The sequence below is a fragment of the Argentina anserina genome, chromosome 6 (assembly GCF_933775445.1).
Source record: "Argentina anserina chromosome 6, drPotAnse1.1, whole genome shotgun sequence".
In the NCBI taxonomy this organism is placed as follows: domain Eukaryota; kingdom Viridiplantae; phylum Streptophyta; class Magnoliopsida; order Rosales; family Rosaceae; genus Argentina; species Argentina anserina.
This window is the reverse complement of record NC_065877.1, coordinates 10,837,690-10,981,378: the sequence shown is the minus strand read 5'-3', so window position 1 is coordinate 10,981,378 and position 143,689 is coordinate 10,837,690. Positions and strand designations below refer to the sequence as shown.

The following is a 143,689-nucleotide window of genomic DNA, read 5'->3' as shown; positions in this document are numbered from 1 at the left end:
CACTACTAAAACTTGGTACCATGGGAATCATATCCATGTATAGCACCCGATGATAGAGCGTTAATTAAAACGTCTGTAAGAAACCCTCATCGTTAGTATAGAATAAGCAGGGATCGTTCTTTCCGGAGAATTGAAAGGAACTCTAAACTTTTAGTGTTAACAAATAATAGGGGGTTTGAGATTGATTATTAACTACTAAAATAAAACCTAAATTACTATTTACATGATCGACTTTCTTTAACAAACTTAAACCAAATTTACTATTACACCACATAATTACAAGTTCGAACCTATCATGCATTCTAATTTGACCAATTATATACTTTTTAGACACCAATACAATTAGAGACTTAGGGGATCATTTAATCATGCAATATTTCAATTAACATTTAGATTGACTTAGGGCCTAATCGAAATTTGTATGTAATCGAATTCAATAACACTTAGAGTATAAATCAAACAAGATTACATTTAAGCACCAAATCTTTGTTGGAGACATGTTTCATGTGTGGCGTCACCCACCATGGTTTTACATGCAAATTTCCAGAATTTTTACTACTTTTAATCAACATAAACCGAACCTACTTAGGGCATGATTCGATTTGTGTCAATATGGTTGATTAATTTAGCACTCAAACACAATCTTAGGGACTGCATCCAAACACTAAATTCATATAAACATATCTGAAAATTATCTAAAAGTATGAGAAAGATGATTAGAACACAACAATAGAAATACAAACTCAATAATTATAGGAAACCATCAATTCGGCAAAGAACCAAAAATCCAATAGATTAATCTGAAAATTTCGATTCTTAATACAAAACAATAATCCCACACAAACATCATACTACAATCTTTATAGACAAAGTATTGTAAAAAATCAAAAACGAACAAACCCGTGGAGATGAGTTGCGAGAATCACACGTTGTAGGAACCTTGGAGGTGTGTCTTCAATGGTGATTTCGGTGGAGATGAAATTTGTATATGAGGGAGAATGACTTGCTATTTTGGTGAAGGATGTTTGAGGTAATATTTTGACAAAGGTTTGGCTCTTGAATGCAAAAAAGAAGTGATTATTTTTCTTTGTGAATGATATGCTATTTATAGAAGAGTTTTGGCTCTTTGAATATTATAGCTTGGACTTTTTCTCCTCAATTTCTTTTACTTATTTTTGTCATTGGTGGGTGCAATTTCCTTTGATAAATTCATTATTTTTCTTCTTTTTTAGTGTCTCATTCTTTCTCTTTTGCATTATCTATTTTTATTCTCTTCCTTTTTCTTTCTCCTTAATTCTTTCACTTATTTTTGTCATTGTTGGGTGCAATCTCCTTCGATAAATTCTTTTTTTTCTCCTTTGTAGGTGTCCCCTTCTTTCTCTTTTACATTATCTTTTTTTATTCTCTTTCTTTTTCTTTCTCTCTTTTTCTTTCACTTATTTTTGTCATTGGTGGGTGCAATCTCCTTTGATAAATTCCTTCTTTTTCTCCTTTGTAGGTGTCTCATTCTTTATTTATTTTCCTCCTTTATTTGACTTTTCCTCTATTTTTTTCTTCATTGTACAATCTGAAATAATAAAAGACAAGATAATTCATATAAAAATATCAAGTAAGTTATTAGAATATGAGAGTAAGATTAGGAAAGTTACGGAATAAAGTTTTAAGTTCAAGTAAGATTTTCCCAAATGGTACATTTTCTAGTCTAAAAAAAGATTCATAATGCAAGAAGGACTCTCAAGATATTGCCAATGCGACCAAAACGTAGAAAGATGAAGACTCTTAATCCAACTAAGTTTCTTAGTCCTACAAGGATTTCTACTCAAACTAGGACTTTAGACTAATTCTGCGTTTTTAACTCATGTAAACGCAAAAATGCATCAAATACCGCCCAATACTTTTACTACGACTCAATGACTCAATAGTACAATAATAAGGGTTAAGAAAAGTACAAATTGAGGTAAAAACATGTTAAGAACGTCGCACAAAGTGCTCCTATCACCCGAGAAGTGAAAGAATCGGGTTGAAAAGAAAATGGAGATTGAAAGTCCCCGATAAAAGACAAAATTCAGAGGAATTGAAATTGCATGAAAGCAACAATGTTAATTAAAACATACTTGTTTGTTTTCCAAATAAATAGCATATATATTGCTCTTGCTTAATTTCCACGGTCATGCATGAATCCACGAATATACATCGCGAAGTGACTCTCATCATTCAATTTTGTATTGTCATGTGATAAATTTCACCAAAATAAAAACATATAGTTAATTTAAAATTCATCACATTAGAAAATCAGTAAAATTGAAATGAAAATTACTATGACGGGTAAATTTTTTACCTTGGGTATAATTACGATGCCTTTTTTACCATTTACCAAGAGGTGAAAAAATCTCTTTGTCATGGACCAGTCAGAGAAGACCGACCGGGTCGAAGCCATGAATCCGAGTCAAGCTCGTAAGGCTGCAGCACCAGGGTTGCTCGAGGAGAGTCGTCGGTCTCTGGGCTGGATGATGCCAAGCTCGGTTTGCGGCCTTGAAGATCGGCGCTAAGGTGTGATCGGTGGCGCCAGAAAACATCAACGTTGTCGCTGGTTAGCCACCGTTATGGGTTGTGCAAGCTTGTGTGTGGCGGTGTCGAGAGGCTTTGGTTCGATTGGGTTGAGGCAGTGGCGCACAGAGGCTCGACTAGCTTCTTGTTCGAGTGCGCTGAGATGTGCTGCCGGCGGTGGGTCATCCTCTACAAATCGGAGGAGATGAGTGCCCAAATTGGAAATCTGGTTGCCCACTAGTCAAAACTATTTTCTGTTTTTTTTTTGTATATTCTGCAAATTGTTTTCAGCAGAACAATCTTTTTCAGTCATCTTTTGCCGAATTTTTCATGGCATAAGGATTTTTTCCGTCTTCTTCTGCCGAATTATTTTCATGGCATAAGGAATTTTTTTTTTCCAGAAATTAGGGTTATAGACCTAGGAACTCAGGGTTAGAACTACGTGCTGATAACGTGTTACAGAAGAATGTAATACGCATCTGAATATGGAGAAGCATCATATTTATTTATTGATAAGGAGACCTTATATATAGGCATTACATTGAGTATCCCGTTGAATAAGAGATTATATATCATTCCTTATCTAGACTAACATATTCTAATTAGTACAAGATACATCGAAAGATTACGGAGATAATTCTCCTACAACAACTCGATGTTTCTGACATTTCTTAACCATTGTTCATTGAGCATTTTCTTTCAGGTTTTCATCCTTCTCACTCTTCTGCAATGACCATAGAAATGATGGAACTAACCAAGTCAGCTCAAAGAGTCAAAGGCTAATCCTTCCTCTCTTTTTGATCTTTTATTTCCTTTCATGTCATATTCTCTACAGAGCTAAGGCTAATCCTTCCTCTCTTTCTGATCTTTTATATCCTTTCAGGTCATAAACTATCCGAGTAATTCATTGCTCAAGTCTAATTCAAACATCATTACTTGTATAGAAATGATTCAAATGAATCAGCAAATTAAGCATGAATTATCTAGTTATTATGATTATCAAGATATATAATATATCAACGTGTTTTCTAGGCTTCTAGCTGTTAAACAATACGATTGTTGAGTGGTGACCTAGAACAAATATATATGGCTCAACACTTTTTCATTAGTGAACTCTTTATGTACGTCTTTTCAGGCCAACCCATTACAGAGTTGTAATCATTCAGCACATCAGTAGTAAATGAGGTAGTTATTAGTTTAAAACGTATACATGACTTGGGAGTGAAGCAAATACTCGTGACAGCCCTGGAACCTATGGGTTGTCGTCCTACAAGTACGGCAGTATTCTCATACAAAAAGTGAAATCAAACCCGAAACTCACTTTCCAGGTCTCACAACCTCCTCCTGAAGCAAGCTGTGGCCAAGTTGAACAACCAGGCCAAGAGTTCATCGGCCTTCATCATCCTCGATCTTTATACCTCCTTCATGTCTGCAATGTTGCAACACAGAGGTAAACACGCACTACGCGCACGCTAATATGAACACGAGGTTCTTCTTATTACAACGTTAAAACTAAGATCATATATTGTGTACGTAGTCATGCATGAAGTATATGATTTTATTACTGGACAGGAAACATGAAATTTAAGGACGGACTAAAGCCCTGTTGTGCTGGTGTAACACTTGGATATCCGTATGGGTGTGGCACTCTGACTGATACTCCGGGAGAAGATACGTATACCATTTGCGAGAGTGAAGCTGCCGCATTCTTTTGGGATTATGCTCACCCTACACAACAGGGATGGTTCGCTGTGTACTCAAACCTCAAAGCTACACTTAAGAAACTGTACTAATTAAAATTACTGATTACCACGTACCCAGCTCCCCGGTAAACGCATGCATATGGGTTTAGCTACCGTGAAATGTAGTATTTAAATACTTTCATGTATTCTTAAATTAGAGAATGCATGTAGCCCTTAACATGCATGTTTTGTTTGTTGTAATTAGTCAACCAATCGATGTGATTAGTATTTTCCCTATATTATATACATTGATCCGTCCTCTTAGTTAGCATTTGCCCAGTAAAACTTGACAATGTAAAGCATATGAAGCTATATATAAATATCAATGGTTGAGATTACAAGTATTGGGACTATTTGCACGCACATAATTTAAAAATACTAGAAGGAACAATATGGTTAGAAATAAACACAATTTCAATCCAATTGTCAAGCAATCACACAAATACAATAGAACACAAGATTTGTTAACTACAATGGAAACCTTCTTCAAGGTAAAAACCACTGTGACTTTTCACGTAGTCTACACGAGATCAAATCCACTATGATTGTAAATAAAGTTACAAATTCTACAAGTAATGATATTCAACATAATCACTTTACTAACATTACAAGCCAACTTGTATCGAATATGACTAACTTATACTACACACTTAACTCAATCTTCTCACTAAATGAAGGATCTAAACACGCCTTCTTGTTTTAAAGTCTCACTGATCGCAACACTTATGCAAATGCAAGATGCAATAAACAATCAATCAATGAATAGAGTTTTGTTCAAACAATTATGCAGCTATGTATCACTAATCAAATTCTCATGCAAAAACTCTATTGAAGCTTTTTGTTTTTGTTTTATCGTCCAAAAGCCTAACTAAAGATCTTTTGTTATCAAACATATATAGGAGTAAAGATTCCTCTTACTTTAAGAATCCAAACCTTAATTGACATCCAATAAGGAAATATCTTTAATAAAAAGATTGTCAATAAGGAAAAGATAATTCATGACACAATGTCATTGAAAGCATAAGCAAATGAGATAAAATTTCTTTTTCAAAACAATCAAGATAAATTTGCATTAATCAAGATCCACCGTGATTAATACAAATCTTTCCTAAACAGATAACTCTCCTATTTTAGCTCAATCACGATAAAAGCAAATCAATCACCATAAAAAACAAATCTTTTCAAAAGAATGAGTTTCAAAATCAGATAAGTTATGGATGCAAATGATATGCAATTACTTGATATCTCTAGGATCACGTAAAAGAAACTTGCATTCCAAACTCATCACTAGCACTCAAGAACAACTACCATTGTATAGGAATGACAAAAAAATACGTACAAGAAACTTGTACTTACATAATTTAACTAATATGACTTATTTACGTGTAAGAAAACCAAGTCAGTTGTTGCTGATGGATCGGGTGAAGCCCCATCAAACTGAAAAAGATGTAAATATCCATTATCATGTTGTTCATGGGGATTGTATGCAGATGGAGAGTGTGGAACAACATGTGAGTTCATCAACTGTGGACAAGCCGGCAGGCTCTTCTCCTGCCTACTAACTCTTCCCCTGCCTAATAACTGATAGTTAGATCGATTTGTTTGTTGTTGTTGTTATCCTATATTTCAGTTTATACATCTTTTTGGTTCTGTATTTTAGTGCTATATACAACTCTTAAAAAGTACGTGTTTTTTTGGCTTGATTGCTAGTGTAACTGACCTTAGTTGGCTAGTAGTTTCTTGCTTTGAGTCATAAAATGTACCTTTTTATTGTCGGCTTTAATGGGTGTGTTATCTCGATTCCACTTACTAAATATTTTTGATTGAGCATTTTGATTCAAATTTTTATTTTTGTGAATTATTTACAAAATCTTTTATAAAGGAGAAACTAATTAAAAACTACATTTGTCTACTATCTTCATTGTTGAATGAGTTGAATCCCTTTCTTGCTCACGCTTCATTCCCAGCAGAGAATTAGCCCTCACTCACATTAGTCATATACATAAACTTGTGCATTTTGATCTCCAAAATAGTAATTCACGCACATTGTTTCAATTTAAGTCTAGTATACTATAGTAGTAGGATCGGCATCTTAGCATTTATGAACGTGATGCTTAAATATTCGAACAAAGATACATTATTACATTCTTATAATTACGGAACTTCCAATCCCACATTGCTATCTAGATCACAGGCCAATTTAAATAAACGACAATATATGTAAGATGAGTCGTGAAGAAATGATATGCTTGCTGAATGATCAGTATGATTTGATTCATATAATGTATGGTGATCGAGTACTAGAAGCAATAATACTTGCTTGACAGGTCGCAAATTGCAGTTAAGATGTCAACGTTTATGGTGATATTAATCAAGCTGTCAATTAGGCTTAAATCCAAATCAGAAATTTTAGCTAAAAAGCCAAACAAGATAGGTATATCTTCAATTAAAATTAGCTCGTAAAATGTTCATATTGGACTAAATCGGATACCAAACTAAAATCATTCTTATGTTGCGTAGTGTAACTGCTTGTGTAAGATACAATTCACTCGAGATTTCCAACTTAACTTTGTTTTCGTTTGGTGTAGTTACCTTGTAAACTACAGTAACTTGTAGGTTGTAAATAACCTATGGGGTAAAAAAAATATCATGTTCAAGCTGTAATAATCTCATGCTAAATGATGTCGATCGACCATTGCCATAGACGGTTCGACATAACAGCGCACCATTCTTCCTATTTGTTTCGCATACATGTGTAGTGTTCGAAACCACCTATTCATACTCGATCATTTTCTAGCTAGTACTAATCTATCAAGAATTGGTGGCAAAGATAAGTCCTAGTTTATTATTTGACGAATAAACATCTTAACACAAGAAAATACATGAGTTCGATAATATCTTCTCGACTCAAACCCTATCCACCACCTTCTGTTAACAAGTATATAAAGGGTTAACTGGGGAAGGAAGCTTTAAGAAGTTTTTCTTTAAACAAAAACGAATTTGAAACAGGTGTCACAACTCCATCCTTTTCAAAAAACAGTTTAACTAACTATTTCCCTCTTGTTTAGTTGTTTAGGTTACTTATTCCAAGTCTTCTCTGCTGACATATACCTACCACAATGGGATGGTTGAGATCGATCATCGATAGAAGTCATATAACCCTCTCAACTCAATCCGACCAAGAATAACACCCACTCCAACCACCCAGAAAACATAACTTCTCTTAAATACCACATAAGTATCCCTTAGGAAAATAAAACCTACAGCCGCAGAATCGAAAGAGCCTCAAGTAACCAAAAAGATCGACCAAATGGTGTCTGCTTCCACAACCGCTATGGCTGAGAAGATTTCCTGGTATTGTGCTTTGTTCTTGGCCCTGATGCTGGTGTTGAGCTGCTGTCAGTCAAGCGAAAGCGAATTCAATTCGAGAATGCTACAAGTCCAAAGGAGTCGTTTGCACAAGCCGTGTGATGAAATTTACGTGGTTCGTGAAGGCGAGACACTACAAACGATTAGTGAAAAATGTGGAGATCCTTATATTGTTGAAGAGAATCCACATATTCATGACCCTGATGATGTTTTCCCTGGCTTGGTCATCAAAATCACTCCATACAAACAAAGGTAGGTAACATGAAGAGCTTCTAGTTTCTTTTCTCTAAAATCAAGCAAGCGCGCTCATACATTTGATTTTTGACAAGACGTTGAAGTCCGTTGATGCGCGTAAACTTAGGGCAAGTTCAACCATAAGTTCTATTTGGGAGTGCTATTTTCAATTCAGCACCCCTTATTACACTATTTATATATGACTCATTTATCAATCTCCAACAATTAGGTGTTATATGGGGGTGTTATTTAGACTATTATTGATTAAAATATGATTTTGAGTGCTATATGGGAGTGTTATGACATATTTCAATTGATGAAAGTACAGTACACTGTTGAGGTCTTGGTCTTAGAAAATCACTAGATATAAGACTCAGTTTAGGTTCAAGTCCTATAAAACCAAGACTAAAACCCCCTAAAACAAGTTGTTGGAGATGAAAAGTTCTATTTTAGGACTTACACTAAAATTTAGCACCATTGTTGGAGTTGTATTTGTCGTGTACAGTTAAAAGCTTTAGCTAGAGAAACCATCATCAACTTGTACATTGCTTAAATGGCCATTTAAAGTAGCATATATATTATAAATGGCCTGAAACCTTTGAGATTGATGAGCAGTACGTACGTACACCTGTATGTGATTACGAATCTACGATGTATTTTGAAGATCATACAGTATTCTCATTATAAATCATTATCCTTCAACTTCCTTTTTTTTTTTTGAAAGGATCCTTCAACTTCCTATGGTAGTTCTCTCGTTTGTGGAGATATAACGGGTTAAAAACCTATTATTTGTATCGCGAAAGTTATGCATGTACAGATTAAATCAAACGTCAATGTTTAATTCGGTTTACTTTCCTAATTGCCTTGATTTCATATTTACACACAAGAAGATTAATCAATCAAGGCAATTTTTTTTTGAGGATTCAATCAAGGAAATAATCAAGCTATATATGGAAGTAACGGAATTGAACCAGACGTAATCTGAGTTTCTAACCATCATGAAGTTGTTACCATCAAGGGCATCAAGTTAGCTAGCGTATGAATCAATAAGGAGAAAATCATGATAATCAAATCGTTTTCCTTCCTGCTCTTTGGCCTAAATAAAGTTCTACGATCTTTTGATTCGATCTTTTCCATCTATATTTCAATCCTCAATCAACGCCTAAACATTAATTAATGAAATGATCTTTCATTCCATTTTTCCCGTATCTTTCCATTCCTCAGCAAATTAACACGGTAAAAGAGTGTCTATATATTCTTCGAAAGACGCACCGAAGGATGTAAAACATACCATTTGCCTCCACACATCTCAAGTTCTACAATGGCTTCTTCCGTATCATCACTCTCATTTTTCGTTTTTTTCATGCTTTTCTCCTCCCTGCACATTGAAGCTAGCGGCAGATTATTCTTCAACAAGGACACCCCTTCCAACAACAATTACAATGCCAACGATCCCAAGCTCCCTCTAAGTTACGACCAAGACACAAAACTCTCACCCGAAGTCGCAGAAGTCGCAGCGCAAAGAGCTCATGCCCAAAATCTTGTTGTTGATCCACCAAAGGAGCCAAAATTCTCTCCCAACCAGTATGGTGGCTATGGATTATACAGTTCTACTAAGGACACATCGGCAACCATTGATACCAGCTCAACCAACGAGAATGCCAAGGAAAACAACAACGACGGGAATAACTTCATTTACAATATGGAAAATGCTTCAAATGGCAATGGTGAAGACAACATCTGGGTTGAGATCAAACAACAAGACCGGTCTTCGAAAAATGGTCGGTATAATATTGATAAAGAAGATGAAACTAAAATGGGGTTAAATGGTTACGGTACTACTGCACGGAGAGGAAGCGCTGGAAATGAAGGTTCTGACGGTGTGAGCGGGAAGCAGAATGATATCGACTCCTTGGAGGAGTATGAGAAGTACCTACAGAGGAGAGGATATCTTCCTTGATTATTTAACTAATGAAGTTTCTTGATTTCTTCTTTATTTGGGTGAACCTGTTTATGCTTTTGGGATTTCTTTTTGTTATTTGCCTCTTCCGTTAATAATTGGATTTTATTGCTATCAATATGGTATTCTATCTCTGCTTGGTGCAATGTATTATCGAACTCGATTGCTAAAATGTCCAATTCTCTCTCTCTCTCTCTCTCTCTCTCTCTCTCTCTCTCTCTCTCTCTCTCTCTCTCTCTCTCTCTCTCTCTCTCTCTCTCGTAGTGTTTCGTACGTATCTTGAGCAAAGCTCAACCTCGTGATTAAACCCTTAACTCGTGCTAATTTAACGGCCTGCCATCCTTCACATTAGGATGGAAACAGGGGATAGATGACATACTGTCACGGGTGAAATTTAGGAGCTTATTTTTGAAACCGAAACTAGATGTGAAGCCCATTTCTGTAGGCGTTGTATGTACTACAGGTACTGTATTATAAGCAACCAACTGAACCAAGTCATCTCTATGGATCTGGGCCTCTTGTTATTCTTACTCTAGCCTTCCTCCACGCTGAAAAACACCTATGCTATTGTGTGGCTTTAGTCTTTGTAGTAGTAAATAGGATTTAGGCTCACTATTATGTGATCGGATAATTGTTATTTGTAGGGCTGGCACGCAATTAGATTAGAACGGGACGAGAGTTTTTCAGAATGCATTACACTCGAGATTAATCTTAGTTAGGATCGGGACGGGATAGGCCTAACCTCACCGTCTCATGATTTTAAACTACATAATTTCTCAATTCTCACATACAATTATCATTTAAGATTTCAAGTATTCAAATATGAATTAACAACATTGAGTCATTGACAAAGAGTCCTCCAAACAGTCCATCACAAACTTAAATAGTCACAAAGCAAACATGAAACATGAAACAGAGGTACAAACTTAAACATCGATTACATTTTCAGCCGGGTACAAACTTCACATTTCCTCTTGGAGTTGGAGGTGGACAATTGTTCTTGCTTGAAGCAGTGTCCTCATGATCTGCAAAAAAAGACAAAGAGTCCAAGAGTAAGTCTAATACCAAATGAACTTAAAGGAGTAGAGAGAACGAAGATTGTGGCTAGGGGAGAGACAGAGAGGAGGTCAGAGACGGCGGAGATGAGGTCGGAGGAGGTGCGGTAAAGGAGGTGGAAGTGGATCATGTCAAATTGGAGGGAGGAGGCTAGCAAGATAGGAGAGAAGGAGGCCAAGGCATGAGTTCTTTGCCTCTATGAGAATGGAGTCAGTGTTGAAAGTAATGAGTCTCTGTTGCAGCTTAATGGCTTAAGACATAACCCAAAGAATTTTAAATCATCGGTGATGATGAGATATTCAATGGTCAAGATTAGAACTTACTTAATTGCGAGGCGGTGATCTGCTCATATTATTCTATATTTATATGCATCATATCCTTAGTTTATTTGTTTAGTTTTCTAATTTATGATGGATTTATGTTGTTTTAGTGTATTTATAGGTTTGTGTCAAATATAGAAGAAAATAAGCTAAAATGAGCTAATAATTAAATGGCGATTATGTTCTTCATTGTTAGAATATGCATGTGCATAATGTCCAACTTTTCTATTCTACTGTGAGAGTTCCAGATCGAATCAAACCATGAGCCTTATACCATTAGAGAGATATGATGTCTAGTTTCTGTAGGATTTTACGGATCTTAATTTTGATACTCTGAGAGGAAGTTATGATCATTTGAGTGACGAGAGGACAGAGCTGAAACCTACCCGGATTCACTAACATTCATGGAGAACTAAAGTTTCATGGCACAAATGCATCAATTTAAATACATCAAGGTCAATGATTCAGATGAAGATACAAAGAGTACATGGATTCCTACTTTTACAAAATATATTTCAAAGTTTTCTCATTCCATATCAAGTTAGGAGTCTTAAACCAACTCTTACAAGGAAGCTGAAGTAAAATATGAGCAAAAATATTCCTTATATAAGGAGCACGAATTTCATACGTGAGGGGGTCTCCATAGCACAATGTAGATGTCAAAGGAGCATAGACCATCCATCCATCTTCACAAATCCATTCTTTTATGTATTTGTTATGTTTTCCTTAGTCGTAGTTTGTTAAATCTTTTTCTAAGATTAGGATGATACCCTATCATGATTGTTTATGTAGTTTGATGTTTTATTGATAGATTTGTAGTTTCTTTATGATGAATTGTTAGTCACTATTTGAATTGATGTTTTATGTTTAAGTTCTTTGATTGATCACCTTAGGGCTTTTCATATAGTAATTCAAAGATAAATTTGAAGCAAAGATGCAATATAATTTATGAAGCTTCTTGTGATTAAGTGTGGTGAATTACATTGTTACTCGAGAAAGAATGATGGTTTGCTTGATTTTTTGTTTTCTAGTTCTTAGTTTAGATCAATTAAGTTAGGTTTAAATCGATTCTCAATCCCTAGTTGTACGACCTCGTACTTGCACACTATATTAACGACGATTCGTGCGCTTTCGAGTTTTAATTAAAATTTCACAACAAGTTTTTTGGCGTCGTTGCTGGGGATCGACGATTGGTTTTAATTATAATTTGATTGATTTTCTTTTTCTTTTTCTAACTTAATTTTTTTTTCATCTCATTTTTTCGTTTCAGGTTCTGTACCTGTCTTTTGCAGCCATTTTTGGACATCTTTCTTGAAGTTTTTATAGCCATATTACATATCGCCGGAAAGCTCTGTAACTCTACTTTCCAACGCAATTGACAGATCATCATTTTGAGCTCTGATCTAAGAGATATTCATGAAATACAAACCAGTGCTCAATCTGCACGGAAATCAGACAACTTTTATTTTGCTTCCAACTCGACTTCAATTTGACTCCGTGCTACTCTTCATTCATTCTCAGGGAGCCCTAAACTTTTCTCTTTACATTTTTATTTTTGTTTTTGTTTCTTATCTCCATGTTTTTATTTGGATTACTTGCTTTAATTCTTTCAACATTGGAGACAGTGTTAGATTTAAATGTGGGGGAAGAGATTTTGATTTTTGATTTCTAAGTTGTTAGTTTTGTGTGTTTCTATATTTTGTTTCTCTTGCGTCTTAGCTAGGATGCCTTTCAATTATGTCTAAGATGTTTTTATATTTCTAAGTTCATTTTTAAAAGTTGTTTATGCTATTGAGACTTGTTCGATATTATTCTTTGGTTAAATATGATATACATGTAGCATATGATGTGTAGTGGATATGATCTTGTTAACATGGTACAAAATATGAACATGTTAGGATGAGTTGTGTTTTAAAAATTACCTTTGTGAGGATTTGAGCCTTATATGTGCTTTCCTTTTAAGTATTACATGAAAAATATTCTTATTTTCTTTCCTTGATTTTGATCTCATTATTCTTTCATTTCGATTGATTATTTGCCATAGATTAAGTTTAATGGACTATAGAAATTACTAGAACTCACTCTTGTGCTGTTCGAAGATTTTAGTCAATACATGTTCTGATTTCGGAATGGATTAAAAGGACTTACAATTTCCACTATTGTCAAATTGCCATGTATCCAATCTTTGTGCATACGTGCACAACCCCTTAGATAACCCCTTTGAGCTTACATGTTTAGCCTTTTGGTTCACCACCCATATTATCATTTACCTTTAAAGCCTTAGTATAGTTACATCCTCACCTTTATTCTAAAGATCTAGTAGAGCTATACTTTGGTGATTTGTGCTTATTCAATAGAAAGAGGTGATAATGAAGGCAAGTGTGGGTGGGGATTGACTTATCCTTGAAAAAAAAATATTGTTGCCATCAAAGAAAAAAGAAGAAGAAGAAGTTGAAGATAGTTTTAAAAGAGAAAAAAATACATATATGATGGCATTGAAGAAGAAGAAAAGTAGTGAAGTTTGGATTAAGTCCTCCATATGTGATTGAGGAGTTTGTTTACAATTGAATGCCTAATGTTGTAATTTTTTGTCTTTGTCCTCTTTAGTGTTATTCTAAGGTGATCTTATGGCTCTACTAGGTTTTTATGATAGTTTGTATTTCCCTTATCCTTTTATTCTTTAAACCCTAATATTGGCCTAGTTACAACCTCGATAATCCTTTTATGATTCTTAAGATGGGCAGCCTTTGATCTGTGGAGATGTGTTACAAGAGTGAGCATATGGTTTGGGTCTATTTGTGTAAGTAATTGATATCATTGATGAGATCTTTATTTTTCACAGAGTGCTTCTCTTTCTTAATATGTGACTTATTTGTTTGTCTTTATATTTTCTCTCACATATGCATTTGAGTGAATAAGCTTTTATTCCCTTTTAAGCATGAGCCTTGATTCTGAGAGAAGAAAGAGTGTATCCATTGTAAGGTTAATTCATTATTTTTATGAACACAAGCTAAGTCCTACATGTAATGTGTTATATATATGCTTTATTTAACACTTGAATTATACATGATTAAATCTCGTGGGTTGTTATTCTTTTGTACATGAAAATATGAGATATGTGAGGCTAATGTTGAAAGGTTTAGTGTGTTCTCTTGTGTTCTTTGTGGTTTTGATTTTTAGTTTTGCTCGAGGACTAGCAAAGTCTAAGTGTGGGAATATTTGATATGCTCATATTATTCTATATTTATATGCATCATATCCTTAGTTTATTTGTTTAGTTCTCTAATTTATGTTGTTTTAGTGTATTTATAGGTTTATGTCAAAGATAGAAGAACAGAAGCTAAAATGAGCTAATAAAGATTAAATGACGATTATGTTCTTCATTGTCAGAATCTGCATGTGCAGAACATCAAACTTTACCGAGCTACTGTGAGAGTTTCAGATCGAATCAGACCATGAGCCTTATACCATTGGAGAGATACGAATATCTATTTTTTAATACTCTGAAAGGAAGTTATGATCGTTTGAGTAACGAGAGGTCAGAGCTGAAACCTACCCGGGTTCACTAGCATTCATGGAGAACTAAAGTTTCATGGCACAAATGCATCAATTTTAATACATCAAGGTCAATAATTCAGATGAAGATGTAAAAAGTACATGAATTCGTACTTTTACAAAATATATTTTAAGGTTTTCTCATTCCATATCAAGTTAGGAGTCTTAAACCAAGTATTACAAGGAAACTGAAGTAAAAGATGAGCAAAAATCTAATGATGAAGAACACGAAAGAAAGTCAATATGAATTCAACCAAAATACCGAACGATTGATGATTGAAGAACTAGTCGAGATGTGTGTGATACCACACTGTTCTTAAGACGTTTACACCTCCTCTACCAGTGCAAGGATGCTTGGCGCTTGTCTCCCAGAATAAAATGACTAAACAATTTTGGGAAGTTGCACTACTAACTACAACTCCCAACGAACTCGAAAAGTACCTCTTTCTATCACCAGTGAAAACCTAAGAACACTTTGAGAGAAGGAGAGCTGATTGTGTTTGGAATGATTTTACAATGAAAGGATGGTGGTTATTTATACAGTGAGGATTTAGAATTTGCAATGAATAAAATGGTTGTTATAGGAAATAAAAAGATCATAACATACATGTGTTACATATGTTACAAGCCATGTTTTCAATCTGTTACAAACTTCTCCATAACACACAATAATGTTTCAATTACAGTTGTTACAAAAAGAAGAATTTGAACAACCAAAAGAATTTTCGGAAATGCAAAAAGAATCTCTGTTCCGTCCCTCAATTTGATGTTACATTCGTGTCCGCATGTCGTATGGGCATACACGAGTTTCCCTCGTGACTTGAGATTTGCACCCCCCCCCCTGCGCGTGCGCGAGAGGGTATAAGGGAGCTTACACAATTTACAATCCATAAATAATGGATTCCATATAAAGCATTTCTAACACTTCTCTTTTCCAATGTGGGACAAACATTTTTGCACATTTTAAGTAGCCATCTTCTAGTGAAAATTTCTTATTCACTCACTAACCAAATTACACAAAAAAACATATGATCTTGTAGCCCTCATTATGGAGAACTCAAATCTATGTTCAAATTTGATTAATTATAGGTTTAACTTAATTTAATTAATCAATTTAACCATTTTTCCAACAATTCGCCACATGAATGAAATTGGCCTCCAAAGACTCGATAGAATTTGGTGATAGATTTCTACGGTTGAAACCTGCATAGGATAGGTAGGTTTGACCCTTTGAACCTTCCCTTATGAAAGTATACTTACTTTACTAACTAAATAGTAGAAGCGATGTCTTTAAACTATTCGTCATTTGTGTAAATGATGACATACTTCGCACATGAGTCTCCCTGGTACATTTCGGTTCTCATTTTTATGTCCATTTCGGCCATGGAACACACGCCTGATTCTGCAAGTAGTTTGATAAGAGTTATGTCTTCATTAACTCACCTAGAAGCGGTCTCACTTCTCTCTTTCATATGTGATTTCTTAATTAAGAGTAACTTGCATTACTCTGCTCGGTTTCCCGACGCATAAGAATCATTAAAATTTTTAACTTGACCTAATCCTTACGGGTATCATTATTTTTTAACATAGGAATGGACGGAGGGAACTCCCTACAGTGATCCGAACTAATATCCACAATTTGGTTTTCTCTTTTGAACCTAGATCTTGGGATCTCCAGTCAGCTAGGTTGGGTATCCACTATAGTGATTTTTAATTTCCAATGGGCTTTAGTCTCATTCCCTTCGATGATTTTTTAATTAATTCTCTATTTAACCATTTGGTGAAAGGATTAGCAATATTATCTTTAGACTTTACCTAGTCTATAAAGATAACTCCAGTTGAGAGTAGTTGTCTAATGGTATTATGTATTCGACGAATGTGTCTAGATTTACCATTATACATCTTGTTTGGTGCCCTGCTAATTGCAGATTGACTATCACAATACATATCAATCGCTGACACAGGTTTTGTCCATCTAGGAATGTCCTCTATAAACTGGCGTAACCATTCTGCTTCCTCCCCATATTTGTCTAGTGCTACAAACTCATACTCTATTGTGGATCTAGTTATAACCGTTTGTTTTGAAGACTTCCAGGACATTGTTGCACCCCCTAGCGTAAATACATATCCGCTAGTAGACTTTGAGTCTATCATGTCAGATATCCAGTTCGCATCAGTTAACCCTTTTATAACAGTTGAGTATTACGTGTAGTGCAGCCCATAGGTACGAGTATACCTTAAGTATTTGAGTACTCTTCCAATCGCTTATCAATGCATAGCTTTAGGATTTATCGTGTACCTACTTAGCTTATGAACCGCATAAGCTAGATCTGGTCTTATACAACTTGTTAAGTACATTAGACTCCCAATTATTCTCGAGTACTCTAATTAAAAAACACTTTCACCTTTATTCTTGGACAAATGTAGATTCATATCTACAGGAGTTCTGACAATTTCAAAACCTTGTCAAATTTCTCAAAAATATTGTCCACATAGTGTGTTTGATTCAACACAAGCAATTTTGATGTTCTCATAATTTTAATCCCTAAAATGACATCAGCAAGTTCCAAGTCTTACATATCAAACTTGGAATTCAACATGTCTTTAGTGGACTTGATCATCTTATTGTTGCTCCCAACAATAAGCATATCATCCACATACAGACATAGTATGACATATCTATTTTCAGTGTCTTTGACATATACACATTTATCACCTTAATTTATTATGAACCCACTGGTGATCATGGCGTTATCAAATTTCTCATGTCATTGTTTTGGTGCTTGTTTTCAGCCATAAAATGACTTAACCAGTTTGCACACCTTCTTACTCTGAGAAGGAGTAGAGAAACCTTTTGGCTATTTCATATAGATTTCTTCTTCTACATCTGCATTTAGGAATGCCGTCTTTACATCCATTTGATCTACTTCAAGTTTGTGCAACGCTGCAATTGCAAGTATCATCGTATGGAGGTTATTCTCGTCACAAGAGAATAAGTGTCAAAATAATTCAAACCCTCCTTTTGCCTATAGCATTTAATAACAAGTTTAGCCTTGTATTTGGCTATTGACCCATCAACTTTTAATTTTTTTTTTTTGAAAATCCACTTGGAAGTCAAAGGCTTATAACCAGGTGGCAAATCCATTAATTCCCAAGTGTGATTTTGCATGATGGAGTCAATCTCATTTTTGATTGATTCTTTCCACAGAGGACCATCAGTAGAGCTTACTGCCTTTTTGAAGGTACGGGGATCACCTTCAACCATATATGACAGGAAGTCAGGTCCATAATATTTTGCGGTTCTTGCCTTTTTACTTCATCTAGGTTCAACCTCAGCCTCAGACTCAAATTCGGACTCCAACTCAGATTTTTGATCCTAAGCATCATCAGTTTCAGCTTGGTTGTCTTCACGTGCCCGTTTAGAAGAATTAGATTCCTCTCTAGACTTTCGTGGAAATACATTTTCAAAGAAATACGCATTTCTCTATTCCATTATTATATCCTTATGGATTTCAGGAATATTCGAATCATGGACTAGGAATCGATAAGCCGAACTGTTATGTGCATAACAAATAAAGATGCAATCAACCATTTTAGGCCCATTCTTCACCTTTTTAGGTTTGAGAATTTTCACTTTTGCCAAACATCCCCATACTCTTAAGTATTTGTATGATGGCTTTCTCCCTTTCCATAACTCATATGGAGTTTTCTCTTCTTTCTTTTTGGGCACCTTATTTAAAAGGTAATTTGCCGTGAGAATCGCGTCTCCCCACATATTGGGTAGCATCCCAGAACTGAGTAGCATAGCATTCATCATATCCTTTAAAGTACAATTTTTTTCGTTCTGCTACACCATTGGATTTTGGTGAGTATGGAGTAGTCATCTGATGTATAATTCCATTCTGAGTGCAAATCTCAGTAAATGGCGATTCATACTCACCCCCTCGGTCACTTCTTAGTGCCTTAATTTTCTTGTTGAGTTGTTTCTCAACCTCATTTTTATAGAGAATGAATTTCTCTATAGCCTCACTTTTGTTTTTAGCAAATACACATAGCAATATTTTCTCTAGATAACGTTGATTTTAAATCACACACATCTGTATGAATCAGATCAAGAGGTTCACCGTTTTTTTCAACACTTTGGAAAGATGATCTAGTCAGTTTTGCCTCTACACAAATTTCACACTTATGTTTTGAATCAATTTGTAATTTTGGTAAGTGTTCCATGTTAATTAACTTTCGCAAAGTATCATAATTAACATGTCCTAGTCTACCATGCCATAAATTGGAAGACTCAATCATGTAGGTGGAAGTAGAAGCTTCATTCTTTTTCTTAATCATAGTCATTACATTCATTTTGATCATCCCACCCACAAACATTTCATTCTTGGATAAAAAAAGCTTATCAGACTGTATCACTATGCAGAACCCATGAGTTTTCAGTAGTGCACCAGAAATCAGATTCTTGCGGATCTTCGGAACATACATGGCATTATTTAGAGTCAGGTCCTTTCCAGAGGTCATCTTCAGAATCACCTTTCCTTTCCCCTTGATGGCAGAGGTAGCAGAGTTCCCCATGTACAAAATCTCCCCTTCCTTTGATGGTTCAAAGGTGGAGAATATCTTCTTGTCAACACAGACATGCTTGGTGGCTCCAGTGTCCATCCACCATTCCTTGGGGTTTGAATCCACCATGTTCATCTCAGATATCATGCAACAGAGGTTCATGTCCGCAACTTCCTGAGTGACAGCTTCAATCAGGTTTGCCCCCTTCTTCTTGTTTCTTTTTGGTTTGTTGCAATCAACATATTTGTGACCAGTCTTATCACAGTTGTAGCACTTGCCTTCAAACCTTTGCTTTTTGGAGTTGCCTCTTTTCGGCCCTAGCTTGGACCCTTGATACTTGCCTTTCTTGTTCTTGGAACCTTGACCATGTTCCATCATGTTTGCCTTGTCAGAGACGCCACTGGTTCATGCCTTCTTCTCCGATCATCGGTTGTCTTCCTCAATGAGAAGCCTAACCTCCAGATCCTCCATGGTCATTTCCTTTCGCTTGTGCTTCAGATAGTTCTTGAAGTCTTTCCAAGCTGGTGGTAACTTCTCAATAGCACATGCCACTTGAAAGCTTTCACCTAGCTGCATTCCTTCAGCGTGAATCTCATGCAGGATTAGCTTAATCTCTGATAATTGACTCATCACAGTCTTGGAATCCACCATCTTATAATCAAGGAAGCGGCCCACGATAAACTTCTTGACGCTGGCATCCTCGGTCTTATATTTTTTCTCCAAGGATTCTCATAGCTCCTTTGTCGTTCCCATGCAAATGTACACATTGTACAATGAGTCAGCCAGACCATTCATGATATAATTCATACATAAGTAGTCAGAATTATTCCATGCATTCACAGTAATAATCTTAGCTTGATCGCCTTAGTCATCTTCCATGAACTCAGGAACATTCTCCGTCAGAAACCTTGCCAGATTCAGAGTGGTCAAATAAAACATCATCTTTTATTGTCACCTCTTGAAATGCAAGTCGTTGAACTTCTCAGGTTTTTCCCCATGGGATAATGAGACAGGTACATCGGGGGCAGCATGCACAGTCGACACCAAAAGTCCCTTGCCATTTCCATAATTTTCTCCGTTAGTCATTTTCAGAAACTGAAACACACACACACAAGGTGTAAATTCACTTCAAATTTTGTAGATAAAATATCGAACACAAATTATATAAGCAATATCAAAATAAACGTCTTAAGATTATTAGAAAAATAATGATATATTGCATATATAATTTAATAAACTGAATTATAAAGAATTATAACACAATATTAAAATCTAATGACGAAGAACACGAAATAAAGTCAATATGAATTCAACCAAAATACCGAACAATTGATAATTGAAAAACTAGTCGAGACGTGTGTGATACCACACTGTCCTTAAGACGTTTACGCCTCCTCTACTGGTGCAAGGATGTTTGGCGCTTGTCTCCCAGGATAAAACAACTAAACACCAAATTTAAGGAAGTTGCACTACTAACTAGAACTCTCAACGAACTCGAAAAGTACATATTTCTATCACTAGTGAAAACCTAAGAACACTTTGAGAGAATGATAGCTGATTGTGTTTGGAATGATTTTACAATGAAATGATGGTGGCTATTTATACAGTGAGGATTTGCAATCTGCAATGAATAAAATGATTATTATAGGAAATCAAAAGATCATAACATACATGTGTTACATATGTTACAAGCCATGTTTTCAATCTGTTACAAACTTCTCCATAACACACAATAATGTTTCAATTACAGTTGTTACAAAAAGAAGAATTTGAACAATCAAGAGAAGTTGAAACGTCCAAAAAGAATTTTCGGAAACGTAAAAAGAATCTGCGTTCCGACCCTCAATTCAGTATTACATTCGTGTCTGCAGGTCGCACATGCATACACGAGTTTCCTTTGTGACCTGAGATTTACACCCCCCCTGCGCATGTGTGAGCAGGTATAAGAGGGCTTACACACTTTATAATCCATAAATAATGGATTCCATATATAGCATTTCCAACACTTCTATTTTCTAGTATGGGACAAACACTTCCCACATTTTAAATAGCTATCTTTGAGTGACAATTTCTTATTCACCCACTAACCGAATTACACAAACAAACATATCATTATGGAGGACTCAAATATATGTTCAACTTTGATTAATTATAAGTTTAACTTAATTTAATTAATCAATTAAAATTTGGTTTTAAATGGTTTATTTAACCATTTTCCAACAGCCCTATCATGATTGTTTTTGTAGTTTGATGTTTTATTGATGGTTTTTTAGTTTCTTTATGATGAATTCTTAGTCACTATTTGAATTGATGTTTTATATTTAAGTTCTTTGATTGATCACATTAGGGCTTTGCATATAGTAATTCGAAGATAAATTTGAAGTAGAGATGCAATATAATTTATGAAGCTTTTTGTGATTAAGTATGGTGAATTACATTGTTACTCGAGAGAAAATGATGGTGTGCTTGATTTCCTTATTTTCTAGAACGTAATGAATCATGCATGTTAAATTTATACCTGAGAAGGATAGACGGCATAGCTAGGATATACGACATTTACCCGAGAGGGAGAGCATCATGCACTTAAGAAAAATTATGGTCTAGAGTACCTGAGAAGGATATAGATACGAGAATTGTCATCTAGAGATACAAAATAATCCATTAGTTATATTGATACATAAATAGAATTGTTAGTGGTTGATTTTGATACCCTAGGTTCTATCTTATTTGTTTATTTTAAAATTTGTTATTTGAAACCTTAAATCTATGTTCTTAGTTTAGACCAATTAAGTTAGGATTAAATTGATTTTCAATCCCTAGTTGGAATGACCTCGTACTTGCACACTTTGCGAGTTTTAATTAAAATTTCACAATAGACGAGAGTAAGCAGAACACAATTTATTCGTTCTACGTCACATCCCACCGAAATGAAATGAGACGAGAATGATATTTTTAGACTTCGGTCTCATCTTGTCCCTATGAATTTCTGAACGGATCAGGATTTCAGTTTTTTATGCCTAACCCTAGTTATTTGAGATTATATTTGAATAGGTTAGTTAGATGTTCATGATTGCCCTCTGTCCGCAAGCTAGCGGAACAACTAGCTTTGTACTCTCTTCATTTGAAATATGGAACCTATCTAACAAAAAAAAAGAGGTTGAAAGTCATACAAGGTGCTAACGAAAGATAGTACAGTAATCATATTATAATGTAATATTTGAAAATTCAATATAGTCAACTCAAATTAGCCAACTCCAAGCATCACGTTTACGATTTGACTTTGCTTGTTTCACACTTTCACACAAGAAATGAGACGTTAACTATTGACTAGGATTTGTTGATTGACCTTAGTTAGAGTACTTGCGTGTTGACGACTTGACGTCAAGAGCATGTACTTCCCATCTTGGAATCAACCTTCAAGTATTAGTTAATTTCCTTATTTAACGAGATGAAAGTTTGACCCTATCCAAATCCTTGCAAAATTATAAAGAAAACTATTAATTAAAGTTATAATTATGGGGAAGAAAGTTGAGCTTTCTTCTAGGTTTTAACTATGTAAAAACATTACGGGGAAGCTTAGCCATCTTCATTGAGCCAATTTCATCTAGGTTAGGGGGTAAACATATATATTAATATATATATATATATATATATATAAATGGTGTACGAGAATTACTCTCCGTAATCTTCCGGTGTATCTTGTCCTAATTAGTATAAGTTAGTCTAAATAAAGAAATATATATAATCCCTGAATCTATGGGATACTCAATGTAATGCCTATATAAATACCTCATTTATCAATGAATAAAGATGATGTTTCTCCATGTTCTGATGCGTATTGCATTCTCTGTAACACGTTATCAGCACATAGTTCTAACCATGAGTTCTTAGGTCTAGAACCCTAGTTTTCTGAAAAAATTCCTTCTGTCATGAAAAAATTCGACAGAAGAAGCTGAAAAATCCTTTCATTGAAAAAAATTGTAGAAAAAGAAAAGAAAATCGGAGCTTCAACTGGGCACCCAGATTTTTAATCTAGGCACCCCCTCCTCCGATCTAACTTGATCAAACTTCCTCCTTCTGGTGGACAATGATTGTTCGCTTCACGCCGACCAAGCGCCTCCAAGCAGCTAGACCTTTGTCATCGATCCTAGCAACGCCGCCCCAAAGTCGAGTCTCCGCGTGTTGTTGCCTCAAACCGAAGATTATCTTCGGCACCATCGCACAACCCAGAATGGTGGCATACCAGTGACGACCTTGATGTCTTCCAACTCCCTCGAGCACGCCCCAACGCCGATCTTCAAGGCTGCAAACCCAGCTCGACAGTGTCCAGCCCAGATTCGGCATCCTCTTGTGTTGTCGCATTCGAACCAACTCGGATTCACGGGTCCAACCAACGTCGGTGTTCAAATAGAAGATTTATCCCTCTCGGGTAAATAGTAAAAAATCAGGGCATGGTAACTTTGCCACATGGTAAAAAGTGTTTTACTGTTATAGTAACCTTTTTATTAATTTTTACATTTTTTAAATATGGTTTATGATTCTAACCATATGTTTTAATTTTTATGAAATTCATCAAACGACGATACAAAATCAAACGACAAGAGTAACTTCGCGCCACATTCATATATTCAAGCATGATCGTGGAATTAAGCAAGAGCAACTATAATACGCTGTTTATTTGGTAAACAAACAAGTATGTTTTAATTAACATTGCTGCTTTCATGCAAATTTAAATTCTTCTAAATTTTTTCTTTCATCGGGAACTTTCAACCTCCCTTTTCTTTTTAACCTGATTCCTTCACTTCTCGGGTGGTATACAAAGATATGATTTCCCTGGTATCGAGTTTTAAGAGTGGTTGGGATGCCGCTGTTATCATCCGTAGTCATTGTATATAGCTACATGTTTGAAAAAAAAGGACAAACATTGGTTTTATATATATATTCTCTCACTCAATAGTAAGACTTCAAAGAGTAGAAGATTACTTGAAGTATTTGGGAAAAGTCTATCAGTACCAAAGACTAAAATTTCGGCAAGAATGGAAATATCGATGGTCCAAAAATTAGAAATTTTGGGAAAACATCGATTTAAAAAAATAATTGAGTAACTTAATGGAAATTTATATAAAAACATAGAAATTTTTGAATGAAATTTTGAGAGATGTTTATTTGATAAATTATCTACTATATTTTATAAGAAATTATTATATAACTATTAGTTTTTAATGAGTTGTAGTAATTTGAAGTGAAACAATCGTCGAGAATTATTAAAAATATACCTTAAATATATATTTTTTATGACTGAGAACTAAAGGAAGGTTAGGTCATCACGCCTTATATACATATGATATATTAAACATGAAATTCCATAAGTGATTTAGAACCATATAGATGATCTATGAGGTACAAAATTTTCACCATTTTCATTATCTCTTTTGAGTAGAGCCTTGAGTATATTGTGAAGAATAATCAACATCTCATTGGCGATATTCTGAAAATATCGGGAGATTTCGAAAGTTTCCGGATATATCGCGAAATTTCGAAAATTTTCACTGAAAAATGTTTAGTATGTAAGAAATATATTCATATGCCGAAAAATGTAAACTTTCACGGAAATATTGAAGAAAGTATCGATATTTCAGTCTTTGATCAGTACTTATGACCTATACACCAAAACGACGCATTTATGAGAATTTCAATATTCCATAGCCAACATAGCTAAAAGATTTTTGAGCTGTTACATGTACAGCGTATATGATGAGCATTGATAGTCTTTCTATATATTTTTCGTGCGTTTACTTTTTTCTTCCATTAATAATAGTATAGTGACAATTAGTTGTTATTAATGTGTAATGGTTATTATATATCATCAGTCCATGTGCCACCTCACGCGATTGAGCCGATTAACCAGGCCGGCTAGGTCACACATTGATCATATTGTGACATAGAACCATACTATGTAAGCTTTTCTTTGCTTAATTTCTCATATTCTTTGGCCCTATATAAGAGCCTTCAGAATCTCAATTATTCTTGCTCGCATATCTTTCACTAAATAAGTATACACATCTCCATCCATCCCTCCATCTCTGTCCCAGCGAAACTAACTTCTTTTTCTCTCCGAGCATGGAGCTGCCTCAGACCCTCTTCCTCCCTCTCGTTCTGTGTCTTCTCTCTCTATCAACACAGCAAAGTGCGATACTTGTGTCAGCTGATCATCACCACCATGGCCACCATCACCACCACCACCATTCAACACACCGATACTTGTTCGATTGGCGTCCAACCAAACTGTTTGTTTTCGGAGACTCGTACTCCGACACAGGCAACAACCCTAAAGCCGTGACCAAATCTTGGAAATATCCTTATGGAATCACCTTCCCGGGAAAACCCTCCGGCCGTTTCTCCGATGGCCGCGTCCTCACGGATTTCCTTGGTAACCACTACTCTTTCTCTCTCTCCAATGATCTCCTTGTTTGTTTTTTTCTTTTGCTTTCTTTTTTTGTACATAGTATGGAAGCAATGTGTTTTTCTTTTTTGTTGTTCTGCTTTAGTGTTCTTTTGCGTATGGCTGTATATTATTTGTTGTGGGATGTGAGTGGGTAGTGGTGGTGCTGGTGGGTTCGGATGATAGCACTTTGGGTGGTTCCATCTCTTTTATCTGTAAAAATTGTATTATTGTGCAAACCTTTCAGGCTTTCACACTTTAATCAAACTATCCTGTCAGACTAATTCATCATGTATTCCATTCTTTTCTTGCTTTCTTACACTAGCTAGCTGGAGCTGAACTTTAGATATTTTCTGCTTCGCCTTTATCAAATGTTAATCATTTCTGTGGAGTTACTCAACTCCTTTTTTATTTTCTTGTCCCATGTCTTTCATACATATACATGTCTAGTGAATGAGTTAAGCGTAACTAATGAGTAATGGCGATGCTTAAAAAATATAGGCGTTTTCCCATCATCAGATGGTCTTTTTCAGCTGTTGCATAGAGCATTTTTCACGACTTATGCAATATAAAAGTAATTAACGCGTGCTATATGTGTTTTATTTTTCTTATGATTTGGTGTGAAACTATGTTAATCTCTGTGTTTAGTTGTAATACTACTATACTAGGGTATATTCCGAATATATTTGAGCTTCCTTTTACTCAAATCTACCTGCGTGCTTTACTTTCTGGCTTTCTGCTACGTACCTCTCGTAATAAGTTTTGTTTCTTTCTCACTCAATGTGATGATATCCAACCCTTGTGAGCTTAATGACTCGTGCATGCAACTTTAGCATCAATATTAAGGAACATTGAAGTTAATTTGTATTTAATTGATAATTATTTTGTGCACATTGTAATTTATTTTTTAACGGCATATATGCAGCTAAGTTTATAGGGGTCAAGTCGCCAATACCCTACAAATTCAGAAATGTCGGAGTCAAACATTTGAAAAACGGAATGAATTTCGCATATGGAGGCACCGGTGTGTTCGATACTTTGGTTGCTGCACCAAACATGACCACCCAGATCGATTTCTTCCAGCAATTCATCAAAGACTCTGTGTTCACTGCCCAAGACTTAAACTCCTCCGTGGCATTGATCACAGTTGCAGGCAATGACTACGGATATTACGTGGCCGTGAATAATTCTGCTGCGGTTAGTTCGTAGAAAACTTGTGCAACTACTCAAAAACTTTGTTCATTTTCACTCTGGTAGATCTAACATTAGCAGTTTGAATATAAAAAAAACTAAAGATTGCGTCAATTACATAAAATTAAGGTGAATGTGGGTATCACTTTCTATTTGCAAGAACAATACGTATGTCTAACTGTTTTTACTATTTCTGCAATGATCAACTGCCATAAGCAACTCTCCAATTGAGTCATTGAGATGCTTCTATATATACTTGCATATAGGCATATATATAGCATAAACATCATATCTATTTTGTTATTTCTACAACGATCAATATTTTTAATTGGAAGTTAGCACGTAAGGACCACATATCTAGTTTGTATATACCTAAAATACCATATATCATTTTTTTTGTTACAAAAAAATACCATATATCATTGAGATACACACTAGCTAAGCAGATCCATTTGGTCCAGAAAATCCTGCTGCACACCAATATTGTCTTCTCCTACATTTGTTTCTAAGCTTCAGTCCGAGAAATAGATGATCGAATATATACGTATTAACAAATGAAATATATATGTATATGCACGCGTGAACACTATATATTTATACACAAATACATATACACATGTATGCGAGAACACTATATTTATACACAAATACATATACGTACATAATTTATGATTACTGTTTCTTATATACTAGCTTGATATACTAATTTCTGCTTGCATTGCTTCTGTATAATAGGGTTTTAAACCTTTCATCACATCAGTTGTAAATCAACTAAGTGTGAACTTGAGACGTGTCTATGACTTGGGGGTGAAGAAAATAGTTGTGACAGCTCTACAACCTTTGGGTTGTCTTCCTGGTAGCACAGCTGAATTTTCATTCCAGAAGTGCAATGGTACACAAAACTTGCTATCCAGTTTCCACAACCTGTTATTGCAGCAAGCTGTTTCCAAGTTGAACAACGAAACAAAGACTTCTTTTATCGTTCTTGATCTATATTCCTCATTCATGTCAGCACTGAACAATAAGGGAGACCATCTAGGTAATTAACTACAAGCTCTTACCAACGAATGTTAAGTTTGTTTCTCTTATTGCACTTGCTTTTTGCTCAAATTCAGGTTCAGGCACTTTGTTAATGTGATATTTGGAGTCTTAATTTAGCCATTACTGTATCATGTCTTCTCATTTGCATTTCTAAACTTTCGGAACGTATAAAGTTAAACTATGATCTCATGGATGAGAAACATGCATCTTGTTGTCTTGAGCAGGAAGCATAAAGTTTGAGAACCCATTGAAGCCCTGTTGTGTTGCTACGAGCAGTGAATACGATTGTGGAAGTGTCGATGACAGTGGCGCAAAGAAGTACACCATATGCGATGACCCTGAATCTGCATTCTTTTGGGACGGTGCTCACCCTACTCAACAGGGCTGGCTTGCTGTGTATTCAGCTCTACAAGCCACACTTCAAGAATTGTACTAGCTAGAACTTCCAATAAATTTAAGCTAGTCAATATATTAGAGCTACCAATAAATAGATAATTAATTATCTATCTTATATGTATCTTTGTTTTGGGGTTTTACGTACCACTCTGCATGCTGTCATAAGATGTCATATATATCAAGTTGCACAAGAAATAATTTCCACTACTGCAAAGCATTATTGGAACAAGATTTTCGCCCATTGATTCAGTTCCGGATCGTGAATGATTACTTAAGGGATGCTTGAAGTTCTAAACCGAAGAAGAAAAAAAAATAGTGAGATTCTCAACGATGCAGGAAAATTTTATTAATTGAAACCAAAATAGATACACCTAGTCATGGGAAATGTAATAAGCTAACCCCTCAAATTTATACAATAAAAAATGTTAAATTAATAAAATTTAATTCTACGATTCGATAGTTCTTCAAAAACACGTGCATTTCCAACCGATAGTTTAATTTAAAATAAACTAACTAAAAACTTGTTTCTTCTTTGTTTATTCCCTTGACCCTTCCAGTCTTCCCTCAACTATAAAAATCAACTGAAAAACATAACTCTAACGGATTAAAATCCTCAATTGCAACAAACAAAAAAATAATTAAGGAAAGAAGCAAACAAAAATCAAGTAATCAACTTAACCGAAACTCAAAATCAAAAGAACCAAAACAAGTAAACGAAGTAAAAGTAAATCCAAATCACAATTTCATCACCTCATTCACCTGAGATTGACGAATAGAAATAGATTCCCTAAATCCCCAATTGATCTAAGGAGCAAGCTGAGATAGTCGATGATGGTTTTGTGGTGGAGCATGGAGGTTAGTCCCAATGCCCGGTATGAAATCAGTTAATCTAATTTAGAGATTTAGAGCTTTAGTCTTTAGAGTTGGGCAGTTGGGAAGACGAAGATAAATAATCGAATTTAGTTAATTGCTATATATTCTACACGTGCATGTGAAATGGTTAGGTGTGGATGAGAGGATTAGGTATGGATGGGTGTGGGGATATTTCAACTTCAATATATATATATATATATATATATATATATATATATATATATATATATATATATATATACTATAAGAGGGTGTTTGATCGAGGTTGTACCGTAGTGATATTAGCATGGCTAAGTCTAAAATTGATCACCATTTGTCTAAGTAAGCGAAGACTATGCCCAACAAACTTCGATGGACTGAGAATCCAAAAAAGCTTGTTGTTGTGTCCGTCCCGACAACTCCTTCATTCCTTATTCACGGAAATGGCCTGGCATGACTTATATTGCAGTCAGTGAAGGACTTATATTGTTGTCAATAAAGAGCTTGGCCAGAAGTGTGTGGCGTGAGAACTGAAAAAGCATGAGTTTCAGAAGAAGAGATCACAACAATGGTGCTAAGGATGTTTTGGCTTGCGAAAGAAGGCCTTTGGGATTGAGGTGATTTGGGATGGATGGGATTCTAAAGGTCTAATGAGATTCTAGAGAGCTTGCTAGCTCACCCTATTATGCTCTCCCCCATTCCATCCCCCTTGGTTAATAGCATAGGGTATTTATAATAGTTAAAAGAATCTTGGTTGAATGCTTGTACTGTTAGGTAAAAGGATGACTTGGTTAAAAGCATGTTTGGATTTTGTATTGCCTCTTGATTACATGTTTTGTCCAAGGGTTTGTGAGATACCTTAGCAAATTTCAGGGCTTGAAATTTGCTAATGGTATAGGTTTCCAAGAAATGTGTTGTGCTATTGGGACAAGTGTTTGAAGGATTTTTGATTGGTTATAAATGATTTGGGCATAGGCTTTTGGGCTTTTGGGCTTTTTATCATCTTCTTTACTCGTATTAAGAGTAAGGTTGTTGGACATGAATTTTGGTCACTAGCTCAAAATTGCTGACGAGTCTAAATCTAATAACGGACCTCATGTGATTTGTTACCTTCCACACCATACATGTTCTTGTAAGCCCCCAAGTGCATGAATGTGTTTTGAGTCCACTTGCATGACATGATGATTACGAGTGTATTTACTAGAGAAATACAAATCAGACTCGGAAAATGCATTAGATTTGATATCTAAATTTTTAGGTATCAACATATATATAACATATATATATATATATTACCAGTTTTTTTTGTGATTGGTTAGGAGATGCTTGAGCATCCCTTGTTATATAGAGGATCCACCCCTGCATTGATTCTGAAAATTAGTAAGTTTTTTTTTTTGCAATGAATTCTAAATATAAATAATGTTATGGGGATTTAGATATACACCTAAAAAAACATACATGTTTTATAAAACACCTATCACTTCAAGTTACACTCAAACCTATTTATTAGGTTGATTTTTAATTTTGAAAAATATATTTTAAAAACAAAAGCATTTTATGTGTTATCTCTTCCTAGCTAATCATAATTTATATGAGCAAATAACTCAAAAGTACCAGACAAAAATTTAATTTATAAATAATTCACTACTTAATTGATAGAGCAAATAAGGACCAAAATTTACAAATAAAGACCAAATGATGACAATTTGCCACATGTAATAAAATATTTTACTTTTTTTTACCCCTCTTTGACCATAGTGTTTGTTACCATCAATGAAGAGGTTATCTGCTACTGTCGATTATAAAAACTAACTTCTATTGTCGACTATAAAAATTAATTGCGACTGTTGAATTAAAAACTAGCTGCTACTGTCGACTTTGAATACACCTGCTATTGTCGACTTGGAAGGTATATGCTACTGTCAACTATAAATCTAACTGCTACTGTCAACTTGGAAAGTATATGCTACTGTTAACTATAAATCTAACTGCTAATGTCGACTGAGAAACTAACTGCTACTGTGGTTTTTGGTGAGTAAAATTCAAAATTTCAAAATTTCTCAAAACATATGCAATATGGTACTTAATGAAAGCCCATGACATAAGGAACAACTTTATATATTGGCTCACCTCCAAATTGTCGATGGTTTAGCCGGAAAATTTAAATTTTTCGGAAAAAAAAATTAAAAAATAAGGAAAGAGAAATTTGTTAGATCTAGGAGTGACATTTGTTAATTTTCACGAAAATGAGAGTATTTTAGATATTTTTGTATTAATTAATTAATCAGTTTTGTTCTACTTATTTTTTAGGATTGAGCTTATGTCCTAATTTGTATAAAAAATATAAAAAATGAGTTTTAATTAATTTAAATATGGTCTAGTACTAATAAATAATTTCTCTTAATTTTTATAGATTAATTCTAATTACAAGTTTAATAATTTTTTAAGGATGGGAACGTACTACTGTATTTTGCATGCTTCTAGAGTTGTAGATTCTTTGCCAACTAGGCTTGCACCAGTTGCGCAAGAAAAGGCAAATATTTTGCTCTTCGATCGGTTTGCTCTGGGCTCAACGTTCGGCCTGAAACATATTCAGGTAAGAGGGGATTCTCGATCAACTCCCATTCTATATGTTGAAAGATCCCTGTCAAGTCTCATGGTAGGTTTCTACTATATTTCCAGAGTCAAGACATCGATCAAGTATCTCGCTTCAAATTACACGCACATCTCTGTCACTCTTGTTTTTTTTTTTTTGAAACGTGTCTCTCATGTTTTTCAAAGAAGCAAATTATGATGACGGAAAAGCTAGTCTATTTTGAACAGTAGTTACTTCATCATCATATAATGAATCGATCCCCACATCTACTTGGGATCTTTCGTCCTTGTAATTTATTTCTTCGTCAGAAAAAAGAATAACCCCTCAAAAAAGAAAATAAAAGAATAATTGAATATCATCACTTCTGAAAGTTTATCATCACTTCCAACAAGAGCCGTGTTAGTCTTGATCTTATTATCTCAAAGTCTCATAATGATGATTATTCTTTACAGTGAGTGAAAGCAGACAGGATGGGATTGAGGTTCTGGATAATATGTATTTACGACCATCTAGTTGGTGCTATCTCTTTGATTCTAGTTATCTTAACCTATATATATATATATATATATATATAATAGTATAAGTATTAGAATTGATGATCGAAGCTTCTTGATTAATTGATGATTTGGCGAAATATATACAATACAATCCTAAATAGAGAAGCACACAGCCGTACGTGTTTGATTTTGTTTAGTATTAATATACAAGCTGCAGTTGATGTTACTTTAGTTCAATCACAATTATTCTTTGGACTCCTTCCTAATTTGGTGCAGCACTACTGCTGCGTCCCTTTCGTTCCGGCCATCATCAGTATAATGAATTGAAGTCCGTTGTATAATTAATATTAAGGCCAGTAGCTTACAGCTTAAAGCTTCTTTCATCTGCATCATCTTAGATATATACTGATTAGAACGATCATATCCCTATGGTTGCTGAGTTGCTTCACTAGCTTGCTGCCATGTGCTTGTACTTTAAAAGAATAACTTTGTAGTACATGTTTACAAGCGAGTTCTCAATCAGGAGTACAGAAACGCAGAAATAGACAATCGATGAGTTAATGATTATCATTTCAATATAAAGAAAAACCACTAAACAAAACTATGGATGGACTGCATGTATCAAACTTTATCCGAAGTCTGGAATTACTATGTATGGAAAGGTCAAAAGTATTCGTATGATCATATCTATGGAAACCCATCAGGCAATCATCCATATGGCTTGACAAGTTTAAATTGAAAGAGAAATCCAACTCAATCGACTACCAATTCAACAAATTTCACTATATTGGCTTTTAGATTAGAGTAGAAGATAGCCGGCCTGATCAAGTGATCGATCCTCAGTGGAACCAGCTTTAAACTAAGTGTCATGTCCCTTATACCAAGTGGCTAGTGACTCTATATACCTTCAGTGGCTTAAGGTCGACTTTTGCTCTGCTAGGGTTTTGCCCTAGCTTTCAATTGATCGAGACTGATTTGATGACGGCGCCGACAGTGACTTCTTTTGGTGTGTTGGAAGAGGCTTTTATTCGGCTTGTGGATGGTGAAGAGGCAATTGATGATTCGTGCTTCTATCTCTGTGGTCGCCTCCTTTCCATAAAGTCGATAGCGCTCCCTTCACTCTCGGTGAAAGTCTCCAATATTTGGGGATTGAAGGAACGAGCGTTGATCTGGTAAGGGGAGAAAGACGTGTTGGTTTTTCAATTCAAAGAGGCGAAGGGGAAGAATCGGGCTCTCACCGAGGGTCCATGGTTCTATAATAACTCCACGTTGTTGTTGGCTGATTATGATGGCGTATCCGCCATTAATGATGTGCCAATAAATCATCTAGAGGTTTGGGTGGCTATCAAGGGATTGAGTATGGCTTTGCGGAATGAGAAGGCTTTGCCCCGAATTGGACGAGCTTTGGGAGAATTTGTTCAGTTTGATCCGGTGGCTGAGAAACGCAAGGATTTGATCCAACTCGTTCGTGTGCGACACAACGTCCGCCGGAGGGTGTTGCCAAAGAGTAATTTTGTGTTTTCCTTAACTGTGTCAGCGTTGGTGGAGCTTGACTATGAGAAATGTCATGGTCTATGTACCGCATGTTGTTTTTTGGCCATGCCGGTGGTGTGTGTGATCGGGCGGTGGAGGCTACAATGGCGATGATGTCGGCTGCAATACTTCTGTCATCAGTGGCGGTGGAGACTAGATAGGATGTGGGCAGTGGTGGACGGGTGGAATCTGGAGATGATGGGCTTTGAGCCGAATCGTCAGAGCCGGCGAAGGATGTGTTGCCGGATATGGTGGCCCTGGATCTGGGGACGGCGGAAAAAAGTAGTGCTCCTGGCCCGTTTTTCTCGACGGGAAACCCTAGTTTGACCGAAAGGGGGAAAGGGCTAGAGTTGATTGGGCACCCAAGAGCAGTTGTCCTTAGTGATTGTGACCTAGGCTTGGAGTTTGGGTATGCATCTAAAGAGGTTAATTTCTCTAGGCACCCTTTTGATTTTGGGGTGAGGTTGGAGGAAGGGTACCAGGGTTTGGGAGCTAATGGGTCTGATTTGGATACACCTATTATCTCTTTAAAAACCAAGCAATGCCCGACCTCACTTAAACTCTCAGCCAAAGCGTTAGGTTTTGTAGAGGTGAAGGGTGTCTTGTTTGCTCCTGCGGAGTCAGTTGATGGTGCTAAGGGATCAACGGTGGCGAAAAAGGGTCACCCTCGTGGCTCTCTGAATAAAACTCCTTTGAAGAAGGCAAATAAAATTGAGAATTTAAGTCCAAGTTTGTTGTTTAATGGTGCTCCTGCTCGCTCTAATGCTAAGGGCAAATGCAAGTTTTGATGCTTTTTAGTTTTGAATAATGTCCTACAATTATGCATGTTGTGGTTGTAGGAAAATAAGTAGTACTTCAAATAAAATGAGTAGTCTTATGCTATATATGATTGTGAGTATGCTCCTAAACCTCTAGACTATCTGAAAATAGTAGGGGAGGGGTATGTAATGGCTATTCTGACATTTTTCTTCATTTTTATAAACCAAGTGGTTTCCTTAAAATAAAAAAAAGAATTAATTGCAGTTTACTCCTATAAACTTTAAACCCAAAATCAATTTACCCCTTAAACTTGTATTTTAATTAGTTCACCTCCTATCCTTCAAATGACATCAAAGAATGACAAAATTCAGATTTTTATATGGATTATATCGATAATTATACTACGAGACCTAATTTTAAAACTTTTGTGTTGTTGTAAAATTATTAGGAATTTTGTTTGGGTCTTACATATATGATTTGAAGCATTCTTTTTATAGTTTTTGATCGAATTTTAACCAAGAAAATCAGAATTTTATCCTTCTTGATGTTATTTGAAAGTATATGGGATGAACTTATCAAAATAAAAGTTTAAGGAATGAACTGATTTTAGGTGTAAAATTTAGGGAGTAAAGTGAAATTAATTTTAAAAAATTAAAAAAAAAAGTTGGTTGCACTTAAGTACTACCTTTTCTAATACGAATGCTAGGCTAGGGTTGGACTTTATTTGACAAGCTATGCAACAATGGAGATAGATGCAAGCGGCCTCATATATCAACGACAATCGTCTTATGATTCAACATGAGAATTGATGACTTGGAGCGCAACCTTAATTGGATTTTAGATCATCACATGTCATGGAATTCAAAAATTTCTGCAAGTTTTTGCGGGTCTTAAAGGAAGGACTGCCTTTGATGGATATGTGAAAAACAAATCTGGAGCTTCTGGTTTTGTCATTCGGAATCATGATGGCAGACCCGTGTTTGTTGTTGCTTGCCACGTTGGATGTACTTCGGTGCCAGTTGCAGAGGCCACGAATCTCAAAAATGGCTTGGCTATTGTGAAGTCAAAGAATTTCTTAAAGATTGAAATAGAAGGTGACTCAAAGATGGTGGTGGATGCTATCAATGGGATCATTCTTCCCCCCTTAGAGGATTCAGAAGCTCATAGAGGATATAAAAATTCTTGCAAAAGATTTCAGGGAAATTGGCTTCAAAAATGTTCTTAGAGACGCTAATTTTGTCACCGATGCTATTGTGAATCTCGATCACACATTGCATGCGAGATGATGGGTTGATCAAGTGCCCTTTGAGGTTTCTAGTGCCCTTGTATTTGATCTTGTTAATTCTGGATGTCTCCCCAGAGGATTTAGTTTGTAATTTCTTTTCTTGTATCAAAAATAAAATAAAGGAAGGATCGCCAACTTCAAAATAAAAACAAATTACCTCAACAAGTATAGTTCAAAAGAGATGTCATGGGATCACGGGTTTCTTTGTACATGAACACTATTGGAACTAGGGACGGATACAAGTGGTGGGCTCTATGGGTTGCAACCCATAATAAAATTGAGGATATATTTAACCATGTGTAGCTTTTTATTGAAAACAACCCTAGTACACTTGGTTCACTCTCCAACTCTCCTACAACCCTCCAAGGGCAGAGGTTCCAACGCTCTTAGCCCTTGTTTTTGGGGGGTTTTCATCTTTTTCTCCATTTAATTTTTCCTCTTGCTTTGGCTAAATTACATCTAATTTTCTTTTTTACACCCATTTTTTGCACTCTCTTTCTTTTAATTAATTTTTTTCCTAAACAATGAATTTTCCACTTATTTGTTACAATTTTAGCATGCGTAGATTCATATTTATATTTCTAAAATTTAGTAGTATCTTTTAATTAAATATTCTTCTGTTGAGATTGTGTTTCGGTTCTAAATCTCTACAAAGAGAAAAAAAAAACTTCTAATTAGCCTAGACAAGTTTCTAATCCTGGATCCGCCACTAACTAGAACACACAACAAAGCCATGATTTGAACAGTGGGGTTTTGTGTTGTCATTTTTGTTTGTAAGCACTTATTCCTTAGAGTTTTGTCCGTTTACTAAAATTTGTCCGGTTTAAGAGATCTGGATTATCTAGGTAGTACACATTTCTGACTCTCTTTTATTAATCTTTAACAATTATGTAGGGTAAATTTCTTCGTTGCCACTGAAAATATGTAAGTACGGCTCAATACTATTTGGTCTAGTGGCATAAGTTTTTTTATTTAAGTGAGAGATCATCAGTTCAACTTACAACAAACTTGTTCTGCAGCATATTAATTATAGTATTTGTTAAAAAAAAGTACATAGCTATATGTCTATTTCTGTACTGCTCATAAATAAATGAAATTTAAATGCTAAAAGATATAATGATTCAGTACTTAAACTGTCATTTCAGCTAATCGGACAAAAAAATGTATACAACTCTAATAAATATTAGGGAAATTACTTATTGGTACTAGATCACATTTGAATTAACTAAAAACTCACTTTTCATACTTTTTATACAAATTAAGACATAAACTCAAGCCCAAAGAATAAGTAAAATAAAAATGATTAATTAATTAATACAAAAATATCTAAAATACTCTTATTTTCGTGAAAATTATCAAATGTCACTCATAGATCTAACAAATTTCTCTCTCCCCATTTTTTAGTTTTTTTTTTCCGGCAAATTTAAGTTTTTCGGCCAAACCACCGGCAATTTGGAGGTGAGGCAATATATAAAATTGTTCCTTATATCATGAGCTTTCATTTAAGTACCATATTGCATATGTTTTGAGAAATTTTGAAATTTCAAATTTTACTCACCAAAAACCAGAGTAGCAGTTAGTTTCTCAGTCGACAGTAGCAGCTAGATTTATAGTCGATAGTAGCAGCTAGATTTATAGTCGACAGTAGCATATACCTTCTAAGTCGACAGTAGCAGGTGTATTCCAAGTCGAAAGTAGTAGGTGTCTTCCAAGTCGATAGTAGCAACTGGTTTTTAACTCGATAATAGCAGTTAGTTTTTATAGTCGACAGTAGCAGTTAGTTTTTATAATCGACAGTAGCATATAACCTCTTCATTGATGGTAGCAAACACTATATGTCAAAGAGGGGTAAAAAAGTAAAATATTTTATGATATGTGACAACTTGCTATAATTTAATCTTTATTTGTAAGTTTTAATTTTTATTTGGTCTATCAAATTAAGTAATTAGTTATTTATAAATTAAATTGTTATTTAATAATAAATAATTTGTTAATAAATATTCACACCGTACCTCTAACGTCTTACGGTAAAAAGGTATGATGACCAAACGTCACTTCATTTTAGCAATGATTTTATGATATTTTCGACTTGTGTGTTGTCCTGTTGCTGAACACATGTTACACATATCTAAGGTTCATCTGACAAAGAAATACAACCACAACATGAAATTGGGAAAAGTCGAAAAGATCCGACTCTGTCCTTATCAGCGAGACAGCGACCATGTTCATCAAATGAAAAGGAACACACTGGCCTTTCAGGTTAACCAGAGTCGCAGAGATATATACTCTATTATAACATATAAGTATTTCTTCTTTTCAAGCCTTATATACCTCCCTTATATATGCATATGCCTGGGTGTTATGTAACTCTTATATAGGGTACTTCTACAGTTATACTAGTTTTTTTTTATGCCATACTAGTTTTTCTAGTTATACAGTTCTACTGGTTTGCTGTCTCTAAATGTAACATATCAACTACGATTTGAGCAGGCCCTATCATAAATTATGTACTACTGCGCAACCTAATTGGAGTTTAGATCATCACATGTCATGAAATTCGGAAGTCTGCAAGTTTTTTGCTGGGTCTTAACTTCTCATAAAGGAGGGCCGCCAACTTCAAAATAAAAACAAATTACCTCAGCAACTATAGTTCAAAAACGATGTCACGGGGTCACGGGTTTCTTTGTACATGAAAACTACTGGAACACACAACAAGGCCATGATTTGAACAGGGGTTTTGTGTTGTCATTTTTGTTTGTAAGCACTTATTCTATAGAGTTTTGTCCGTTTACTAAAAAAATTCCGGTTTAAGAGATTGGATTATTTGAGTAGCGCACATTTCTGACTCTCTTTATTAATATTTAACAATTATGCAGGATAAATTTCTTCTCTACCACTAAAAATATGTAAATAAGACCTAACATTATATGGTTTAGTGACATAAGTTTTTTTACGTAAGTGAGAGATTGTGAGTTCGACTCAAAACGAACTATATGTGTATTTAATTTAAAAATGTAAGTACATAGCTATAGGTGTATTTATGTATTGTTCATAAATAAATGAAATAAAAGATATAATGATTCAGTATTTAAACTGTCATTTTTCAATTAAAAAAACAGTCATTTCGGCTAAAGGAGCTTCTATTCATACCTCTAAAATTGACACTTACACCTCTCCATTTAATGGACCTCCAAGTTATTTTTATACATGACAAAATTTCTATTTAGACCTCTCTTATTTTTCCACAATACCTTTGGTAAAAAAAAATTAATGATTAGGTATGAGTTAGGTTTCTCTACTAGTTTCACATTATGTCGATGTGTATGAATCACAAGCACTCTCATGAATCATCAATTACGATTGATCTTGTGACTCTAATACATCAATTTGCAGTAATCCCCCAATGAGCAATGTCTGGCTAGATTAAAACATACTTATATTTGATATAAAAATGATCGAAATAGTGATTGGGTGAAGTGGCCTGACCAATTTGATGAGAATTTTATCGAAATCTTCTTTTCATAATGGCTGTGGAGGAAAATTGAAGTCTCAATGAGTATTAAATAAATCTTAGATCCTAAATCAATCGAACTCTTCTTATTTCTGTCAACAGTGGCATACCCATGCAGCCATTGATAAAACATGTACATCCTTTAAAGCAAGTTAAAAAATAAATCCAGTAAAATTTTAATACCATGCCATCTGCACAGGTGCATACCCACAAATATACATTCGTCTCATGTGTGATGAACAAAGCTACAGTACATTCCGATCGGCATGACCACATTGACTAAACAATGATGGGAAACAAGCCTAAACACATACCTTTGTCAATTTTTTTGGGTAGAGTTTTAGGGTTTACTTTGTACTGATTCATTAAAAACGATTTGGTTTCCTTTAGTTTTTGTACTTATTGGTAATTAGACGTGGGTCAACAAAACCAAATCTAAATTGAAAATAAAAAAAGGTGTAAATATCAATTTTAAAAATATGAATAGAAGCTATTTTCGGCTAATCGGACAAAAAAATGTATACAACTAATAAATATTCACACTATACCTCTAACGTCTTACGGTAATAAGGTATGCCGATCAAACGTCACTTCATTTTTGCAATGATTTTATGATATTTTCGACTTCTGTGTTGTCCTGTTGCTGAACACATGTTACACATATATAAGGTTCATAAAGAAATACAACCACAACATCCTAAAATTGAGAAAAGTCGAAAAGATCCGACCAAGTCCTTATCAGCGACCATGTTCATCAAATGAATAGGAACACACTGGCCTTTCAGGTTAACCAGAGTCGCAGAGATATATGCTCTATTATAACAGAAGTATTTCTTCTTTTCAAGCCTTATATACCTCCCTTATATATGCATATGCATGGGTGTTATGTAACTCTTATATAGGGTACTTCTACAGTTATACTAGTTTTTTTATGCCATACTAGTTTTTCTAGTTATACAGTTCTACTGGTTTGCTGTCTCTAAATGTAACATATCAACTACGATATGAGCAGGCCCTATTATAAATTATGTACCACTGTGCAACCAAAGACATGATTTACTAAATAACAAATAGAGAATGTAATTACTTTTTTTTTCAATCAAATTTGAATTTTCATTCAACATGCATGAGATAGTTACGGTCGGAAAGATACAAAGATCAGACCAAATCAGATTCCAGACTGAATCCATGCAAACAATATGTAATTGCTATCTTAATGTTTCATCAGAGGACTTACTATACTATGAAACATACATATATAAGGATCATTATTTAACATTGTAGTCAAAAATATGATTATATATACATTTTACATAGTACCTTTGTATTAATATTCAGTTTGGCAGTTTCAAAATTTGCTCATGTTACTCTGATGTATCTATTTTTGCACTCTCCATTATTGTGGTTACCCGCCCGGCCACCTGAACATATTAGTCATTGTCTACACACAAGTTACAAGATCTCTAAATTATTCCTCCTTTAACCACTGCCTGCGTTTTATGACTTTTATCCATCCAATATAATTGTCATTTAGCTTCTCAGAAACAAAAGAAAACACCAGTTTGTACTAAATAAGCATATAAGCACGTGGATGAAAATCAGCATTTTTTATTGCGTCCTTTTTCGATTATTAAAGTTGCTGAACTGTAGAAACGCCCAGATATATGCCTCACCAGTCGCACGGTTTCTTCATGCTCCTATTGTATATTACTCTCCTGATATTAATTTGTACAATTCTCTTTGCGGTTAATCTAAGTATACATCCTACATTCAACGGTTTATAAGAAATATTATTTTTATAATTTCACTCACAAAATAATATCGACCGTCGGATGTGAGATGTATAACATACATTGATATATACTAGAAAGTGAAAATGGAGAACCAAATGAATTCTAAATGACTGTACAACCCAATACATAAAAAATTTACATCAAACCCCATATATACTAGCATGCACCTTCAACATGCCTTCGTGGTCTCGATCTCTCTCAACATTCTCTTAATTCTGAGACAATAGCGTCTCTCTACTAGGCTTCCTGTTTTTGCTTTGATCGACCATTATCAATGGAGCTTGAAGTTTCTGTGTTCTTTCAGTTCCTTTTTACCTCCTTTTCCTTCATTATGCTCTCTTTTATCAGCTTGTACCTATTGAGATCAAAGCTCTGGTGCAACTGTGAAATCTGCAATACCTATCTCACCTCTTCTTGGTCTCTAGAATTCCATAACCTTTGTGATTGGTATGCACATCTGTTGAGAGAGTCACCTACCAAAACCATCCACATACATGTTCTCGGAAACACCATCACAGCAAACCCAGAAAACGTTCAGTACATGCTCAAAACAAATTTCGAAAACTTCCCGAAGGGGAAACCTTTCTCTACAATCTTGGGTGACTTTCTGGGTCAAGGTATTTTCAACGTGGATGGTCATCCATGGAGGTTCCAGAAGAAGATGGCGAGTCTGGAGCTGAATAAGCAGTCGGTGAAATCGTATGCCTTTGAGATTGTCAATTATGAGATTAAACACCGGCTCATCCCTCTTTTATCGTCCTCGTCGGAGACAAAAGATGTCTTGGATATGCAGGACGTATTCAAGAGATTCTCTTTTGATAGCATATGTAAGTTCTCTTTTGGGTTGGACCCTATGTGTTTGGATTTGTCCGTGCCCTTATCGGAGTTTGCTGTCTCCTTCGATCTGGCGTCGAAGTTGTCGGCGGAGAGAGCCATGACGGCGTCTCCTCTCATCTGGAAGATCAAGAGGATGCTGAACATAGGGAGCGAGAAGCAATTAAGAGACTCCATTAACATAATCGATGTGTTGGCGAGAGAGGTTATCGTGACAAAGAGGCAAATGGGATTTTCTACTCAGAAGGATCTCTTGTCTCGCTTCATGAGGAGTGTAGATGATGAGACGTACTTGAGAGACATTGTCATAAGCTTTCTCTTGGCTGGTCGCGACACAGTCGCGTCAGCTCTGACGAGCTTCTTCTGGCTTATGACTACTCACAAGCTCGTCGAGTCAACAATCCGGGCCGAGGCAGACAAAGTGCTCGGCCCCAGTGAAGGCCTGAAGAGCTTTGAACAACTGCAAGAGCTTCATTATTTACAAGCGGCTATTTACGAGAGCATGAGACTTTACCCTCCTGTCCAGTTTGATTCAAAGTTTTGTGACAAAGACGATGTTTTACCGGATGGGACGTTTGTGAAGAAAGGGGCTAGGGTTACTTACCACTGCTACGCGATGGGTCGGGTCCAAGAGAATTGGGGACCAGACTGCATGGAGTTCAAGCCGGAAAGGTGGTTGAAGGAAGGTGCTTTCTTCACGGAAAACCATTTTAAATATCCGGTTTTCCAACCAGGACTTAGGGTTTGCTTGGGAAAGGAAATGGCCCTGATGGAGCTCAAAGTTGTGGCCCTTTCGTTGATTAGAAACTTCGACATCCAAACAACGACACAATTTAATGTGCCGCGATTCTCACCGGGATTGACAGCCACTTTCAGTGGTGGCCTTCCTGTGAGGGTGAGAGAAAAGGGGAAGCTACCATCCTCATAAGTCACATCTGCTTAGCCATACACAGGCCACACAAGCTAGATGACTAGATCAATTATGCATGTTACTATGTTAATTAGTGTTTCCAACCAATCAAAAGAAAAAGTAGGGATTTGTGCAGAGTGACAAAGATGAAAGTGATACGCCTACCTCGTCTGAATTGAACGTGCACCATATATATAACCAGAATACATGTCTGCAGTTTGTGTCGGGTACTAAGCAAAATTATATATCTGGGTGTGTGTAGCTTGTGATTTTTGACCCACTGTGCAGGTGGATATATCAGAATGGAAACTATTTTATATGTTGCTCTCCGTGTTTATTTAAGTACGATGAAGGCTGAGATCCACAAATGAATTACTCTGGTGTGGATGACTGCTAGTCTACGAATATCTAAGGGATAATTTTGGTGCCTAAATGGTCGATCATTTTGACGTTACCCTTCCAAGTCCATCGTTTGCAATGTTCACATACATTTTGTTAATATATTGACCGGGAGACCTACATGATAAATTTTCTCAGTTTTTTGTTCAGGCAAGCATCTTATATTTTTAGAGTGCCGGTATTCAAACTTGTTTTTGTAATATAATGATCATTAGTTGTGTATCAAGACTGAGCATATAAGAATTTTGTGCTGTTTTTTGTTTGATCTAACATGCAATTATAAAAAAAATGCACCGTGGAGAAAGCGAAGGTTTCTTGGACTCAAAAACTTGATTCTAATAGAGTGATAGACATCGAGTTAATACGCAACTCTAAGCTGCATATGCATTAACATCTTTAGTACTTAATTATATATGATTGTATAAATTGCGCCACAAGTGTTTTTTTTTTTTCAGGTCTTCATAATGGATCACAGTCCCGACTACCCTTCTACGTACAGTTTCGAACACTGTGGTTTAATTCCACCACGTGCGTACTGCAGAAGCCGATCTACGATATACGAAAGGAATAGTGGGAAGTTGTTTCATCCCAAGAGCAAGTGGTAACTGTGGTGTTTACGTGTTTGCATCATCGCCATGGCCATGGCTACCACGGCGGCTTATGTCTTAGTTTCTGGTCGTAACAAGAAGAGGGCCACCGGCTAGCTTTCTGTGTTCGACTCATCATCTCAAGGCACATCGGATCCCACATACAATCAAACAACTCGTAGCGCATGTCGACTGTGCGCAGTGTACTGTATACTACCTCCTCCAGATGAGTCCGATCCAGTCGTCTCGTCTCGATCTTCATTCTTACGAGTAGAACAAGATAAGTGTTTTCCTTAATCACTTAATGAATCTATACAAGATCAAATGGCCTATATAATCTAATTAAAGTACATTATCGATCAAATATTTTCCTTGATTTCCTCTGTGAATCATGCCCGTGATTCACGGAGTTAATGACGCTAACACTCCCCCTTAAATTGGCGCATATACATCAACCATGCCCAACTTGTTAAGTGAGTCATAAAAGACATTCTTAGACACTTCTTTTGTGAGCATATCGACAAGTTGCTCTTCTGTAGGAACAAAAGGAAAACTAATGATCTTTGCGTCTAGTTTCTCATTTATAAAGTGACGATCAACCTCCACGTGTTTTGTACGATCATGTTGCACATGATTCTGAGAAATATCAATAGTTGTCTTGTTGTCACAGTACAGCTGCATAGCACACTCAGGCTTAATACTTATTGTAGCAAATTTCTAAGCCATAATAATTCGCACACTCCTTGAGCCATACCTATGTATTCTGCTTCAGCACTAGATCGAGCTACCACTTTTTGTTTCTTACTCTTCCATGTAACAAGATTACCCCTAATAAAGGTAAAGTACCATGATGTGGATCTCCGATCTGTAATATTTTCAGCCCAATCTGCATCTGTGAAGCCACAAACCTCAAGAAAATTATTGTGTTTAGCGAACATTACTCATCTCCCTGGAGCTGACTACAAGTACCTCAAAATCCTTACAACAGCATCCATGTGGTCCACACTCGGATTATGCATTAACTGACTCACTACACTTATTGCATACGCAACATCTGGTATGGTATGTGATAAATAAATCAGACGTCCAACTAGCCTCTGATAACGAGGTTTGTTAGTAGGTACTTGATCTGGATATTCTGCTAACCGATGGTTCTGCTCAATATGAGTATCAATGGGAGTGCAATCCAGCATACAGTTCTCCGTTAGTAGATCAAAGATGTACTTCCTCTGACACAGATAGATACCATCACTTCCCCTGGCTACCTCAATGCCCAAGAAGTACTTGAGTGTACCTAGGTCTTTCATCTCAAATTCTGTGGCTAGTTGTTTCTGTAATTTATCCACCTCAACAGTATCATTCCTAGTAACTACCATATCATCAACATATATAATTAGGGCTGTTACTTTTCCTTGTTGATGTTTGAGAAATAATGAGTGGTCTGAATTACTTTGTCAGTAGCCAATTTTCCTCATAAATTGTGAGAATCTTCCAACCCAAGCATGAGGTGAATGTTTAAGATCATACAAAGACTTTCTTAATCTGCATACAAAGTTACTTGGAGAGGCGGACGCATATCCAGTCGGAAGATCCATGTACACTTCTTCTGTAAGTTTTCCATGGAGGAATGCATTTTTAACATCAAATTGTCTAAGTGGCCAGTTTAAGTTAGCAGCACAAGAGAGCAATACCCGAATAATGTTTATCTTTGCAACAAGTGCAAATGTCTCATCATAGTCTATGCCATATGTCTGGGTGAACCCCTTTGCTACTAGGCGTGCTTTATACCGGCTCACTGACCCATCTGGATTATGCTTCACTGTAAACACCCAACGACATCCCACAATCTTCTTGCCATGTGGTGGAGATACAAGCTCCCAAGTATTGTTCGTTTGTAATGCTTCCATTTCTTCCTCCATTGCTTTCCTCCATTTTGGATCTCCCAATGCATCATGCACTTTGTTAGGCACTGATACAGTAGATATTTGATTCACAAATGATTCATATGACTTAGACAATATTTTGGTAGACATAAAATTTGCCACAGGATACTTAGCTTTTAGCCTAAAGGGTAGGTTCATATTTTTTTGTTGGCTGACCCCGAGTAGACCTATTTGGAAAGACATATTCTCTACTATTAGCCTCACTATTATTAGCCCTAATAGAATGACTAACCTCATATGAGTGATCTTCCGTACGAAGAGAGCATTGGTCAGGTGTATAAACAGTTGTAGGGGAGACATGAGGGGCAGTTGTGTTGTCATCTTCTGGTACCTGAATCTCTGGAGCGATGACACCAGAATCATCCGATGGTGCCTGTGTAGCTGACATATTGGTAATCTCAATCGAACCTGTTACCATATCTACTGGCGTATTTATCTCCCCTTTTCCATGATACAACTATTCAAAATACGAATTCTCCCCCTGAAGAGCAGTATTGGAAGAGAAAAAATAGCTCATGTCCTCAAAGAAAGTAACATCCATAGAGACATAGTACTTCCTGGTAGGTGGATGATAGCACCGGTACCCTTTCTGATGTCCCCCATACCCAACAAATACACATTTAATGGCCAAGGCATCCAACTTAGACCTCTGGTGTTTTGGAAGATGGACAAAAGCAACACAACCGAAAACAAGGGCAGGAAGACTATGAAAAGATGGTAAGGAGACATGAGATGCAAGTACCTCATACGGAACCTTTCCCTGAATGACACGAGAGGGAAGACGATTAATGAGATGGGCAGAAGTGATGACAGCATCACCCCAAAGGTACGGAGGCATATGGGCACTAAAAAGAATACACCGAGCCATATCAAGTAACTGACTATTTTTTCTTTCAGAAACTCCATTATGCTCAGGTGTGTAAGGGCATGTTGTTTGATGAACAATTCCGTGTGTGGTAAAGAACTCCTGAAAGACATGATTCACATATTCCCCCCCCCCCCATTATCAAAACGAAGAACTTTAACTGTGGCATTATATTGTGTTTTGACAGTGTTATAGAAAGCTTGAAAAGCTAGAAAAACCTTATCTTTAGTTTTGAGGAGAATAATCCATGAAAGACGGGTGCAATCATCAATGAATGAGACATAATACCGCATCCCTGACACAGTAGACTCTTTGGAAGGTCTCCAAACATCAGAATGAATTAATTCAAAAGGAATAGTATTTTTATTAGAAGCACTAGGGGAATAAGTAGACAGATGACTCTTACCCAAAACACATGTCTCGCAACGTAAAGAAGACTCATCCACACTAAAAAACAAAGTAGGCATGGATTTTTTCATAATACTAAAAGATGGATGTCCTGAGCGACGATGCTATAACCAAACTTCACTTAGCTTGTCAGAAGTGGAGATTAAAGCGGTCTGAGACTGTGCCCCTGGTTTCTCCCCCGCATATGTCTGATCCAGATGAAACAACCTGCCCCTCCGATACCTCCGACCAATGAACGCCATGGTGAGAAGATCCTGAAATATTACATACATAGGAAAAAATGTCACAGAACACTTAGCGTCAGCGTTCAATTGTGGGACAGATATCAAATGATGAGATAAAGCAGGTACATATAGCACATTGTGAAGCTCTATTGTGGGAGTAATACGAACTGACCATTTCCCTAATACGAGGAATGCCTCACCATTAGCATTAGTAACATAGGGTACTGGTGGAGGAGACAAAACGGTAGAATAAGATTTGTCATAAGTCATATGATCAGACGCACCAGAATCAATAATCTATGTATGAAAACCAACAAAGGTAGAAATATTTAAAGCCATACCAATTTTTTCACGACCAGCGATGGATGCGGTAGGTACGGCCCATCCTGCTGTATGATGATCATGTCCAACCACACCAGAGATATCGGGATCCTAGACGAATTGAATAGCTGCTTTTGCCTGGGGACGATAATTCGGCTTCTTAGGCCGAATGTGTGGATACAGCTTCCAACAGGTCGCACGAGCATGGTTGGTATTATGACAATAAGAGCAAGGAGGGCGGGACTGATTCCCGAAGCCTGGTGGTGGTCCTTGCTGATGAAGTGGAGCTGAAGGAGCCTGCTGAATGGATGATGCAGGAAATCTAGCACGAACAGTAAGGCTGGAAACTTCAACTTGTGTCTGATGAAGACTTTCCTGATGAGATTCATCATTCCAGATATATGTGAAAGCTATAATGAAGCTAGGGGGTTCGGTCTTTCGGAGTAATTCCCCTTTCGCACTGTTATGCTTGTCATCAAGTCCTTTCAGGAAATGGTGAACTCGCTCAAGCTCCTTCTCACGTTGGTACCAAACAATATCCTCCTGATTCTTGATCATGCAAGGGCGTTTCATATCAATCTCAGCCCAAATATTTTTTAGTTTAGTGAAATATTACGCAACCGGTTGTCCATCTTGTTGTATCGCCAAAACGGTGCACATTAACTCATGAACCTGTATGAAATCAGAGTCATTAGTGTATAAGCCTTCAAGTGTTTGCCATATTGCCTGCGTAGTGTCACATGCCTCCACCAGATCAACTATCTCTTCATTCACAGATTTCCACAAGACGGACATCACAAGGCCATCATCGTCGTCCCACTTAGTGTAGGCAACAATATCATCTGCACTAGGTGCCTTAGTTACTCCGGTTACATGCCCCATTTTGTGCATGTCTCGAAGATGAGCCGCCATAATTCGCTTCCATTTTCAGAAATTGGTCCCATTGAGTTTAGTTCCCCCAAAGGACCCACTGTCAGAACTCTTGACAGATACTTCAAATTTCAGAACATCAGCTTCGTCTCCAAAACCCATTGAAAAGTAAAAATCTGATAAAAATTGGTCTTGGGTGCACGTGCACTGTCGGTGAACCTACACTGACAATCAAGACCACCAATTTTGGACCGAGTCGGGTCGAATCTGGGTGGGTCGAATATGGGCTGGGCCGGGTCAAATATTGGCCGGACCGGGTCGAATGTGAGCTGGTCGGATCCGGAGCACGGTGATATTTGAAAATTTTGGCAGCGGCAAATACGGCGGCGCTAGTGGAGAGGAGGAGAGTTCGCTTGATGCTGTGGCGAGCTCGATGCGGCGGTGGAGAGCTTTGTAGCGGCGGACAAAAACAGTGGCCAGCGTTTGTCGAGGAGTGATGCAGGAGTGTCGTCGGCAAGTGAGCTCGGCGATACCGAGTGAGCTGAGTCGGGTATCCGACTGAATGCAACGGTACTTCGAGGTGAGAGCGTACGGTGGGACGAAGGCGGTGATGTAGGAGCGTCGCCGTAGAGGAGCTTGGTGGGGCGAGGGCGTCACAACCGGCTATCCCGCATGCTTGGTTCTGCTGGCCCTATGATGTCGTCGAAGGGGTGACAGCGAGAGGGTGACAACCAGAAGATGAAAACGAGAGTAGATATCAAGCTTGCTCAAACACGCAAGATCGAGCTTGCACAAACACGCAAGAAATGAAAAAACAAAAAAAAACCCAGAGAGAAACAGAGCATGGCTCTGATACCAAGTAGAACAAGATAAGTGTTTTCCTTAATCACTTAATGAATCTATACAAGACCAAATGGCCTATCACGGAGTTAATCACGCTAACAGTACATCGTTTTCACCTCATTATCATGTGGTTCTTCGCATTTAGATCATGCCAAGATTTATGGCCCAAATTTCGGTTCAATATATAAAAATCGGTGTCGGCAGCATTCCAATACAGCCAACCAGTAGTACTCGTCCTTGATGATCTTGAAGAGAAAGGAGGAGGAAAGAAAATGCATCCCAAGTACTGCACGTTAAGTTCATGCAATCATTCATGATTATATTATGTGAATTCTTTACCATGTGGCTATTTCTCAAAATGCTCAATAATGTCCATCGACTCCATAGTCCATATATACCATAAGTGCGTATACGATATATCTAACGGAAAATTCTGTTATGCGTTGTTCCATGATATTCAACAGTATTTTCCTCCACAAATAAATCCCCACACCCACACGAGCATTTTATGATACCATTCAATCACCACACACAATTGTGTGTATACCATATCTTGATGCACAACAGACAAGCCCATATCTAACCCACGATAATTGTGTGTTCATTTCATGGATGATTGAGACTTAACATGATTCAATGGCACTAGCTAGTATATCATGGTGTCCATTCACCGCCATTAGTGCTTACACATGCATGCATGGTACGGTGAACCATTTCATTTTCTTTGTTGCCTGTTCGGCCGGCACTAGGGAGTTGGGTTTGTCATGTTAAACATATGAACGGTTCTCAAAATCAATGGATTTTGATAGTGCTCAGGGTCCAGATGGTTTCCATGGCCATTTTTCGATCCTTTTATGGTAATTGGAGTCCAATATTTCTTTGTTAACGGTCGGTCAATTGTCGACATCGGATCTTTTATATGTCAGCTTGTTCTTTGATATCAGAAGTAGTGGAACATGCTGATTCAATCGAGCAATATCTTCATATTGCTACCGCTACCACGAATTTTGTTTTTAAGATTATTATTTTAAAATATAGAATTACTATTGATAACAAACGATTAATGTACATCAGAAAATACAATACGTGATAGCCAAGATGAACTATCATTAACCCAAAAATTAAAACCGGGAAGTCGGGAACCATAAGCGCATTCCTTCAAGAAAGTGCACAGCCATCAACAATCACGTGGGACAAAATACAGTGACTAAAATTTGTTGCAACTGCTATGATTACTTTTTGGAAAAATCGCTTTGCAACCGCTACCCAATGTTGCAACTGCTCCGGCGGAACTTGCAACGCAGCGATCACAATGAGCCGTATGCCGACAATTGGATCCTAGCCTCAATTTTTGCCATGAAATAAAAAACTGAAAACAAAAACTGGATGAACCTGTGAACTAGTGATAAACCATTGCATAATTGAAGAAACGCATAACTTGAACACAAAAACTGCTACAATACAAAACGATGAAACATCAACGGCCTTACCGGCAAAATATTGTCTAGTTAACTAGAAACTACTTCCCTGATCTATTGATCAAAGGAAAGAACTTGGGGGAGGGAGGAAACAACACCATGAAATCATGAAAGGGAGAAGAAAAAGAGATAGAAGGAGCGTCCTTGCACCAGTCTCATAATCCGATTGTCGGACTCCACTTACCAGAATACGGTTGCTGCATTTTTTTACCTCATTAGAAATTTGGAAACTCGGTCCTTGCTTGAGAGTGTAGTAGCAGATCTCTGGAATCTGCCACTTGTCATTTGTAAGTTTATTACTGTCATTTGTCTTATGTTGCATGAAATGCCATCCCTTCTTAAGAAAATAACCACTTTTTAAAATCGGAATAACCACTGTTTAAAAAAAATGAAGAAAAAGAAAATAACCACGGTAAACTAGGGTGTAAATGAGCCGGGTTGGGCCGAATACTAAGTTGTTCATGTTTGACTCGTTTTCATTCGATCGAGCTCGAACCGGCCCAAAATTTGATTTTTATGTTTTATGTTCAAGCTCGGCTCGGCTTGAAAAAGCTCGAGCTGGGCTCGAGTCGGCTCATTTTATTAGATGAAATCAAACTCAAATTAAGCCGGCTTGAATCGTACAAAATTAAAATTTTAAAATTTCGAAAGTAAAACAAATTAAAAATCTAATGTTATTGCATCACACAAGATCTCTTTTATTTGTAATAAATTAAAAATAACAAATCAAATTTGTTATAGAACTTAAAGTCTTTAACTAATTATTCTAGAAATAAACCTTTAAGCTTTTTCAAACTAATATTATATTTTTAACATTATTTCTCATATAAAAATTATACTTTATATATATTATAAAAGTTAATAAATCAACCTTAATTAATAAACGAGCCGAGCTTTTAACAAGATCGAGTTAGCTCGCGAGTTAAACGAGTCGAACGAGCCGAATACTTGTTGTTCAAGCTTAGCTCATTTTCAAGGTCGGACTAAATATTGAGCTCAAACTCGGCTCATTTAACTTTACGAGCTTGAGCCGAACGGGCTAAAAGCGAATCGAACACGAGCGACTTGAGCCTACTTACAACCCTACTGTAAACAACACCATTGTTCCTTATAGTGGGTATTTATGACCGGAACCACTGGAAGCAAATTTGTCGTCCACCCCTATCGTGCCCATCCCCACTTCACTCCTATCCACTTCACAAAAAAATGTCATGTACCATTTTTCTAAACAAATTTATAACTATGATTATTATAAAATATATTTGTAATTTATTTGTGAGGTGAACATAACATAAACACGATAAGAGTGAGCGACAAATTTATTTTCAAACCACATGCGAGACTAAAACTGGTGCAAGAGATCGATTCGGAGAAATAGTTCGCACGTGGAAGCCAAAAATAATTTTCACGACCTGCTCTTTGATTAGAAATTTAGAAACGAAAACCATAACAGGTCTAGGGTTCGAACCCGCAATCCCTAAACTACTTCTCCATGCTTGGAAGAACAAGAGAAGCAGAAACATGAGTGGAGATGATACTTCCGAGCCTCCACTTGGGGTTCTATTCAGTCGAAAGCGCGGGAAAACCAAGTCGACCAAGAATCCAACCCAACCAATCCCAATCCATGCCGACCCGGTTCGAGCTCACCCGGAGCCGGTTCCAATTGACCCGGAGAGCCCGAGGCACAACCCTCCTAGGGTCAGTGTCTCCATGTTCGATGACTCTGTGGAGAATCACTTCCGAGTCATGCACAAAGTCTCCGAGCTTTGCGGCGAGAAGGGATACGATGAGCCAATCCCGGAGACCGAGCTTCATCGCTTGCAATCATCCACCACTTTCCTCAGGTACACAAACAACAACTCCTGTTTTTTTTTCTTATTCTCTTGAAATTCTATGATGTCATTGTGAAGAACTGTACTTTGGTTGTTGGGGTTGTTGAAGGGAATGGGCGGACTTTAAGTATGAACCTAGAGATGTTCGGTTTGCTTGCGAAGCCGAAAGCCATGATGGGGAGGATGTTATAAACTTGTCTCAGTTTTCTTCTGCAATTGTTCCACAGGTTAGTTCTCTCATGACTTTAGTATCTTGGGGTGTTCACATTGTTAGAATGAAGCGATGGAATGAGTGATTTGATCTTAACTAGCTTGGTTTACTTGTTTGATGCAGAACGAGGCGGATGAGACATCTTCTCCAGAGTTGAGGTACTTAATTGGGACATTCAGGCTTATTCTACATAAGTAACATAACTAATTTATTTTACTCTGAAGTCAATGAAGTTCAATTCTTTTGTTTTTCTTTTCAGTTCTTTTATGTGGGTTATTGTGACGCATGAAATTGATAAGGATGTCTCAAACTGATGTCACTTGAGAATTTTTGAAAACTTGAGATATGTTGATATGATGTGCCTTCAAATGTTGATACTTTGCTTTTTCCTGCAGCCAAGACTTTGTGATGTATGTTGGAGGATCTGTTTGGGCATTGGATTGGTGTCCTCGAGTTCATGAAACTCATGATCATCATGCCAAATGCGAGGTATATCATGTTTTATTCCCTTATATGCACTATAGTTGTGGCTCTTATATAGTCCTTTTTTTTTACCAAAGGAAGTAGTATTTGATAGGGTTAGGGTTAGCTTGTTTACCAGGTTATGTATGCCAGTAAAACACGTGATCTGAGTCTTATTCCAGTTAATAGTGGGAGAATTTTCCAAACACGATTTTTTTATCTTTGATTCATGACAAATAAATCTGCCTTCCACTTTTCAGTATATTGCCATATCTGCTCATCCCCCTGGATCTTCTTATCACAAGTTAGGTAAGCCACTTACTGGCAGAGGTGCCATTCAGATATGGTGTCTTCTAAATGCTAGTGTAAATAAGAAAGATGTTCATATAGGAGAGAAACCAAGAGGTAAAAGTACAATGACTGCTGCTATAGTAAATTGCACTGAACAAAAAAGGCCTAGGGGAAGACCTAGAAAGAAGCCAATAGAAGAATCTATTGACAAAGAGGCCAAAGAAGAAAAATCAACTGAATCAAAGAGGCCTAGAGGAAGACCCAGAAAGAAATCAACAGATGAATCTGTTGACAACTTGGATGGGAGAACCAATAGTGTTGAGATTCTGGCCATTGATTTTACAAAGGAATCGTCCGAGTTGCATTCTATGGATTGCGTTCCTGCAAGTACTCAAGGAAATGATGTTCAAGAAGAAAATGAGAAAAAGCAATCAAGCTACAGGCAGACTCAACCGAAGACAAGAGGAAGACCCAGAAAGAAGCCAATAAAAGAGCCTATTGACAATCTAGATGGGGGTAGCAACAATTCTGGGGTTCTTGCTATTGAATACCAAAAGGAATTACTGGAGTTACATTCCATGGATTCTTTTCTTGCAAACACTCAAGGGGATGAGGTACAAGATGATAGTGGTAAGAAAAGAAAAAGGTATAAGAAAAAGGTTTCCAAAGGGGAATCTGGGGAGAAGCCAATAGATAATTCTGTTGATAACTTGGATGGGAGCAGCCGTTTGCCGGAGGTTCTTGCTGTCCAATATCCCAAGGAAACATCAGAGTTGCATGCTATGGATCGTGTTCCTTCATTGACTCAGGGACATGATGCACAAGAAGCTCAAAATGGAATAAGAGAAAGGTCTAGACCTGGTGCTGAAATTGGCTCAACTAGTTGTTCGGTTCTGAAGGATGTGGCATTGCCAAGAATCATATTCTGCCTAGCTCACCATGGAAAGGTTGCTTGGGATGTGAAATGGCGTCCCCTTGACGAACATGATTCGCGATGCAAGCATCAAATGGGCTATCTTGCTGTTTTGTTAGGGAACGGTTCTCTGGAAGTGTAAGACATATGCTTACTTCTTCAGACATGATTTCCTTTATTTCCCGACCTTAGCTTCCTTTATCAACCCTTTGGCTTATGTCTATCAGATGATTTCGTGGTTAGTGATTTGGTTGGTAACATGGGTCTTGAAAATGCATGATGTACATGAATTTTTTGCATCTTCAAATGATTTGTGGTTAGTGAGTTTTTTAGTAATTGACATGGAAGGGATTAGATAAAACATTTGTGTACTGAACTAAGATTATAGTTCCTTTAACAGTTGATGCTTCAAAGTGAGAGCCAAAACTTAGGGTTGTCTTGAAACAATACATATGGTCAATGTCTGGAACATACTTTGGTCCTTGCTCCTTTTATTTTAAAAACGAAATTGCTGAAATAGATGGATACCGAGTTGTGGTACTATAATTAGACCTTTAGATAGTGGACTTTAATATGGAGTGGGCAAATTGGGGGGATAAGGTTATATTACTTAGGACGAAGATATAGTAAACCTGGAATACTTTTACAAATATACTGCAAGATGTAGTTTGGTATACATATATAGACATATAGTTTAAAACTTGGTTGACATTCATAATCTGTGGAGTTCATACCTGCTATACTGCAATTGTTTTCCTGTTCTGTGATCTGATAATACTTATCTTGAACTGATCAAATGCAGGTGGGAAGTTCCTGCTCCTCATGCAATTGAGGTTATTTATTCTTCTTCATCTGAAGAGGGTACTGATCCTCGCTTTGTGAAATTGGCACCAGTATTTAGATGCTCTCTGTTGAAGTCTGGTGATGATATAAGGTAAACGGGATCATTGGATATGTTCTAATTTTTGTCACTAATATAGAAACATAATGATATGAGAAATAAGGGTGATCTGTAATTGAAAAGCATCATTTACAAGTTCCTGATTTTACACAATAGCTCTCGAACATCATCAAATGGGGTTCCCAGAGGCATAAAACTGGAGATCTTTTTAGGTTGGAACTGATGTAGCTGCATAATGTTGAATTGTCATTGCACTGGTCTCTCTTCTTACCACATAGTGTACATTAAATCTTCCATTGTCAATTTTAATGTCCATTGTTTTGTTGTACAGCATTCCTCTTACTGTGGAATGGTCAACTTCACCACCTCATGACTACTTGATTGCTGGATGCCATGATGGAACGGTAACTCTTCCTGGTCCTTGTCATTGTAATTAAATGTTTTTCTCGAATATTTATCATGCTTTTGTATTCTATGTTTGAATTCATGAAGGATTTCAGTAAAAAAAGATACAGACTCAATGTTCAACAATTTATGTATACAACGCAGCCTTTTAAACCACTATAGGTCTATCTAGTTACTATCCAATAAAAACACCAAGTTAGGAATTACTCTTTTTTTCCCCCTATCATTTTTATTTTATCTTTGGTATCATAAAGAAGTCGACCATGAATACAGGTTGCTATGTGGAAGTTTTCAGCTAGTAATGCATCTCAAGGTAATAATAACGTGGAATGTCTTTTTTTTTTTTCTGGAATATGAAGATAAATAATATATAGATGACTTGGATTTATGTCATTAAAGTGATAAACAAGAAAATAAAGCTGGCAGTTTTTTTTTTTTTGTAGATACAAGGCCTTTACTTTGTTTCAGAGCAGATACAAATCCTATTAGGGCGCTTTCTTGGGCTCCAGGTCAAAGGTTAGCTGTGAGGAGACTCAAATTTGTTTTTTTTCCCTTTGGTCGTCCCGTTATAGATTAAGGGACATATCATCGTGCAGTCAAATATATGACTTTGAGACATCATATGTGTTCTATTAGTTTTCTCATTCATTAAAGAAACTTTGTAACTTTCAGCAATTCAGACAGTGCAAATGTTATAGCTACTGCTGGACATGGAGGCCTAAAATTTTGGGACCTACGGTAAGTTCTATAACTGTTTTTACATTCATCAATTCCTACATGTTGCTCCTTTACATTTAGCTTACAATATTAGGGTTTGGGTAAACACAAATCAAGTGGACGACGTTTTACATTACATTACCTCAAGATTTTGACCCTTTTATATATATATTTCTTTTTTTCAAAATTTGTTTTTGCCGACCATGCTTGATGGGATTCAAATAACAATTAAGGGTAGAAAAGTTGAGGCAATTTTTGTGTGTTTTGTTTGTATGTATATATTTTTAATGTAGAAGCACCAAAATATAAACTTTGTCATATGCTTCACTGAGAAATAAGGCATTCCTCTTTTGAAATTACATTTCAATTTAAAAATTATGATTTTTGGTGTTGCAGTGATCCATACCGTCCATTGTGGGACATCGATCATATACCAAGGTTCATATATAGTCTGGATTGGCTTCCAGAGCCAAGGTACTCCGTGAGTTAGTGTTGGCATAAATCTCATTAATGTGTGTGTCTGTGTCAACTTGAGCCGACTTTTTATTTTTATTTTTTATTAATCTTTTCAGGTGTGTTCTTCTCTCCTTTGATGATGGAACATTGAGACTTCTCAGCTTGACAAAGATTGCCTCTGATGCCCCGGCTACAGGAAAACCCTTTGCTGGAACAAAACAACAGGGCCTGCATAATCTTGCTTGTTTGCCTTTTGCTATCTGGAGTGTTCAAATATCAAGATTAACAGGTCTGTCTTGTGCAAAGTTATTTGATGTGATATTTTAGCTAACTAAACATGTTGCATGTATATTGGCCTGTTCACATTAAATGTAAATACCACTGGTACCTTACGGCAATTGTCTTTACCATCTACCATTTGGTGCTGAAGTCAGTTGAAGACTCTACTATATTTAAATAATAATAATAATGATAATAAATAAATAAATAAATAAATAAAAAGAGAGGAAAGAATAGTGTCTGGATAGGTTATAGTATTTAAGGGCTTGAGTCTCTTGACTGCAGCTTCACAGAACATAACTGTATTTCTGTAGTATAGTTTTTTTTTTCAATTTAAACCGCATGAAACGCCACCTGCTGACCCCCTCATAAGTCTTATTAGGTACTGTATGGTCCTCTGTTCTGCAACTCCTTGCTTGGACTAATTCATGTCGTGCATCTCGTGCTTTGTACTATATGAATGCCAATTTTAATTTCAAAGTCCCCTTTCAATTGATGAGCCAGCCTCCTGAAAGTCAAACTTATAATTATGACTTTAAATTTTTGTACCTGAGTGGTATATCTGTTTAACATCTCACGTTATAATAAATGAAAAGCTTCACCATCAAATTTTTAGGTATGGTTGCATATTCTGGTGCAGATGGTACTGTTCTGCGCTTCCAGGTGAGCTTTTAATCGTGTAACTGGCATTACTGTATCAGACTTCTGTTTTTCATATTGCTTGTTGATAAGATTTTACCGATAATTTTACTTTTTAGTGCTCGATAAAAAGATTTGGTCTGTAGATTTACAGTAGCACCAAATAGGCACTATCATTGGAGGATGGGGCAGCATCAATCAATTTTTTCTAGGTTTTTCAATCAAAATGTTTCTAGTAAAATATGGAGAGGGGGATATATATTTCTAGGTTTTTTTTTTAAACCAAAATGTTAAAATTATGGAGAGGGATTATATGAATTGAGCTTGTCCATGTTGTGGTCATGAGGTTTCCTTCTATCTAAACAAGAAGTAACATTCTTAATAATGAAGCCTCCTTTATAAATGATTGACTCACAAGAACAGCATGCTGTTTATGTCTTTAATGTTGATGTGTTGATACTCAGCTTACGTCCAAAGCAGTGGAGAAAGATGCTATACGGAACCGGGCACCACATTTTCTGTGTGTGTCACTAACTGAAGAGGACTCTGTTGTAACCATCAGTAACCCAATACCTAACAATCCTTTCCCATTGAAAACATCTCGTAAAGCTGAGCCAAACAAAGTGAAGAGAGAACATGATAAGATTGCAACTGCTTCAGAAGATCAAGTTTTAGGTAAGCTTTGTTTATGACGTGAGCCTGAGACATTTCCTTTAATCTCCATATGTTATGTCCATCGTTCTGTAACACCTGTGTATTAAACTGTATCTTTTTGCAGCTCTTTGTTATGGTGATGATCCGAGTATTGAATTAGAATCTGGGAAAGAAGCGGCATCTGTTAGAAGCAAAACTCGCAAATCTGGGGATGACCGAGCATTAGTGTGCATGGATCAAGAGCCATTTAATAGTCAGGATGAAGAAATTGGAGAAAAGGGTACATCGCTTAAAAGTATTGTAAATCATAAATGCAAGTCCAGTGAGAAAATTACAGAAGATGAACAAGAACTGGTATGCAGACGTGAAGAGCTGACTGATAGGCAGGAAGAGAAAATTGGGACGGCGTATGAAGTGTTTCCTTCCAAGCTAGTAGCAATGCATAGAGTGAGATGGAACATGAACAAGGGTAGTGAGAGATGGTTGTGCTATGGAGGGGCAGCTGGAATCGTACGTTGTCAAGAGATTGTGTTGTCCGAAATTGATACGAAATGGGCAAGGAAGAAATGAGTAGCCATATTTTCTGTATTTTATTTTTCTTGATTCTTCCGACTTCTGAGCCTGTTTATCAAGTGCTTTTGGCAGAGCTAGTTGTGGGTGTATATAAATTAGTATTGTCTGTTGACTTACTAGTTTTCTGCCCATCTGAATGAATGTATATTGAAATTCTGTTTACAGTCAAAGGCCTACCTCCTACCTTAAAAAACGAACCAAGTAATAGAAGGTAGTAATTTAACGCAATGATCAGTAAAAGTTGTGGTACACGCAATGGTCTAAATATCGTTTTCGGCATCATATCGGTCGAGAGGTAAAACGATATATCGGTTTTATCGGGGATATATCGGTTTTATCGGATTTGCTTATTTTCAATAAAATTTATAAAATTATACTTCAATATGTACCAAATAAACTAAAAAAACGGTACTAAGTATACTAAAGAAAATAAATACTTGATTTAATGACAATTAAAGTACACGAACGACATCTAATAATAAAAATAGGTATTTAAGAATGATTATTTAGACTTGAAATTCATCATATATATTTAAAAATTATTTAAATTAAAAATATATATGAAAAAATGAAAAAAATATATAAGTTTTTCAAAAAAAGAGAGGAAATAAATATTAAAAAATTAAATAAAAAATAAAAAAATAATAAAAAAATCAAAGTTTGACCGATATTTGACCGTTGACCATCATTTTTGCGTTGACCGATAAATTTTGACCGATATGCTTTTATCGTATCGGATTCGAAATATCAGCGATATATCGGGGATATATCGGCGATATCGCTGATATTTCGAACAGAGGGTACACGACTTGGCTAAGGGCAAAGGCAAGCTTTGTTTTTTTTTAAGTTTTGAATGATGTCATGTAATTATGATTGTTGTAGTTGTAGGAGAATAAGTTGAGTTTCATGTCGAATGAGTAGATCTATGTTATGTACTGTCGTGAGTGTTACTTACAACTTCTTGTCTATCTGTAGATGGTAACGGATGAGTATGTAATGACTATTCTGACATTGATTTCATTTTTTATAAAACCTAGTGGTTTCCTTAAAAAAATGTAATGTAAAAATGTAATACTAACATTGTATTAAAGAATTATTCAACTAGGATATTAAAATGACTTGGATTTATGATATGATTGTATGTTGAAAACATGGGAGGACCGGGTCCCGAGTAACAGTATATCTGAATCCGAACTCTTAGCCTTATCTTGGACTAAAGACTGAAATCAGTCTGAGATACTACATAACTGTTACCTAGATATGAAGTTAGCTCTTTCCTTTGGTTATATCAATGCACAAGCCCTTTCACTTCTGTTTCTTGCATACTTCAACACAATGGGAATCTTACAATATATATTGCTAGTGTTGGCATCCAGTACTTGTGTTGTAGCTAAACTAGCTCAAGGAACATATGATGTTTCCGGTGTAAGGAAGGTAAATCTGATACATGATACCATAAATTTCAATGTTCATTTTGCAGCTTGCGTGGTCTTTAGTACAAATAAGATAATGTTCTATTGTGAAGACTATTGATTGAGATCAAATGACAAACATATAGTTCTCATTAGCAGTCTAACAATATAACATGTTACATTAATTTGCAATAGATGGTTCTTGTCCGTCTTACATTTCATGTTGATTGTTACTGATAAAAGAGTGATCCGGCATTGTACAACAACAGCCTTACATTGTGTACATGGGAGAACTGCCGGAACCTGGAACCCCCACCATGGCCATGACCACGGCTGGCCATGATAACCTGCTCACAACAGCAATTGGAGAGTAATGATCAATTTCTTCCTTCTAGTATTTACCAATATTTCAACAAATGCAGTTACCAGTGCATATATTCCAAACTTCCTGTAATACAAATTTTAATGAAATTGACAAAACCTTTTGTTCTTTCAAATTACAGTGCCGAGATAGCCAGACAATCCAAAATTTATAGTTATGGAAGGAGCTTCAACGGCTTCGTAGCCAGATTGTTGCCGGATGAAGCAAAGAAATTAGCAGGTGTAATATTACATATTCACTGAATGTCCATGTATAATACTCTATACATTTCAAGGCTGAGATTACTAAACTCTTTCTGTCATGTGTAGATGATGATAGTGTTGTTTCAGTGTTTCCCAACACCAAGCTCAAGTTACATACAACAAGGTCATGGGATTTCCTAGGATTGCCTGGAAACACAAAGAAACGAAACTTGCCAATAGAGAGCAATTTCATTGTGGGTGTGATAGATACAGGTTGGTTCACAGAGTTCGAATATATTTTCAGATCATGAAGTATGTGACAGTTTTCTGTTTTCATGTATGATCTTCATTTCATTTATTTATTCCGACTTAGGAATTTGGCCGGCTTGTCCCAGTATGAACGATTCAGGCTTCGGATCACACCCCAAATTTTTTTTAAGGCAAATGCATGAAGGGCTCGATCACACTGGATCATTTCAATACAGGTTTTGGTTTTGTACCTGTTAGACAAGCAAAGAAACCTAGAAGCTTAAACCAAGTCTTTTTCGTCTAAGCTAGCTGGACTTTATAAACTCAAGTAGCAAACAAGTGAAATTTTCTATGGTTACATAGTAAAGTAGAAAATAAAAACTGATATGCATTTCACAGAGTTCAAAATGTAAAATAGATAACTATGTATGCTTCCGCATTTTAGTAGAGCTAGCTCGTTGGACTGTCATTGTGCCAGTAACGTTGAAAGAACCAATGAAAATAGCATCTTCTGATACGTCTATATATAATTGAAAAGTTTTGATGAACAATTTATGTTTTACCATTTCCAACTTGATCAGCAAGGTAATCGGTGCCAAATACTTTATGCTGGACAAGATGCCAGGCCCTGATTATGGAAGTCCAGTTGACACTGATGGCCATGGTACAGACACAGCCTCCACTGTTGCTGGTGTACCCGTCCCAAGTGCCAGCCTGTACGGCATAGCGAAAGGGACTGCTCGAGGTGGAGTGCCTTCTTCACGTATAGCCACGTACAAAGTATGTTGGGGTGGTGACTGCGGTGACATGAACATCTTGGCTGCGTTTGATGAAGCCATTGCTGATGGTGTGGACTTGATATCAATCTCCATTGGTGGTCCTTCGAAGAATTTCCTCCAGGACCCGATTGCTCTGAGATCGTTTCATGCCATGAAGAGAGGGATTTTGGTTTCAACATCAGCCGGGAATAATGGACCTCATGGCTAATGACTGTGGCTGCTACTGGCCTTGACAGGCGGTTAATGACTCTAGTTAAGTTGGGTAATGGCAAAAAAATTTATGTAAGTCTCTATGATCTCTCTGACAAACAAGTAAAGTGCCTGGGGTTTAAAGCTGATTAGTCTGCTCAATTATTGGCAGGGAAATTCAATCAATACCTTCAACCCCAAGAAACAGATGTATCCTCTTACAAGTGGGGCTCATGCTTCCAACGTTACTTCAGACCGCAACGGAAATGCGAGGTCTGCAATTCTTCCTCCAGAATTATAATCAACCAGAAATGAACAACTTTTTTCTCACAACATGCATGTAACGCTCACCGCTATGCACACTGGTAAATGCATATGTCGTGAGAAAGAAGTCATACAAATCCAATTTGATCAGAATTATACAAATTCTTTTATTTTAGCAAGGCCATTTCTACAATGATCCTACTGATGAGCTTATACTTATGCGAAATGTTGGCAGTGCTTGCCATACTTCGACACTAAACCCTCAGAAAGTGAAGGGAAATATTGTACTGTGCAAAGGAAGAAGTCATCAGGATCTAACCATCAAAGAGCTTAATGGGGTAGGGACCTTGATGACAGAACACGAAATGCTTGATTACGGTGAAACCCCTATAATCCCAGCAACCTATGTGCTTGTTAAGGATGGACTTGAGATTGAGCGCTATATAAACACTACAGAGTAAGACTTTCATGCATGCTCCACATATATCATTCTCATATCTTTGCAGCTCAATTGTAATTTATGATGTCTGCCAAAGTTTCTTATATATATGAACTAATTCAGGAACCCTACGGCTGTCATACAGCGGACAACAACTGTTCATATGGATGCCCCCTTCATTGCATCTTTCTCTTCCAGAGGACCTCAACTCATAACCCCCAACATCCTCAAGGTATGAAAGGATCGAAACAAAAACTCTTCTGCTGTTTCTCAAGCATTAACTCTTCAAGTACTAAATTTTCATGTACTTATGTACATACAGCACGATCTTGCTGCACCAGGGATAGACATACTAGCTGCATATTCAGAGCTGCCATCTCTAACGGAAAGTCCAGACGACTTGCGCCACTATTCGTTCAACATGGTCTTAGGTACATCCATGTCCTGCCCTCATGCAACTGCAGCAGCCTCCTACGTCAAGTCTTTCCACCCAGACTGGTCCCCGGCTGCTATCAAGTCTGCTCTCATGACAACCGGTTAGATATGATATCCCAAACCACATTATGAGACAACTGAGTGAAGTGTACTATATCTATTTTTTTAACCAGTATTTTTACTTCTTGCTTCAGCAATACCATTAAAAATCAAACCCCTGTAACCGGAGTTTGCTGCCGGAGCAGGAAAAATACGGCCAATGAAGGCAGTGCATCCTGGCCTTGTCTATGACATTTCCATGAACGACTACATCAGCTTCTTGTGCAAGGAAGGCTACAACGGCACCAGCCTTGGAAAGCTTATTGGGGGTAAAAAGAAGTACAAATGCTCAGACTTCAAACCAACACCTGGCAGCGGTGGCCTCAACTATCCTTCAATGTTCTACCTGGTGTGGGATCCAAACTCTGGCATTTCAGCCGTGTTCCATAGATCAGTAAAGCATGTTGCTTACGGTAGCTCGGTGTTCAAGGCAAAGGTGACTTCGCCTGAGGACCTCTCCATAAGAGTCACCCCTGGTACCTTGACATTCGATAAGAAACATCAGAAGCGATCTTTCACGGTTGTGGTGAAGGGTGGCCCGATGAAAGGGAAAAAACGAAGTCTCTCTGCTCTACTAGAATGGTATGACAATAGTCACAGGGTTAGGAGCCCCATCGTAGTCTACAAGCCTACCGCATTATAACCTCTGCTTCTAGTTCAGACTTGCATTTTACATCGTCATTAGACAAATGTAGGCCAGTATTTTTCCATTTTGATCCTGAAATGAGCATTTGATCCTTTAAAATAGGAAAAATGCAAGCATTAAACTACATATATAATAGATGGGTTACCAAAATTTCCAGTGTTCTTATGAAATAATACAATGAAGCAAAACCAAAAGCCTCAAAGATGTACCCCAGTTCCAGGCTACCATCTTTTTATCCATACCCTCAGAAAGCTTTCTATAATAGGTTGTGATCTGCTCTCCATCTGCAAGGAGCCCTAAGAAATAAACGACTCCCATGAAAATCACAAGATTTTACTTGCCCAATGTTTGATCCCAACGCTTAACATTGCATTCGACATTGACGTCCGTGGAGGTTCTTTAGCTTCGTGAGTTTCTTCCTCCTCTTTCGCGCCTCAGCTGCTGCAATGGCGTCCGCCATTTTCCTACTGGGGTAGATGATCGGTTCACTATTCTTCTCCGTCAAGGCAGAAAATGGATGGCCTGCTGTTGAAGACTTTTCAAAATTGGCACCAACATCTAACTGCAGTTCACTTTCATGCTTTATATTGGATGAGACTCCTCCACGGTTAAGCAGAGGAAGAAACATCTCTCGAGATTCTTCTTCCTTGTGGTGAATGCCTGTATGTTGGTCACCTCTATCGTCAGGAAACTGAGCTGGGTTTTCAGTTAGATCAGTACTTGGTTTGGTTTCTACTGTGCCAGAAGCTTCTGTGTCTAATCTAACAGGGAAACTTGACTGGTTGTTTTCCAACTGTACAGCATTTCTTGAAGATGAACTAGCAATTCCCTGACTATTAAAAAAAGCTCCTTCTTGTTTAATTTCTAGGCATGACGACTGAGGTTCGAGTACATTCCCGTTTTCATAATGAGGGAAGAACCAAGGACATGGAAATACATACATAGGGGTTCTTGATCCGTTAATGTTTATGGGGTTTCCAGGTTCATGTGAAGAATCAGCTGTCACATTACAGGATAAAGAGATGTTTGATGGAATCCCCATTGGATTTTGTGGTACCTGCTGCAACTGAATGGAATTTGAAGATTGAATGATAGAAGGCCAGAAAACGGGTGTAAATGGTGGACGGTTAAACAAGAACAAAGGGGAATTGGTAGGTGAAGACGACGGTATTTTCATATAGGCTGACATATTTTCATCAGCAGTCTCCTCAATCTCTGCTTTTTTCGCCTTAGCCATCTGCCAAATCAGAGGGCATGTCAGCATGTGAAGTACATTAATATTATAAAATCTTTTCCATGTCAGACATATTTACCTGAAATTTTAAGAGCCTATTTGTTTCTTCCAAGGACTGATATTGTTTTAAGGCCAATACCTTTTTCTTCTCAGTAAAACAAGTCACCAAATGTATATAGTTAGTAACATGATGTTAAATAAGCCCCAGAAATTATATTTGGAAAATGAAGATAGTAACTGTTGGATATATATAATAGTTATGGTATAACTACTGTGTGGACTATGACATACCCTCTTTAGACTTTCATTCTCCAATGTTAAATCTGCAGCTTTTTTAGTCAGATCATCACATAGAGCCTGAACATAAGCAAAGATGCATCTTTGTTAAAGTTATCAATACATCATGGCCAAGAAAGCAATCTGTTATCAACATAGTGGAATTTGATTAACAAAGGAAAAGAAAAACAGGTGATAATCACATGTCTATTTGCTGACTCATTTAAATAGCTAAGTGGCACAATATCCAAACTCTATCCTATACAGTCGCATATAAATGCATTCATATCATGCCCAGGGATGCATTCATAGACTGGGCTAAATTTTCATGTCATAATCTTATATAAAAGATTAAATTTGCACACTCCGCATTTGAATCTTTACAATGAATAGATCACGTTTAAGCTTTCATAGTAGAACTGATATCTAAATAATTTTCCTATGAAGTTGGTAAGTCTGAGAGCCCCAATTTGGAATTATTATAGTTTGACCAAAGAAATAGAATTATAATGGGTGCTCTATCGCTGCTGATTTGATCAAGTAGTCAAATGTTAGACTTCGTAGACTATATGTGTATGACGTGAGGAGATGGCATGGGCTGAGATAAACAAGCATGTGAGGAACAGAACGATTAGACCTATATCAATAGAGAAGATGTTATAAACGTACTGGTGAAGCCCAGGTGAGGTAACACTAAGATCCGTCCCTGATCATGCCGTTATAACCAAAGAGTCTGAAACTGAAATGTTTATTTTTTATTTTCAGTATATGTTTGATTATGCAGGGGGAAGAAAAAGCACTACATTTTTAGGGAAGAAAAAGAACTACATTTTTGGGATAACAGCATATAAAAATAGCTAACCCCAAACAGACATTATAATTACTAGATCGTATGATATGACCAGAGGTACCTTTGATATCATGTCAAGTGTGGAATATAAACAAAGAAAACACAGTGCAAACAAGCGACAGACTAAGGAAACTCTTCAGGAATGTGCATCAAGGTTACAACTTACAACTTGTCCTGGACCTATACTCCTGTCTCAAGGGATACATACTCTTAAGAGTTCTCCGTGCATAAAAGAAAAAAGATATTCTCAACACTACTCCTATTGGATACTTCAAAACGACACCAACAAAGATGTAAAGGTTTTACTTTAATTTTGGAACTCGTATATTCACTTCAACCTAAACTTGAAGGTCTATTTGGTCGACTAATGAGTTGGAATTAATAAGAATAGACGTGAATAGACTTGACACTTTTGGTACACAAATGTGCCAGCAAGACTATACTTGGGAACATCTTCACCTTTTGACCTTATCCATTAGAATTCTTTTTAATTAATATTATAGCATCAACACAAGCTTGATATTGAGAAGAAGAAAGTAATTTTATTGCGGCATTCTTTTGTTACGGGAGGTCAGAACAAAAATAATCCAAAAAGATGTGCTTGAGATTTGTAAATAGCAGCGTAAGAACAGCTTACCTGCCTTCGGCGAATCGTCTGCCTAGCTGACTCTCTATTGGCCAAGATCCTTCGTATTCTCCGTTCTTCTTTTTCCTCCTGAAAATAAAAAAAAGACTGATTAGACCTATTATTGTGTTTTTGTGATGAGAAATTGGTATAAGCTTATAGATTAAAAGATGGAATCTACAACTCGCTCAATTATGATTCCATTAATTGCAATTTCTCTTCTTTGGTACCTCAGTGAGATTTCGCCTTGACTTAGTGCAGTTAAATGATGGATAACTTGTAGTGCAGATAGGAGTTGAGTTGGTCACTTCTGCGTCTTGCTCAGTCTTTGTAATCTTTTTGGTTAGAACCAGCTCAGTCTTCACTGGTTCTTCAACATTTGCGGATACCCTTTCCCATTGCACTGGACCTATTACTGCTTGATCCTGCTATAGACAAAAATATTTCTCAAGTCCTGCAGAAAGTAGTGGAAGTTGGTGACAGAGCTTTTTAATTCAGGTACCCTACAATTTTTTTTTATTACAATTTCCCGCATACTTTCATTCAATCATCATACTGACTAATCAAGTCTCAGGAAAATTTATTTAATCCAAAACGGAACATCGGACAAAACCTAATCCAATGTACATCATTCTCTCCTCTTTGGGAGCTAATACCACTAAAGTATGCCATATCCGATTGATTTCACTCAAAAGATGAAGGTTCACATAAATGCTAAAATTTTACTGTGCTCATTGGTCAGGACTCGGGACTACTAAATACACACCATTTTTGTCCAAGCCATGGAATTTTCATAAAATCTGGCTTAATTTAGCAGCAAAGTTAGTTCACTTTTTGTACAACCACCCTTACTCAAATTTATTCAGTTTTACTAATTCTGGACAAACAGCCATTTTAATTTGGCTTTGCAACACCTCCTTAAAAAAGACATAGAAACAGAAACTAAAACATAGTGGATAAAACAAACAGTGAAGTCTCCAACGTAAACAAACCTGCGGAAGAAGATCCGGAACAACCGGGCTCGAACTGGAGGGCGTAGGCGGAGACTCACTCTTGACTCGCTTCTTAGCTCGTTTCCCTTTGACCCCCCAATTCCCGGCGGATTCGGTGCCGCTATTCTCGCGCATCGCCAAATGCGCCAAATCCGCAAGCGCCTCGGCCGCCTCCAGCTCCTCCTTCACCATCACCGGATCAGCCGCGCCTTCGCCGCCGACCGAAACCGAAGACGACGAGGACGAGGACGCCAGATAGCTCGGAAATGAGCGCGTCGGCTCCGAGCAGACCATTTCTCAACCGGAGATCAAGAACCGAAAGAGATAAAAAAGAGTGTTGATAATCTCTACGAGAGACTATAATGACATAAGGGTGGGGGTGTTTACGGTGTTTTGGTACTCGTCAAAACTGTTTCTTCAAGACGAGGTAAGCTTAAGAAGTGAAGGAGAGAGAGAGAGAGGAGGAAAAGGGGTTTATTACTGGCTCGCAGGCGAAGCCCACAGAGAGTGAGAGGGTGCCACTTGTCAAGTCACCTCAGGCCACGACGTCTTAGCGTAACTCCAACATTATATTTCGCAAGCAAATTTTTGTGTTAATCATTTTAAACTAATGTTAGGTATTAAATTATTTAATTATTATCTAAATGTAAATTGAGAAAAACAGTAAATTTAAAAAAAATAGAAAATAGGGTAAATTTATTTCTCTATATCTCCTCGCCGAGTTTTCACTCGGCCAATTGTGAGCCTGCGAGGCGGGATTGAAGCGTGTGGCGGGGGATGGAGGCTGAGGACACGTGGCGAGGGGTGGGATGGCCATGTGGATCTGGGTTACTTTGCGCTACGGCGTTGTGGTTTGGGCAGTGTGCCATTGTGGATACGTGGAGGGCAGTAGAGAGGGGAGGGGATTATGTGAAAAACGTTTTACTGGGGGTAGTGAAAAAAGTGGGGACTGATGAGTGATGAGAGAGTTTAGTTTTGACTTTTGACAACTGAAGTGGAAGCAGGGATTTACAGCTGTAACCAGTTTGGGGACTTGGGGACTTATCACTGTTTGCCTGCTGGGTTGTACCTTCAACTTTGGTTCTTGTTTAACCACCCCCTATAGACTATAGTAGACCATTTTTCACAATAAGGTAAAGTTCTCAACATAGTTTATAAGTGAACAGTCGAAGGCTATAGATAGCATTTCATTTGGTAAGGTAAATGAGATTTTTATTTTATTATTTTGTCATTTTCTTTTTATTTATCCTCCTACTTTTTTAATATTCATATTATATCCTTTTTAATTTTAGTTACATTTTAATTTTCTTCATAAATATTGTGCTTATATATTTTTTTTATACAAATAACGACTATACTATCACGAACCTCACAATGAGCTCTTTCATATGATCCTAATATTGAATATGATCAGGGCTAAATTATTTTAATACATAATAATTACTTATGATTTAATAACGATAATTAACGGTCTTTTTAAAACCTTGAAGATGACCTCAAAGTTCAGAAAAAGTATCATACACATTGATGCATAAAAGTAAAATAACTAAATAATGTATAAAAATTAAGAGAAGTCACTAATCATCGAATTCAGTACTCTAGAAGATCATCGTCACCTCTTGCATAAATAATAGTCGTTGCAAACCCAAAACCCTATGTATACCTTATCATTTATACCTTATGGTGGGAACTCATAAACCAAAGATATAAAAGATGCTAAGGAATATGCCAAAGTGGTAAGCCATATATCTCTTATACCTTACCAATTTTGTCTTATGGTGGCAGATGCTCGTAGCGATGTACGTGCTTCGACTGACTGACTGGTTGACTCTGTCTGTCTTCCTTATGTCAAACTTTGGTGAACAGTCAAGTCATTTTGGATGTGTCGATAGCTCAACAGTGTTATCTGAATCACGGGACTTTACAGTACGAATACACGATATGGGTACGTGGTACGGCATGTGTCAAGATACGCGGGACATTAGTGGTAGGTTGCTATAGTTTAAAACTTTAAATTACATTATTGATATTAAATAATTAATTATATTTTCATAAGATTTTTAATGTAAATAAAGTTAATTAGGAGGCATTTTGGCAAATATAATTATTAAAAGAAATTAATCATGAATGAATTATCAAGATAAAAAATAAAAATATAGACGTGAATAACTTATTTAAAGCTACTTAAGCGTGTTATCTTTAGATAACCATAATTAACAGCTAGGCCAATGACATTGAGGCATCATCTGATGGTAATAATATAGGAAGAGACCGATCTTTGCTAAACAAGCGGGATACGCTGAAGATAGCGACTTGGGTCGCCAATGTACCGCATTTGGGTACGCCCGATTGGAAACGGGGTTCATAGGGAGGATGAGCATTTCCGACAACACTGTAGCTGAAAGCGGAAACCCCCATATTTCTTCTGTTTGCATAATAGAAACCATTTTCCTAGTAAATCACTTTTTTTTACCTTTTATCATCTCCTCACCAATTCTAATAGAGACTTTGGATTGGAAAGAACAACAGACCCCTTTTGGAGGTTTAGACACTCATTGCATAACAGGTTCTTTTGTTGGTATTTTTGAATTGTTTTGTTCCTCTAGGTTGGGTTTGCGGAATTTGATCTGGTGAGGTTTTCAACTTTTCATCTCTCGTTGAGAGGCTCTCTTGTCTCGATTTTCTGAGCTGTGTCCGGGTCTCGTTGGCTTAGCTTGTTCCTCAATTTGATCCCCCTTTTACTAGTGCACGGTGGTGGCTAAACTGAACTGACATGCAATGCTTTTTTGCATTGTTTTTTTAGGCTGTTTTCTTTTGGGCTTTCATGATTACTTGTGAAGTTTTTGGGATTTTTTTGTTGTTATTGGACAGCATGATTATTTTTCTGACCATTGTAATTTTCTCCTTGTCAGGCTGAAGCTACGATGCAAGGAAGCTTCACTGGAAGTCCGATTCCCGCTTCGGAATCAGAATCAGAAGCGGAAGCGTCCGGAAGCGCGGTTCTAAAAAAGAAGATTTTGAAAGCGCCGTGGAAGCGCAAGCTTCCGGATTGAAAGCATCATGGAAGCGCGATAATTGTTGGGTTTTTATAGTTTTCTTCTCTCTTTTCCGGCTCTAATATAAATCCCTCTTAAAAATCTCCATGTTCTAAGGACTCGATAATTCATGAAGATAAATCAAAATCTAGAATTGAATGAAAACCCAGAAAACATACAGTTGAAGCGTCGTTCAAGCAAGTTGAATAAGATTTGAGGATTTGTTTGAGTTTTTAGTTTTGTGTGAGACAACAAGGGCATATAAGATTATACATGAGTTTGATTTGGAGTAAGATACTGATTGGAACTAGATGAGTGAAAAATCAATGTTGTAGATTTTGGGGCTAGACTAAGATGAAGCTCAGAGAGAGAGCGCAAAGTCATTCAGCTTTAGGGTGCGCCACTCATTGCAAAATGTAGATACATATATTTTTGATTTCACACACTTGGTCAGAGTTATTAGATAGCTCGTCAGGTGTATGATGGATTAACTGAAAGATGATGCGCATCATTTGTGGTTAGCTACACTACTAGTATCGTATTAGTTATTCAAGTGTTTGTGTTGTTTATTCTAGGCCATTACTAAATATTTATTGGGCTAATTTTCTATCGTATTGTTCTTATATAATGTTTTAGTAATTAATTTATTGTTTTAGTAATTAATTTATTTTTTTATATAATATATTTTTAGATATAAATATATATTATTTTATTATGACATTTCTAAAATGTACCCGCTTCTAAAAAAATTCAAAAAAATCGCTTCTGCGTTTCTATGTACCGGACCCGATTCCATGCAACTTAGGGTTGAAGTTTTATTCATGGTTGTTAATTGGCAGGTGTTTCATTTGCGCATTCGGTATTCTTGTTTCGTGCCTTGACTTCAGCCTACTTACTCGTTGGCACTTGCATTTTTGGAGTCACCTTTATATTTGTTGTTTTAGGCTTGAAATTATGCTTTTCTATCTAGAGTCGCCTCCAATTTCGTCTGTGAAATTGAGTTTACCGAGCTCTCTAGTTCTCTAGTTTAAACTAATTGGTTTGCCTTGGTTTTGAACCACTGTACTTGTTTCATTTTCATGATTGAAGTACTTTAAACTAATAATAATAATTCGACTTGAGGTTACCTTTTAAGATGATCTTATCTATGTAATTGGAATCATACCCTGATTCATGCATTAAGGCAATAATATACCATTTTGCAACAATATATAGTTCCCTGCCTTTAGTCCTCTCCACATATTCTTGCTTTTGGGTTCGCTTGGAAAGTCTTTCCATTCACTGCTAGGATCCAAAATAAATAAATAAAATTATTTAGAATATAAAAATAAATGGAGTTTTCATTCATACATTTGAAAACAGTCATTTTATTGGACTTATTTGTTTAGTGTACCTCCAATTTAATTTTACAAAAAAGTAAAATGTTGTTTACACCTCTTGAATTTTTCCCAAATGTCAAGTGCCCAATAAAGTCAATAAACAAACCAATTCTAAAACTAAATTCAATCTCACGTGGTAGACTAGATTTTGAATTTTATTAAAAACAATGAATCTCGGCTTTTTTTGTTGTTCATTAAACCAGAATCATTATTTTGTTTTTGAGTTATTACATCATCTCTTTTTTTATGTGCAATCAATAAGCCTTTTGTTTTTGAGTTATTACATCATCTCTTTTTTTATGTGCAATCAATAAGCTTTGTTTAGATATAACTGATAGATATGTCCCCCCCCCCCCCCGGCGCCTGCTAGGGTTTCAAGATTGACGAAATTTGTTCCATTCTTTTTGGAGATTACATCATGCTTTGCACTGCTCATCTTCTCTACCATTGCTCTTGGCGATGGTGTCTTTGTCATGGACAATCTCTTGGATCCGAGTTCAGATCTGGTGGTTGTTGAAAGTTCTTTTTAGAGATCTCGTGAGTGTCTTATGGTGGGGGAAGACCCTCTCTCTTTGCTATGATGCCTATTCGATTTGATTTTCTTGGAGCTTGTGTGGGAAGTTGGCGGCGGTGAGATTGGTTATTGTTGTTACGGATCCCTTGCTTTAGTTCTAGGGACAACGTCCTTGTTTTATGACATATGCAATTTTAGATTGTTGGTGGTGGTGCGCCGCTGTTGGCAATAACGAGCTTTGGTCGACAGTGACGAAGGCATTGGGATTTGATGTTGGGTTCGATAACATAATCATTGGCGGCCGATTCAATTGGATTGGTGTTGGTCATAGACTAATGTTTGGCCCAGCGGGAAAGCCCGTTAATACACGATATCTGTCATGGTGGTAATGACTGTCACAACGGCGGCAACTTGGATTCCTCATGCAGCGGTGGAGCCAATCTGGAAAAGTGGGGATTGGTGGCCTTTTCAAGTTCGGTTTGGGCTTTTTTAGCTCGAGAGGCTATGGTTCTGGCCTTGGGTATCTACTATGAATGGTGTTGTTGTAGTGTGTGCTCCTCATCTAGTGTGGGTTTGGTTGGATTTAGGTCTTTATGGCTCATCGTCAGATCTAATCTTGGATCAAGGGCATACTATGCTTATGTGGTTGCTATCTTTTTATTCATTCTTTTTCATGAGTGTTAGTTTGTTAAATAAAGATGTTATAAGCGATATTCAGAAAATGGATATATTTTTGGTAGTTAAAATCCTAGTTGCAGCTAGATATTTTAGTAGCCATATGGAGTAATTTTTTTTGTCGACCCACATGGGTATTTTATTCCTTATACTGTTTGCTGGGCTATAAAACTGAAAAAAAAAAAAAAACCTTTTAAACCCACATCTTAAATTCATTTGGAACCATGTATCAATTTCATAGCTAAACAAATTTTTACTATAAAATGTATATATACATTTCTAAATATGTAGTTTTGAACATGCATTTTTCAAATAAAAAAGATTTTTTTTTCCGCGTCTTTAGTTCCGATGATTAAATATGAGTTAACTAAGTCTTAACTGAAGAACAAAAAATTTCCCAGTGCCAATTATGACTCTAAAATAGATTTCTCACACAGTTGTCTTTGAAAAGTGAGGAAATTATCTACTAAACTATATTAACAAAGTGATTTCAATGTCTAAACTCATTTAAGAAATTGACTAAAGTCTATGAACAAAATAACTAAAGGAAGAAAATATAACAATGGAATTAGTCTAATTAAATCCAAAGTACACAAACCAATTAATAACCATAAACATTAATCGAAATTAAATTGAATCCAAAGCTTTATAAGGAATTTGTTTGAAAATTTCTGTATTTATTAGATTAAATTAATACCACACTGTCACTCATTGACACTACTAACTTTGCCAACCTGGTAATAAATACGTGTCAGAAGAATTGAGCACTTATGCTGTGAATGTTACCTCATATGCCTTGCACTTCACAGAGTAAGAAATGCTTAACAAAGTAATTAACCATTTAAATAGTTGTATTCTGGAACAACTTCATTCTCAATCTATAAAATAAGATTTAGTTTTGGCTTCATTCTCTACAAATTCAATTGTTAAATTATTTGGGATAATCAACCATGGCGTTAGCTGCACTTAAACAACAACTGAAGCACCAAATCCAATCTATGGTGGATGAGGTAAACAACTCTTTCTCTTCTTCTTCTGATCCCTTTTTTCTTTTTCCTCGTCGACTATCAATTTTTAATCATCAAATAAGATACGATTTTGTATAACTTGACATGAGAATTCTAGATTTGATCTGAAGTTTTATCTAGAATTTTCATCATTTTACAGCTAAATGTATCATTATTGATTATCATTTATAAATATTATTGTCTAATTCTCCACGTGGACGATGATCGAAGATTATTGATGATTCAAGTTTATGGATGGAGATTTGAATGAACAGATTATTATTCATGAAATCTCAATCATTTATAGATGCATGTGCTTATGCCTCCACGTGCCAAGATTGCAGTATATAAGATATAAGATTGAGTTTAGATTGAAAAAAGAAATTATCATTAAGAGTTTATGTTGTCATCTAAAGATATGTTTCACGACCTCCACCGACATGAGGGCTTAACACTTTTAAGGAAGAGTTTTAGGGTACCCACAAGTATGTGATACACACATTTGCAGTTGTGAAGAAAACAAATTGTCTTAGTTGTAGCGTGAATTTGTAGTGTAATCTAAGTGCTAATAGAGGTATTTACTCCACTGATAACCTTAACAAGTTTGTGCCCAAATTAAAAGTCAGTGTATTTATAATTTGGTTCATTTTATATGTAGTTAATGTGAAACAATCATAGCTAGAAAGTGGTTTGTGGATGTTAGTAAATTCAGTTCAATTCAACAGTAATTTAATCAATTTAGCTGTAAAATAAGTTGCATTATGATTAAATTATGTGTTGCATGTCATAATTGATGTCAGTAGTGAAATATTTCTTCTTCCATAATATTGACTGTATGTGGTACTAAGGTCAAGAGCAGTGAATAAAGAAGTTCTAATAGTACCTTTCAAAAAAAAATCTAACAGTAAGTGCTAAGCAAATTCTGTCTGCAGGGTATTTTAGTAGAGCAACAGTTTGCTCAAGTTCAAGAGTTGAAAAATTCAGACAATCCTAACTTTGTTTCCAAAGTGCTCAACGATTTCTGTGACGGGGCGGAGCAAACGATAACCAATCTGAATAAGCTTCTGTAATCTCTCAACCTCCAGAGTCCAGATGCTATCTAATTCATATATATGGTTATTCATTTGTGTATAACTTTATTCCCTATCTAACTTTAAATTGCCTATTGTTTAAGCTCAATTTCAACATATTGCAGCTCTGAAGAACAAATTGAATTTGACGAGTTGAATGCTAGCATACATCTTTTAAAGGGAAGTAGCTCCAGGTAAGTTAATCTTTCAATTGTTTTCCATGAATTCCAACAGCTTCCAACTAATTTTACTGACTTACTGCTATATCCTATACACCATGATTGCTTGATTCTGTAGTGATATTTGAGCTGATATTCAAATTAAATATGTTTCGTGAAGATGTTGATCGAAATTCTAGTATTCATTATGTAACTGTAAGACTATCGCCCAACTTTTGTCTCTTTGGTTATCCAGCATTGGAGCTTCTCAAGTGCGTCTTGCTACTATTGAACTTAATAAAGCTGTTGATGAAAAAAGCAAGGAAAGGTAAGAACTCAAAATGAATATTTCTCATTCTCTACCTTTTATATCGGGGAGAAATTTTCTTAGGTACCCACATTTACAAATATGATTACAAATTTGTTGTTATTGTGGTACAACAAATAATTATTTATGTAATTATAGTTCTACTAATGATAAATACTTCACTTACAACATTTTATAAGTTGTTAAACAAATTGTTGTAATGATGGTAATTTTATTCAATTATATGTAAATGTGTAAATGAATATGATAATTTTATTGTCAATGTTGTAATCTAGTGCAATGATATTGTTGTCAGTATTGTAATTTTGTTCAATCAGTTGTAAATATTTGTATGATATATATCTCTGTACCATAGACGACCCGCATGGGGGAAATTCTACTCCTTTTAAAGTTTTAGGCCTGTTTTCTCAAATGAGAACTTACTAATTTGACGGGGGCCTTATTTAGCTTGATGCATGAGGTATTTTTTCTAGCTACATAGTTTACTCTAACGAGGACTTTATATACGCTGAAGATTCTAATCTAGTAACCACATGAATCCACCGTGTCCACGAAGTGGTAAATATCTCATGAAATTAGACATGTATGCGAATGTTAACGTTTATTGACTAAATTTTCTTGATTTTTGTTTTCACTTTTCATGATATCCTTTTTATTTCTGAACATTAAGTGCTGATTGTTATGCCTATGTATCCTTACAGGTCCTTGGAGGCCTTGAGGAAAGTCACACATGAGTACCTGAGGATACAGTACAAATTGCAGACCATTATTCAGGTAATACATTACATTTAGTCATTTACGTTTTCAAATTAAAAAAAAAATTATATTTACAATCTCTTACCTTACTAAATGGCAGGAAAATATTGATTTTATGTCCTTACTCTAGTAGAAATTTCTCTCAAAGTTTAGCTAAGAGGAATTACAAAATGCTTTTCATTCTGTTGGACTATCTTGCTTTAAATTCATTCACTATCTATAAGGTATTAATGACTTGTTCTTGAACATTTGGGTGGTCCAGCTGGAGAACAAGATCTATGATGTTGAATCCAAGGCACTTAAAATTGATGCAAATTGTGCAGCAGGGACTTCATATTCAAAACATATTTGAAGAATTGTGTCCAGTACTCAATTTTCCAGATTGTCTATGTATTCTATTATTGTTATGAAATTGTGAGAGTTCTTTCAAGATTTGACTAAATGTATTCAGCAAAGATCTGATATGAGATATAAGTATATAACTACATTTTTTATGTAGGATGAAATAACTATATCTTTATTAAATAATATGGGGGCAATATATATGGATTACAAAACTACAATTTCGTAAGATTCAGAACCCTAATCTATTACAGAGATGAAAATCTATCTCTAATAGGAAACCTAACAAGGCTAAGACACACACAAGGATAAAATAATAATTCTCCCGGAACACTTCCCCTTGTGTCGCATGTCTAGGTTGCGTGGCGCACAACGTTGCCTCGGTAAAAACCTTGTCAAGCAAAACAAAAACCTCTTAGGTAAAACAAAAGCTTGATCGAAGGAAAAAAGAGCACAACGCACCAACTACTTAATGATCTTAACATGTGATGTAGACTCTTCCTGAAGTCTACCAAACTCTAAAGTTTTGATAAGCGACGCATGCCAATGCTCTTCACATGTTTCACAAAAATAGATTTAGGCAAAGACTTAGTGAACAAATCCGCAACATTGGATTATGAACTCTCTTGATTGATCTGAACATTCAAAAACTTTTGTTGTTGAACATTGTAGAAGAACTTGGGCGAAATATGCTTGGTATTGTCTCCCATGATGAAACCTAACTTAGTTTGTTCTATGCAAGCAGCATTATCTTCATAAATGCACGTAGGTTGATTAGTTGTAGAGACTAATCCACAAGAATCATGAACCACGAATCTGACGAACGAGTGACCATAGCCAAATACATTCTTTAATTACTTCATGGAGAGCAATGATCTCCACGTGATTCGAAGAAGTAGCAACAAGAGATTGCTTTGTGGATCTCAAAGATATCATAGTCTTTCTAATGGTAAACACATAACTGGTTTGAGAATGAGCCTTGTAAGGGCCATAGAGGTACCATGCATTGGCATTACCAACTAACAAGTTATTTGGAGTCTTTGAATCAAGGGAAGGACCAAATATTGCTCTTGGCACCGTGGTCTGCCGCCATACCGTGGCTACCTACGGCGGCTCTGCCGCGTATAGTGGTGTTGTCGGGGCTGCCTGTGGTGCCGGTGTGAGGTGGCACGGCCATGGTGTTTTCTCTGTTGTAAGGATATAACAATCCCATGTTAATGGAACCTTTCAAGTATCGAAACAAGTGCTTGATACCATTCCAATGACGTAGCGTAGGCGCGGAGCTAAATCTAGCTAATAAATTCATTACGAAAGATATGTCTGGTCCAGTGCATTGAGCAAGATACAATAGTGCCCCAATTGCATTAAGGTATAGAACTTCAGGACCAAGAACCTCTTCATCATCCTTTTTAGGATGGAGTGGATCGTTCTTGATATCTAGAATTCTGACGACCATGGAAGTAGACAATGGACTGCATGGATCCATATTGAAACGTCGAAGCATTTTCTGCGTGTAATTCGACTGGTGAACTAAGATATCGTTGGCCCTATGCACAAGCTCAAGGCCGAGACAGAATTTCGTCCCCCCTAGGTCATTCATCTCAAATTCTGACTTTAAATGAGACACGGTCTCTTCAATCTCATCAAGAGTACTAATTATGTTCATGTCATCAACGTAAACCGCAACGATGACGAATCCAGAATTTGTCTTTCGTATGAACACACATGGGCATAGTTCATCATTCTTGTAATCTCTCTCTCTTTCAAGTACTTGTTCAACTGATTGTACCACATTCTTCCGGATTGCTTCAACCCGTACAACGAATGACGTAATCTGACTACATGAGCACTCTGTGGTCTGGAGGCACTTGATGGAGGTAAAGGTAGTTCCTCTGGAGCTTTCATGTATATATCTGCATCAAGATCCTCATAGAGATAAGCTGTGACCACATCCATAAGCTGCATGTTTAGTCTTTCTGACACTACTAGACTAATGAGGTAGTGGAAGGTAATGATGTCCATAACAGGAGAATAAGTCTCCTCATAGTCAATGTCATGTCGTTGTGAGAATCTTTGCCCCACGAGTCTTGCTTTATAACGCACGTTGAGAGTATGGGGAGACTTCGGCACATAAAGAGCGTCAACGACGTTGAGAGTCGTACCATTAGGCAACATAAAAAAAACAATGCCTCTTCCTTGAATGATAAATTTTGAGTCAATCATTGTATTCATCGAAAAAGTCGAAAACACTAGATCTGTGAACAACTGCATGTGTTATAGAACAATGTAGGTGGTTCCGCAATTAGCTAGACATTCGATTTCGCCACGGGACATCTATAAAATGAAAATTAAGAGAGTCAGTGACATGGGAATAATTTTGGTACAATACACTGTAGAATATTGTAAGAATTGGAATCAGAACAAAGTGTGATCTCATCGAATGTATCACATGGCAATAGTACTACATTCTTCAACTAAAGAGTTGGTAAAACATGGTATTGAAGCAGTGAAATACCAAAAAGTAAACTAGGGTGGTATAAATCATCCAAAAACGGTGTAAAAATACATGTAAAGAGTTCCGGTGAGTGTAGATAACGAACTTGGAAAAAACCGGAAAATTAACTGGAAAACCATGTCAAAAAACTCAAAACCGGGTGAAAATTGGACTGGAAAACGTGGCAGCAAAAACTACTAGAAATATGCTGGAAAAATGAGGAGAAACAATGAAAATCTCGTCGAAAAACTTGCCGGAAACCGGCGGCACCGATTGTCAAAAAAACCGGCCGGCGGCGGCCAGTATGGAGGCCGGAGTTGCAGGTCCGACATGGGACGCCGCCAGGAACCGGGTGGTGATGCTGGAAAGTGGCCGGAAGGTGGCCAAAACGCCGGAAAACGTTCCGGAAACGCCGGAACAGTAACCAGGTACGGCCAAAACGACATCAATTTTTGACGTTCCGAGGTCCTTGTCCAGATTTTAATTTCCAAATTCACAATGTAGTGCTATTGGGGTCTTATGTAATCCAAAAGCGTCGATTTTAAAAACCACGTGAGTTGCACACGTTGACCATCATGCTAAGTGTAAGGTAAATAAAATTCTCAAAGAGATTAACTTGTAAACAAGTAATTGACAAATTTTATTGAATGTCAATATTAAATACATCACACACGAACTTCTAATTCCAAAAATCAAAAGTCTATTACAAAGTCAATAAAAATAACAATGGCGGTTGGCCATAACAATACTTTAAATAATAAAGCTAGAATAAGCTAAACACGACTAATCAAAGTCGAGAGTATCCATTGTAGGGGCCAGAGGCTTAGCCTTGGGAGCAAAGGGCCCGGCTTCATGGAGATATGGTGAGTCTCAATCTCATGGTCCTCATCCACATGATTCGATTCAGGTTGTAGAAACTTCTTGTAGGTGGAGTATGCCTTGATCATCTCTTTACTAGCGCGGCAATCGCGATTATAGTGCCTGAAGGAGCCACATTTGAAGCATGGAGACTTGCTATGACCATAATTGGAGGCATGAGGAGACACACGGCCTCCTTGAGGTTTAGGATGGGGACGGCCTCCTCCAGAGGGTGCACCGCCACCATCACGAGTCCAAGTATTGGACTTGGGTCGAGAACGGCCAAGTTGCCTACCACCACGAGAATTGTTGCTTTGTTGCTGGTGTGGAGCGTTCTTTGATTGATTCTTTTGCTTAGGAGCTTTCTCATAGTTAGACTGTGCGTATCAATCTTTTTAGTACCAACCGGTCTATTGTTATTGTTGAGGAGGATATCATAATGCCTCTCTTTCTAGAGCGCCATTAAGTCGGCGAAAGTCTGGATCTTCCCTTCCTCTACATGGATGCAGTACGTATGAGCTTGAACCTCATAGCTAATTGGAAACGTGTCCAATGTCTTATTGAGATGATATAGGTCGGTCTTGATGACACCAACGGTGCCAAGATCGGATTGCAGGCATAGCATATCCTGATTGAAGTCATCCACTCTCTTATAGTCCAATAGATGGATGTGATCCCATCTAAGGGTCAATTCATGAAGAAGCTTATTATGAACATTGTTGTACCGCAAGTGTAATTTGTCCCATAATTATTTAGGATCTTTTACGTTCAAGTATTGCCTCTTGAGAGTTGCATGGATGTGACGTCTCATGAAGATGAGAGCTTGAGTCTTGGTCATAGGTGGGAAATTAGCAGGAGGGTCGGTAAACATGCCTTGGATCACTCGGCCGTTGAAAGCGAGCTCCATGTCGGAAACCCAGCGGTGGTATTCCTTGCCTTCTAGATAAAGAAGGTCAAATTCCAGTCGCGATGACGATGACAACTACAAAACAAATATGGAATCGATTAGATTCAAGTATAATAGAAATTAGAATGGGTGATGTATATGATCACAAGAAAAATCAATGCAAACGGCGATACTCACGATCGCACCCAAAACAGCGGTGCACTCAGGCGACCACACGAAATTGATTAACTTCCCTTTCAGAACAATCGTGACTCCTCTAGAACCGTCACACGAAAAACATCGACCAAAGAGAAGAGTGGCGAGTTCCCTCGTTTGGCCTCATCCGTGGTATAAAAACGGCGGTAGATTGAAATAAGGCGAATTCTGCCCGATATAATATATATATACGTTCAAAAGCGGGAACGTTAATGAAAAATTACTTTTGAAGATGTGGAGAAGACGGGAGTAGCTTCTCTTGAGCGAAAACTTTGCTTGTTAAGTTCGTGTTGCTTGCGTAAATATGTTGGATGAGAAATCTTGAATGCTTTGATGTGGGGTCTTTCGGGGTAAAAGATCAAATTTGCGGGGCGAATGCGGAGGAGGCTAGGGCTAGGCAACCGAAATTTGGGTCGGAATTGGGGCCAATTTGAGACCCGACCCGAATCCATTCGGGTATTCAAAATTGCAACCGAGAACCGTTTGTTATACTCATGGGTCGAAATTTCGGTTGACTCGAAAATATTGATCGGGTTGGATCATATTTCGGTTAAAGCCTTTACAATACCATGACAGTCAAACTTATGTTCAATTGCAGTACTATGATGAGGATGATCAACACATGAGCAATCACCGATTCACCATAACTTTAGAAGCTGGGCAATCAAAATCTATAGATCTACTAAGTTCGATCAACACCATCATTCCATCATACTAAGCAAGCCAAAGTTCGATCAGACTATGCCTCATACCATTTTATTACATAGCAAGCAAAAGTTCAAGAAAGTACTCGTAGAGAACCAAATAAATCTCTAAATGAACTCTTCCCAGCTAGATCTATAAAAAAAAAGAAGAAAAATTGGAGAGTGGGGACGTGGGAGAGGAATGGGGGACGTGAGAGTAGTGGCGGTAGGTTTTGGTTTTAGTGTAGAGTATTTATACTGCTAGGGTTTTAAGGAAACAAAGAATGGTAAAAACAATTAAAAAATAATTAATTTATGCAATTCGGATCAAATCGGTTGCTCTCAGTCGGGTTGAAGCCCATATCCGGATCCAATCCGGACTAATTCGGATCGGCTCGTTTTTGTATATTTTCTAGTCCATTTTCTTTCGGATTGGTTATCCGAATCGCATTTTCGGATCGGATCGGTCGGATTCGGGTGAAAAATCGGATATGTGCCCAGCCCTAGAGGAGGCCATGCGGGGTTGCAGGGAGAGGCTGCAGGGGGCGACAGGCAGGGCTCCCGGAGGCCGGAGACAAAGGCGGCCGGCGAGAGAAAAAAAAAGGATTTCTAGGGCTCTAAAGTTCAAGGTTTTTAGAGTAAAGTGCGTGATAACGTGATGCATGATAAAATAACTGTATTTTTATTGAATGATATGAGGGCCTATATATAGACATTACAAAACCACAATCTCGTAGGATTCGGAGTTTTAATCAATTACATAGATGATAATCTATCTTTAACAAGAAACCTAACAAGGCTAAGACACACACAAGGATATAATAATAATTCTCCCGGAATTTTTTTTACATTTCTAAGAATCCAACTCTTTTATGGCGAATATCTTTCTAATTTCTAATGTGTATCTCAATCCTTTATGAGACTTTACATCTCATATTGCATATCTTATTATCTAATATTTTTTGGTCTTGATTCTCAGTTTTTTCAGAAGATCACTGGTTCCACAATTACCAGACATGTGAGACAATTGCTTCCTCTGTTTCTTTTTTCTTTTCTTAAACTGGACTTTTGAAAAAAAAATATTCTGGAAAATGACTGGATGATTGACTGCTCTTGATGTGTGAAACACTGAAATTATAATGAGGAAGATTGACTTGTTGGCGATGAAGGTTTGCAGCAATGATGATTTGAGAGCATTTCCATCTGTTACACCAAATACCTAAGTTCAATTATTTCTCCAAATATGGTTTCCTCGATGCAAGGAGAGCAGGATGAAGCTTTAGGGAACTGGTTACCATTTCACCATTGAACACATCTGGGTTAACCAAACCATCGGTTCCACAATAATTGATTGCACTGTTGACGGCTTTACATAGCATTATGTTTGACATGCTACCAGCAAAAGTTTATGACTTTGTTTCACCCTCATGACATCATAAGAACTAGTGTCAATTGTCACGTTCCGTTTTCAAGAGTGTCTATCATAGACGTCGCTAGTTATATGAGTTTCATGCATATGTGGGATTGCTCCATGATCAAAAATATGAGAGATATATGACTGCCCCTTCCTAGGGATTCAGACAAGTCGATCTGGTTAAGTTTGGGGAACTTGTCGCTAGTCAGGGGCTTAACGTTAAAGAAGGGAGTATGCCGCCCTACACACTGGTTGGGGTCTGGAACTGATCCCATGATGAGCCCAAGGCAGGGCGAAACGAGTACATTGCCCCGTTGGATAAGACTGGCTCCATGTGGATTGAACGCCGCATGGACCAAGTGTGGCACCAGAATGATTAGGTCTATGACACAATGCTGACATTTGTGAAGCCAACAAGTGTCAAACTGTGTCAAACTTAATCTAAGACTGACTTTCTCCCATAGTGGATCAAACAGAACCACAAACAATAGTGACCAGGAACCTTGATATTAGGACAAGATGTAACTAAGATAAGGCAAAGACCATTGTAAAAGTTGACAGAAAAATGATGAAGTACATGATTATTCTACATTCGCTATAACATCCATTAGGCAAAGTGCATAAAACTAAGTGATGATATGTTCAATCAGCAGAGGTCAAATCACCATGGTTGATATCTGAGGTGGAAACAGATGTAGGCGATGATACGATGCCAGATGCAGGTGAATGAGGCAATGCGATGCCTGATACAGGCGAGTGAGGCGATGTGAGACCATCAAACCTCCTATGCGATGGTGTCTGGGGTGACCTTGGAGATAGATTGACAAACTCCAAGGCCTGCATTCTCAATTCTACTGGATAATCAGCAACACAACCAATTCTTGGTCCAGCTCCCGTTGACCACTTGAGGGAGAGTTGATGCCCAAGTTGGTATGATTTAGCTTGTTTCTTGGAGTTGATCCTCTGTAGTATCTTGTTCTGAGGCACTTCAGCTCTTGGACTCTGAAGACCGCCAGATAAAGTCCTTTGGTAATTATTTTTGGTGTCAGTCTTAGGACAATCAGTGGATTCCAGGACTTGGGTGTTCTCCATTTCTTTTGGCATCTCATGTTCAGAGGGAGCTTCAGAGTTGGTTGAAAATTTAAAGGTAGTCCCGCCTTTATTAGAATTGCCTTCATACTTATCTGAATCATCATTTGCCTTGCGTATCTTGAAAAAAGAAAGTTGAGAGATACCATCAGCCAAATGCTTGTTAATGAGACCGAAAAATGGAACTCCAATATACTCCATATTCACCCAGGTTGCCAAATGAGCAGAAAACTGTTTTAAGAAACAACACATTTTCACAATTACCTGGACTTCATCAAGGTTCACACCATTTTCCTTGAGAAAGGATAAGAAGCTGTCAAGACGGTCATCAGTGGGTCGATAGTGTCCACTATATGCAGAAATTGACTGCAAACACAATGCTACAAGGATCAGATACGATAGTCCAATACATAACTTGTGCATAAAAAATTTCTTCTATTTGTAAACAGATGGAAGATAGCTGCTGAAAAAACTGGACCTTCAGAGTTCCATGCTCTACCGCTAGCCTTCCGGCAGCTATTGTTGCTCCACCAGCCAAGAAGCTAGAATGATGGAAAACTCCTTTCTTTTTCTGTAAATAATGACTTATGTATCAGTTGTTTTGAAATAAACTAAGGACTTGTTTAAATATGGTCATACAAAAAAAAATCTTGAATAATTCTTACTTCACCAGCATAGAGTTTCTTCGTGGTGCTCATAACAAAGATCCACTTGGCTTTCGATCCCTCATTTGTATCAAGTAGTTCACCCGTTTGTGAGTGAGTAATTTGCCCATCAACAACAACATACTCGTAATGTATTCTCTCGTGCTAAACTCAACAATCACAACCACAAGCAGACAAAGGAAATTCAATAAAAGCAAATAAACGTTGCATCTCAGGATAAGCATAAAATTGGGTAAAATTTTGAAGTCATGAAAGAAAACAAATGCATTGTATGCGGGAAGTCAGTAACTGAAAATTATAATGAATTGATCACAGAGGCACCCACAGGTCCAAGATATCTAATGCATTGCTGTCGAAGCTCTGATCTTGGGCACAGTTTGAGATCAAGCTCTTTCCCATCTCCTATATCCAACCTGCAACCAAAGGAATGAACATTCAGCAACTACCCCAACCTTTCCTTCTTTTAAGTTTGATGACTAAATAACAAACCATTATTAACAGTCCCTTTATTGTATACAAGAAACAGATAAGAGACTTTCTCCCTTTATTGTATATAATTGAAGTCCTTACTTTTTGTTTCCTTCAGTGCTTTAAATAAAGGATTTTATCTGTTTATGCATATAAAGCAAGAGCTTATGGCTTCAGCTTACAATCTTATACAGAGACATAAAACAAGAAATGACAATTATTGCTTTACCAGTAAAAAAATGGCTGACCAGCATCTGCTTTACACCATTCTTCATAATACACATGCAAGCTATGCCCATACCTGTGCCTTGGATCAATCTACAACACCCAAAATCCCATTCAGAATAAAAATACACAGAAAACCAAATGATACCAGTAAATATTGAAAATAGATAAAATAATTACAGCTTCAATCCAGTGCTGAAAGGCCAGTTTCTGTGCTTTGGCGTCTTTAGACAATCCCTTTCCCACCTGCCAAAAAAAATCAAATCTTTTTACCTCATAATTTAACCCCCAGCAGCCTTTCAGATTATTACAATCATATAATCAAAATTCAACCCACAATTTCTAATCTTCTTCTGATCCAAATCCATAAATGTTATGTCAAAAAAAAAAAAGCAATACCTTAGAAGCATTCAAGCTATAACGCTTCCAGCGAGAAGCCACAGATTCCGGCTTCAAGAAATTAAAGAAAGAAATGGTGCTGTGATTCAGCCTCGCATAGTCAATCGCTTGCCACCTGTAGTAAAAACCCCTCATTTCTCAGTAAAACTCGATCAAAACCAAATTGGGTAAAACTGTAAAAGTAGCACAGAACTCACCAGAGCTCTTCAGCGACGACTGCGGAGTCAGCCAGCCTGCGCCGGGTCCGGTAGCTCCTGTACACCTTCTGGAGCTTGACTGCCGCTTTGGACTCGGACTGCTCTCCCCCCGGGTCGTCGGCCTCACTCGCCTTGGGGCTGAGGAGGTCGCATTCGGAGGTGGGGAAGTCGCGGGAATCGAGTACGGCGTTGGGGGAGTAGGAGAATGGAGGCGGAGGCTTTGACTGAAGGTGGTCGAAGCCGGGGAGGGTCTGAGTCTGAACCTCCATTTCTGATGAGAGAAGCCAAAGATGGTTTCTGGGTCGAAGAGAAAGTCCACGTTGAAGAAGAGAAGAAAAGAGAAGAGAAGAAGTGAGTGAGAGAGAGAGAGAGAGGTGATCGAGGAACTGAGGACGAGGGAGGAGTATAAATATTGGTGGAGTGGTTTTACCGGGAAACCTACCTCCACTCTCCCTCACAGCTTTTAATATTGGACGGTGAGGGAGAGTGTGGGACACGCGCCTTTTGGGGGGATTACGTTTTGGGCTTGATCACTGTGGAGTGTGGGGAAGACTGAAGAGAGGGAAGGGCTTTGAATTCTGAGGGAGAGGGTGATTCACGTGGTTGGTTTCTAAATTGTGCGGGATTATCTTTTTTGTTAGATCTGGGATTTGTTGCAATTCCACGGCAAAAGGTTGCCGGATATAGGTGGGGGATGGTGGAGGGGTACGGCACCATTTTATTGATAATTGCATGTGCGAGTTTTATATCAAAGAAAGTGTTTGTCAACTACATAGTGTTAATAATTAGATTATTAGATGTTACGATATGTATATGTGATCATTTTAGATACTAAGCTAGTCTTTTGTAATGCGATGTTATGGCTCTATACGACTATACCTCCCCTTCCCGGCCATGTGTCCGATAGTTTAATTAATAGTCTTGAAGGCAGTCATACCAACACATATATTCAATTGTTAATTGAAATTATATCGTAGTATTTTGAACATGTGATGAATAGTATATTGTCCATTTTAATTTACTTTTTTTTTCTGATCGTGTTAAATAAATTTGTTGTGATTGTGTTTGATGCTATAAATCAACTATAAATGTAAATTAGGAATTGGCCTAATTTGTTTACCATATTATCGAGAAGTTAAGGTTACAATATGTGGTATCGGCCTACATATTAGGACCAACACTTTTCATAGTGACTCGTTTTTTTTCTTTTGAAAATAATAATGACTCGTTATGTGGTGTTGGTATGTTACTAAGGATGAACAAAATTGAATTGAACTTTGGTTCTTGTATTGTGATTGATATATGAACTCATTTAAATAATTTTAGATGAATGAGCTTATATAAGCATGAAAATAGACAAAAACACTACATATTACATGTCAATTGAATTCAGTGACGTTTACTCGTTAGTAAATGAAATAGAACTTCACAGCATAAATAAAAAGGTCAATTTTGTTGAATCGGCCTCAATGATTTGAACCTTTTCTTACCGGGTGGTTGAAAGAAAGTTGCCTGACATGGCTTGGTGCGATATGTTGAGTAAGTCATGTTTCAATTCTTGTACAATATCATTTGAATACAACAATCACCTCTCTTAGATTTTTACCAAATATAAATCTGTTGTTCGATCTGATTCTGAAAATAAGATATATCCTCTAGTGAACCAATTTTCCTGTAATGATCCTTGGTGATTTAATTTATTTGTAAGCTTTGAGAGACCACGGTCTAATCCGAAAGATGTGGTTAAGCGAGAGAGAGTGACTAGACGCGCCACCCATGCGCCTCAGATAGTGAGGTCGACTATGCAGCTATGTGTTCCCTCTCCGGCTACGCGTTTGTGATATACGCGAGTTGGCAACGGACCGAAGATCTAGACTTGTCGTCGTGGTCGTCGTTTAATATTTTGCAAATGCACCAAAGACTTTGACGTCGTTCGTCGTTTAGTATCGAACCCTAACTGCAAATTTAGGTTGGGTCAAATAATGACTCAAATCTTAATCCTGGATTGGGTGATTCTGTGCCCCTTTGGTGCAGTTTGGTCGCGCCACCGTACACGACCATCCTCTACTTGGTCTTCTTAGTCTTGGTCTTCGTCGCCGCCCCAAAATTCGTATTAATCAAGCAATTAAACGTAGTTTTTGTTGCTAGGAGAAAAATCACCTTAAATCCAATTTGCTTTCATATATTTTACAATGATCAGATAATTCTCCAGTCGTGCTTTTCAGTCATGCATGTTGTAGACAATGCTCTTAAGGTTAGCTAACCAGCTTGATTTCTATAACTAGATATATGAATGACTAATTGATTAAAACTGTTTCTGTTGACATCACTAGAGTAGTGCTTCTTCAAAGCCTGGAAAATGACTTGTTGAAACAGAAAGTTTGATGATGATAATGATATATCGCTATCACGATGCAACAACCTAGCCACAAACATCAAAATATATATCAAGTGATTAATGATCGCATCCCTAAGTAGTTATAGTGGAGTAGAATTGTATTATAATGATCTAGCATCCATGCATGTAGAGGAAGTGGTGGTGGACTGAGTTCTGGAGCATGAAGTTCGTGTCCATTTGACAATATATATCAATATGCCGCGTCAAATTAACAATGTGCTTCTTCTATCTATATCTTAATTCTGGGTGCATGCAGCACTTCGTAGCATGCAAAAAGTTTTTAAAGAAAACAAAACTACTCCTACGTACGTTTAGCGTTTCTCATTTTCATCCACTTACATGATGAATTTTCTTTAAAGAAATTTTCTCATATTATTTCACGAATCTTAGCTCAGTGATTAATATCAGAATCCAATCGGCGAATTTGACTCCCTCAACTTACAAGTTCCGGGAAATATTTGGTTTTCAAATGCATGTTAAATGATATCATCTATACTCATCTATACTCAATTTATCAAAATGCATGAATGCACATTCTCATATGTACGGTCATACCGTAAGTCATCTAATTTATATTATCTCACATTTCCTTAGTCATTTTCTTCAACCATTTGATGTAGATAATTATATCACATACTGTATATACAATTACCGAGAACCTTCCCGGAACACCCATTAGTTGAAAAATCGTAATTTGATTAGCCGCTCTAATGGACTGGAAATATGGACTCGATCATCGATCACAGATAATAGTAGAACTATTTGTCATCCAAAAGATGAAAAGGGTGCGACTAATTTCATTGCAGTGGGTAGTACAATGCAATCAATCTAAATGTGTAATGGTATACTAAATGTGTAAGGGTTGAGGTTATATGTCGCTTTCCATAACGCCATGTGCCTACTATCTGCTTGTGGGTATAGATGTCACACACTCACACACCACTAAATAATGCCAAGTCTAAGATCATTTCTCTGATGATTTGTGTCATTTACCAATGATTTAGCTACTTGATCCTAAAGCCCTTATACTAATACCAATATATATATATATATATATATATATATATATATATATATATATATATATATCCCAACCGAAAAATTCATTCATTGAAAACTAAATGTCCAAAACCTAAACTCATGAGTCTTGAGAAAGAACAAGAAAGTATTTCTGTATATTTTCATGATTTTGGTCTTCAATTTCAAAAACAAATTTGAAGATATTGGTTTTCCTAGTCAATTCAGGAATCGTGCAAAACTCGAATATTGTGAGATCCTTCTGTCTTTTATCTAAACTATGTCATTAATTGATAAAATTCATTGAGCCAATAATTATGGGGGACCTCGAGGTATTTTGATAGTGGAATGTTTTTAGAAAACATGCTTTCAGGTATTCTGGTTTTACTGATACCTTTTTCTGGAAACATGACTCCTGTTCTACCGGCTTAAATCTTAGTAACATGTTGACTGCTTGATTTTGTTCATGTATATATATCCGAGTTTGATAATCAGTGTGGCAGGATTCCTCGGCTAGAGAGTACATCACTGAAAATTCTGAAACAAACTCATCATGCATACTATGTTGCTTGAGTGTTTTTGTGAAGAATATAATAGCATAGAGTGCTGAGAAGTCCAACAAAAATACCTGTGAAGAGAATCGAGACTGTGATAAAGAGTTCTGGTTCCTTGATAAAGGTTGCAACTGTGTTATAGAGTTGCTCATCAAATTCTACTGTGTTAGAGTAGATAGTTCACTCATCTTAATTGTGAAATAGAATTTAGATAGTTTGAACTACAGTAGTGTCTCATTGTTGTTTGGTGTGTTCATCCGATTGTGTAATAGAACAGGATATTTGTTGTCCTTTGTATCTACAAGTTAATTCAATTACTGATCACAGTGTGTTTTCCCTCATTGAGGTTTTTACACTGTGAATTAATCTTCTGGTTCTGCAACTGTGTTTACTGTTTAAAGCTTCTAGGTACTTTCAATTGGTATCAGAGCTGGTCCACTAGATATACTTAGTGAGATCCAGGGAACAATGGAGCGAACATCAATAAACATGCCTCCACTACTAAAGGGAGATAATTTTGCTGATTGGAAAGGTATGATGCAAGCTTTCATTTCTGCGCAAGACTCTAAAGCTTGGCAATGCATTCTGCATGAATGGTCTCCTCCTATAGATGATAAAGATCCATAAGGATCAGAAGAGGCTAAACTAAAAAATTTTGACAAGTGGACTCCTTTGGAACTCTCCTACAGTGAAGCAGAAAACAAAGCCAAAAATGCTCTATTCATTGCCTTGACTGAAGATAATAGGGCATTAATCAAGCATTGTTCAAATTCAAAGGAGATTTGGGAGACTCTCGAACTCACATATGAAGGTAATAAAAAGGTCAAACTCCACAAATTACAGTTATTGCTGCATGAATTTGAAAACCTACAGATGAAGGAAGAAGAAACCATTGATCAATTTTACAAGAGGGTCATCTCAATCACCAGTGGAATCAGGAGTATCAATGCAAAGAAAACGATCTCTCAAAATGATATTGTCATGAAAATCTTGAGGTCACTTCCCAAGAAATTTGCAATGAAGAAAGCTGCCATTTCTGAAGCGAAGGATCTTGAAACATACTCCTTGGCTGAACTCATTGGAAGCTTGAAGACATATGAGGCTGAACTAAATGAGGAGGACAAACCAGAGGAAAGGAAGTCTAAGAATCTTGCTTTAAAGGTAACAAAGAAAAAAGAAGTCAGTGATGAACTTTCTGAGTTAGGTTTACTTACTAAAGAATTCAAAACAATTCTTAAATACAGGAACAATAATTCCAGTTCTGGTTCCTCAAAAGGAAACTTTGAAAATAGAAGGTTAAAATATATTGAAAATAAAAATGAGTCAAAAGAAAGTAAGTCTAGCTTTAGGAGAAATCCTAATTTTAAACCTAAATGCTATGAATGTGGTGGTCTTGGTCATATCTCAGTTGATTGTGGTAACATGAAAAATAGTACAGGAGATCGAAAAGCTTTAAAGGCATCTTGGAGTGATGATGAAAGTGACTATGAAGACTATTCATCTAGATCCTCAAAGAAGAACCTGACATTGATTGCTTCATTAAATTTTAATTCGGCATAGTCTGACTGTGACTTAGAAACTGAAGAACTGTGTGAGGTAGAGAGTGATTATGAAAGTTCTAACATAGATGAAAAATATGCAAAATTGTGTGACATTTCGAAATCAGTTCACAACAGGAATGTTTAGCTGGAGACTCAAGTTTCAACACTAAAAAGATCCTTGGAAAAGAAAGAACATTCAATTTGTGACAAACAAACCTTTTGGGATGATCAAAAATTAACTCTTGAGAAAAGAATAGAGGAACTGTCATGTGTTGGCACAGAAGAAGAATGGATAACTCCTAGGAAGACATTTTTGATCAAAGTGGAAAAGTTATCGGAACAGGTAAAAACTCAACACAATATCATTTCAAATCTCACCCATGAAAATGATTTTTTTGCAGGAACAAATCACTCGTACAAATGACAAGTTCGAGCAATTTCATCATAGCTCACAAGTAGCGGTCAAGATGCTTGGGATAGTTCGAAACTTCAAAAACAACTTTGGACTTGGCTACTCTGGTGAAAATTCTAAAGGTACATCAATTGATTCTAGATACAAAGGAATTAAATTTATTAAGTCAAAGAGAGACAATGAGTATGATATCTTAGGAAGTAAAGTGGGGTCAGTAAATCCTCTCCCCTCTCAGCAACATGAACATGCTTATCATGAAAGATTAAAAAATGTAGAAACCAAATTGACTGGCCTCAAAACTAAACTCTCTAATGTTTTTGAAGTAACCAGTGGCAAATTTAGGAAATTCTCTGATGTGCATGCTGAACATGATAGGCAGACTCAAAAAAAAAAATTATGCTTGCAAAAATCCACACTAGACTGGAAATTCTTGAAACTAAATGCACTAATATTCCTGACACTAATGAATTTGTTGAGAAATATGCTAGAATTAAGAGACAGATTGCTGGTGATCATAAAGTCTGGAAAAAGAAGGAAAACTTCAATGAACAGTGCATGTCTGTCAGCATGTCCTATGATGTGAACCAGATCGAAGCCACCTGCCTTGTGGCTCTTACTGCTGTAAATACCAGAAGAAATGATGTTTGGTATATTGACAGTGGTGCTCAAGGCACATGTGTGGAAACATAGAGCATTTCACTGCTCTAAATGAAAATATAGTTTCGGGAACTGTAACTTTTGGAGATGCAAGAAAAGCCACTATTCTTGGAAAAGGTACAGTAGAATCTCAAAATCTTGGAAGACTTGAGAATGTATTATTTGTGGAAGGGTTGGCAACAAATCTGATAAGTGTAAGTCAATTGACTGACGAGTTTGAAGATGTTTGGTTTAACAGGAAAAGATGTATTGTTCTTGATGATCAAGGTAATGTTGTTTTGGGTGGTAAAAGATCTATTGACAATTATTATCATGCTTCAACAGATTTATGTGTTTTATTTTCTAACAAATGTCTTAAGACCATTACCACTGATGAAACATTTGAACTTTGGCACAAAAGATTAGGTCATGTAAACTATCAGGATCTTCAAAAATTGTCAAATCAGCAGTGTCTGAGAGGGATCCTAAACTAAGTGGAAGAACAGACAAGATGTGTGGTAATTATAAATCTGGTAAACAAACCAAGTCATCACATAAAATGGTTAACTCAACCGCTGCCACTCATTGTCTGGAACTTTTGCATATGGACCTAATGGGACTAACTCAATCTCAAAGCATGTCAGGTAAGTCTTATATTATGGTAATAGTTGATGATTTCTCTAGGTTAACTTGGGTAGATTTTCTTATCACAAAAGATGAAGCCTTTGAGTCATTTCTCGGATTGAGTAAACAACTGACCAGGCAAAAGCAATATTCAAATCTTAAACTGGCAAGGATAAGATCAGATAATGGTACTGAATTTAAAAATGCATCTTTTGCTAACTTTTGTCATGAGAATGGCATTTTTCATGAGTGTTCAGCTCCAAGAACCCCTCAATAAAATGGCATAGTTGAAAAGGAAGAACAGATCTTTACTTGGCATGGGAAGAGTAATGCTTCACTCAGTTGGACTCAGTGAAAAATTATGGGCAGAAGCTATGAACAATGCATGCTATGTGTTAAATAGAGTTTTTCTCATGAGTGGCAGTGATCAAACTGCATATGAAATCTGGAAAGGGAAAAAGCCAAATGTTGGTCATTTTCATGTGTTTGGAAGTCCTTGTCACATTCTCAGGGAAGGTGAGAGTCTAAATAAGTTTGTCTCCAAAACTGATCCAGGTATTTTTATTGGTTATGATATGAACAGTTCAGCTTATAGGGTATACAATAAAATAACAAAAAAGGTTGTTGTTACTATTAATGTGTCGGTTGATGATATGCCTAGTAGTCAGGTTGATGAAAGCCCATCTTGCTCAATGGAGAAAAAAGACTATGACAATAACAGATCAACTGATGATGAAGACGAGAATCTCAGACATGTATCACAAAAAAGGACTGGGTTTAAGCAAGTTTAGAAAGACCATGATACAAGTAATGTGATCGGAAAGATGAATGATGGAATTCAAACCAGAAATAAGACTTCTCAAGGTGATCAGCTAGAAAAAGCATTGACCTGCTTTGTTGAAACTCATGACAAAGAAACAAATATCATAGGTTGCTATGGATTTGTTTCCCTGGTGGAACCCAAAACTGTGAAAGAGGCCTTAACAGACAGGTACTGGACTCAAGCCATGCAAGAGGAGCTAAATCAATTCACAAAAAATCAAGTGTGGGAACTTGTTCCAAGGCCTGAAGACTCAAATGTTGTTGGAACTAAATGGATATTTAGAAATAAGTTAGATGAACATGGCACTGTTGTGAGAAACAAAGCCAGACGGGTGGCACAGGGTTACTCTCAGAAAGAAGGATTTGATTATGAAGAAACATACGCACCTGTTGCCCGAATGGAATCCGTGAGATTGTTAATAGCTATTTCTTGTCACCTGAAATTCAAACTCTATCAAATGGATGTCAAAACAGCATTTCTGAATGGCGTAATAGATAAGGAGGTTTTTGTAGAACAACCAAAAGGCTTTATTGATCCTCATCATCCTGAGTATGTCTACAAGTTGCAGAAAGCCCTTTATTGTCTTAAACAGGCTCTAAGGGCATGGTATGACCGTCTCTCTAGTCATTTAATTAATCAAGGTTATGTTAGAGGATCTATTGACAGAACCTTGTTTGTTAAAAATTTTTAAAATGATTTTATTGTGGCACAGGTTTATGTAGATGATATTGTTTTTGGCTCTACCTCAAATAAACTAGTTACAGACTTTGCATCTGTCATGACTAATGAATTTGAGATGAGTAATCTAGGTGAATTGACATTTTTTCTTGGTTTGTAAGTTAAACAAATGAATTCTGGGATATTCATTTCACAAACAAAGTATGTAGAAAATTTGGTGAAGAAGTTTGGTTTGTCAAGCAAGAAAGTTGTGACCAATCCAATGAGTACAACTACAAAACTACATGAGGACAAGGAAGGCAAATCGGTGGATCCGACTCTCTATCGAAGTATGATAGGAAGCTTACTCTATCTCACTGCCAGCAGATCAGTCATCTCCTTCAGTGTTGGAGTATGCGCAAGGTTCCAAACCAATCCTAAAGAGTCACACATAGAAGCTGTAAAAAGAATTATCAGATACGTGTCCGGTACAACACATTGTGGTATATTTTACACTAATGAATCTAATGCAGAAATTACAGGCTACTCAGATGCAGATTGGGGAGGAATTATGAAAGATGGAAAAAGCACTTCCGGAGGATGTTTTTTCTTGGGAACAAACGTAGTGGCTTGGCATAGTAAAAAACAAAATTGTATTTCACTCTCTATAGCCGAGTCTGAGTATGTTGCCGCTGGAAGCTGCTGTACACAAATGGTATGGATGAAACAAATGCTCAAAGACTATGGCTTGCTACAAGGAAAGCTCACAATTTTCTGTGATAACACCAGTGCTATAAGCATTGCCAAAAATCATGTCCAACACTCTCGGACCAAGCACATTGATCTTAGGTATCATTATATTCGAGACTTAGTTGAAAAAGACATCCTTGAGTTGTGTTTTATTGAAACAGAAAAACAACTTGCTGATATTTTAACTAAACCTCTTGATACATCTCGTTTTGAATACTTGCGCAATGCTCTTGGCATTTGCACTGAGCCTTGAACCTGTCATTGCATCACTTACTCAAATAAGACTTAAACTAATAATAATATGTGATATAGACTTACTGGATCTTAGCTTAACATGTTGTTGGATTATGCTTTTTTCACTCTACCATTTTTCCTCTAAGAGTTTGTTTGTTATTTCTGTTTCTGGATTGTGCAACTGCTTAACACTCATGTATCTTGTGTATCAGTCGGTTGTACAAATAAATGACTTTTGTGGTGGAAATCTAGCTGAATAATAAAGAAAAAAATCAAACTCCAGGGGATACAAGGAAAGTTAAAAAAAAAAACTGTGTAGTTCGGCCAGGCTATTCCTAAAGTAACCACTGCTTTGGTTAAAACTTAATCGGGGTGGTGGGATAGAAACAAGAATGGTTTGGTCCATTGGAGGTTGACAGGTACGAATTTCCAACTTGAGTCTTGGGGTTCATGATGTCCTTGATACATCTAGCACCCTAAAGTCATCTGACTTGGGAGTGTTCCCTGCCGCTTGCTACATAAGTTGTGAAATCAGACCATAAAAGAGTGTTACAGAATGGTATAAGGGGGAGTGTTGTTGCTCAAATTGTCAAAATTACTCAGCTGTGATTCACTCTCCATATTGGAAAATTTATGTTCTTTCGTCTGATGCAGTTGAAATCTTAGTGTTACTCTATTGTTTCAGTTGATAGATTCCTTATCACAAGCTTAGTTGAACGGTGCTATGGTACAGTGAATAATTGCTTTTCTTTTCTCTTGTTGATATGCTCTGCCAGTAACCTATAAAGAATTAAATTCATGGTTATACATATTGTTGCACAATGGCTGTTGCTCAAGGCTTAGTGGTTATTCCAACAGTACTCTCAATGTCAAAATCTTATTCTCAGGTTTAGTTTTGATTAGCCATTTGTTCTCCTAACTCAAACAGGGATTTTTTCTTCAAACTAGTCTTGTTACACCTGTCAATTAGGTCTGTGTGCATTGTCAAAAGATGACGATTCAGTGGATCAATCCTGACGGTTCCGCTTCTTGGACCATAGGATACCTTGCCGCTTCAGTTGCTCCCACGCTCATTTTAAAAAAGGACTCCACCTCTTCCATTCTTACTCATTAACCCTAACTTCATTCTAGGTCTTGGTTCTGTTTGTGGAGGTCTCAAAAGAATGAGAAAACTGGAAAATACTCACATGTCCTTCGGTGAATCATCTAACCCCTCTAAGCCTCGTCGGTCCTCCTCTCCTTCATCTCCTCAAGATGGATATTCTCTCCCTATCTTTCCTCCTGGCATTCTGATTCCCCCAATGGAACCTCGTGTTCCTCCTCCACCAAACATGGAAGGGTACACAGGTATGATTCCTCCTTGCCGATTTGAGGGAGAACCCTGGCGTCCTCAAGTACCTCATGAGCAGAACACAATGGAAGAATTTGGCACGTATCTCATGCTTCTGGAGGAAAATATGCGTACCTCTGTCACATCTATCTTGGATCGTCTTGACAGCTTCACTCAAGTTCAGGTGCAATTGCAGGAGAAAATGATCACTATTCAAGCTCTTTTTCGCCTGGTGCTTCCCAATGGGACAGTGGACTCTACTACTCCTGCAATTCATACAACCACCGTTGCTCCGGCTACTGATCCATGAGAAGCTTCTACTCAATCTCCTCATCAGCCGGTTGGCACTCATAGGCAGTCATATTCAATGGGGGAGAATTTGAAGTTTATTGTGTCTGTTTTATGATTTCTTTTGTTTAAATTTGAACTTTTTTATTAAGTAATGTTCTGTTGTTTTGTAAGTGCATAAGCACAAAATACCTTGGTATGATCATTTAAATTTCGTCTTGTTATTTAGAGAAGAGAAAGGATGGAAACTGATCCCTTTATTTTCCAACTTCATCAGTTCATGGTTATATGCATATCTGGACAGTTTGAGTTTTGCAGGTTATACTTCAGTAAGTTGAATATGAATGCCAATGGGGGAGAATGAAGATATTGGCTTTCCTAGTCAACTCAGGAATCGTGCAAAACTCGAATATTGTGAGATCCTTCTGTCTTTTATCTAAACTATGTCCTTAATTGATAAAATTCATTGAGCCTATAATTATGGGGGAGCTCGAGGTATTATGATAGTGGAATGTTTTCAGAAAACATGCTTCCAGGTATTCTGGTTTTACTAATACCTTTTTCTGGAAACATGACTCCTGTTCTACCGGCTTAAATCTTGGTAACATGCTGACTGCTTGATTTTGTTCATGTATATATATCTGAGTTTGATAATCGGTGTGGGAGGATTCCTCGGCTAGAGAGTACATCACTGAAAATTCTGAAACAAACTCATCTTGTATACTGTGTTGCTTGAGTGTTTTTGTGAAGAATATAATAGCATAGAGTGCTGAGAAGTCCAACAAAAATACATGTGAAGAGAATCAAGACTGTGATAAAGAGTTCTTGTTCCTTGATAAAGGTTGCAACTGTGTTATAGAGTTGCTCATCAAATTCTACTGTGTTAGAGTAGATAGTTCATTCATCTTAATTGTTAAATATAATTTAGATAGTTTGAACTACAGTAGTGTCTCATTGCTGTTTGGTGTGTTCATCCGATTGTGTAATAGAACAGGATATTTGTTGTCCTTTGTATCTACAAGTTAATTCAATTACTGATCACAGTGTGTTTTCCCTCATTGAGGTTTTTACACTGTGAATTAATCTTCTGGTTCTGCAACTGTGTTTACTGTTTAAAGCTCCTAGGTACTTTCAAAATTCTTGAACTTTGAATAGTTCTCCAAATTCTTGATCCTTAACGTATTGCTTCGATTAAGAAATATTAATATCAGTTAATTAATCGTGTCATTCTCTTGGTTCCTAGTTAGCCAATTAGTCTTCCCTAGTGTTTTTAATCTTGATCTTCTAGGCCCTGAAATGAACTTTTAATTTGGAGTTCTATTAAACGAGTACAAACGGATATATAGATGAGCTACAAAATATATTGAATATCCCAGCTCCAAAGAAAGGGAATTTAAATCGTATCTTGGCCTTGACCCTTTTGAGTTCAAAAGATGGACGACGTGATCGTTTTTTCATGTCGATCGTGTGCTTCTTGTTTGATCTCATATACAAATGAAAAGTGTACGTACGCAGTCGGGATTCGCAAGACATGCTAGTGTTTGGGGATGTATTATTCTGAGTTTTAGTCATCCTTATCCTGGATGACGAGCTTAAAGCAACTTTGTTGAGATACACTTTCCGAGGGTTTCCAATTAGGAACATCTTCCATCATATTAGTTTTTTTTTTTTGGTCTGATTCCATCATATTAGTTGATTAAGTTGAATTAGAGCATACTTTTAGAGCAATCTGCTATACAAACTTGAACGAGTGACCTTGAATGAATATGTGCTCAATAATTCATGGCCGGATATTTTCAAATGACCATATGCTGCTGTACGTTCTCCAATTCGAATAGCATAATCACGTCGATCGATCGTAATATTGCCCGACGAAGATATGTACATTTTCTGGTTGAAGAGATTGAAAGTTGGTGAGCCTAATTTACAACATGTTTGGGCGGGTTGCCTAGCCTGAATGAAGCACTCACAACTCGATGGGAGGAAAGGTGTGTCAAATATATATATATATATATATATATATATATATATAATTTCTTAGCTAAGGAGGTCTGCACCGATGGTTTTAGTGCGGATTTCTATTTTTTCACCATTTTTAATCGAATTGTCTCATCTCCACCGTCTAATATCTAGATAATATTTTGTATATCATTTCTGCAAAATTTCAGCCAATTTGGTGATCGTTAAGGCCCTCAAAATCGAAAAACAAATGGACGGACTGAATTCAGTCAAATATGAACCGTTCATATTTTTAACAGAAAAATACAATTTTGAGGGCATTAACGATTACCAAATTGGCTGTAATTTTGCAGAGATGATGTACACAATATTATCTAAATACTAGACGGTGGAAATAAAAAAATGCGATTGAAAAATGATATAAAAAAATAGAAATATGCATCAAAATATTGGTGCGGACCTCCCCAACCAAGAATATATACAGTTCCTATCCAGAGTGAAGTTTCACTCTGAAATTTCAAAGTGAAGTTCCAATTTTGGCACACTTTTCGGTTAAATGTTTTCACCATAAGCAATTCAATATTTAGGTATGCTATTCAAGATCATCTCTGCAAAATTTCATCTAATTTAGACATCGTTAAGGTATTGAAATTAGATTAAATCAATGAATGAATGAATTAAAACTGTTCAACGTGAACCGTTCGTGTAAATTTCAATTTTGAAAGCTCAAACCATTGTCAAATTGGATGAAACTTTGTAGAGATGATCTTGAATATCATACCTCAATATTGAATCACTTATGGTGAAAATATTTGACCAAAAAGTGTGTCAAAATTGGAACTTCACTCTGGATATATATAGTCTCTATCCAGAGTGAAGCTTCACTCTGAAATTACAGAGTGAAGTTCCAATTTTGGCACACTTTTCGGTCAAATTTTTTCACCATAAGCGATTCAATATTGAGGTATGATATTCAAGATCATCTCTGCAAAGTTTCATCCAATTTGACAATGGTTTGAGCTTTCAAAATTGAGATTTACACGAACGGTTCACGTTGAACAGTTTTAATTCATTCATTTATTTAATCTAATTTCAATACCTTAACGATGTCTGAATTAGATGAAATTTTGTAGAGATAATCTTGAATGACATACCTCAATATTGAATCGCTTCTGGTGAAAACATTTGACCGAAAAGTGTGCTAAAATTGAAACTTCACTTTTTAATTTCAGAATGAAATTTCACTCTAAATAGGGATTATATATATATATATATATATACTCAGACTATCACTGTGTACATGCACCGATGCACGATGCTTGTGTGCACATATTATATATTCTAGACGTGCATACGTACTAATTAAGCCATACAATTATTGAATTATACATATATCATATATGGGAAATAGATATATCAATTTTGCTCTATTACAGAGAAAGTGGACAAAGAAATAAAGAAAAGGCCGACAGAGAAAGAAAGTGGAAGAAAACATATGGTTGATTTAACGGCCCGACTGCCTGAGCTATCAGTGTGTTTATACTTTTCTGATGGCGACGTATCAATCTCTCAACTTTGGCTTGATAAGGCGTAGACCATAAGTTCTTAACCATGTTCGAACAACGAGTCATCTATTGCAACTAACTAAACATGTTGCTAGTGTAAAATCCGGGGTATCTTATTCACGCAACTTGTATCTTTCTGGACCAAATTACCTGCATAAATCCGGGGTTAAGGTCAAGGGCCAGCGGTACACCGGCATATGACTCTCCGAAGTTTAAGTTAGAACTAAGTCAGGACTTAAGCTTGCAAGTTAAGGACTTAAAAATACGTTACCCGTTTTAGAAGGTTTCTAGCTGCTTTTATAGACGCGTTAGGGGAAGTGTTGTTTCCCTTTCCCAATGTAGGAGATGGCTCGTATAGTATGTTTTTTACTGCTCTCGCGAGCAACGACGCCTGAGCTAGAGGTGGTGTGACTTGCCCTGCCAACTCAGTGCCCCGCCGAGCTGGGCTTACTCCGGCATGTCTGACGGCCGGAACGATGGGGAATCCCGCCAGGAATCACCCTGTCCAGGGGAGGTATTAACAAGTCCCCGGTCAAGGAGATTTCTTGGGTGGGGGTTTTTAATTGTCATTGTCGGCGGATTCCTAAGTAGGAGCGACCTGGGATCTCAGTGCTAGGCCCGGATGTTGATTAGCAGTCGTAGCATCCACGGATCCGGAGCAAATAAGCGAGTGACCTATGATCTTAGTGCTGGGCCCGGAAGCTGACTAGCAGTTGAAGCATCTATGGATCTGGAGCAAATTGGCGAGTTACCTAGGATCCCAATACTAGGCTCGGAAGCTGACTAGCAGTCGGAGCATCCATGGATTCAGAGCAACTTGGCGAGTGACCTAGGATCTCAGTGCTGGGCTTGGAGGCTAACTAGCAGTCGGAATACCTATGGATCCGGAGCAAATTGACGAGTTACATAGGATCTCAGTGCTAGGCTCGGAGGCTAACTAGCAGTCCAAGCATCCATGGATTAGGAGAAAATTGGCGAGTGACTTAGGATCTCAATGCTAGGCCTGGAGGTTGACTAGCAGTCGGAACATCCATGGATCCGGAACAAATAGGCGAGTGACCTATGATCTCAGTGCTGGGTCCGGAAGTTGACTAGTAGTTAGAGCACCCATGGATCTAGAGCAAATTGGCGAGTTACCTAGGATCTCAATGCTAGGCTCGGAGGCTGACTAATAATCGGAGCATCCATGGATCCGGAGCAACCTGGCGAGTGACCAAGGATCTCAGTGTTGGGCCCAAAGGTTGACTAACAGTCGGAGCACCCATAGATCCAGAGCAAATTGGCGAGTTACTTACGATCTTAGTGCTAGGCCCAAAGGTTTACAAGCAGTCAAAGCATCCATGGATCCGAAGCAACCTGGCGAGTCCCCAAAGTCCATAGTTAAGAAAGCTCCAGAGCAAAAGCACCTGAGGCATGCTGCGACAAGTGGCCAACTTGTCACGATTGTCTGGTATTTATTGCAAGGGATAGAGTGGTGGGTCCAGGTGAACTGAGGCGGCAATGACGTTATCACTCATAATTACCTGTTTGGGGAACTGAGTGGGCGTGAAAAAAGTATGATTAATAGGGAATGTGCGCGCGTTTAATGCATGGTTTTGTGAAATCGAGAGGTTAAGAGTTAGCGGGGCACGTGGTGTTGAAACGGCTCGGATCAGTTTGGTTTATGTATATATAGTGAAGAAGGGGACTGCTCACAGTTGTGCATTTGTATTTTCTGACTGAGAAAAGTGAGAAGAAAAACCTATTGGAGTTTGAGGATTTCGGCGTTTGCAACCAACTAAATCGACATAGTTCTCCAATTCAAACTACGAAAAGGAATTTTTCGACCCCTTTTTGGGTTTTAGGAGCCAGATTTGTGGTTATGGGCTAATTATGTATGTTGGAGGGGGGCTTGTAGCAAATGAAAGAGAGTCGATGCTTCGACTTTGACTGTCCCAGGTTCGAGTACGCCGGATTGGGCTGTTATTTGGGGGGGCGTTTCAGGGAGTTTGTCTCTGCTAAATGATGTTGGTTTAGCAAATAACCTGTTGGGCATTTTGGTGAAGGTTATAGAAGATATGGCGGAGAGAAGAGATGCAGAAGTGGAGGCAAGTGGGGCAGCGGATCAGTATTACTTGAGTGACAAGGTTATCGACTCGCCCGGGGCGTGTGCCACAGCGGAGGAGGTAGCAGCGATTCAGACTTTGTTCAAAGTGTCGGAGGAGATAATCTTGTGCCTAATCGGCGGAGGGCAAGATGCTTATGACCCGGCGCCAGGGTCGTATTGCGTGTCAGAGTTTGTCATGGCGTGCGGAGTTACGTTCCCGTTACCTAACTTCGTTCAATACATGTTGTCGTGTCTGAATGTGGCGTCGGGTTAGGTCACGCCAAACATGTGGAGGCAACTGCTCGGGACTGACGTGATATTCAAGGCCTTGAGGTAGCAGATGTCGTGCTGGTAGGAGTTTATGTCGTGTTGGATGATTAAATACACCAACAAGGCGAGGAGCGGGGGCTACGTGAAGTTGATCCCGCATATGCGAAAGTATTCGCCGCTTGTGACCGACTGTCCGAGGTACACCCCAAATCACTGTCGGGACTGAGTATTTGTTATGGGGGGCTGTGGCAAGGGAAAACACCTGTTTCGAAGTCCCCCAGGAACTTTCAGCCCATTGGTAAGTTTACTTTGCACTTCCCCTGAGTTTAATGTTTTTGGCTTGTTATTTGACCGCCGATTGTCAGTTATTGTAGTGCCCGTGGTGACCCACCTCACACCGCTAATGGAGAAGCGGTTGTCTAGATGTATCTGGGCATTTCATGCTGCCTTTTGAAGTGCATATCGGTTGTGACGCTTCATAGTGTACAAACACTACCGAATGGGGGTGATGTCAGGTAGGTGTTAGTTAGATGTTATTCATTGTTTTTCAAGGTTGGCCCCAAGTTAACCAAGAGTTTAATGTGCAACGGCTCCAGTGGAGGGCGCAATGTCGGGAAGGAAAAAACAAGGGACGAATGACAATGTCTCGGACGAGGAGATTGTCCGGGTGTTAGAGTAAGAGGTGATCGTGGTGCGAAGCGATGATATTGATCCCGCGATCAGGAACGGGATTGTGCCACCGCCAGGAGAATTGGATGAGGATGGGTTCTTCCAAATTCTGCTCCCCCGGGAGGAGTATGGCTTGTTGCCGGCCATGGTGGCCGCTTATTGGGGGGGGTTACTCCCACTGGGGAGCCACTAGAGGCTCTGACTATGGAGGAGGAGATGGTGGCGATGGACCCGGAGGGGGAGGGGAGAGGGCCGGGTGAAGAGGTGCATGTGGAGGATGCTCCATAGGACGAGGAGGAGGTGCCGAAGGTTGAGCTGCGGCAAGAAGAGGTGGTGGGGGAAGCTAATCGGAAGCGAGGTCCCAAAGTTGAGCCTGAAGTGGAGCGCGCAAATGTTCGGGCGGACAAGCACGCATGGGGCAAACCTCACGTCTGATGTGTTGAAGCCGCACCCACTACAGGAGTTAATCGATCTAGAGACTGTGTCAGATCAGGTAAGGGTGGACGCGGGCCTTTTGGGTAAGGAACAAAAATGGCCCGTGAAGAGGTCGCGACTGACAGGGCTCACAAGAAGTCCAAGAGGAGCTCGCACTCCGCAAGTGGGGAGACTCGAGCCGGTATTAAAGCCACACATGTTAAGGGCCAACTCTCCAGGACAATGACGACCCGGTAGAGAACTTCCAGGAGAATGAGAAGAAGTTGGTGCAATTAAGTTCATTCCCCTGGCTTATGTTTTGTATTTTTGGTTGTCCAATTAGGTGTGGTTGTAGCCTGTGGCCAGATGTATGGCGCTCAAGATGACCTCCTCGCCCACTATTAGAAAATGGTGGCTGAAAAGAAGGGGAATGTCTCCGAGTACATCAGGGCGAATCAACAGCTAGCCTGGACCCTGACAGTGATGGAGGACCAGAGGGTGGCGGACTACATCCGGATGGCGGAGGCGGAATGGGCTGTGGAGGAGTTGTGAGATGTAGTCTGGAAAGGGCGAGAGTCCTTAACTCCAGTGACTCGGAGGTGGCGCGCATGTGGGAAGAGCTAGCGAGTAAGGAGAAAGAGGTGACAACACTGGGGGGATAACGAAAATTTTCGGAAATCACAGGCCTATGTTCGGAAGCGGGCGGACGACTTGGTAAAGAAGAAAGAGATGGAATTGGCGGATAAGAACAAGGTGGACATAGCCAAGTTGGGGAAGGATTATGAGGACAAGTTGGAGAAAATGGAGACCCAATTTGAAGTCATCGCAGATGGAGTGTTAAAGGAGCGGCGATCTTTACCATCGGCTCAAATGGGAGGAGCGGCGATCTTTTCAGATCAAATGGGAGGCCCGGGAGAAGGAATTTGTCACCATCGGCTCCTCTAAATGGCGATGTTCCAAATCAATTGTGGTCTTCAAAAGATGTCTCTTATTATCACTTGAATACCTTTAACAATAGAGCTTTTGTGCATGTCCCAAAGGAAAAAAGATGGAAGCTTGAATAGAAAACTAAGTAGTGTGTATGCATTGGGTACGGAAATGAGAAGTTTGGCTACTAATTATGGGATCCTCTTAAAAAGAAGGTGGTTCGCAGCTGAGATGTAGTGTTCTTTAAAGATCAAACAATTAAAGACATCGTTGAGAAGGCTGAAAATGTGGAGGCACCGGAGACATATGATGATAATCTTATTGATCTAGATCATATCAATCATCCTATGAATGAAAAAGTTGGTAATGGAGCTGAGCAAGAAGCAAATAAAGTTCCTAATGGTGATCAAAGTGATCAGGCTAGAAACAACCGAGAAATTCCTGAAGTAATGCAACAAGAGCAGCCACCGGTTATTGAGCAAGCACCAGAGTTGAGAAGAAGCACAAGAACACACAAGCCTTCTACAAAATATCCATATAATGAGTATGTTCTTCTCTTAAATGAAGGTGAACCAGAATACTTCCAAGATGTTGAGAATGCTAGTGACAAAGATAAACGGTTGAAAGCTATGCAAGAGGAGATAGATTCATTACATAAGAATTCAACATATGAATTGGTGGAAAGACCCGAAGGAAAGCGAGTGCTCAAGAACAAGTGGATTTTCAAGATCAAACATTTTGAAAATTCTGAACCAAGGTACAAAGTGATGCTGGTTGTTAAAGGCTTTGCTCAAAAGAAATGTGTTGACTTCGACGAAATATTTTCTTCAGTGGTGAAGATGAACTTCATTCGTGTTGTGTTGGGATTGGCAGCAAGTATGAATCTGGAAATTGAGCAGCTTAACGTCAATACATCTCTTCTTCATGGAGATTAGAAGAAGACATCTTCATGGAATAACCATAGATATTCGAAGTTGAAGGCAAGGAGCACATGGTATGCAAATTGAATAAGAGTCTTTACGAGCTCAAACAAGCACCTCATCAGTGGTACAAAAATTTTGAGGTTTTCATGGTGGATAATGGATTCAAGAGGACGATCTCCGATCATTGTGTGTTTATTCGAAAATCCTCAACTCATGACTTTATTATCTTGTTATTTTATGTTTGATTACATGTTGGTTGTAAGTCCAAATTTAGGTGCAATTGTGGAGCTGAAGAAGAGATTGAATGAATCCTTTTATATGAAGAATTTGGGGGCTGCAAAGAAGATTCCTGGCATGCAGATCACTCATGACAAAAAGAAAGGCAAGCTTTGGCTATCTCAAGAGAGTTACATTGAGAAAGTGCTTGAGAGATTCAACATGGACAAAGCAAGATCTGTAAGTGTTCCTCTTGCTGCTCATTTTAAGTTGAGTCCCTCTAATACAAAAGAGAGGGAAGAGATGGAGAAAGTTCCATATGGTTCTGCTATAGGATGTTTAATGCATGCAATGGTTTGTACGAGGCCGGATATTGGCTATGTAGTGGGTGTAATGAGCAGATTTCTTGCAAATGCGGGTAAAGAACATTAGACAACAATTAAATGGATTTTAAGATACTTAGAGGTACATCTAAAGTGTGTTTATGCTTTGGGAGTGATAAGCCTATTCTTCAAGACTTTACTGATGCAGATATGGCTAGTGATAAAGACACAATGAGGTCTACTTCAGGATATTTATTTACTTTTGCAGGGGAGCTGTTTCTTGGCAATCCAAATTGCAAAAATGTGTGGCTTTATCTACCACAGAATCAAAGTACATTGTTGTTGTTGAATGTTGCAAGTAAATGTTATGGTTGAGGAGATATTTCCAAGAGCTTGGATTGCATCAAAGTAAGCATGTCATCTATTGTGATAATCAAAGTGCAATTCATCTCAGCAAGAATCCAAGTTTTCATTCCAAGTCCAAGCACATTGAAATGAGGTACCATTGGATTCGTGAGAAATTTGAAAGAAAGTTGATGATGATAGAAAAGGTGCACACAAGTGACAACATTGCTTATATGTTAACGAAGTCTCTTCCTAAAGGCAAGCATGAGAACTGTACTTTCTTGGTTGGTATGCGTCAATGAAGCTTGAGTCGGGAAGGGGGAGATTGTTGGAGTTCCCTCCTCATTTAAAACTCTTATTTTTATTATTATGTTGGTCATTAAATCCTCGCTGGTCTATATATCTTGGAAAAGAGAAAAAGAAGTCGTTTATATTCTCAAGAGTGCAGTTGGGTATTGGAAACAATATAGATTCATTGTTTCTTGGTCTGGGTGATCCCTTCATATTCTAGAAGGAGCTAGAGAGTAAAGGAGAATATATATCTTGTTCTTTATGTATTTACGCAGTAGTGTGAGGTCTGTGTTCAAGTAGAGAAAAATAGAGAAAACAATCCTTCTTGTTTAGCCTACTGCATGTTAGCCAAGAGTGATTCTTGAAAGTTATTCCTCTAGTGATCTAAAGAGATTAGAGATTGTAATCTCATTTTATAGTTGAAGTTTTTCGGAGATCATCCCGTGGTTTTACCTTCACATTAGAGGGTTTCCACGTTAAAATTGCTGGTGTTTGTTGTTGCTTTATATTTCTCCTAGCTGTTCTGATTTTGCTAGTTTATAGTTTATGTGTTTGTGTTTGCTGCATAGACATCTTATTTCCTGCTGCATAATCTGATATATCTTATCATAAAGCTTTCAAATGTTTTCTTGGTAATAGTCCTCCAAATGTTTGAACTGCTAGCTGAGGTAGCAGTCATTTTTGTGGAAGTACACTTTCTCCCCTAACTTGTTGAACAAGGAAGCTACGTCATGATCGTTGTATGAGAAGCTACTAGTAATTATCCCATCTTTTGAAAGGAATATGACACCTTTACTTGACTTGATGAGACAACTAATGAATGCAATATAAGTTGTAAACTTGTAAAGTTTTGGTAATTGCATTGCTCCAAAGCTATGCAGTTGACAAGGACGGTAATGGTGAGGTCACTGATAGTTATGGCTGGAATTTGCAGTACCTGACGTTTGTAATGGATAACTAAGAGGGTTTCTGCTCTTAGATATAATAGATGATTGTAATTCATATAAGTTCAGATCATACATTTATAGAAAACTTATCTAATATGAACACTTAAGATAAAAGTCAATTACTACAACTGCATAAATACAATATGTCTGTAAGTTAAGAAGTTGTTGAATTAACACTCCCCCTCAAGTTGGCGCATACACATCAATCATATCCAACTTGTCAAGCGAGTAATAAAAAGGTCTTTTTGAAACACATTTATTTAATATATCTTCCAGCTGGTTTTATGTAGGAACAAAAGGAAAGCTGATAATATTGACATCAAGCTTTTCTTTTATGAAGTGACGATCAAACTCAACATGATAGTGCGATCATGTTGTACCAGATTCTGTGAAATATCAATTGTTGCCCGGTTGTCACAATACAATTTCATGGTAGTTTTTTGTTTGACACGTAAATCACATAACAGGTTTCTCAGCCACAGTAACTCACACAAACCATGAGTCATACCTTTATACTCAACTTCCGCAGTAGACCGTGCCACCACCTTTTATTTCTTGCTTTTTCATGTAACCAGATCACCTCCCACAAAGGTAAAGTAACCTGATGTTGATTTTCTGTCTGTGATACTTCCAGCCTAATCTGTATTTGTGAAGCCACAAACTTCAAAAATATTGTTGTGTTTAGAAAACATCACTCCTCTTCTTGGAGCTGATTTCAAGTACCTTAAAATTCTCACAACAGTATTCATGTGATCCTCACTCGGATTATGCACAAACTGGCTTTCCACACTTACTGCATATGCAACATCTGGTATGGTAGGAGTCAAGTATATCAAGTGCCCGACTAATCTCTGATAACGGGCTCGATCGGTAAAAACTTGATATGGATATTCTTCTAAACAATGATTTTTCTCAATAGGCGTGTCAACAGGTGTACAGTCCAACATACATGGCTCTGCTAGTAGATCAAAGACGTACTTCATCTGACACATATAGATACCCTCACTCCTCCTGGCTACCTTAATGCCCAAGAAGTACTTGAGTGTACTTAGATCCTTCATATCAAACTCTGTGGCTAACTGTTTTTGTAATCTATCCATCTCAACAATATCATTGCTGGTAACTACCATATCATCAACATATATAATTAGGGTTGTTACCTTCTATTATTGGTGTTTGAGAAACAATGTGTGGTCTGAATTACTCTGTTTGTAGCCAATCTTCCTCATGAATTGTGAAAATCTTCCTAACCAAGCACGAGGTGATTGTTTAAGACCATACAAAGATTTTCTCAATCTGCATATGAAGTTACCTGGATACAAGGTTCTAAAACTCGCTACTCGGTAGTCGGTCGGCCGGCCAGTGAGTAGCGAGTAGAGGAGTACTCGGATTCTAATTTCTGTATTTTTTAATTATTTTTAAAATATATAATCTAATATATAATGTCCAAAATAATAAAAATAGTCCATAAAATATTAAAATAGTTAAGAGATAATAATGTCTAAAAAATAAAAACAACCATTAGTCCATTACAATAACATAAGTAATAAAAGCAAACCAAATTCAATTCTTGCAAACAATCTCAAGCATATGTAACTATGCCTCAAATTCTTCTTCTCTATATCCATCTTGTACTCCCTCCGAATCCGACTCAAAATCAAAACTCAAGTTATCTATTTCCTCTTCATCATCGGATATAAAATCATCTTCATCAAGTTCCCTAATTTCTTGATGAATCAGGGTTGAAGGCAAACGACGTCGTTTGTTATTTTTTTTGCTGACCGAGTTGACCGATTTAGACCCGAGTTGGCCGAGTTGGACCGAATTGGACCGAGTACTCGGCTGATTTTCTTCCCGCCGAATAGAGGCACTAAGTAGGTCAAAATCGCCTCAGTAACCAGCCGAGTACTCGGCCGAGTTGACTGAGTTTTAGAACATTGCCTGGATAACCAACTACATATCCTGGCGGAAGATCCATATACACTTCCTCTGTAAGTTCATCATAAAGAAATGCATTTTTGACATCAAAATGTCTAAGTGGCTAGTTTAAGTTATCACCAAAAGATAGCAATACCCAAATAACGTTCATCTTTGCAACATGTGCAAATGTCTCATCATAGTCTATACTATATGTCTGGGTGAATCACTTCGCTACTAGGCGTGCTTTATACCAACTTACTGACCCATCTGAATTATGCTTCACCGTAAACACCCAGCGACATCCCACAACCTTCTTTTCATGTGGTGGAGATACGAGCTCCAAAGTATTGTTTTTATGTAATGCTTCTATCTCTTTCTCCATTGCTTTCCTCCATTTTAGGTCTTCCAATGCATCCTGCACTTTGTTAGGTACTGATATAGCGGATATTTGATTTACAAATGATTCATATGACTCAGAAAATCTTTTGGTGGACACAAAATTAGTCACATGATATTTAGCTTTGGCCTGAAGGGTAGGTTCATACTTTTTTGTTGGTTGACCTCGAGTAGACCTATTTAGTATAATATATTATCTACTATTAGCCACACTAGTATTAACTCTAATAGAGTGACTAACCTCATATGACTGATCTTTTGTACTAGATAAACATGGGTCAGGGATAGAAGTAACAGCAAGGGAGGCAGGAGGGGCAGTTGCGTTGTCAGCTTCTGGTACATGAATCTCTGGAGCAACTGTACCAGAATCATCTGGTGGTGTCTTCGGAGCTGATACATCAGTGATCTTAACTAAATCTATCTCAGCCTCTTCATGATACAACTCTTCAAAATATGAATGCTCCCCCTGAAGAGCAGTATTAGAAGAGGTAAAATAGTTCATGTCCTCAAAGAAAGTAACATCCATAGTGACATAGTATTTCCTGATAGGTGGATGACAGCACTTGTAGCCTTTCAGATGTCCTCCATAACCAACAAACACACATTTAAGTGACCGGACATCCAACTTTAACCTTTGACTTTTTGGAATATGGACAAATGCAACACAATCAAAAACACGAACAAAGAGATTATGAAATGAGGGCAAGGAGACATGAGATGCAAGCACCTCATATGGAACTTTTCCTTGGAAGATACTACATGGAAGACGATTAATGAGGTGGGCAGAGGTTATGAACCTGTATGAAATCAGATTCATTAGTATAGAGGTCTTCCAAAGTCTTCCATATTGTCTGAGTAGTATCACATGCCTCCACCAGGTCAACTATATCCTCATTCAAAGATTTGTATAATACAGACATTACAAGACCATCATCATCTTCACTAGGGCTTTAGTTACTCTAGTTACATGCCTCATCTTGTGCATTCCTCTGAGATGAGCTATCATAATTCTTTTCCATTTACGGAAATTAGTTCCAATGAGTTTGGCCCCCCCCCCAAAGGAACTGCTTTTAGAATTCTTGACATATACTTTAAACTTCTGAACATCATTGGCCTGAAAACTTTCTTCTATTCCAGAACCCATTGTAAAAAAAATCAACATATTAGTAGTGATGCAGCGGAAAATAACGATAACAACTTGCTTCAGGTGAACCTGCACTATCGGTGTACTTGCACTGATAAGGAGAAAACATGTGAACCTGCATTATTGGTGCACTTGCACTGACAAGGAGAAAACATATGAATCTACACTGGAAACTGGTTGAACACTGAAATCAGGTCAAAATATTGGAATTGGGTCGTTGAAGGCTACAGCCAGGTCGGATTGATTTCTTCCAAGGAGATGACAGTGTCTTCACAATGGTACTTCCTCGACAGCCTGGAAGCTTTTGAGGAACAAGCCGAACGATCCGGAGGCTTTAACTACGAGTCTCAACGACGACCTAAGACACAGATGTCGGATGACCTGCTCGGAGAACACTGCCGAACTTCACACAGCAATACCGAGACCTTTAACACCGTTTGACAAAACACCAACGCCAGACGTACACAATACTGATTTGAGACAAGAAAATCCTAACAATGAGGTTTTACTTCAAAAAAAAAAGGAAATAGCAAACCCTTTTGGATCTGTTCTGATACCAAATCAGATATAATATATGATTGTAATTCATACAAGTTCATATCATACATTTATAGGAGACCTATCTAATATGAGCACTTAACACAAAAGTCAATTACTACAACTACATAAATAGAATATGTCCATAAATCAAGAAGTTGTTGAGCTAACACTTTTGAAAGGAATGCGATACTTTTACTTGACTTGATGAGACAACTGATGAATGCAATATAAGTTGTAAACTTGTAAAGTTTTGGTAACTGCATTACTCCAAAGCTATGCAGTTGACAAAGAAGGTAATGGTGAGGTCACTGATAGTTATGGCTGGGATTTGCAATACCTGATGTTTGTAATGGAAAACCAAGAGGCTTTCTGCTCTTAAAGGCTTGAACGTCACCCTGGACTTTCTTAATTTTGTTATACATTGGATTGATTTAGAGGATGACCGGTACTCCTAATTTGGACTATATGGGTGATTGAGCCGTATAAATTCTAGAAATAGGCTCCACAGTACTGTAGTGATCACTGCAAAAAAACCATTATAGACGGCATCATTACTATGCCAATAACACTGGTTATTGGGTTTCGCCCTGCTTCTGTCATGGAATTCCAGAAATTCTTTATGATACATTGGAATGTAGTAAGTTGATTTCTTCGTTCTAAAGCCTTACCACAGTTGGAGTGAAACGAGTCGAGCAAGTGCTTAACATCGGAGAATCAACTCGACCTATTAAGGGTTTCCTCAGTAGGCCTAGGGAATGAATCATGGAAGAACTTCAAGGCAAGCAAGGGTAGACAATTTGCGTCCTCACTTTATGTTTGAGAAGAAAGATCCACTTCCTCTCTTGGAGGAATAACAGAGAGATCAAACAACTCTTGGAGAACGAAGAATGGGAGTTGGTTTTCAAGCTTGAGGGGTCCCCGGTTATAATAGGAATCAAACCTTCTGGCCTGCTGAAGATGGTTGTTGGTTGCATCACTTAAGTATGATTATGTGTATTTATGTGTGAAGCTACCAACTCCCAAGTATAGGAGGTCAAGTTTTAGTAAGGGAATGTGTAGAGTATCGTACTGAAGGGATTATGGGAAACCTAACTCTAACTAGATTTCCGCAAGAAAAACATGCATTCTAACTTTTTATAAGTTCACAACCTTAGCCCTTTAGAAGCTAGTAGTCATGGAGATGGTATTAACAAGTGGTAGTGAATTGACTTGGTTGATTTTAGAATTAAGCTAAGCAAACTAATTCTTGCACAAAAACAACAAAGAAAGGTAAATGTAGAGATAAAATCAAAAGAGGAGTAGAGACTTAGGCATTGCACCTAGCCTTACTCATTCACAAATGTAACTCAAGATTAATGCATAAACATATTTGACAAACTTCCCCTTAATGCTTTGGTGAAGCTACCAAGAAACCAACTAATCATGTAATTTAACAAAATCTTTTGGAGCCAAATTAAATCACACAACCTTAGTCCTAATTATATTACCTTATAATACAAATGAGTTATGCACCACAAGCATAACACCCCCTTAGAGTAATTACACTCATGGCACAAGCATTGAGTTCAAGGTAAGAAATTCAAGCAACTTAATATTTCCCGTAAGAAACACTAAGCCACCACTTAAAGGTTACCCATGCTCACGGATTCAAGAACTTGTCAACTTCAATTTCCGATTCATTAATTACCTAAACATGTTTCTAGATGACAAAACTAGCAACACATTTAGTAAGCATTTTAAGTGTAGAAACCCATAGATTCAACATGCATCAACATCAATTAAGAGTAAATGAATTCATTAGCACATGAGTTGGCTAGGGCTAGCCTAGCCTCAAATCCAACTACTCACAACCCGGTAAATACAACAAACCCTTGAAAATGAAATACATCAAAAGAGAAGTAGGGTAGAGAGAGAATAGATTACCAAGGGTTTGGTATAAATGATACCAAACCGTACCTCTAAAGGTTCACTACCCACAAAGATGTAATAAGAAAGAAAATGCTTCTAAGTATGGTATTAATGGGTTCTAACAAATGAAGAACTTCATGAACATCATACTTTATCCACACAATCTAGGAACAAATAACAAGAGTTGAGGATGACTATGAGTAGAGGATGAAGAGAGTGAAATGAGTATGACTTTGATAAAACCCTCACACTATCACAACTCTTTACTCCAACCCAAATCTATGAAAAAAGTTTGTGATTCATCAAATGTGTAAAAGATCTTTAGTTTTTAGTGAAAACCCAAGACACTTTACACTTCTCTTTACACAACTTGATATATATAACTTAGGCCTAAGAAAACTATGTTAAAACTATGGAAATATGAAGTTTTGATGAAGTTTTAGTGTGGTGAAGAAGGTTACACGAATTGGGAAGAATGAGGGTATTTAAAGGCCTTATGGTCACAAATGAAGGGTGGAGATGTAAGGGGATGAATGGCTAGATATGGTGGACAAATGTGAAAGCACAAATTGTGGATCTTGTTCTTGAAATGACCTATTCATTTGTCTTCTATTTTGAATTTTTAAATTTAAATCCTCAATTCATGGAGCACAAATTGTGGATCTTATTCTTGAAATGATCCCCTTCATTTGTCTTCTTCTATTTTGAATTTGAATTGTATGTGGATTTATAAGGGTTTGAGTCACTCTGTCTATTGTCAATTGGTTCTGCATTTGAACCTCATATCATTTTATCATGGTATCAGAGCTAGGTTACCCACGTCTATGTGTGAAACTCAAATAGCTATACAAACTCCACGTCACCTAAAATGTTGCCACGTGTATGACTTGAAAATTCGCCATACGTGCGGAGTCGTGTTGAGAATATACATCCCACATGAGAAAATGTGACATAGTCTGTCAGTTTATAAGGGTTTGGGTCACTCCATCCATTGTCAATTGGTTTTAAATGTGAACCATAAATCATTTTATCAGTTTTTTTCCTCCAATTGTGTTGTAGCTCCAACGAAGTCTCTTAGATCTTTCCCTGTATGAGAAAGAAGGCTTTCGAGTGAGTGTCATTTCTACCTATCGAAGTCTAGTAACTTATCCTTACCTCGGTGGTAAGGTCCGATGGAGACCTTTTTTGGACCAATGACTTTTGAACTGATCTCAGTAAGGCTACCAGGAACTTTATGCATGTAGATACCAGAGTTAGAGTTGTCAGCACCTGTTGATGTTGTGTGATTTCTATTTTGCAACGACTGCCTGCTTATGTTCATAGCAACTAGAAAGTAGGCCTGTAAAATGGGCTGGGCTGGGCCGGTCCGACCCTAAGATATGAAGACCCACATACTACCTGGCCCATGTCTTTTTCTGCCCTAGATGTGAAATGGGCAGGGCAGCGCCAACCCTATCACAATATGTGAAGCTCGAACCCGCCCTTTGGGCGGATAAAGTTTGGGCTTAAAAAGCCCGCCCACGGCCCGGCCTACATTTGGTCCGTGATTTTTAAATAATAATTTTTTTAATGTTCATTTGAACAAAATTTGATAGAGATAAAAGTTGAAGCCATGAACCTCTTCTTATAAAAATAACACATTTGTCAATTGAACCAACAAACAATTAATTCTTAATATTTAATATTTTAAATCTAAAGGAGAAAAACCATTTATTACTAACATGGGCCTAGAATGGGCCGGGCTACGGGTCAGTCCTATAATATACCATATGGGCAAGGCTTTGGGTCGGCTCAGGGGTTGAAAAGTGTTGCCCATATCCTGTCAATTCCAAAACAGGCTGAGTAAAACCCGCCCATCAGTTTGAGCCGAACTGGCCCGCGGCCCAATTTTTTGGGCTAAGTTTGGGTATGCCCATCAACACTGGGCTTAATTTACAGGCCTACTAAAAAGGCTTCAATATCAATCACCACTGGCACGTCGGCGACAACCATGTTACTGGCCTCCTCACCTCTCATACAATCTGCAAAGACACAGAAAGTAAAGAAACCTTCACTATGGCTCCTTCTTGCTAGTATTCCCAGTGTTTCAAAAGAAATTTAGTGTTTTTGGTTGCACATTGGAAAGCCAAAACAATTCGATATCTATTGTTAACTCCAAGGTTTGAAAAAGTGTTAGACGGTACTCGGGCGAACAATTACCTCTTAGCGGCTAAACGGCTAAGTGGCGCCTATGTGGATTCGAATTATTAAATCTTTATTTATTTTTATACATGTATTTTTTATATGATTAAAAATATATAATGATGCTCAATATATCAATTATCAAAATAGTCTAAACTTAAAATAACTTAAGTCCAATGTTTATACAATAATATTATAACAAACGGTAAATTGTAAATGAAATGAAAGACTAATTTCATGTTCTTCTTCTCCAAATACTTCCCTAATTCCTTCGGTATTGGACTCAAACTCCGTGTCATCATCCGAAATAAAATTTTATCATGAAGTTCTCATACTTCCAATGCGTTTTAATTTTTAAAAAAAAGTCCACCGATTTTGACCGACACGGACTACCGAATGCTTCTTAGGCGGTCCCAGGCGGCTGCCAAATCCCTCGAACGCCATAATGGCCGAATAGGCAAAAACGTAGCAGTGACCCACCTCCTAACGCCTAGGTGGCCTCTTTTTTAGAACAGTAGTTGACTTGTTCTAACCAAGTAAATGAAAATTTTAAGAACCATATATCACAAATGTCCCACTCTAAATTAAGAGTAATTTAGTTTTGTTAACTTCAAAAACGGTGCACAACGTCTATAACTCTACCCAATATTTATACATGTCGTCAACCCTTCGTTTGGTGCACAGTTTTCTCTCTAATTTGCAAGGGTAATAGTGTATTTCCTCTTTTGCGGCCAATTCATTGTGTGCACTGCGCAAGTATATCAAAATTCCTCCCAAACCAGAGAACATGGTGGAGACCATTTATCAGTCTCAAAATCCCTCTCAAGCCCAACAGAGTTCGGTTTCTTTGAATAATCTAATCTAACCAATTCAAGTACCACTTTGATTTCTCCTTGTCAACTGAAGCAACTTGGCCTCTTTCAAACTTAACAGCTTCGCTCTATTGCATAGAGAAACCGGAACAATCCCGCTCCCCAAATTATTCTTGAAATAATCAATATACCTCGACTCCAACCCATAAAAGTTGTTCACCACAACCCTGAAGCTCTTGCTTCCAATTTACCATTGTTTATGGCAAAAATGGGGAGTTGAGATCTTGTCAATTCGACTCGATTAGGAAGACATGGGAACATGGATAGCTTCAAATCGGAACTGACTTTTTCATACAGCCCAAATCGATTGATGTTCTACCTAACACATCAGGAGAATTAAGAACTCATTCATGTTAAAGACAATTCTTGAGATTCAGAGGAAGTTGATGACGTCAGAAGCCTAACTGTGGATGATGTCAATGATGATGAAGTCGGGAGGGTGTTGGGAGGGGTTGTTGGAAGGCGAAGATATAAGTGAAGGGGTGGGGCATAGAGGTGTCGGGTGGGGCAACATTGTTTGGGAGGTCGAGGGTTTGGATGGTGATGCGACGGTTTAGGGTTAGTTATGGTGGATGGAGTTGCAGAAGCGGACACGAGAGATGTAAAAAGGATGGTGAACACAATTATCCTTGTAAAAAAATATATATACGGAAAGTTATAAAACAAACGGAGGGGTTAACGTTAGGTACAAGTATTGGGTCGAAATCTATATGTTGTGTACCATTTTAAAGGTAACGAAACTAAATTACCCTTAATTTAGAGTGGGGCATTTGTCAAGTATGATTCTTAAAATTTTCATGTTATATAAGTAGCTAAATCATAACTTTGAAAAAAAATTAAACCAAGTTGCGCCTTTTTTTCTAGAATCTTATTAGTTGATCTTTATATATAAGTTTTGTTTTGGAGTGTAGGAGCATCGTTGAGTGAAAGCTATTAACAGATTCTCATGGATAGAAAAGCGTTGCCAACAAATTGAATAATGAAGATTAGGTTAAAGTCTAGTTTTCTTTACTTTTTGATATTGTTGTTTACATTGGTTTCTTCTATGTACTTCTTCCAATCCTCGATCTCAATCTTCACACATCCTCATTCGAATAACTGATTGATAGTAATCACCATTTGTTTATCACACCACATTGCTGCCTAGACATCTATATGATTCTATTTGTTCCTCGTTAGTCAATGTTCTAGATCCTAGATCTCCGATTTAGGTTTTCTCATGTGTAGTTTTTTGTCACATTTGGATTGGATTAAACCTTACCAAATTTGTGTTTCAACTTCTTATTGATATTGTCCTCCCACTTTCTTTGTCCCTCATTCCCTCTATGTAAAATTCCCCAAACTGAAAACAAAGTTGTGATTTTTAGGGCAAGTTTGCACAATTAGGGTTAGGGTTTCAATTTTTCCTCAATTTTCTAGGTACATATATATATATATATATATCACAATTAATTGAATTATCCGTTTAAGAATTTACACATAGTAATGAATTGAGTCTAAACCATCACTGCACATCACTTTGGGAATAGTTGCAGAAATTCTTGACACATGGAACTTCTCCCTAGACCCTCCAAACAAATATTGGCATTTGATAATAATGATCAAATTAATGGATAGAGAGTTTATGATAAAACCGTTATTAGATTGAAATGACATTGTTCAATTGATCAAAGAGGAGTTGATGGGAGCTATGGTGGAGAGGACGTCGAACTAGGGACTGAAAGAGTTCCGACAAAAATGTCATGGAATGATCAGATCAACAAAAAAAAAAGATTTACAATATAAGTACGAGAGATGTTAAAAGAAATATCATAATTAGTTTAAATTAAAATACGAAATAAAAAAAATTATGATTTGATGTTATCTATGTGGCACCTTAGTTTATCATACTGCCACCTAAGATGAGAGGTAGGTGGTTGATATGGTTCACCGAAAGACAGTTCATTTAGCATTATTCTTTGTCATCATAATATAAAAGAGAGAAGACAAACGGGTACACTTCGACAATTCTAGTCTTTCTAGTTTTTGTCTTTTTGATTGTAGAATGGGCCATGATAGTGAAGATCACGGATCCAACCCGAAACTTAAACCCCGACCCGTGAAGCCCAATCAAAAATCCCTGAAGAAAACCCTACCAGCTCCACATAAAAAGCTGTATATCAGGCCTCCCTTGCATCCTTTCTCACCCCGCTGCTCACACACTTCCTTCATACTCACCCAGATCCAGAGCCTCTCTCGCAATCAAGTACTCTCTCTCTCTCTCTCTATATATATATATATATATATATATATATGTGTTAATCTATTTCTCTATACGTTGATTCTGATAACAGAGATGAAGATTATCGCTGCTTATTTGCTTGCTTTGTTGGGCGGCAAGACCAGCCCCACTGCCGAGGACATCAAGACCATCCTTGGTGCCGGTACGTTTTTCCTTTCTGTGCTTTATTTTCTCATTATATGGTTACATTTATGCCCCGAGAATTTATGCTCGGTTTGTTCTATAGGGTTTCTAAATTCATGCTCTTTTTTCCTACTTTGCAATGTTTGTTATCATTATTGAGCTGTAGCATTAGCGTTTTCGGTTATTTAACTGTAGCATATAGCTTTTGGGTTGATATTACTTGACATAATCAAATGAAATGAATTATTGTTGACCTCAATGAGTTAGGTCTCGAGAAATTGGGTTTAACTTCTTTTACGAGGTTTCGGTGCACGTATATATTAGGCAACCACCAGGGTTTTTGCTTGAAATGTTTCTCTTAGGATTTGTCATTAAACATCTTCAAGGAAACCATCACGTATATGCTATTGGAGCATATTGATTTACCAAGTCTGTTTATTGTTTCTATTTTTTTTCTTTGATGAATTACAATAAAATAAATTGCAATTGCATAGAGCTGTGTCTGCGGAGTGTTAGTTTTGAGATTCAAGTTCTAATACTTTGATTTGTACACAGTCGGTGCTGAAGCTGATGAGGACATGCTTAAGCTTCTTCTCAAGGAAGTTCAGGGTAAGGACATAACAGAGCTTATTGCCTCTGGACGGGAGAAGTTGGCCTCTGTCCCATCTGGTGGCGGTGGTGCTGTTGCGGTGGCTGCCCCTGCTGGTGTTGCTGCTCCTGCAGCAGCTGAGGCAAAGAAGGAAGAGAAGATTGAGGAGAAAGAGGAGTCTGATGATGTAAGTTATCTCAATATGATTTATGTGTGCATGGTGTGGGATATGTTTTGTTCTATTACTTCTATATCATGAAAACATGACTAGGCCCAATTGCTGATACTTGGCCTTTGCTCATGCTTTTAGTTAAAATGTGAGAGTTGTAGGGAAATTTTATGTTTATAGGATCATAGCTGAAATCAATAGTTCTACTATTTGCCTTCATTTTAGCTCGCAGTGAGAGAGTTAGCTGTCCATAACTCCCAGACGTAGCAGGCTTAGAATTCCGGCATGTTTTATGACATCTGATTTGAGCCTCTTCTTATACTGTCTTGTTTTGTTGGTTGCAGGACATGGGCTTCAGTCTCTTTGACTAGGGTGGTTGGAATATGGCGTACTGAGAAACCATTTTCTTATTCAAGTTAAATAGAGATTTTTGTTTGCTGGAGAGCAATTCTTGGTTATTGTAGTAGATTCTGTTAATGTGGATTTGAATTCACTTCTTTATCAATATTTCTTAATGAAGAATGACTTATCCCTATTATAAGCTCTTTTCTATTATTTTCTTTTGTTATAATTGGTGGTTTGATAGCGCTGTAATGTCTCTGAGACTCGTGGCATTACAGCTGCTTGTGAACCCAACAAACACGTTAGAGGAATTGGCCTAGTTATTTGATCAAAATCCCAGAACATACACTCGAAATGTGAAAGGAGGCATTCCTTGTAGTAGACCCCTTGCTGAGAAATCGACAGCCGGTTTCAACTGGCCCCTTTGTTGATGATCTTTGCCTCCAGTTGTAGAAATCTGTCGATCCTCAGTCGAAGGAAAATAATTCCGCTTATACAGTAATCACAAAGTAGTTTAGCCCCTGACTGGCCCCAATTCTCAAATCCTTCCTCTGAGATTGTTTGAGATTGTCACAGATCCGGAGGTTGTTTTTCGAACGCAAATGCACCCATTGTGGGTGGGTTTGACTAATTCTCAACCTAGGTTAATACTCTATTCACCCAAATCAATCTTACTCATTTGTTTAACAATGGATTGATTAGGAGGATGTGGCTTTGGATTAGATTTTTACCAAGTACATCTTAAATATGAAATTAAGCTAGATTCAATGACGAGACCTAGCGGTGCCTCTCTGCTGCTAGGGTTGGGAGTGCGGTGCCTCCGGGTATGGTTTTCGATCACTCTAGCACCGTCTCTTCTACCCGAAGGGCGCTCTTAACGTCCCTAGTGTCGTGTACATCGGATTCCACCCTTGTCATTTTCAAGCTTCTGCAAGGTTTCGGGTCTGGCTTCTCAACCCAGATGCAGGGTTCCTGGGCTTCAGGTTTGTAGAGGTGGATTGTTGGGTTTACAACAATCATGTCGGAGGCAAGGGTTGGGGTTCGGATATGGGATCCGGATCTATCCCCGATGGTGCTTCAAGTCGTTATGGTGTGTCGTGGCCGGCAATTGGTTATGCGAGTGTTGAGCCACCTGAGGAGAGACGTTCACAGTGAGATGGTTGCTCAGATCTCACATCAGATCATGCCAGATCGGGTTGAAGATGGTTGTGTCGATGGTTCAGGCTTGGAGAAGCTAGAGTGACGACCGGCTTCTCTAGCTAGAGTGACGACCGGCTTCTCTGCTCCTTGGTGACTTTTTTTGTCTCTACTAAGAGATTTAGCATAAAAATAGTTTAAGATCTAATATAGGGTTTTGATTATTCTGCACATTTTAAATTTTATCTTAGTCCTATCTTAGTCCGCTCTCTCATACATTTTGTATAATTAATATACGATTTTACGTCGATTCTAAAAAAAATTAACCAAGACTAATCAAAGGTTTGATTAAATTACTATTCACATTCTATTAAAAAAAATTATAACACAATTATTGTCTTATAATTTTTGTTATAATTTTTATTTGAATATAAAATTATTTATTTATATGTTAAGTATTATTGAATACATATTAAAAAAAAGGAATTTTCAATATGGATTTTGCAGCCATTTGATTTTGATCAACGGCTCTTGTTTATACCATGCCTTAGTTTTACTCTAATTAAATAACATAAGATGTTGCACATGGGATGACAGATGGACCCACAATTTCCTAGCACGAACTAATTAGAGGACTTACAATTACCCCATCTTTTACCCGGTTAGCTGGGTCTCACGTGGAGCCCAGTGTAACCCAGACTACACCAGCTCGATGGATTGCATTTTGTAGTCTAGTCTTCACTCCCAAGTCCCACCCACCTATCGCACCATTGGTGCATCTGCTCTAAGGAAGAGGGGGCGTGATGCCCTCGCATCTATAGACCTTATGCTTGGGTGCCGAAGATTCGTAATGCCCTTATAAGATGCCGAAGATTCGTAATGCCCTTGACCCTTGTTTCATATAGTTGTATATTACTACTTCATATAGTTGTATGCAAGGCATGAATATGAAGTTGATCAACTCATCATGCTTTGCTTTGAGCACATAAGTATCATACATATTGCATCATCCAGTGGTTCGAGATTAAACGCTTGTACACTACGCCCTAACACACAGTAAACTACCTAGAAACTTCAAACACACGAGGAGTAATATCAGTATTGTATTGAGACTGACATTTAACTGTAACATAATGCGGCTAGCAGAAGAAAACAGGTGATATCTGGTAAAATCCGAAAACTATGACTATGAGGCTTAATCTTATACAAGTATGGTTCCACTTCTGTAATATTACAAAATGGGACCGCTGATAACATAATCAAGAATTTAAAAGTTCAAGTGCTGCAACATTAAGAATTTTATGTAATCAATCCCAAATTACAATACTGGAATCACTCAGTGAAAACCAAAGTAGAAGTGTCTAAAATAGCTATCTAGACTTCTGGCTACAAGCAATCCATTTATTTTGTATCAACTTCAGGTTTAGATATTACTAGCAAAAGAAAGACCTTCCTTTGCAAGCTGATCTAGGCTCTCAACAGGAGGTTGGAGCTTTGCAACCTTCGCGATAGCCTGGTTTTCCTCGGGAGTGCCAGCCTCCAGAAATGCACCGACCACCTTACCGTCTTTAATCCAGTACGTTCCAAACTTGGGCTTTGGTGAGGTTGGATTGCTGTCTCCGAAGAGCACGGTCTCACCAACATTGTCGCCATAAAATTGCCATGAAAGATCAAAGGAGCGAGAATAGAAGTATGGCAGATAGTCATAGACATCAACTGTCTTTCCCTCTTCACTTGCCTTGATGGCCTGCAAAATCAATGTACTAAATTATTTTCTGGATCTTCGCCAATAAGTTTACAAGATAGGGTTTCCAACTCATTTGAAAGAACTATGGAATCAAATTCAGTGGAAAATACCAAAAATCTAGGAGGAGCTGCATACCTTTACGGCCTGCTCTGCAGATTTGCGTGCATGGTCAACATGCTCAACTCTTCTGTTCTCATTGTACAACTTCAAAGGGAAAGTGGCGACATCACCCACAGCATACACATCAGGAACACTTGTTTTAAAGTATGTATCCGTCTGCAATCAACAACATATATCAAAATGGATTCTACAGAAATAGCATACACTGGTCCAATACAGGAATTAAAAAGAAATGCACTAAATATTTGTAAAATGAAAATTGCTGTGACTTCAGAGAAAAAGTACAACCCATAATGACATCAAGTAAATTGGATTGGGGTCCAACTTCCTTATTCCCTTAATAACTTAAATACTGTGTCAGTTCCAAGTGGTTGGCTTAATATGTTGTAAAACTGAATGCTCATTTACATTGAAATAAGTTATGAATTACTATGTAAGCTTAACACTGTTAATAAGGACTTTAAACATAAAACTGATAAAAGTAATTTACTCAAGGTATGGGAAAGAAAGAAGAAGGAATTAAGAAGTTTAGATACCTTAATTCCACCTTTTTCCTCTTCGACTTGTCCCTTGAACAAGGATGTTAGTGGCCTTCCCCCAACACCAACAACAACAATGTCAGCTTCAAGCACGGTTCCATCCTTTAGATGCACTTCCTTGACCTGCATTACAGTCAAAAGTGAGTATTCAGAACACTATTTAAGTGTGTATAGAAGAACACTATAAAATGCCAAGTAATTGTACATTTACCTCTCCATATGAATCAGCGGCAAACCCAGAAGCAACTGTTCCCTTGATGATTTTAACTCCTTTGTTGGCATAATAACCCTCATAGAAGGCAGCAATACCAGAAGTGAAAAGCCGAGGCACTACCAGGACAAAGAAAATTGAGGAATGAGGCTCATAGAGTACTAACTACAGTATTAGGAGTAGAAAATTCATTGTTGTCTGTATACAGAAAATAATATAAGACTCAGAACAATCACTTACTGCACCACGGTTCAGGATACACCATAGTAACTTCTAAATTGTTAATTCTCAATGCTGCACCAAGCTCAAGACCAATGTATCCTCCTCCAACAATCACAGCTTTTCCATTCTTTTTTGCTTTAATTGCTTCATTGAGCTTATCAGCATCATCAATTTCTCTCAAGTAGAAAATGTTTTTAGCATCAGCTCCTTTAACACCAAAATCCGTCAATCTTATAACCTACATAAATAGAAAATGTACTATTTAATCAGCATGCTAATATATAGAAGAAACCTCTCATTCTTTTTAGAGTTTCTTACAGTTGAACCAGTTGCAATGACAAGAATCTGAAACTTGAAGCATTCCCCAGTTCCACTAACAAGAGTCTTCCCGGCAAGATCTACTTTGACAATTTCAGTGCTAAGAATCAACTCTATTCCTGCATTAATACATAATGATTGCATCCAATTAGTGTCATTGTAACGATCAAAATGAAATATGGAAAATGAAGTAAAATAGAGTCTGGAACAAGAATCAGCAATGCTGGTCTTTACACAACCATCTCAACATATTTCTATCAGTTGTGCAAACTTATTTAACTATGTTTGGTACAGAACTATGAACAGTGATGCACAGGAGAAGCAAACCTTTCTCTTTGTACCAATCAGGAAGCAATCTCTCTCCGCCACTTCCAACACAGGTGTGAAACCCTGGAAGTCGAGCAGGAGCTGCAAAAACACATAAGAACTCTAAGTTACAATGTCATCGAATGAGGCTGGCTTGCACTGATGTGCCATGTGCATGTAAGAACTGCATGTCACAATAAATTACTGCAGCTCTTTCCTAAATTGGAACTGAAAGAACAATACTTACATTCAGGGAAGAGATAAGCCTTGCTGAGTGCAGGACGCTCATATGGAGCTACCTGCGAGAACAAGAACAGAAACAGCAGCAATAATATTAACTACAGTGACTTAAGTCTATACAAAAAGTAATGCAACAAGTAGGCAATCATGAAGGATGAAGAAACAATCTAAAATCAAGTTCAATAAGAAAACTATTTCTTAGTTACGTTAAAAGTAGCAATCATGTTGCATATAAATTATTTCTGATGTACTTTTCACAAAAACTTCCACACGAACCGCATGAAAATAACTCGAATTCCACAACCAACTGGACACAACCAAAGTAACGTACCGCCTCTTTGGAAATGACGGCTAGTTCGCCAGGCTTAACACCTTGCTTGGCAAACTCCCGAGCTGCATATCCCTACAAAATTCGACAAAACAAAGAAAACATCATTTCACACTGATCAAAGCCTTTCACAACACTAACTAGTCAAAATCTAAACAACTTTCCGATACGCAATCATATCATCAACCCTCACAACTAACCAAATCTCAGAACCAAAGCAACTATAACAGCAGCACACACTGACCTTAAGAACGTCCATTACTCAATAATTCATAGCGGAAATACACAGATCTATGTAAAACTACAAGAATCCTACTGTAATACGAATTGAACAAACCGAAAACCTCGCCGGAGTGGCCGGAGACTTCACACTCCAGTATACAGATTCCGCATCAATTTTTACGACTCAAAAAACACCAAAATCGTGATCAAACAGATGAGGAAGGATCGGAGAGAGACTTACAGCGGAGACTCCGCCGCCTAGGATGACGTACTTGAAGGCCTTCTCCGCCATTGATGATTCAGAAGGGGAAGTGCGTTTTTGCTTTCTGTGACTTTCTGTTTTGTGTTGGTGAAGAGTGTGAGAGAGAGAATGCGATGAGGTTTTCGGGGTTAGCTGTGGTAACTATTTATAAGGACGACGAGGACGTCGTCTCATTGGTCCTTTCCTCCGTGTAAATGGAATTTTACCACGTGGCAGAGATATAGCCCTCAATCACTGCTCACTGTGCTACTGCCACGTCAACCGGGGGCTCGAAAATTCTCAAAATTTCGATTATTAAATTTTGCGATTTAATTTCCTACTCCACATATGAATAATTCTGTTGCTGACTTGGTGTGTAAGGTGTGAACACGATTTGATACTCTTTGTAATATGTATTGATGCTCTTACGTTCTGAAATAAATGGGAAAACGATTTGATCCTGTTTCTATAAGAACGAGGTTGTCAAATATATTAGTGAGGTGGATATTGAAAATGTATGTTACCAAGAAGAAGTCCACCTACGTAGACAAATCGAAAGTGTCCAGGTTATAAACATTAACAAGAATTCAGGCGAATGTATCCAAAAAAGAAAAAGAAAAAGAATTCAGGCGAACGGTAGAAGTAATAATACATCGCCGGTGAGCTCAAACCGGCAAATGGCCCCAGGGATTTGAGATGGTCGTTGACGTCAGCAGTGACGGTAAAATAGTCGTTGAATTAATGGTCTGATTAGGTAAAAATAAATAAATAAATAAATGAAAAAGGAAGCAGCTAATCCCCACTTTATAATAAATAATTGGGGACAAGATTGGATGCCCTAGTTGATTTTTTTGTGAGCAAGCCCATTGATAATGCTACCGGCTCTTCAACTCTCAAATTTGGGTTGGGCTTTTAAGTCGCTCCTTTTCTCCATTCACTAGTTTTTAGGACAAATCTCAAACTCAGTTAGATTACATTGGACTGTATCAGTTATTCAAGATTATCATGACATTTATCCTAACTAATGTGTTTTGCAGGTTCTAACGATTGGATGTTGGCCTGGAATTCTCGTGTGTTATGACATTTTAAAATTTAAGAAAGGTTGTAAGTGTGGTACTCGACAAGATAGCACTGGCCTAATCCGTCCAATGTATTAGCGCGTGTTCAGAACTAAGGAAGGCAATACATTGATTGATGAGTGGGGAGGCCAACGTACACCTGCAACTGCTGAAAAATGTGAAGGGTTTTCAAGGAATTAGTGAATATGAATCCTATGATCATGCGTGGAAAATATGAAGTCACATGCATGACAACTGCTCAACAATAGTAATTCCAATGTCTTCTCAATACAAATAACATCCATCTGCAGAGACATATGGGATATGAATTCAATTTCAAAATCATTTTCCTGGTGTGTATATATATATACAGTCTCTATCCAGAGTGAAGCTTCACTCTGAAATTATAGAGTGAAGTTCCAATTTTGGCTCACTTTTCGGTCAAATTTTTTCAACATAAGCTATTCAATATTTAGGTATGCTATTCAAGATCATCTCTACAAAGTTTCATCTAATTCGGACATCGTTAAGGTATTGAAATTAGATTAAATCAATGAATGAATTAAAACTGTTCAACGTGAACCGTTCGTGTAAATCTCAATTTTGAAAGCTCAAACAATTGTCAAATTGGATGAAACTTTGTAGAGATGATCTTGAATAGCATACCTAAATATTGAATCACTTATGTTGAAAAGATTTGACCGAAAAGTATGCTAAAATTGGAACTTCACTCTATAATTTCAGAGTGAAGCTTCACTTTGGATAGAGACTATATATATATATATATATATATATATATATATATATATATACATGATTCCATGAGAGGATATGCGTAAGAATTGACTTGTTTCAAGAGACATTGCTTCATAATCTCGTTCACACGGTCAGTAGCTGACCATGGAATTCATGCTCAACCACCATTGGATGTAAATCTAAAAGTGAGTAGAATCTTTTTTAAATTGAGTTATTTTATTTTCAACCCTTGAATTTACATCCAATGATGGTTGAGTATGAATTCAACGGTTAGTTACTGACCATGTGAACGGGACTGCACTGCTCCTTATTAAGGACGTCATGAATTCATGATACCACATTTATATAGTGGAAACGGATTCAATGCACCATACACAACAGACACCAATAATTATTTTTATTATTATAAATCAATATCAACCACTAAAATCTAAGCATGGTTATTTATGTTAACTTTCTTTAAACGGTCAAAATAAACAATTAACCTCAGTTTAAAAATTTTATATAAGAAGAACAAGTCCGTAATGGAAATAAGGGTTTAGTTATTTCCATTAAACCGAAATTAGTATAGCTACGAGATCAAACGAATAGGTCAAGGTCGTCCTTAGATTTTTCTCTAATGCTCTTAAAAAATAATTCAAGTGAACAGTCTTCAGTTTTTACCAATTATTATATCATCAACTACTTAACTTTTAGCTAAATGGATTTATTATTATCATAATACATGATATGTGGCATAACTCTATTTTGTAAGTAGAAAATTGTGAGTTTGACTCACGCTAGACTGGTTATAGCATTCAAATTATTTATTTATTAATAAACAAGTTGGACCTTTTAGTTTTTTTTTCTTAGAATTGACGCTAGGTCATATATTAATATCAGAAAAAGTATGAAACAACATGAACACATTTCGCCCTCGCAGGCTATAATAGAATTTAAAATGTGCAGAACTATCAAAACTCTATACTATAATTATAACCGTCTCTATGTTGAATCTTTGAGGAAAGACCCATAAGAAACCGAGAACTGTTAGCCGTAGCTAACTTATTCAACGAACCTGAAAAACTAATCAAGCCAAAGGAGCCACCTCTTAACCCGGGTTTCCTCATTAAAAACCACATCCCACACCACAACTGTGGACTCGTCAGAAACTGCCACTCCCACGGGCTCGATGGCAGGCTCAACAACAAGCGGGCCCGAGTCCAGCTCCAACTTCTTCCCTAGCTCATTAGGCCTAGACTTTTAATTTTCTTTGGGGCCCATTTCTTGGGGACTCTTTGCAACCCAGACTTCACCAGGCCCACAACTTTGGGCTTTTTCATCGAGCCATTTAGGTAGCCTGGCTTGTTCATTGGACCTCTTAGTTAGTTTGGTTGACACAATAAAAATTATAAAGAGAACAAAATTGGTCAAATTATTTACAACACACGTAGAATATTTTGATCCTCTAATCCAAATGTTAATTTAGCGTATTTTGTATGTTGATGAATTTACATTTTAGGAACCCGATAATTATATTAATGGTACTATGATTGAGCAAGTGGATATGGATCAAAATCGTTGGATTCTCTTATTTTATTCACCTTGTTGTCACTTTGGAAATGTTCACATGACTTCATAAGCAATGTAAATGTTACACAACATCATTAGACACATTGGTTTCTTTCTGCCCATGATATAGAAAAAGAAAAAATAATTTTGACCATTCATATGTATCACCGTCATAGTTATACATGTTGTGTAAATTATATATGTTACTTCGAGTTTTTGACAGATAAAAAAATTATTTAACAACTATAATTAAATTGACAAATTACACGCATATAGTACTCTAGTCCTCTTATATACCGTTTGTTAGTTGAACAAAGTTGAATTGAGAATGAAATTAGTTTATTTTTCGGTTGGGTCAAATATATTTATTCTCAATATTACATAGGAGTTGATATTTGCACTCCCAAATTTACAATCCACACTTTTATTTAGTTAAAATTCTTATAAAAAGACAAAACTTGAGCGAGTATTGACAAAATTTAAGTTATTTGAAAGACAAAATTTTAAGAAGCGTACATAAATTATGCTCCACTGAGAATTAAGATTACCCTACTTTGAAAACTAAAGCATACATATATCAACTATTTAACTCTACTCAGTTTCAATACATCTGTTAACTACCCAATTACGGTCCATGTATATTATCAGCTTAAGTCAAACCCTTTATCTTCCTCTGGGTTGGATTAGAGAGTTCATGCAAATAAGTTGTAGTTTTAAAAGTAAGCTATCCTTACCTAACTGAGTTAACTATCAGTGGAGCATAGTTCATGTATTATTCATACAATTTTGCCTACTTGAAAAAAAAATGTGAATGAAAAGTGTAAATTTTAACATCATTTTGCATATTTTGACATTTCCTCTCAGCATGTCACACTACCTATCACACTATTTGTCACACCCCATATCACACTACCTCTCATACTAACTGCGACACTACCTATCACAATACATGTCACACCCCCTGTTACACTACTTGTCACACCTCATGTCAGTGGTGTTACACTACCTCTCACACTCCATATCACATCCTATGCCATACTCACACCTCATATCACACTACTTATCCCACTAAATGTCACACCTCATGTCACACCCCATGTCACATTACCTATCACACTAGAAGAAAAAGAAAATGACTAGAAATAACGAACCTTTGTTTCTTGTTATGTGAACTTGAACTTCTCAAATCAACTAATACGATCCAAATATCGACACTTATGTTGTCATACATAACACCACACCACTAGCCACACTACTTGTCACATAACAATGTTTGTGTGACTGGTGGTGTGATATGTTGTGTGGTGAGTAGTGTGACAGGTGCCCAATTTCACATTCTGCTGGTGTGCTACTACTTGCGCCGTGACAGAAAAAGGTTGTGGGTACCCAAACATACATTAGCACATTATTGTAGGTTATATATTTAAAAATATTTCAATGGGGCACCCAAAATATTGCTCTAGGAATCCATTGGTGCATCAGAGAAGATCTTGGTGTTTTTCCTGGACAAGATCTGCATCAGTAGAAGTAGCAATAACAACACATCACAGCACCCAAGGCTTGAAGTCGTCGTCGTCTTCCGTCAATGCCTCCCTGAGCTTGAGATCTAAGAAACGCACGGAAGGTTGCAGTCGAAGTAGAGGCAGAACTAGAGGAAAGGGAATGTGGCGGTGAGAGAAATTAGTGAGGCTCAAGAGTTCAGAGATAGAGATCGGTGGCAATGATCGTTTAAAGAGAGAGGCGCAATTTGAAGGCGAGGTAGAGGCGGCGACAAAGGCAACAAGTCTGGTTTCTCTGAAACAACCGAATCAAGCCGGATCCTGAATCGGGTGGGTTGGAGAGAGAAGCGAGGTGGCGATGCGGTGGAGCCGAAGTTGTTGGATTTTGTGGTGTGACTGAGGTCGAGGTCGACCCAGGAAAGAGAGACATAGAGACAGAGAGAATTTGAGTAGTGACACAATATAATTTGTTTAAACTTTAAGAACAACGCTATAAAGAATTTAACTTAGTGATTTTTTTTTTAATTTTCAAAATCTAGATATCTATTTTCTTATTTCATATGTCAAAATATTTTTTTTATAAGAAGTCTTTTAATTTAATGCAATTATAGCAGTATAAATAATGTATGGTCACGTTCTATACTTTTTTTTTACTTTTTATAATATATATATATATATATATTTATCAAAATAATTTATATATTTTAAATATATTCTTCTACAAGTTAATTTTTTTTGTTCGGAAAGGAATCATAATTGAAGTTTACTTATTTAGAGGAGAGACAACAATTATTCTCTTCGAATTAATTAAAAGTGTATCATGGAACATGAAATATTAAAATCTGGCATTAAATGCTGCTCACATGATGGAGGAAATAAAAAGTAAAAAAAGGTGGTAAGTGACATCATTTTGTTTGTGAAAAAAAATCTTACATAGGGACTTCCCCACCACGTGGCCATGCGGCAACCTAATCAAAATCCAGCATTTTATTGTTCAGTTCCCATTATGCTCTCACTTTAACAATTGTTATACCCAAAACACCCCTCCGACTGTATTTTTATTGGATAGCCCCACTACCACGTGGTACGCACGCCCCAAAGCAGAATTTCTTTTTGTTTGTTTGCAGGAGTTGAACTAACGCCTGTTTGATAGGGTAACTGCCACATCACCAGCATTTGCTGGTGCCCATGCTCCGGTGGAGTGCATAATACTCTCCCTAATACATTATACGTAGAAAAAAAATTGATATAGAGATACACTACTTTCGTGATAGGTAACTAAGCATGAGTGCATGACTTGATCTAAAATACTCTATCTCTATATCAAACTAGTGAATTTACTTGGCATATGAATGATTGTATCGTAGATGGCAAACCCAAAAGTATATGGCCTCGACTTGAACTAGCAGACTCTTCTTCTTTATATGCTTTTTAATGCCTTGATCGATAAAGAAGAAATCTTGGAGCAGATTTTTCTAAATCATTGTTCATCCCCATGCTTATTTTATAGTACTTATTCAATGACCCGAGAGCATTCCAATTCATCCTACGTTAATCAACTCGATTAGCTAAGTCATTGATCATTGTCCTACACTCCTACATTTTTTTAATCACAAAACTAATATAATTTATAATTTTTTTGTGGCATGAATAGCCGACGATGACATCAGACAAGAAGTTATGAGTCAAAAATCAAAACTAGTATGCGGCATAAAACTATTCTTTAATTAATTAATAGACGCTCAAATCAAAACTATGTTAGCATATTCTATGACTGATACAAACATAACAATAGACATTGTCCTACACTAACAATAGAAGAATAGAAAACTAGTAGAGAACAAACATACCATTTGAAAAGAAAACTAAAAACTAAAAACTAATTCGACTAAGGTCCATATCACCCAAATAACCAAACAAAGCCCAACAAAATGCCAAACTCCTAAACCTAGTAGTTGTAGTTGCACCTCACACGCTCACCCACCGTCGTGAGCTATCAACGACGTACCATGTACGTGCATCCGTTGTCGGAAAGCATAACACCAAACCACCATGAAGAAGAAAGAGACCTACAATTCTACAAACATGTATATCCGACACCGGAATGGTGTGGAAAACTACCTTCAAGTTGCCAACGACCCATCCATGATGCCCTGCTGCCCAGCCCCGCCTTCTAGCACCGCACCAAAACTCCTCCATGTCTGCGGTCCAGAACCAAATTGCATGAGGTGTGTCTCCAGATCTGCTAAGATATGAAAGAACAAGAAACCATGTGTTGAAACTCAATTATAGCACATCAATAGGGTGGAGGACATTCATCACCCATCCGGCAACGTCAACACAACGTCGGAGTGACCTCGGAGACCGCCACCAGACAAGAATTGGATACAATAGTGGCAGCGTTCTAGGTTATTTATCTAGAGAGAGGTTTTTAGGGTTTTTTGAGTCTTGTATGAGATATTTTTTCCTACACTCCTACATAACAGAACATCATGTGGTATAAAATCATAGGGCTATGTAATAAGTGGCTTTTCATATATTGAAGTACATTTCGATTCATCATTGGGATAAAAGAAGAAAGATTAGGTCCTTTCAAAAAAGAAGAAGAAGAAAGATTAGGTTGCTATTTTCCAAAGCTTATCATCATTACATTGAACATCCACTCATATCTATATCTCTTGTTAGAAGGTAGCTAGAAGGCTGCTTTCAAGTTTCAACACCTTCCATTCAAAATCAAAAATGTTGGTCCCAAAATAAAGTTGCAAAATGCCATAATGTAAGGGAAGAATGGTCTGCTTTCCCCGCTTTAGGTGCCCCAGAGTGCTTGGGATTAACAACTGATAGGGCACTTTTGGATAGTCAAAATATGGTTCCCAAAGTTTACTTACTTAACTTGAGGGTCACGGCGGGCCGAGATCTATACCTACCAACGTACCATCCCTTTCGGTTGGCCTAATGGTGTTGGCATTGCCATGTGAAGTAAACGAAAGTAATGTTTGTATTCTCAATTTCTTAGTTTAGGCTCTTTAGGGCAAACTTTGAAAGACGTACTCAAGAAGAGTTGAATGACCACTTCAGACGAAAATAGTGAATAATAAGTAAATTTCTACAAAGTACATGTTTATTTTCAGGACTACTTTATTTCAAATGATTGTGAATATGAAGGTTTGACAAATGAAATTCATCAATTTTTTATTTTAGTAAACATAAGGATCAAAAAAAGTTTTTCAAAGACAAAAGTGATGTTGTAGACTATTTTCCAGTACATCACCGTCTGTTTTGTCACTGTTGCGCACGTGCCCTTTAACAGAAAAGGGTAAACATGACATTTGATATCGCCGCTTGAATCACCTTGATCCGATGAGGGAGTACTGGACGGTGGTGAAATTGAGGAAAGAGCTTGCCAGGGAGGTTGGTCTCGAAGATGAAAGAGTAGTGGAGAGGGAAGTGGTTGCATCGGTGGTAGATGGGGCAGATCCAGATCTTGGTGTTGAAGTCGACGTGCAAAAAGGGGTTGAGGATGACGGAGCAGGTCTTGCAACGAGAGGCGTGTAGGGAAGCATGAGGATGTCGATGTGTAAACAGATTAAGGTGATGCAGGTGGCAAGTGAGATCGCACACTTCCCTATCAAATGTCATGTATACAGAGGCTAGGGGGTCGTGATGATCTAAATGATCGTCTCTCCTACATAAGAAGATTGTGGATGCAATCGAGACCAACACTATTGTTGAGTTGGATTTTGGCGATTATGGTGTTGTTTGGGTATTACTGTAGCGATGGAGATCCATTATTCGTCAAATATATTGGATTAGTTTCTATTTGATCGTTGTCTTTGAGGAATTTGGTTGGATACTTTATTCATACTTCTATATTTCTACCAAACATAGATTTTTAAGTGTTCCAATAAAAAAATGGGTGTACTTTTGGTTCGTAAGTCTAGATTAAACTAGATTTGTAAGTCATAAGGAAAATTTCTTATTGTCGACGTTCGAACGGTATCTTTATACTTTTTGTTGATTTATCAATTTCATTGACCATTGATTCTTAAAAAAATCTAATTTTTTGGTTTAATTTCACACTAATTTATAATACCTGCCTACCTGCATGAGTACTTGCCCTCTGCATCCCCCCTCCCGTTTAACAACTTAAAATAAATTGCATATAACCCTTAACCAAAACTGTTAGTGTAATGCAACCCAAACACGTGAACCCAACTATACCATCTTCCTTCATGCATTTTGTTCAAATTTCGTTTTTAATTTCAATACGATCATTATTGGAGCACCTGGCCTCAGTGGGACAACAAATTCGAGAGAAGCCAAAACATGGCAGAGAAATCATGTTTCATGGCGCTGGTGGAGGACAGTGGCACATTCAATATCCTACTTCCCAAACCTGACACTGGATTCAATTATCTCTCTACTCTACCCCGTTAATTGAAAATGACAATGCCATCAATTGAAGCACAAGCTGCATAAACAAATTTGTGGCTATGTCACTCTGTTACTAAAGCCTGAATTTCCCTCCGTCACTAAAGCCTCAATTTCACTGCATCGTAATCCGATGCTCGCTATTGCTAGTTTTGATCCTTTGATTTGAATTCATATGCCAGTGAGACTTCTAATTCCATATATATCAGCTACTTAGTCAAGTAAATCAATCAGTACATGTGAAAAAGCGTCCTTATAGCTTAGTTTAGTCACTTTCATGTTCATATGACTAATGGTCTATGAAGCACGGAAACGGCTTCTAGGGTCCGTATTGCGCTTAGTTTAGTCACTTTCATGTTCATATGACTAATGGTCTATGAAGCACGGAAACGGCTTCTAGGGTCCGTAGGACACGGACATGCACACGCTCGGATACGCGAACTCACTTTGGACACGGTCCGGACACGCGAGTATCCGCATTGGACACGCACCAACTCATGATAAAAGTAAAAATACATCCACTTTGAGGCCAGTTCATAGTCTAGGCACGAGGATTGGGTGAAGGAAATCAGGTTTTGAAGATCAAATCTCGTGGTGTTGGTGTCGGTGACGGTATTCTCGTTGTTGAGTTTCAAAGAGGTCATGCGGCTTCTCCTGTGTGTTCTTTAGTAGAGAACAACGACCAGATCAATTTAAAGTTTGGATTTGTTTGGAGATCTCGACATGAAGGGGATATGATTTTGGAAACACCGGCCGCTGGAGACCTTAAAGGAGGCAGTGGTGGGAGGATTTCAGAAAAAATAAGGCTGCACATTTGACTTGGGCTCTTGAGCCTTGGCTCAATTTTGAGTTATTTTATCAATAATAAATCAACTCAAAATTGAGACATAGTTGGTTGCTCACCCTCCATAGTTTTACTTATGGTGTTGTTTTTTTTAAATCAAAATGACAACTATTTATTAAATATAAAAGATACAACAATATGATGTAAAAGTGCATCAGAGAAATAACAAACAAAAATATGAAAAATATAAAACTTACATCAACTAGGTAATGAAAAATAAAATTTGCAATTGTCATTATGCCTAAGCGCCAACCTGGGTGTACATTATGGATTGCAACCGAATAGTGAAAGGAGTAGTCGGTGGTATGATTACACATGCGGATCTTACACACGATTACACAAATAGACACATGTCAGTCAAACGTATAATTGAGAGTAATCTTGCACCTAAAGGATCAAAGCCGACCAAGGGTGATGCTAAACATGTTCATATTGATAGACGATCCTTAATGAACAAGTACCAAAATTTTGGGTCCATCAACAAGCAATAGAACCAAATTAGTTGCCAAAATCAATTAAAATGGTATGAAATAAAAAAATGAACTGAGGCCAAGACCCAGGCCCAATGTCCACCCGGGTCCCAGATCCAGATTCGAAGCTAGATTCGACCCAGAAGGGGAGCCAACCTCCTCTTCTACCAAATTGATACCATCGTCGACGGAGGCTAGAGACCGGTCAATCTGGATCAGAAAACACCACCAACAGATTTTAGAAGGGAAAACAACCATGATCCAACACCATAGAAGCAAGTGAAAATTTTAAGAATCATACATGACAAATGCCCCACTCTAAATTAAGGGTAATTTAGTTTCGTTAACTTCAAAACAGTACCTGACGTATAGATTTCGACCCAATAGTTGTACCTACTGTTAACCCTTGTTTGTTTCATAATTTTTCGTCTATTTTGCAAGGGTAATTGTGTCCACCATCCTCTCCACCTCTCTCGTGTCCACTTCTGCAACTCCATCCACCACAACTAAACCCTCAACCGTCGCATCACCATCCAAGCCCTCGACCTCCCAAACAACGTTGTCCCACTTGACATCTCCTTGTGCCCAGCCCCTTTCACCAACAAGGAGAAACCACTTCAATGCTTGAATTGGATGGATAGATTATTCAAAGAAACCCAACTCGGTTGGGAGGGATTTTGAGATTGACAAATGGTCTTCATCATGTTCTCTGGTTTGGGAGGGATTTTGATATACTTGCATAGTGCACATAGTGAATTGGCCGGAGAAGGGAAAAACACAATTACTCTTGCAAATTAGAGAGAAAACCCTACAACATACGGAGGGTTGCGATAGGTACAAATATTGGGTAGAACTATAGACGTCGTGCACCATTTTGAAGTTAATGAAACTAAATTACCCTTAATTTAGAGTAAGGCATTTGTCATATATAGTTCTTAAAATTTTCACTAGAAGCAATCCCAAACCCCAACTTCAACCTCTTCGGCCTTAAGCCGAGCCCGTTGTGGTCTTGTCGACGAAATGCGCATCTCGGATCTGAACTCATCAACTGTGACCATCAAAAAAACCAAAACAAGATCCTCCAATCGAACCAAAATCCAAGAAGAACAAAGGCTAGTTGTCATTCCGATGCCCACACAATGTCGTCCTTCAAGTACTTTTTCCAGAGAAGATGGAGGCATGGCCGCACATCTAAAAGAAGGATCCCCACGCACGACGACGTAGGGTGTTGTCTGAGCCAATGGCCAGATAAGTTGTAAACCTGCCGCCGCAGCCATGGGAAGGAGGGAGCAGGTTTTACTTGCCTAAACATTAATAAATTATCTAATCAATTGACTCTTACTTTTTAAAAATAAAATGCACCTGAGAGAGAGAGAGAGTAATGATTAACTTTTAAACTAATTATATTTTACTTGCCTAAACATTAATAAATTATCTAATCAATCGACTCTTACTTTTTAAAAATAAAATGCACCTACCTACCTAATTTGATGGGAACATGAAAAAAATAACAACATATCTTATGCTACTATAAAGTTAGATGAAAGAGTGAAATCACCAAAATATTTATCACCACCAAAGTAATGCAATGAACCTTGAACACAATGACGATGAAGTATATATTGGTGGTAAATTATTTTTTCTATATGATAAACAACTATTGGAGATGGTCAATTATGAAAGTCTGATTAAGCCATTTGTTCCATTTAATCGATCGTTCGATAACTCATCATGAATTGCACAACAGATGTTAGGTAAACCATCAAAGAGCGTTACACATACACATATCAGGCCACGGGAAAGGGTACAACCATACCATTAATATATTATAGTGACATTCTTGTACGTTATGGCCTATGGGCTCTTTCATTTTCAGATTTTCTCTTTGTCATTTTGCCTAAGAACAACTATGTTCATAATATTGGAAGGAAAAAAGAAAAAGAAAACCTTGTGATCTCCTGTATTGATAGTTTGGGACCGTCGACATTCATTGCCGACCCGCAACCACTGTCTACATCGTATAAGAATACAAATACAAGAACATAATCTAGATTCTAGATTCAGTTGTTATACATCACTATATTTAAACGTTAGGTGTTTTCTTTATTATCAACCGGGTTCCACTCGAGTTAATCTTTCTAGATTACACAGTAAAATATTTTATTCAAAACATCGACAAAACACATAAAGAGTAAAAAACAACTTATTAAAAACGTGAATGATTTGCACACTATTAATGTACGGCCAGAACAAGCGGCTACATATATTATATGCCATCAGAGGATCAACTCTAACAACATGAACCGTCACTTTTTATGGGTTAAAGATAGTGACAAATCAACTTATTTTGTTCCGTTACATCCTTATAGTCGACTAACCTTCTTCCACGATATACTAAAACCGTCAGTACATTGTGTTACATAATAACATATTGAGTGACTCATGAGTTCTGGAGTTATTATTACGTAGAATGACGTCTATATAGAATATTTTGTTTAACACGAAACTTGGTTATAGAGTTTTACATAGTAAGATCATCTCTTCTTTGGACCCCTTGATAGCAGTAAACGCCGTGAAAGATGAGCATAAAGATGCTTTCTTTGGAGAAATTTTTCAATGCTACCGTAGCACACGTGTCAATACCTAGTGGTCTATATTTTCAATCACAATTTAACATGTAAAATTTAATCAGAAAAATTATATTTTAACTATTTTGTTAAAGACTAAATTTCTTTCTAAAACCATAAATCCTAAATTCTAAATTCTAAACTCTAAATCATTAATACTCATGAAGTTCATTTCATAAATAATAAAAATATGTTAGACTATAATTTTAGTGTAACAAATCTACGTGTCTAAATATAATAAATAAAAAATACCACTATACATTATGATAGCTTATAAAAATTGCTCTGTTCCTAACATTTGATCCAAATCCAAAATTATCGCACATGGTTTGCTTAGATTTTATACACAATTCCAGATCCACATACATGTGGCAGGGGTGAATATAACAAGACTACAAGACAAACTAACTGTTGTGAAAACACTTCACAGTAACGTTTTGCTCTCTTTTCACCCTTCCTCTCCCATCACTCCTGAGATTTTGGATAAATCCTCAGGAAAACGTTTTCAAAATATATTTGATTTTTTTCTTGATTTTTCGAAAAAAAAAAGACCCCACAGCATTTGACAGGGCCCACAAGGCTTCAAAATAATCTGTGCCAGAGCGGAAGACAAATCACAGGTGTCACCTTCCTTGTTTCTCTTCTCTCTCTCATCTCTGTGCGCCCCATCCCAAGCCCAAGGGTTTTTGGCCTCCTCCTCCTCCTCACAGATTTTATTTACCAAATCTGCCACCAATGCGATTCTGAACCACCGCTTCAGCAGGTACTGTTCATCTCTCCGATCTGGCTTTGGTTTGAGCTATCTTTCAGTTCAGATTTGAGCTTATGGAGTCTTATTCATCGCTATACCACTCTTGTAAATGTTTTGTCCTGCATTTTTCGTTATTTTTTAATTTATTTTTATGTGTTTATTATTGGCTTTGTTGATGGTGCTGTGCGCTGCATAGATTAATTTTGAATTTTTCAGGTATAAGAAGAGGTGAGGCTGAAGCTAATCTATGAAAGATAATGAATTTAACTCTCAGAAACTGGAAACTGTGTCTTGCTTTACATTCTATATTTATTATATATATAAATTTATTCTTTTTTTAGAAGAACTTAACATTCTGTATGAGTTTTTGATTTAACTGAACGGAAGGTGAAATTAAAAAACTTTCTGGGTAGGTCTGGTGCACTTTTTTCCTCTGTAAATTGGGTGTTTGTGGAAATAAGGACGTATATTTGGGATCATTTTGCATCTAATTATATTGGAAATCTGTTTTTGTGAATTGACTCATCCTGTTTCAGGACTTCTATGTGATGTTGAGGGATTCTTTAACTGTATATATTCAATGCGATACGACTTGGTCAAGTACTGGTTTGCAATTTGAAGTCTTTTTCTGGGTTCGACAAAGGCCTATTGTTGTGGCTCATGTTTACTTGTATCTGTCAGTGGGTGTTGTTATTCAATACCTTTCCTGTTGCTTCATTGTTGTTATTCGATAAGTTGTTCATCATTTTCTGGGTTGAAGAGTTATGTTTTTCGCACAACATGCTGAAGAAACATTAAAAAAGCTTTCTAATTTTATTTGAAAGATATCTTGGACAAATTATAAATCAGATATGTGTTGTACTAAACTCTTTCTCTCTCTGGTGTTTCCTTTTTTAAATATTTCACAGGCCTTAATAATCTTAGAAATGGGTTCATTTGTGGGTACTTCTGAAATTGTTGAAGCGACAGACGAGCCCACTTCAGGTCAGTGTACTCGTGCGACATATGGATCAAGTTTGGGGTTTGGTGAGAGTGAGAGGAAACTTCCTGCACTTAAACTAGGATCATCCAGGGATTCTATAGAAGATGATATTAATAAGCTTTTTGCGGCAATTCATCTCAAAACTTCGTCCAAGGGTTCAGATCATCCAAAGCAATTAGGCACCAGCCCTTTGAATAAGAGTGCATTGAAAAAGCCAATTGCAATGGGTGTGTCTCACTCACCAAGGATTGGGACTTCTGAGCCAGCGACTCTAAAGCAGGCATTAAGGGAGCTATCTATCACCAAGGCATCGGAAATGGCTGCTATGAAACGGTTAACAAAGTTGACAAGTCCTTCAAGACCATCAGAAGCTGGGAGGATCAAGACATTGTACGATGCGGTTGTTGTCCAAGCCACTCAATGTGGTCCTTCCTCACTCGAAGACAGGGGAAATGTACTTGAAATCTCTCTGGTCCCAGAAGAAAGCTCATCATATTCACGTCAGAAGATGCCTGGGAATCCTCCTATGCCCAAGGCGAAGTCAGCAAGCCAGAGTGCACATTCTTCTCCCCGATTTTTAAATGGGACAACAGAAACTAGTTCTGGGAGCACAGCAGTACAAAATGAAAGTGATTCCACCTTGAGGACAGTTGGGGTACAAACAATAAAATCAGAGCTGGGTCTAGAAAATGAAAATGGATCTGTTACTGAGCTTATTTCAGAAATTGCTGCAAATGTACCTGCCAAAGCTGTTTTGAAGACTACATTAAAGGCAGAGCTGGGGAAGAAAGATAAACTAAAATCCTCAAAGGAAAATAATTCAGTGTCTGCTCGAAACAGTCCAACCAAAACCAAGGTAAATAAGGTATCAGCAGCAAAACTGGGCCGAAAGGTCAAAGTGCATGGAGTGCCTTCTTCATCTAGCTCCGTCACTGGAAATGTGGCAACCAAGTTCTCCAGAAACACCCTCCGCAGTATCAAACCAGCCAGCAGGAATAAAAGTGTCATAAAGAAGAAGCAAAACCAAGGTTCAATTTCTCCTGCCTGCAGATCCGGTAAGGATAATGAGGCTGATGCCAAAATTGATCCATGTACAAGTCAGCTGGTTTGTGAGAGATGCCATATTGCCTTAAAGGGTGCCGGAAAACATTACAATCAAGCTTCAGCAACCCCCACTATTGCTGCTGAAAGTAAACCAGGATTCACTGTAGACAGCTGTAAGGTTGGTAATACCGGTGGAGGTGATGTCGTGAA

General features: G+C 37.4%; 11 protein-coding genes and 2 pseudogenes across 14 annotated transcripts in view; 9 read left to right on the top strand and 4 right to left on the bottom strand.

Moving 5' to 3' along the window:
• The first annotated feature begins 3,708 nt into the window (after positions 1-3,708).
• Positions 3,709-4,354, top strand: LOC126796857 (GDSL esterase/lipase At5g03610-like; annotated as a pseudogene).
• A 2,951-nt stretch (positions 4,355-7,305) lies between these two features.
• LOC126799700 (uncharacterized) lies at positions 7,306-9,308 on the top strand. Of its 2 annotated transcripts, none has more exons than XM_050526947.1 (2): positions 7,306-7,910; positions 8,617-8,677. In XM_050526947.1, the coding sequence occupies exons 1-2, from the start codon at positions 7,600-7,602 to the stop codon at positions 8,660-8,662; spliced, it is 357 nt and encodes a 118-aa protein (XP_050382904.1). In that variant the 5' UTR covers positions 7,306-7,599; the 3' UTR covers positions 8,663-8,677. The 2 variants fall into 2 exon arrangements, with proteins under 2 accessions (XP_050382904.1, XP_050382905.1); XM_050526948.1 differs by lacking the exon at positions 8,617-8,677 and adding an exon at positions 8,813-9,308 and having other exon boundaries at positions 7,309-7,910.
• Positions 9,309-25,314: 16,006 nt separating this feature from the next.
• LOC126798822 (GDSL esterase/lipase At5g03610-like) lies at positions 25,315-28,627 on the top strand. The gene is made up of 4 exons (XM_050525885.1): positions 25,315-25,779; positions 26,717-26,988; positions 27,718-28,021; positions 28,248-28,627. Exons 1-4 carry the CDS (start codon positions 25,470-25,472, stop codon positions 28,457-28,459), a joined length of 1,098 nt encoding a protein of 365 aa, XP_050381842.1. The 5' UTR covers positions 25,315-25,469; the 3' UTR covers positions 28,460-28,627.
• Positions 28,628-41,478: 12,851 nt separating this feature from the next.
• On the top strand, positions 41,479-43,342 carry LOC126799683 (cytochrome P450 94C1-like). Its single transcript, XM_050526926.1, has one exon. It carries the CDS (start codon positions 41,520-41,522, stop codon positions 43,005-43,007), a length of 1,488 nt encoding a protein of 495 aa, XP_050382883.1. The 5' UTR covers positions 41,479-41,519; the 3' UTR covers positions 43,008-43,342.
• A 9,051-nt stretch (positions 43,343-52,393) lies between these two features.
• Positions 52,394-59,461, top strand: LOC126797498 (uncharacterized). 2 transcript variants are annotated; one of them, XM_050524123.1, is made up of 16 exons: positions 52,394-52,771; positions 52,869-52,986; positions 53,094-53,128; positions 53,366-53,459; positions 53,693-53,741; positions 53,823-54,774; positions 55,439-55,570; positions 55,869-55,941; positions 56,216-56,255; positions 56,386-56,458; positions 56,615-56,680; positions 57,056-57,133; positions 57,232-57,404; positions 58,011-58,057; positions 58,498-58,708; positions 58,812-59,461. In XM_050524123.1, the coding sequence occupies exons 1-16, from the start codon at positions 52,449-52,451 to the stop codon at positions 59,255-59,257; spliced, it is 2,910 nt and encodes a 969-aa protein (XP_050380080.1). In that variant the 5' UTR covers positions 52,394-52,448; the 3' UTR covers positions 59,258-59,461. The 2 variants fall into 2 exon arrangements, with proteins under 2 accessions (XP_050380080.1, XP_050380079.1); XM_050524122.1 differs by having other exon boundaries at positions 53,693-54,774.
• A 1,134-nt stretch (positions 59,462-60,595) lies between these two features.
• Positions 60,596-64,333, top strand: LOC126796855 (subtilisin-like protease SBT4.15). The gene is given in 12 exon segments (XM_050523575.1): positions 60,596-60,694; positions 60,942-61,042; positions 61,176-61,273; positions 61,363-61,509; positions 61,610-61,721; positions 62,067-62,461; positions 62,464-62,546; positions 62,626-62,726; positions 62,953-63,174; positions 63,280-63,388; positions 63,479-63,692; positions 63,786-64,333. Coding segments are annotated over 12 exon segments (2,229 nt in total).
• Positions 64,334-64,602: 269 nt separating this feature from the next.
• Positions 64,603-68,759, bottom strand: LOC126798479 (uncharacterized). Of its 2 annotated transcripts, none has more exons than XM_050525461.1 (6): positions 68,314-68,759; positions 67,552-67,749; positions 67,334-67,411; positions 65,862-65,927; positions 65,650-65,715; positions 64,603-65,573 (listed from the first exon to the last, which is right to left on the bottom strand). In XM_050525461.1, exons 1-6 carry the CDS (start codon positions 68,605-68,607, stop codon positions 64,698-64,700), a joined length of 1,578 nt encoding a protein of 525 aa, XP_050381418.1. In that variant the 5' UTR covers positions 68,608-68,759; the 3' UTR covers positions 64,603-64,697. The 2 variants fall into 2 exon arrangements, with proteins under 2 accessions (XP_050381418.1, XP_050381419.1); XM_050525462.1 differs by having other exon boundaries at positions 67,552-67,746.
• Positions 68,760-74,866: 6,107 nt separating this feature from the next.
• Positions 74,867-77,587, top strand: LOC126796854 (histidine-containing phosphotransfer protein 2-like). Its single transcript, XM_050523574.1, has 6 exons — positions 74,867-74,926; positions 75,856-75,989; positions 76,119-76,187; positions 76,408-76,479; positions 77,181-77,253; positions 77,498-77,587. The coding sequence occupies exons 1-6, from the start codon at positions 74,867-74,869 to the stop codon at positions 77,585-77,587; spliced, it is 498 nt and encodes a 165-aa protein (XP_050379531.1).
• Positions 77,588-84,637: 7,050 nt separating this feature from the next.
• Positions 84,638-87,606, bottom strand: LOC126796669 (IQ domain-containing protein IQM3). The gene is made up of 9 exons (XM_050523402.1): positions 87,172-87,606; positions 86,975-87,089; positions 86,756-86,821; positions 86,580-86,668; positions 86,208-86,295; positions 85,883-86,026; positions 85,696-85,788; positions 85,482-85,583; positions 84,638-85,337 (listed from the first exon to the last, which is right to left on the bottom strand). Exons 1-9 carry the CDS (start codon positions 87,438-87,440, stop codon positions 84,771-84,773), a joined length of 1,533 nt encoding a protein of 510 aa, XP_050379359.1. The 5' UTR covers positions 87,441-87,606; the 3' UTR covers positions 84,638-84,770.
• Positions 87,607-109,082: 21,476 nt separating this feature from the next.
• Positions 109,083-116,599, bottom strand: LOC126796853 (uncharacterized; annotated as a pseudogene).
• A 3,863-nt stretch (positions 116,600-120,462) lies between these two features.
• Positions 120,463-122,033, top strand: LOC126797778 (60S acidic ribosomal protein P2-2-like). The gene is made up of 4 exons (XM_050524502.1): positions 120,463-120,576; positions 120,665-120,754; positions 121,291-121,511; positions 121,838-122,033. The coding sequence occupies exons 2-4, from the start codon at positions 120,667-120,669 to the stop codon at positions 121,862-121,864; spliced, it is 336 nt and encodes a 111-aa protein (XP_050380459.1). The 5' UTR covers positions 120,463-120,576; positions 120,665-120,666; the 3' UTR covers positions 121,865-122,033.
• Positions 122,034-124,136: 2,103 nt separating this feature from the next.
• On the bottom strand, positions 124,137-127,605 carry LOC126797746 (monodehydroascorbate reductase). The gene is made up of 10 exons (XM_050524457.1): positions 127,467-127,605; positions 127,007-127,078; positions 126,683-126,734; positions 126,457-126,537; positions 126,130-126,248; positions 125,830-126,049; positions 125,590-125,708; positions 125,376-125,501; positions 124,855-124,995; positions 124,137-124,719 (listed from the first exon to the last, which is right to left on the bottom strand). The coding sequence occupies exons 1-10, from the start codon at positions 127,515-127,517 to the stop codon at positions 124,396-124,398; spliced, it is 1,305 nt and encodes a 434-aa protein (XP_050380414.1). The 5' UTR covers positions 127,518-127,605; the 3' UTR covers positions 124,137-124,395.
• Positions 127,606-141,371: 13,766 nt separating this feature from the next.
• LOC126797706 (serine/threonine-protein kinase D6PKL1-like) overlaps positions 141,372-143,689 on the top strand; it is a 4,460-nt gene continuing 2,142 nt past the window's right edge. The window contains exons 1-2 of the mRNA XM_050524407.1: positions 141,372-141,465; positions 142,362-143,689. The exon at positions 142,362-143,689 is cut by the window's right edge and continues 519 nt beyond it. Coding sequence (XP_050380364.1) covers positions 142,380-143,689 — 1,310 coding nt within the window. The 5' untranslated portion in view covers positions 141,372-141,465; positions 142,362-142,379. The remainder of the gene's footprint in view (positions 141,466-142,361) is intronic.

What these genes read in the sequence shown, in the direction of transcription:
- LOC126797746 (XM_050524457.1), bottom strand. Translation starts at nt 127,517, where the DNA reads ATGGCGGAGAAGGCCTTCAAGTACGTCATCCTAGGCGGCGGAGTCTCC. An exon ending in TGATTGGTACAAAGAGAAAG is followed by an intron (nt 126,249 to 126,456) that starts GTTTGCTTCTCC and finishes GTATTAATGCAG; the next exon opens with GAATAGAGTTGATTCTTAGC. An exon ending in AGGAAAAAGGTGGAATTAAG is followed by an intron (nt 124,996 to 125,375) that starts GTATCTAAACTT and finishes TGTTGATTGCAG; the next exon opens with ACGGATACATACTTTAAAAC.
- LOC126798479 (XM_050525461.1), bottom strand. Translation starts at nt 68,607, where the DNA reads ATGGTCTGCTCGGAGCCGACGCGCTCATTTCCGAGCTATCTGGCGTCC. An exon ending in AGAATGAAAGTCTAAAGAGG is followed by an intron (nt 65,716 to 65,861) that starts GTATGTCATAGT and finishes TTTACTGAGAAG; the next exon opens with AAAAAGGTATTGGCCTTAAA. An exon ending in ATAGGCTCTTAAAATTTCAG is followed by an intron (nt 65,574 to 65,649) that starts GTAAATATGTCT and finishes CTGATTTGGCAG; the next exon opens with ATGGCTAAGGCGAAAAAAGC.
- LOC126798822 (XM_050525885.1), top strand. Translation starts at nt 25,470, where the DNA reads ATGGAGCTGCCTCAGACCCTCTTCCTCCCTCTCGTTCTGTGTCTTCTC. An exon ending in CCGTGAATAATTCTGCTGCG is followed by an intron (nt 26,989 to 27,717) that starts GTTAGTTCGTAG and finishes TCTGTATAATAG; the next exon opens with GGTTTTAAACCTTTCATCAC. An exon ending in CAATAAGGGAGACCATCTAG is followed by an intron (nt 28,022 to 28,247) that starts GTAATTAACTAC and finishes TGTCTTGAGCAG; the next exon opens with GAAGCATAAAGTTTGAGAAC.
- LOC126799683 (XM_050526926.1), top strand. Translation starts at nt 41,520, where the DNA reads ATGGAGCTTGAAGTTTCTGTGTTCTTTCAGTTCCTTTTTACCTCCTTT.
- LOC126799700 (XM_050526947.1), top strand. Translation starts at nt 7,600, where the DNA reads ATGGTGTCTGCTTCCACAACCGCTATGGCTGAGAAGATTTCCTGGTAT. An exon ending in ATCACTCCATACAAACAAAG is followed by an intron (nt 7,911 to 8,616) that starts GTAGGTAACATG and finishes TTTTTTTGAAAG; the next exon opens with GATCCTTCAACTTCCTATGG.
- LOC126797498 (XM_050524122.1), top strand. Translation starts at nt 52,449, where the DNA reads ATGAGTGGAGATGATACTTCCGAGCCTCCACTTGGGGTTCTATTCAGT. An exon ending in ACATCTTCTCCAGAGTTGAG is followed by an intron (nt 53,129 to 53,365) that starts GTACTTAATTGG and finishes TTTTTCCTGCAG; the next exon opens with CCAAGACTTTGTGATGTATG. An exon ending in TCTTGGGCTCCAGGTCAAAG is followed by an intron (nt 56,459 to 56,614) that starts GTTAGCTGTGAG and finishes TGTAACTTTCAG; the next exon opens with CAATTCAGACAGTGCAAATG.
- LOC126797778 (XM_050524502.1), top strand. Translation starts at nt 120,667, where the DNA reads ATGAAGATTATCGCTGCTTATTTGCTTGCTTTGTTGGGCGGCAAGACC. An exon ending in CAAGACCATCCTTGGTGCCG is followed by an intron (nt 120,755 to 121,290) that starts GTACGTTTTTCC and finishes ATTTGTACACAG; the next exon opens with TCGGTGCTGAAGCTGATGAG. An exon ending in AGAAAGAGGAGTCTGATGAT is followed by an intron (nt 121,512 to 121,837) that starts GTAAGTTATCTC and finishes TGTTGGTTGCAG; the next exon opens with GACATGGGCTTCAGTCTCTT.
- LOC126796854 (XM_050523574.1), top strand. Translation starts at nt 74,867, where the DNA reads ATGGCGTTAGCTGCACTTAAACAACAACTGAAGCACCAAATCCAATCT. An exon ending in TCCAATCTATGGTGGATGAG is followed by an intron (nt 74,927 to 75,855) that starts GTAAACAACTCT and finishes TTCTGTCTGCAG; the next exon opens with GGTATTTTAGTAGAGCAACA. An exon ending in TTAAAGGGAAGTAGCTCCAG is followed by an intron (nt 76,188 to 76,407) that starts GTAAGTTAATCT and finishes TTGGTTATCCAG; the next exon opens with CATTGGAGCTTCTCAAGTGC.
- LOC126796669 (XM_050523402.1), bottom strand. Translation starts at nt 87,440, where the DNA reads ATGGAGGTTCAGACTCAGACCCTCCCCGGCTTCGACCACCTTCAGTCA. An exon ending in GTCGTCGCTGAAGAGCTCTG is followed by an intron (nt 87,090 to 87,171) that starts GTGAGTTCTGTG and finishes TTTTTACTACAG; the next exon opens with GTGGCAAGCGATTGACTATG. An exon ending in TTCAGCACTGGATTGAAGCT is followed by an intron (nt 86,669 to 86,755) that starts GTAATTATTTTA and finishes TGGGTGTTGTAG; the next exon opens with ATTGATCCAAGGCACAGGTA.